Raw genomic sequence first — 101,922 nt, 5'->3', positions numbered from 1 at the left:
ACAGGATGAGAGACACCTGTCATGGGGGACAGGATGAGAGCCAGACACCTGTCATGGGGAACAGGAGGGGAGAGAGACACCTGTCATGGGGGACAGGATGAGAGAGAGACACCTGTCATGGGGGACAGGATGAGAGAGAGACACCTGTCATGGGGGACAGGATCAGAGAGAGACACCGGTCATGGGGGACAGGAGGAGAGACACCTGTCATGGGGCACAGGAGGAGAGAGACTTGTCCTGGGGGACATGAGAGAGACAAACACCTGTCATGGGGGACAGGATGAGAGAACGACACCTGTCATGGGGTACAGGATCAGAGACAGACACCTGTCACGGGGGACAGGATGAGAGAGACAGACACCTGTCCTGGGGAGCACTCGGGCTGGAACACCTGGGCTGTCATTAGCTGTAACACATTAGATCTAACACAATAACTGTAGTCCAATAGATAGGCACTAGTTTTCATACGTTACTTTAATGCATTAGCTGTTACACAATAGCTGATACAATACATATAATGCATTAGCTCAAATACATTATAAAAAATTGAGCTGTTGCACATGAGCTGGGGTACAATTGATGCAAAAAAATGAACACTCGGGGCGGGGGCTGGAACACAAGGGCGGGGACTGGAACACTCTGCCGGGGGCTGGAACACTCTGGCGGGGACTGGAACACACGGGCGGGGACTGGAACACTCTGGCGGGGGCTGGAACACGCTGGCGGGGGATGGAACACTCTGGCGGGGCTGGAACACTCTGGCGGGGGCTTGAACACTCTGGCGGGGACTGGAACACTCTGGCAGGGGCTGGAACACACAGGAGAGAGAGACCTATCCTTGGGGAAAGGATGAGAGAGAGAGACATACAACTGTCCTGGGCGACAGGAGAAGAGATAGACACCTGTCATGGGGGACAGGATGACAGACAGACACCTGTCCTGGGGGACAGGATGAGAGAGACTTGTCCTGGGGAACATGAGAGAGACAAACACCTGTCATGGGGGACAGGAAGAGAGAAGGACACCTGTCATGGGGGACAGGATGAGAGAGAGACACCTGTCATGGGGGACAGGAGGAGAGAGAGACACCTGTCATGGGGGACAGGAGGAGAGAGAGACACCTGTCATGGGGGACAGGATCAGAGATAGACACCTCTCACGGGGGACAGGATGAGAGAGAGAGACACCTGTCATGGGGGACAGGAGAGAGACACCTGTCATGGGGGACAGGAGAGAGACATGTCCTGGGGGACATGACAGAGACAAACACCTGTCATGGGGGACAGGAGGTGAGAGAGACACCTGTCATGGGGGACAGGAGAGAGACACCTGTCATGGGGGACAGGAGGAGAGAGACTTGTCCTGGGGGACATGAGAGAGACAAACACCTGTCATGGGGGACAGGATGAGAGAACGACACCTGTCACGGGGGACAGGATGAGAGAGACAGACACCTGTCCTGGGGAGCACTCGGGCTGGAACACCTGGGCTGTCATTAGCTGTAACACATTAGATCTAACACAATAACTGTAGTCCAATAGATAGGCACTAGTTCTCATATGTTATTTTAATACATTAGCTGTTACACAACAGCTGATACAATACATATAATACATTAGCTCAAATATATTACAAAAAATTGAGCTGTTGCACATTAGCTGTGGTACAATTGATGCAAAAAAATAAACACCGGGGCGGGGGCTGGAACACAAGGGCGGGGGCTGGAACACACGGGCGGGGGCTGGAACACTCAGGGCAAGGGCTGGAACACTCTGGCGGGGACTGGAACACTGGCAGGGACTGGAACACACGGGCAGGGGCTGGAACACTCTGGCGGGGGCTGGAACACACAGGAGAGAGAGACCTGTCCTGGGGGACAGGATGAGAGAGAGAAACACCTGTCCTGGGCGACAGGAGAAGAGAGAGACACCTGTCATGGGGGACAGGATGACAGACAGATACCTGTCCTGGGGACAGGAGGAGAGAGAGACACCTGTCCTGGGGAACAGGATGAGAGAGACAAACACCTGTCATGGGGGACAGGAGGAGGGAGAGACACCTGTCATGGGGGAAAGGATCAGAGATAGACACCTGTCATGGGGGACAGGATGAGAGAGAGACACCTGTCATGGGGGACAGGATGAGAGCCAGACACCTGTCATGGGGGACAGGACGAGAGCCAGACACCTGTCATGGGGGACAGGAGGGGAGAGAGACATCTGTCATGGGGGACAGGATGAGAGAGAGACACCTGTCATGGGGGACAGGATCAGAGATAGACACCTGTCACGGGGGACAGGATCAGAGACAGACTCCTGTCACGGGAGACAGGATGAGAGAGAGAGCCAACTGTCATGGGGGACAGGAGCGAGATTTGTCCTGGGGGACATGAGAGAGACAAACACCTGTCATGGGGGACAGGAAGAGAGAACGACACCTGTCACGGGGGACAGGATGAGAGAGAGACACCTGTCATGGGGGACAGGATCAGAGATAGAAACCTGTCACGGGGGACAGGATGAGAGAGAGACACACCTGTCATGGGGGACAGGAGAGAGACATGTCCTGGGGGACATGAGAGAGACAATAACCTGTCATGGGGGACAGGAGGTGAGAGAGACACCGGTCATGGGGGAAAGGAGGAGAGACACCTGTCATGGGGCACAGGAGGAGAGAGACTTGTCCTGGGGGACATGAGAGAGACAAACACCTGTCATGGGGGACAGGATGAGAGAACGACACCTGTCATGGGGGACAGGAGTAGAGAGACTTGTCATGGGGGACATGAGAGAGAACGACACCTGTCATGGGGGACAGGATCAGAGATAGACACCTGTCACGGGGGACAGGATCAGAGACAGACTAATGTCACGGGAGACAGGATGAGAGAGAGAGACACCTGTCATGGGGGACAGGAGAGAGATTTGTCCTGGGGGACATTGAGAGACAAACACCTGTCATGGGGGACAGGAGGTGAGAGAGACACCTGTCATGGGGGACAGGAGAAGAGATACACACCTGTCATGGGGGACAGGATGAGAGAGACAAACACCTGTCATGGGGGACAGGAGGAGGGAGAGACACCTGTCATGGGGGACAGGAGAGAGACACCTGTCATGGGGGACAGGAGGAGAGAGACTTGTCCTGGGGGACATGAGAGAGACAAACACCTGTCATGGGGGACAGGATGACAGAACGACACCTGTAATGGGGGACAGGATCAGAGACAGACACCTGTCACGGGAGACAGGATGAGAGAGACAGACACCTGTCCTGGGGAACACTCGGGCTGGAACACCTGGGCTGTCATTAGCTGTAACACATTAGATCTAATGCAATAACTGTAGTCCAATAGATGATAGACACTAGTTCTCAGATGTTACTTTAATACATTTGCTGTTACACAATAGCTGATACAATACACATAATACATTAGCTCAAATACATTACAAAAAATTGAGCTGTTGCACATTAGCTGTGGTACAATTGATGCCAAAAAATGAACACTCGGGATGGGGGCTGGAACACAAGGGCGGGGACTGGAACACAAGGGCGGGGACTGGAACACACGGGCGGGGACTGGAACACTCTGGCGGGGGCTGGAACACTCTGGCGGGGGCGGGAACACTCTGGCGGGGGCTGGAACACACAGGCGGGGGCTGGAACACACGGGCGGGGGCTGGAACACACGGGCAGGGGCTGGAACACACAGGAGAGAGAGACCTGTCCTTGGGGACAGGATGAGAGAGAGAGACAAACACCTGTCCTGGGCGACAGGAGAAGAGAGAGACACCTGTCATGGGGGACAGGATGAGAGAGAGACACCTGTCATGGGGGACAGGAGAGAGATTTGTCCTGGGGGACATGAGAGAGACAAACACCTGTCATGGGGGACAGGAAGAGAGAACGACACCTGTCATGGGGGACAGGATGAGAGAGAGACACCTGTCCTGGGGGACAGGAGGACAGACACCTGTCATGGGGGATAGGATGAGAGCCAGACACTTGTCATGGGGGACAGGAGGAGAGAGAGACACCTGTCATGGGGGACAGGATCAGAGATAGAAACCTGTCACGGGGGACAGGATGAGAGAGAGACACACCTGTCATGGGGGACAGGAGAGAGACATGTCCTGGGGGACATGAGAGAGACAATAACCTGTCATGGGGGACAGGAGGTGAGAGAGACACCGGTCATGGGGGACAGGAGGAGAGACACCTGTCATGGGGCACAGGAGGAGAGAGACTTGTCCTGGGGGACATGAGAGAGACAAACACCTGTCATGGGGGACAGGATCAGAGACAGACACCTGTCACGGGGGACAGGATGAGAGAGACAGACACCTGTCCTGGGGAGCACTCGGGCTGGAACACCTGGGCTGTCATTAGCTGTAACACATTAGATCTAACACAATAACTGTAGTCCAATAGATAGGCACTAGTTCTCATACGTTACTTTAATACATTAGCTGTTACACAATAGCTGATACAATACATATAATGCATTAGCTCAAATACATTACAAAAAATTGAGCTGTTGCACATTAGCTGTGGTACAATTGATGCAAAAAAATGAACACTCGGGGCGGGGGCTGGAACACAAGGGCGGGGACTGGAACACTCTGCCGGGGGCTGGAACACTCTGGCGGGGACTGGAACACACGGGCGGGGACTGGAACACTCTGGCGGGGGGTGGAACACTCTGGCGGGGGCTGGAACACTCTGGCGGGGGCTGGAACACTCAGGGCAAGGGCTGGAACACTCTGGCGGGGGCTGGAACACACAGGAGAGAGACAGAGAGACCTGTCCTGGGGAACAGGATGAGAGAGAGAGACAAACACCTGTCCTGGGCGACAGGAGAAGAGAGAGACACCTGTCATGGGGAACAGGAAGACAGACAGATACCTGTCCTGGGGACAGGAGGAGAGAGAGACACCTGTCCTGGGGAACAGGATGAGAGAGAAAAACACCTGTCATGGGGGACAGGAGGAGGGAGAGACACCTGTCATGGGGGACAGGATGAGAGACACCTGTCATGGGGGACAGGATGAGAGACACCTGTCATGGGGGACAGGAGCAGAGACAGAAACCTGTCACAGGGGACAGGAGGAGAGAGACACACCTGTCACGGGGGACAGGATGAGAGAGAAAGACACCTGTCCTGGGGAGCACTCGGGCTGGAACACCTGGGCTGTCATTAGCTGTAACACATTAGATCTAATACAATAACTGTAGTACAATAGATGATAGACACTAGTTGTCATATGTTACTTTAATACATTAGCTGTTACACAATAGCTGATACAATACATATAATACATTAGCTCAAATACATTACAAAAAATTGAGCTGTTGCACATTAGCTGTAGTACAATTGATGCCAAAAAATGAACACTCGGGGTGGGGGCTGGAACACAAGGGCGGGGACTGGAACACATGGGCGGGGACTGGAACACTCTGGCGGGGGCTGGAACACTCTGGCAGGGGCTGGAACACTCTGGCGGGGGCTGGAACACTCTGGCGGGGGCTGGAACACACGGGCAGGGGCTGGAACACACAGGAGAGAGACAGAGAGACCTGTCCTGGGGAACAGGATGAGAGAGAGAGACAAACACCTGTCCTGGGCGACAGGAGAAGAGAGAGACACCTGTCATGGGGAACAGGAAGACAGACAGATACCTGTCCTGGGGACAGGGGGAGAGAGAGACACCTGTCCTGGGGAACAGGATGAGAGAGACAAACACCTGTCATGGGGGACAGGATGAGAGACACCTGTCATGGGGGACAGGATGAGAGAGAGACACCTGTCATGGGGGACAGGATGAGAGAGAGACACCTGTCATGGGAGACACGATGAGAGCCAGACACCTGTCATGGGGGACAGGAGGGGAGAGAGACACCTGTCATGAGGGACAGGAGGAGAGAGAGACACCTGTAATGGGGGACAGGATCAGAGATAGACACCTGTCATGGGGGACAGGAGGAGAGAGAGACACCTCTCATGGGGGAAAGGATCAGAGATAGACACCTGTCACGGGGGACAGGATCAGAGACAGACTAATGTCACGGGATACAGGATGAGAGAGAGAGACACCTGTCATGGGGGACAGGAGAGAGATTTGTCCTGGGGGACATAGAGAGACAAACACCTGTCATGGGGGACAGGAGGTGAGAGAGACACCTGTCATGGGGGACAGGAGAAGAGATAGACACCTGTCACGGGGGACAGGATCAGAGACAGACTCCTGTCACGGGAGACAGGATGAGAGAGAGAGACAACTGTCATGGGGGACAGGAAAGAGATTTGTCCTGGGGGACATGAGAGAGACAAACACCTGTCATGGGGAAAAGGTGGTGAGAGAGACACCTGTCATGGGGGACAGGAGAAGAGATAGACACCTGTCATGGGGGAAAGGATGAAAGACAGACACCTGTCCTGGGAGACAGGATGAGAGAGACTTGTCCTGGGGGACATGAGAGAGACAATAACCTGTCATGGGGGACAGGAGGTGAGAGAGACACCGGTCATGGGGGACAGGAGGAGAGACACCTGTCATGGGGCACAGGAGGAGAGAGACTTGTCCTGGGGGACATGAGAGAGACAAACACCAGTCATGGGGGACTGGATGAGAGAACGACACCTGTCTTGGGGGACAGGAGTAGAGAGACTTGTCATGGGGGACATGAGAGAGAACGACACCTGTCATGGGGGACAGGATCAGAGACAGACACCTGTCACGGGGGACAGGATGAGAGAGACAGACACCTGTTGCGGGGAGCACTCGGGCTGGAACACCTGGGCTGTCATTAGCTGTAACACATTAGATCTAACACAATAACTGTAGTCCAATAGATAGGCACTAGTTGTCATACGTTACTTTAATACATTAGCTGTTACACAATAGCTGATACAATACATATAATGCATTAGCTCAAATACATTATAAAAAATTGAGCTGTTGCACATGAGCTGGGGTACAATTGATGCAAAAAAATGAACACTCGGGGCGGGGGCTGGAACACAAGGGCGGGGACTGGAACACTCTGCCGGGGGCTGGAACACTCTGGCGGGGACTGGAACACACGGGCGGGGACTGGAACACTCTGGCGGGGGCTGGAACACACGGGCAGGGGCTGGAACACACAGGAGAGAGACAGAGAGACCTGTCCTGGGGAACAGGATGAGAGAGAGAGACAAACACCTGTCCTGGGCGACAGGAGAAGAGAGAAACACCTGTCTTGGGGGACAGGATGACAGACAGATACCTGTCCTGGGGGACAGGAGGAGAGAGAGACACCTGTCCTGGGGAAAAGGATGAGAGAGACAAACACCTGTCATGGGGGACAGGAGGAGGGAGAGACCCCTGTCATGGGGGACAGGAGGAGAGAGAGACACCTCTCATGGGGGAAAGGAGGAGAGACACCTGTCATGGGGGACAGGATGAGAGCCAGACACCTGTCATGGGGGACAGGAGGGGAGAGAGACACCTGTCATGGGGGACAGGAGGAGAGAGAGACACCTGTCATGGGGGACAGGAGGAGAGAGAGACACCTCTCATGGGGGACAGGAGGAGAGACACCTGTCATGGGGGACAGGACGAGAGCCAGACACCTGTCATGGGGGACAGGAGGGGAGAGAGACATCTGTCATGGGGGACAGGATGAGAGAGAGACACCTGTCATGGGGGACAGGATCAGAGATAGACACCTGTCACGGGGGACAGGATGAGAGAGAGAGACAACTGTCATGGGGGACAGGAGAGAGATTTGTCCCGGGGGACATGAGAGAGACAAACACCTGTCATGGGGGACAGGATGAGAGAACGACACCTGTCACGGGGGACAGGATGAGAGAGAGACACCTGTCCTGGGGGACAGGAGGACAGACACCTGTCATGGGGACAGGATGAGAGCCAGACACCTGTCATGGGGGACAGGAGGAGAGAGAGACACCTGTCATGGGGGACAGGATCAGAGATAGAAACCTGTCACGGGGGACAGGATGAGAGAGAGACACACCTGTCATGGGGGACAGGAGAGAGACATGTCCTGGGGGACATGAGAGAGACAATAACCTGTCATGGGGGACAGGAGGTGAGAGAGACACCGGTCATGGGGGACAGGAAGAGAGACACCTGTCATGGGGCACAGGAGGAGAGAGACTTCTCCTGGGGGACATGAGAGAGACAGACACCTGTCACGGGGGACAGGATGAGAGAGACAGACACCTGTCCTGGGGAGCACTCGGGCTGGAACACCTGGGCTGTCATTAGCTGTAACACATTAGATGTAACACAATAACTGTAGTCCAATAGATAGGCACTAGTTCTCATACGTTACTTTAATACATTAGCTGTTACACAATAGCTGATACAATACATATAATGCATTAGCTCAAATACATTACAAAAAAATTGAGCTGTTGCACATTAGCTGTGGTACAATTGATGCAAAAAAATGAACACTCGGGGCGGGGGCTGGAAATCAAGGGCGGGGACTGGAACACTCTGCCGGGGGCTGGAACACTCTGGCGGGGACTGGAACACTCTGGCGGGGGCTGGAACACTCAGGGCAAGGGCTGGAACACTCTGGCGGGGGCTGGAACACACGGGCAGGGGCTGGAACACACAGGAGAGAGACAGAGAGACCTGTCCTGGGGAACAGGATGAGAGAGAGAGACAAACACCTGTCCTGGGCGACAGGAGAAGAGAGAGACACCTGTCATGGGGAACAGGAAGACAGACAGATACCTGTCCTGGGGACAGGAGAGAGAGACACCTGCCCTGGGGAACAGGATGAGAGAGAAAAACACCTGTCATGGGGGACAGGAGGAGGGAGAGACACCTGTCATGGGGGACAGGATGAGAGACACCTGTCATGGGGGACAGGATGAGAGACACCTGTCATGGGGGACAGGAGCAGAGACAGAAACCTGTCACAGGGGACAGGAGGAGAGAGACACACCTGTCACGGGGGACAGGATGAGAGAGACACCTGTCCTGGGGGACAGGAGGTGAGACACCTGTCATGGGGGACAGGACGAGAGCCAGACACCTGTCATGGGGGACAGGAGGGGAGAGAGACATCTGTCATGGGGGACAGGATGAGAAAGAGACACCTGTCATGGGGGACAGGATCAGAGATAGACACCTGTCACGGGGGACAGGATCAGAGACAGACTCCTGTCACGGGAGACAGGATGAGAGAGAGAGACAACTGTCATGGGGGACAGGAGAGAGATTTGTCCTGGGGGACATGAGAGAGACAAACACCTGTCATGGGGGACAGGAAGAGAGAATGACACCTGTCACGGGGGACAGGATGAGGGAGAAAGACACCTGTCCTGGGGAGCACTCGGGCTGGAACACCTGGGCTGTCATTAGCTGTAACACATTAGATCTAATACAATAACTGTAGTACAATAGATGATAGACACGAGTTGTCATATGTTACTTTAATACATTAGCTGTTACACAATAGCTGATACAATACATATAATACATTAGCTCAAATACATTACAAAAAATTGAGCTGTTGCACATTACCTGTAGTACAATTGATGCCAAAAAATGAACACTCGGTGTGGGGGCTGGAACACAAGGGCGGGGACTGGAACACATGGGCGGGGACTGGAACACTCTGGCGGGGGCTGGAACACTCTGGCAGGGGCTGGAACACTCTGGCGGGGGCTGGAACACTCTGGCGGGGGCTGGAACACACGGGCAGGGGCTGGAACACACAGGAAAGAGAGACCTGTCCTTGGGGACAGGATGAGAGAGAGAGACAAACACCTGTCCTGGGCGACAGGAGAAGAGAGAGACACCTGTCATGGGGGACAGGAGGAGAGAGAGACACCTGTCATGGGGGACAGGATCAGAGATAGACACCTGTCACGGGGGACAGGATCAGAGACAGACTCCTGTCACGGGAGACAGGATGAGAGAAAGAGACACCTGTCATGTGGGACAGGAGAGAGATTTGTCCTGGGGGACATGAGAGAGACAGACACCTGTCATGGGGGACAGGAAGAGAGAACGACACCTGTCATGGGGGACAGGATGAGACAGAGACACCTGTCCTGGGAGACAGGAGGACAGACACCTGTCATGGAGGACAGGATGAGAGCCAGACACTTGTCATGGGGGACAGGATCAGAGATAGAAACCTGTCACGAGGGACAGGATGAGAGAGAGACACACCTGTCATGGGGGACAGGAGAGAGACATGTCCTGGGGGACATGAGACACAATAACCTGTCATGGGGGACAGGAGGTGAGAGAGACACCGGTCATGGGGGACAGGAGGAGAGAGAGACACCTGTCCTGGGGAACAGGATGAGAGAGACAAACACCTGTCATGGGGGACAGGAGGAGGGAGAGACACCTGTCATGGGGGACAGGATGAGAGACACCTGTCATGGGGGACAGGATGAGAGAGAGACACCTGTCATGGGGGACAGGATGAGAGAGAGACACCTGTCATGGGGGACAGGAGAGAGATTTGTCCTGGGGGACATGAGAGAGACAAACACCTGTCATGGGGGACAGGAAGAGAGAACGACACCTGTCATGGGGGACAGGATGAGAGAGAGACACCTGTCCTGGGGGACAGGAGGACAGACACCTGTCATGGGGGATAGGATGAGAGCCAGACACTTGTCATGGGGGACAGGAGGAGAGAGAGACACCTGTCATGGGGGACAGGATCAGAGATAGAAACCTGTCACGGGGGACAGGATGAGAGAGAGACACACCTGTCATGGGGGACAGGAGAGAGACATGTCCTGGGGGACATGAGAGAGACAATAACCTGTCATGGGGGACAGGAGGTGAGAGAGACACCGGTCATGGGGGACAGGAGGAGAGACACCTGTCATGGGGCACAGGAGGAGAGAGACTTGTCCTGGGGGACATGAGAGAGACAAACACCTGTCATGGGGGACAGGATGAGAGAACGACACCTGTCATGGGGGACAGGATCAGAGACAGACACCTGTCACGGGGGACAGGATGAGAGAGACAGACACCTGTCCTGGGGAGCACTCGGGCTGGAACACCTGGGCTGTCATTAGCTGTAACACATTAGATCTAACACAATAACTGTAGTCCAATAGATAGGCACTAGTTCTCATACGTTACTTTAATACATTAGCTGTTACACAATAGCTGATACAATACATATAATGCATTAGCTCAAATACATTACAAAAAATTGAGCTGTTGCACATTAGCTGTGGTACAATTGATGCAAAAAAATGAACACTCGGGGCGGGGGCTGGAACACAAGGGCGGGGACTGGAACACTCTGCCGGGGGCTGGAACACTCTGGCGGGGACTGGAACACACGGGCGGGGACTGGAACACTCTGGCGGGGGCTGGAACACTCTGGCGGGGGCTGGAACACTCAGGGCAAGGGCTGGAACACTCTGGCGGGGGCTGGAACACACAGGAGAGAGACAGAGAGACCTGTCCTGGGGAACAGGATGAGAGAGAGAGACAAACACCTGTCCTGGGCGACAGGAGAAGAGAGAGACACCTGTCATGGGGAACAGGAAGACAGACAGATACCTGTCCTGGGGACAGGAGGAGAGAGAGACACCTGTCCTGGGGAACAGGATGAGAGAGAAAAACACCTGTCATGGGGGACAGGAGGAGGGAGAGACACCTGTCATGGGGGACAGGATGAGAGACACCTGTCATGGGGGACAGGATGAGAGACACCTGTCATGGGGGACAGGAGCAGAGACAGAAACCTGTCACAGGGGACAGGAGGAGAGAGACACACCTGTCACGGGGGACAGGATGAGAGAGAAAGACACCTGTCCTGGGGAGCACTCGGGCTGGAACACCTGGGCTGTCATTAGCTGTAACACATTAGATCTAATACAATAACTGTAGTACAATAGATGATAGACACTAGTTGTCATATGTTACTTTAATACATTAGCTGTTACACAATAGCTGATACAATACATATAATACATTAGCTCAAATACATTACAAAAAATTGAGCTGTTGCACATTAGCTGTAGTACAATTGATGCCAAAAAATGAACACTCGGGGTGGGGGCTGGAACACAAGGGCGGGGACTGGAACACATGGGCGGGGACTGGAACACTCTGGCGGGGGCTGGAACACTCTGGCAGGGGCTGGAACACTCTGGCGGGGGCTGGAACACTCTGGCGGGGGCTGGAACACACGGGCAGGGGCTGGAACACACAGGAGAGAGACAGAGAGACCTGTCCTGGGGAACAGGATGAGAGAGAGAGACAAACACCTGTCCTGGGGGACAGGAGAAGAGAGAGACACCTGTCATGGGGAACAGGAAGACAGACAGATACCTGTCCTGGGGACAGGGGGAGAGAGAGACACCTGTCCTGGGGAACAGGATGAGAGAGACAAACACCTGTCATGGGGGACAGGATGAGAGACACCTGTCATGGGGGACAGGATGAGAGAGAGACACCTGTCATGGGGGACAGGATGAGAGAGAGACACCTGTCATGGGAGACACGATGAGAGCCAGACACCTGTCATGGGGGACAGGAGGGGAGAGAGACACCTGTCATGAGGGACAGGAGGAGAGAGAGACACCTGTAATGGGGGACAGGATCAGAGATAGACACCTGTCACGGGGGACAGGAGGGAAGAGAGACACCTGTCATGGGGGACAGGAGGAGAGAGAGACACCTCTCATGGGGGAAAGGATCAGAGCTAGACACCTGTCACGGGGGACAGGATCAGAGACAGACTAATGTCACGGGATACAGGATGAGAGAGAGAGACACCTGTCATGGGGGACAGGAGAGAGATTTGTCCTGGGGGACATAGAGAGACAAACACCTGTCATGGGGGACAGGAGGTGAGAGAGACACCTGTCATGGGGGACAGGAGAAGAGATAGACACCTGTCACGGGGGACAGGATCAGAGACAGACTCCTGTCACGGGAGACAGGATGAGAGAGAGAGACAACTGTCATGGGGGACAGGAAAGAGATTTGTCCTGGGGGACATGAGAGAGACAAACACCTGTCATGGGGAAAAGGTGGTGAGAGAGACACCTGTCATGGGGGACAGGAGAAGAGATAGACACCTGTCATGGGGGAAAGGATGAAAGACAGACACCTGTCCTGGGAGACAGGATGAGAGAGACTTGTCCTGGGGGACATGAGAGAGACAATAACCTGTCATGGGGGACAGGAGGTGAGAGAGACACCGGTCATGGGGGACAGGAGGAGAGACACCTGTCATGGGGCACAGGAGGAGAGAGACTTGTCCTGGGGGACATGAGAGAGACAAACACCAGTCATGGGGGACTGGATGAGAGAACGACACCTGTCTTGGGGGACAGGAGTAGAGAGACTTGTCATGGGGGACATGAGAGAGAACGACACCTGTCATGGGGGACAGGATCAGAGACAGACACCTGTCACGGGGGACAGGATGAGAGAGACAGACACCTGTCACGGGGAGCACTCGGGCTGGAACACCTGGGCTGTCATTAGCTGTAACACATTAGATCTAACACAATAACTGTAGTCCAATAGATAGGCACTAGTTTTCATACGTTACTTTAATACATTAGCTGTTACACAATAGCTGATACAATACATATAATGCATTAGCTCAAATACATTATAAAAAATTGAGCTGTTGCACATGAGCTGGGGTACAATTGATGCAAAAAAATGAACACTCGGGGCGGGGGCTGGAACACAAGGGCGGGGACTGGAACACTCTGCCGGGGGCTGGAACACTCTGGCGGGGACTGGAACACACGGGCGGGGGCTGGAACACTCTGGCGGGGGCTGGAACACTCTGGCGGGGGCTGGAACACTCTGGCGGGGGCTGGAACACTCAGGGCAAGGGCTGGAACACTCTGGCGGGGGCTGGAACACACAGGAGAGAGACAGAGAGACCTGTCCTGGGGAACAGGATGAGAGAGAGAGACAAACACCTGTCCTGGGCGACAGGAGAAGAGAGAGACACCTGTCATGGGGAACAGGAAGACAGACAGATACCTGTCCTGGGGACAGGAGGAGAGAGAGACACCTGTCCTGGGGAACAGGATGAGAGAGAAAAACACCTGTCATGGGGGACAGGAGGAGGGAGAGACACCTGTCATGGGGGACAGGATGAGAGACACCTGTCATGGGGGACAGGATGAGAGACACCTGTCATGGGGGACAGGAGCAGAGACAGAAACCTGTCACAGGGGACAGGAGGAGAGAGACACACCTGTCACGGGGGACAGGATGAGAGAGAAAGACACCTGTCCTGGGGAGCACTCGGGCTGGAACACCTGGGCTGTCATTAGCTGTAACACATTAGATCTAATACAATAACTGTAGTACAATAGATGATAGACACTAGTTGTCATATGTTACTTTAATACATTAGCTGTTACACAATAGCTGATACAATACATATAATACATTAGCTCAAATACATTACAAAAAATTGAGCTGTTGCACATTAGCTGTAGTACAATTGATGCCAAAAAATGAACACTCGGGGTGGGGGCTGGAACACAAGGGCGGGAACTGGAACACATGGGCGGGGACTGGAACACTCTGGCGGGGGCTGGAACACTCTGGCAGGGGCTGGAACACTCTGGCGGGGGCTGGAACACTCTGGCGGGGGCTGGAACACACGGGCAGGGGCTGGAACACACAGGAGAGAGACAGAGAGACCTGTCCTGGGGAACAGGATGAGAGAGAGAGACAAACACCTGTCCTGGGCGACAGGAGAAGAGAGAGACACCTGTCATGGGGAACAGGAAGACAGACAGATACCTGTCCTGGGGACAGGGGGAGAGAGAGACACCTGTCCTGGGGAACAGGATGAGAGAGACAAACACCTGTCATGGGGGACAGGATGAGAGACACCTGTCATGGGGGGACAGGATGAGAGAGAGACACCTGTCATGGGGGACAGGATGAGAGAGAGACACCTGTCATGGGAGACACGATGAGAGCCAGACACCTGTCATGGGGGGACAGGAGGGGAGAGAGACACCTGTCATGAGGGACAGGAGGAGAGAGAGACACCTGTAATGGGGGACAGGATCAGAGATAGACACCTGTCACGGGGGACAGGAGGGAAGAGAGACACCTGTCATGGGGGACAGGAGGAGAGAGAGACACCTCTCATGGGGGAAAGGATCAGAGATAGACACCTGTCACGGGGGACAGGATCAGAGACAGACTAATGTCACGGGATACAGGATGAGAGAGAGAGACACCTGTCATGGGGGACAGGAGAGAGATTTGTCCTGGGGGACATAGAGAGACAAACACCTGTCATGGGGGACAGGAGGTGAGAGAGACACCTGTCATGGGGGACAGGAGAAGAGATAGACACCTGTCACGGGGGACAGGATCAGAGACAGACTCCTGTCACGGGAGACAGGATGAGAGAGAGAGACAACTGTCATGGGGGACAGGAAAGAGATTTGTCCTGGGGGACATGAGAGAGACAAACACCTGTCATGGGGAAAAGGTGGTGAGAGAGACACCTGTCATGGGGGACAGGAGAAGAGATAGACACCTGTCATGGGGGAAAGGATGAAAGACAGACACCTGTCCTGGGAGACAGGATGAGAGAGACTTGTCCTGGGGGACATGAGAGAGACAATAACCTGTCATGGGGGACAGGAGGTGAGAGAGACACCGGTCATGGGGGACAGGAGGAGAGACACCTGTCATGGGGCACAGGAGGAGAGAGACTTGTCCTGGGGGACATGAGAGAGACAAACACCAGTCATGGGGGACTGGATGAGAGAACGACACCTGTCTTGGGGGACAGGAGTAGAGAGACTTGTCATGGGGGACATGAGAGAGAACGACACCTGTCATGGGGGACAGGATCAGAGACAGACACCTGTCACGGGGGACAGGATGAGAGAGACAGACACCTGTCACGGGGAGCACTCGGGCTGGAACACCTGGGCTGTCATTAGCTGTAACACATTAGATCTAACACAATAACTGTAGTCCAATAGATAGGCACTAGTTTTCATACGTTACTTTAATACATTAGCTGTTACACAATAGCTGATACAATACATATAATGCATTAGCTCAAATACATTATAAAAAATTGAGCTGTTGCACATGAGCTGGGGTACAATTGATGCAAAAAAATGAACACTCGGGGCGGGGGCTGGAACACAAGGGCGGGGACTGGAACACTCTGCCGGGGGCTGGAACACTCTGGCGGGGACTGGAACACACGGGCGGGGACTGGAACACTCTGGCGGGGGCTGGAACACACGGGCAGGGGCTGGAACACACAGGAGAGAGACAGAGAGACCTGTCCTGGGGAACAGGATGAGAGAGAGAGACAAACACCTGTCCTGGGCGACAGGAGAAGAGAGAAACACCTGTCTTGGGGGACAGGATGACAGACAGATACCTGTCCTGGGGGACAGGAGGAGAGAGAGACACCTGTCCTGGGGAAAAGGATGAGAGAGACAAACACCTGTCATGGGGGACAGGAGGAGGGAGAGACCCCTGTCATGGGGGACAGGAGGAGAGAGAGACACCTCTCATGGGGGAAAGGAGGAGAGACACCTGTCATGGGGGACAGGATGAGAGCCAGACACCTGTCATGGGGGACAGGAGGGGAGAGAGACACCTGTCATGGGGGACAGGAGGAGAGAGAGACACCTGTCATGGGGGACAGGAGGAGAGAGAGACACCTCTCATGGGGGACAGGAGGAGAGACACCTGTCATGGGGGACAGGACGAGAGCCAGACACCTGTCATGGGGGACAGGAGGGGAGAGAGACATCTGTCATGGGGGACAGGATGAGAGAGAGACACCTGTCATGGGGGACAGGATCAGAGATAGACACCTGTCACGGGGGACAGGATGAGAGAGAGAGACAACTGTCATGGGGGACAGGAGAGAGATTTGTCCCGGGGGACATGAGAGAGACAAACACCTGTCATGGGGGACAGGATGAGAGAACGACACCTGTCACGGGGGACAGGATGAGAGAGAGACACCTGTCCTGGGGGACAGGAGGACAGACACCTGTCATGGGGGACAGGATGAGAGCCAGACACCTGTCATGGGGGACAGGAGGAGAGAGAGACACCTGTCATGGGGGACAGGATCAGAGATAGAAACCTGTCACGGGGGACAGGATGAGAGAGAGACACACCTGTCATGGGGGACAGGAGAGAGACATGTCCTGGGGGACATGAGAGAGACAATAACCTGTCATGGGGGACAGGAGGTGAGAGAGACACCGGTCATGGGGGACAGGAAGAGAGACACCTGTCATGGGGCACAGGAGGAGAGAGACTTCTCCTGGGGGACATGAGAGAGACAAACACCTGTCATGGGGGACAGGATGACAGAACGACACCTGTCATGGGGGACAGGATCAGAGACAGACACCTGTCACGGGGGACAGGATGAGAGAGACAGACACCTGTCCTGGGGAGCACTCGGGCTGGAACACCTGGGCTGTCATTAGCTGTAACACATTAGATCTAACACAATAACTGTAGTCCAATAGATAGGCACTAGTTCTCATACGTTACTTTAATACATTAGCTGTTACACAATAGCTGATACAATACATATAATGCATTAGCTCAAATACATTACAAAAAAATTGAGCTGTTGCACATTAGCTGTGGTACAATTGATGCAAAAAAATGAACACTCGGTGTGGGGGCTGGAAATCAAGGGCGGGGACTGGAACACTCTGCCGGGGGCTGGAACACTCTGGCGGGGACTGGAACACTCTGGCGGGGGCTGGAACACTCAGGGCAAGGGCTGGAACACTCTGGCGGGGGCTGGAACACACGGGCAGGGGCTGGAACACACAGGAGAGAGACAGAGAGACCTGTCCTGGGGAACAGGATGAGAGAGAGAGACAAACACCTGTCCTGGGCGACAGGAGAAGAGAGAGACACCTGTCATGGGGAACAGGAAGACAGACAGATACCTGTCCTGGGGACAGGAGAGAGAGACACCTGCCCTGGGGAACAGGATGAGAGAGAAAAACACCTGTCATGGGGGACAGGAGGAGGGAGAGACACCTGTCATGGGGGACAGGATGAGAGACACCTGTCATGGGGGACAGGATGAGAGACACCTGTCATGGGGGACAGGAGCAGAGACAGAAACCTGTCACAGGGGACAGGAGGAGAGAGACACACCTGTCACGGGGGACAGGATGAGAGAGACACCTGTCCTGGGGGACAGGAGGTGAGACACCTGTCATGGGGGACAGGACGAGAGCCAGACACCTGTCATGGGGGACAGGAGGGGAGAGAGACATCTGTCATGGGGGACAGGATGAGAAAGAGACACCTGTCATGGGGGACAGGATCAGAGATAGACACCTGTCACGGGGGACAGGATCAGAGACAGACTCCTGTCACGGGAGACAGGATGAGAGAGAGAGACAACTGTCATGGGGGACAGGAGAGAGATTTGTCCTGGGGGACATGAGAGAGACAAACACCTGTCATGGGGGACAGGAAGAGAGAATGACACCTGTCACGGGGGACAGGATGAGAGAGAAAGACACCTGTCCTGGGGAGCACTCGGGCTGGAACACCTGGGCTGTCATTAGCTGTAACACATTAGATCTAATACAATAACTGTAGTACAATAGATGATAGACACGAGTTGTCATATGTTACTTTAATACATTAGCTGTTACACAATAGCTGATACAATACATATAATACATTAGCTCAAATACATTACAAAAAATTGAGCTGTTGCACATTAGCTGTAGTACAATTGATGCCAAAAAATGAACACTCGGTGTGGGGGCTGGAACACAAGGGCGGGGACTGGAACACATGGGCGGGGACTGGAACACTCTGGCGGGGGCTGGAACACTCTGGCAGGGGCTGGAACACTCTGGCGGGGGCTGGAACACTCTGGCGGGGGCTGGAACACACGGGCAGGGGCTGGAACACACAGGAAAGAGAGACCTGTCCTTGGGGACAGGATGAGAGAGAGAGACAAACACCTGTCCTGGGCGACAGGAGAAGAGAGAGACACCTGTCATGGGGGACAGGAGGAGAGAGAGACACCTGTCATGGGGGACAGGATCAGAGATAGACACCTGTCACGGGGGACAGGATCAGAGACAGACTCCTGTCACGGGAGACAGGATGAGAGAAAGAGACACCTGTCATGTGGGACAGGAGAGAGATTTGTCCTGGGGGACATGAGAGAGACAGACACCTGTCATGGGGGACAGGAAGAGAGAACGACACCTGTCATGGGGGACAGGATGAGAGAGAGACACCTGTCCTGGGAGACAGGAGGACAGACACCTGTCATGGGGGACAGGATGAGAGCCAGACACCTGTCCTGGGGGACAGGATCAGAGATAGAAACCTGTCACGAGGGACAGGATGAGAGAGAGACACACCTGTCATGGGGGACAGGAGAGAGACATGTCCTGGGGGACATGAGACACAATAACCTGTCATGGGGGACAGGAGGTGAGAGAGACACCGGTCATGGGGGACAGGAGGAGAGAGAGACACCTGTCCTGGGGAACAGGATGAGAGAGACAAACACCTGTCATGGGGGACAGGAGGAGGGAGAGACACCTGTCATGGGGGACAGGATGAGAGACACCTGTCATGGGGGACAGGATGAGAGAGAGACACCTGTCATGGGGGACAGGATGAGAGAGAGACACCTGTCATGGGGGACAGGATGAGAGCCAGACACCTGTCATGGGGGACAGGAGGAGGAAGAGACACCTGTCATGGGGGACAGGATGAGAGACACCTGTCATGGGGGACAGGATGAGAGAGAGACACCTGTCCTGGGGGACAGGAGGACAGACACCTGTCATGGGGGACAGGATGAGAGCCAGACACCTGTCATGGGGGACAGGAGGAGAGAGAGACACCTGTCATGGGGGACAGGATCAGAGATAGACACCTCTCACGGGGGACAGGATGAGAGAGAGAGAGACACCTGTCATGGGGGACAGGAGAGAGACATGTCCTGGGGGACATGAGAGAGACAAACACCTGTCATGGGGGACAGGAGGTGAGAGATACACCTGTCATGGGGGACAGGAGAGAGACACCTGTCATGGGGGACAGGACGAGAGCCAGACACCTGTCATGGGGGACAGGAGGGGAGAGAGACATCTGTCATGGGGGACAGGATGAGAAAGAGACACCTGTCATGGGGGACAGGATCAGAGATAGACACCTGTCACGGGAGACAGGATGAGAGAGAGAGACAACTGTCATGGGGGACAGGAGAGAGATTTGTCCTGGGGGACATGAGAGAGACAAACACCTGTCATGGGGGACAGGATGAGAGAGAAAGACACCTGTCCTGGGGAGCACTCGGGCTGGAACACCTGGGCTGTCATTAGCTGTAACACATTAGATCTAATACAATAACTGTAGTACAATAGATGATAGACACTAGTTCTCATATGTTACTTTAATACATTAGCTGTTACACAATAGCTGATACAATACATATAATACATTAGCTCAAATACATTACAAAAAATTGAGTTGTTGCACATTAGCTGTAGTACAATTGATGCCAAAAAATGAACACTCGGGGCGGGGGCTGGAACACAAGGGCGGGGACTGGAACACTCTGCCGGGGGCTGGAACACTCTGGCGGGGACTGGAACACACGGGCGGGGGCTGGAACACTCTGGCGGGGACTGGAACACACGGGCGGGGGCTGGAACACTCAGGGCAAGGGCTGGAACACTCAGGGCAAGGGCTGGAACACTCTGGCAGGGGCTGGAACACACAGGCGGGGGCTGAAACACTGGCGGGGGCTGGAACACTCTGGTGGGGGCTGGAACACACGGGCAGGGGCTGGAACACTCTGGCGGGGGCTGGAACACACGGGCAGGGGCTGGAACACACAGGAGAGAGAGAGAGAAACCTGTCCTGGGGGACAGGATGAGAGAGAGACAAACACCTGTCCTGGGCGACAGGAGAAGAGAGAGACACCTGTCATGGGGGACAGGATGACAGACAGATACCTGTCCTGGGGGACAGGAGGAGAGAGAGACACCTGTCCTGGGGAACAGGATGAGAGAGATAAACACCTGTCATGGGGGACAGGAGGAGGGAGAGACACCTGTCATGGGGGACAGGATGAGAGACACCTGTCATGGGGGACAGGATGAGAGAGAGACACCTGTCATGGGGGACAGGATGAGAGCCAGACACCTGTCATGGGGGACAGGAGGGGAGAGAGACACCTGTCATGGGGGACAGGAGGAGAGAGAGACACCTGTAATGGGGGACAGGATCAGAGATAGACACCTGTCACGGGGGACAGGATCAGAGACAGACTCCTGTCACGAGAGACAGGATGAGAGAGAGAGACACCTGTCATGGGGGACAGGAGAGAGATTTGTCCTGGGGGACATGAGAGAGACAAACACCTGTCACGGGGGACAGGAGGTGAGAGAGACACCTGTCATGGGGGACAGGAGAAGAGATAGACACCTGTCATGGGGGACAGGATGACAGACAGACACCTGTCCTGGGGGACAGGATGAGAGAGACTTGTCCTGGGGGACATGAGAGAGAAAAACACCTGTCATGGGGGACAGGAAGAGAGAACGACACCTGTCATGGGGGACAGGATGAGAGAGAGACACCTGTCCTGGGGGACAGGAGGACAGACACCTGTCATGGGGGACAGGATGAGAGCCAGACACCTGTCATGGGGGACAGGAGGAGAGAGAGACACCTGTCATGGGGGACAGGATCAGAGATAGACACCTCTCACGGGGGACAGGATGAGAGAGAGAGAGACACCTGTCATGGGGGACAGGAGAGAGACATGTCCTGGGGGACATGAGAGAGACAAACACCTGTCATGGGGGACAGGAGGTGAGAGATACACCTGTCATGGGGGACAGGAGAGAGACACCTGTCATGGGGGACAGGATGAGAGAGACAGACACCTGTCCTGGGGAGCACTCGGGCTGGAACACCTGGGCTGTCATTAGCTGTAACACATTAGATCTAATACAATAACTGTAGTCCAATAGATGATAGGCACTAGTTCTCATACGTTACTTTAATACATTAGCTGTTACACAACAGATGATACAATACATATAATACATTAGCTCAAATACATTACAAAAAATTGAGCTGTTGCACATTAGCTGTGGTACAATTGATGCAAAAAAATGAACACTCGGGGCGGGGGCTGGAACACAAGGGCGGGGGCTGGAACACTCTGGCGGGGACTGGAACACTCAGGGCAAGGGCTGGAACACACGGGCGGGGGCTGGAACACTCTGGCGGGGGCTGGAACACACGGGCGGGGGCTGGAACACTCAGGGCAAGGGCTGGAACACTCTGGCGGGGACTGGAACACACGGGCGGGGGCTGGAACACTCAGGGCAAGGGCTGGAACACTCTGGCGGGGGCTGGAACGCACGGGCGGGGGCTGGAACACTCTGGCGGGGGCTGGAACACACGGGCAGGGGCTGGAACACACAGGAGAGAGAGAGAGAGACCTGTCCTGGGGGACAGGATGAGAGAGAGAGACAAACACCTGTCCTGGGCGACAGGAGAAGAAAGAGACACCTGTCATGGGGAACAAGATGACAGACAGATACCTGTCTTGGGGACAGGAGGAGAGAGAGACACCTGTCCTGGGGAACAGGATGAGAGAGACAAACACCTGTCATGGGGGACAGGAGGAGGGAGAGACACCTGTCATGGGGGACAGGATGAGAGACACCTGTCATGGGGGACAGGATGAGAGCCAGACACCTGTCATGGGGGACAGGAGGGGAGAGAGACACCTGTCATGGGGGACAGGAGGAGAGAGAGACACCTGTCATGGGGGACAGGATCAGAGATAGACACCTGTCACGGGGGACAGGATCAGAGACAGACTCCTGTCACAGGAGACAGGATGAGAGAGAGAGACAACTGTCATGGGGGACAGGAGAGAGATTTGTCCTGGGGGACATGAGAGAGACAAACACCTGTCATGGGGGACAGGAAGAGAGAACGACACCTGTCATGGGGGACAGGATGAGAGAGAGACACCTGTCCTGGGGGACAGGAGGAGAGAGACTTGTCCTGGGGGACAGGAGATGATAGGCATTAGCTCTAACACGTTATGTAGCACATGTTACATTAAAACTATAATTATATTAAAGATAGACCAGTATCAGAAGAATAGGACGCTCAGAGCCTGAGGTCTCAACATCAATGAAGAGACACAAAACAGAAATGAATTTGCCAAAAGGTATATAACAACACACTTAGTGCAGGTTAACTGCACAGCAAAAATATGACTACAATTTACGACATAGCAAGACAGTATGACTGACAAAATACAGTTAACATCCATCAAACTTAAACCTAACTCATTTACAGTAGCTCAATTACACATTATGACCGTAACAGAGTCATTTTTAAACTCATGGCACTAATATGCTTTCACATGCTAAATACATGGATTGCAAAGCACATTTTTCCACGGTCTAAATGCTAATGCTATTAGCATAGGTCTATAGCATTTCCCATTATATCCTTTAGCATGGCAGCTACCACAAGACAATTTTTTTCACTCGGAAACTCCTAAATACTTACAACAGATAGCGGACTTTTCTTTACTCACCAATGATTCCCACAACTATCAGTCATGGACAGTAAGGTCGAAGTTAACTACTCTTAAATACTCAGTTTGAACAGAGTCTGGCATAGCAGGAACGTGTCCAAAGCATGAGCAGCAAGAAGATCTTCAAATGACACTGCAAGGGATGCTGGGATGCTCCCCCTAGTGTCAATCTGTGGTAACCCTGCTAAAAAACACACCACTAATATAGATTGATGGCTCCAACCAGCCTTTCATCTGTTCCTCTTTATAGCCTGGGCTATAGTTACTGTAATACATTAGCTCTAATACATTAGCTGTGGTACAACAGATGTAACACATTAGCTCAAATACATTACTGTAAAAAATTAGCTGTCATACATTGGCTGTAGAAAAATATGTTATGTATATTAGAGCTAAAATACTGCAATAAAAGATGATTAGAGCTAATATATTGCAGTAAAATGTGATTAGAGCTAAAATACTGCAGTCAGAGATGGATATTAGAGTCAAAATACTGCAGTAAAATGTGAATATTAGACCTAAAATACTGCAGTAAAATCTGAATATTGGAGCTAAAATACTAGAGTAAAAGATGATTAGAGCTAAAATACTGCAGTAAAATGCAAATATTAGAGCTAAAATACTGCAGTAAAAGATGAATATTAGCGAGAAAATACTGCAGTTAAAGATAAATATTAGAGCTAAAATATTACAGTCAAAGATGAATATTAGAGCTAAAATATTGCGGTAAAAGATGGATATTAGCCAGCAGCTGGAGGCTGGCTGGCTGGCTGGCTGGCTGGCTGGCTGGCTGGCTGGCTCCTGTTGCCCTGGTCTCTGAGCCCAGCAGCTCGAGGCTGGCTGGGCTCAGAGACCGGGGGCAGCAGGAGCCAGCAGCTGAACGCAGGCTTGCAGCCTTGGACTACTTACCTTGAAGGTACTGAGGAGCCGGCTACAAGCATGGAGAGCAAAGCTTAAACAGAACAAAAACGAGGCCCATGGGCCTTGATGGTCACCTGAATTTTTGATGTAGTCAGTTTTGCTGTTTATGGAAAAAAAATACGAATCCACGTTTTGAATGGTATACCACGTAACTAAATCAATTTAGATTCAACAAAGTTTGTGATTTTAGGATTTATGCTGCTACAGTCATGTAAAAAGCAAACACCTAATGCTGGTGGGTCGGATTTTTTCAGCTCCATCATAGATTAAGCCACTGTTTTTAATTCAGAGATCTGTGTGTGGAGTGGGTGTGGGTTTTGTCACCACTTTAGCGGCTTCATTACTTGAGGATTGAATGCAAACTTCACAAACTTATGAAGACCTTAATTTCTAGGGCATCAAGGTTATGATTACTATTTTTAGATAAACTTTGCCCACTCCCTAAGGGGAAATGTGAAACGCTGGGGCCTGGACTCTTCCATCCACAAAGTGTATTTGATTCTACCATATCTGGATGTTAAGAAGAACTTTGAAATTTGTAATTAATTTAGGTCCTTCACTTTGTCTCAGGTGACCTAATAAAAACTCAGTCTCTATCATCGTATCACACATTCTCTTTTTAAAACTGCCCATCAGTTGAAACATTTAACTGCCAGTAAGTTTTGAATGATGTACTCAATATTGAATGAAAAAGGTTCTGCAAAAGGAATGTTTACTTCTGTTTAAAATGAATACCAGTAAATCTAGTCAATGATTAATATAAACATGTTGTTAATTTTCTTACATCCTGACGTTGGTCTTCCACGTTTCTTATCCTCCGAGAAGAAACGTGGAAGACCAAGAAGGGCAGCTGTCCTCCTATTCTGATTTGTGTCCTACATAAAGTTAGACAAAAGTAAGCTCATGCAATACTACAGTTCTTACGGAAGTTCACATTGACAAATTCACGCTATACATACCTCTTTATCAAGGCACTGCACAACACTTTGAAGGGTCAACCTCCTGCTTGATGAAATGGCTGCTTTATACAACTGCAAGAGAAAAAAAACTAAAATGAGCTGCATGTTTTGAAAAGGATCATGTGAATCAATTTTTAACCTATGTGCATCATCTTATATTGCATGAGTGATTAAGAGTGACAGAAATAGATATTTTGGGTCCTTCTACATGAAACTGCATTTACGTTATCAAGTATTTCTACAAAGAACTAGAAAGTCTAGTACATCATTTAAAAAAGACAGGGATTGGATCTAACAAACATTTGATATTAGATAAGTCATACAGAAAATAAATTCAGGAATTTCAATCAATAAAAATAAATAAAAATTCCCCAAATTTTTAGGGGTTTATCTCTGTATAAAACAATCGTACATACACATTTACATGTCTTTTATACAGTGACTCATACCATAGTTGTGTGAGTCACTGTATAATGTGTTTTTTGTTTAAGAAGACCTTGTGAGCCATTGATTTATACAAATGTACCGATATTTTCATGTGAAAAACAATAAAAATATTTTGGAATTAAAAAAAGAATTACATCAATATTATTTTCTGACCTTTTATGGAATAATCAATTTAATAACCACCAGATTTAATTAACTGTACACTGTAGGGTTACTAGTAAAAGTAGAGAAAGATAAACTAGACAAGCCACACAGTTCAGACAGTGCTGCACCCTGACTAGGATCTTCATCCCCAGAGCAGCTGCGGGAGAGGGAGCACAGTTGTGATAGAGCGAGCAAGAGGATGAATAGAGAGCGCGCGGCGGTAGATAAACAGCAGCGCGTGAATGCATGAAATTAACGGTATTTCAGCTCGTTTCATTACGATACGTCGTACAAACACAAATGCCTCCCCTCAAACACTCGGACCATCGACAAATAAGTTGACTATATGCAGTAAATATAAGCGTCCAAGTCTTTAGACTTCATTAACGTGTTATTTCACAAGTTAAAACTTACCGTGCAGAGGGGTAAAAAGCGGCCCTTTTGATCCGGTGGGGGGAGGGGAGTTCAGTTTCGCGGGCATAGCGGCACTACTTTAACTGTGTGCAAACTAGCTAGCTAACAAAAGGGTAACGTTAGCCAGCAGTTGCTTGCAGGCAAATGTTGAATTCCAAAGTTTTTTTTAATTGCTCCTGTCACGTCGGAAGCATTTGTAACCTAAATGAACGCCCGTCAACTAAAATATGCCCCCCATGGACAATAGTGGTGTAATTTACTAATGCGCCATTTCAAACTTTGATTAATGCGATGGATTAGCACAGAGAAAAACACGGAAATGTAGTCATATTCGCAAAGCTCTGTCAATGTGCTGACTTTATTCCATTTTATCATAGAAGAAACTGCCATTGTTATTAAATTTTATCGACAAAAACTCAAACGCACCTTTCAGAAGACAACTTACCTCCTCGCCGTGTCTCTTCTCCGAGCAGAATGCCGTATTCCTCCGCTCTGGTCAGTTGCACTCTGCTGCGTCACTGCGTCAGATTGCAGCTAGCTGGAAAAGGGTGTCCCTCCGCAGCTGGAAGTAGTCCGCCGCTGTTTTCTATATTGTTTCGTCAATAATTAAGTTGGGGTTGAAATACTGTGGTTTGTCCAATTTAGACAACAGGTGAGGTCGATAGTTCTTGTATATCATAGAGTTAGGGTTTTATTTTTGATTAATCCCAAGATTGTGGTAGTTCTTCAGCGGGGGTGGAGGCGGAGGGGGCCGAAGCACCTGCCCCTTTGCTCCTTGATGCCCAAAGTGCCCTGTTGTCAAAGTTGTTTTTTTAAATTCTATTTAATTTTGTTTTTATTTGTATGTGTGTGTGTGTGTGTGTGTGTGTGTGTAAAAAGTCTCTGAGGCCCAAAATAATAAATAAAACTAAACTAAAAATAATTCAGATCTACCGTCGGTCGGTCACGTGATCTACGTAGACGTCCCTCGCTGCTCTGAGGGGTCCAGATGTTCTCTGTAGCTCAGCGCTAGCGCCGCTAGTCTAGAAGCCGGAGACCCGAGGGAGGACATGAACAACTGATGGTCCTGATGGAGAGGAGGTTCTGCAGCGGGATTCGTTTATGTACGGTGTATTTTTGCAAGATGACTGATGAAGTGAGCATCCTGTGTGTGTGTGTCTGACTCTGCACACACACCTGTCATCAGTTCTAGCCGCTAGTTAACCACACAGCTGCTGAGAGGATAAAGTCTGCCAGGCTTCTTTTTGTTTCTGTATGTTTCTGTTGTCATGGGCAAAGTGCATCAGAGAGATGTATAATTTTACTGTCAGTGAGTTGCAGTGTGTTTCCTGTTTCTAGAGGCAATGAGACAGAGGTTATGTTATTTCACTGAAACTATGTACATGCATTTTCACATAATTTTGGACTATTGCAGTATAAATACAATAACAACAATAATTAGAAGAATTTGAATTGTGATTTTCTCAACCTCTCATTTAAAGATATCAGTATTTGTTTATAACATTTGTATATATAGACAAATTAAATATAATATGCATAAATATAAAATATATAACATTTAGAACCTTGCTGTCTTGCGCAAAGTAGATAGTCAAACTGAATAAAAGTACAAGTACACAAATACATTTAAATACATGATTTCTATTTCATTTAATTGTTTTTTTTTTAAACTTATTATCATTATGAATAATAAAGGGCAGATTATGAATCAGCACCATGGAGCAAATCCGTGACTCTACAGTACATGTCTGGAAAAGGTATGAAATTTAAAAGCAAGGACTCCAGGAAGAGTAGCCACAGTTAAACAGTCCAGTGTCTAATGGTGATGTAAATTCAGCTTCAAAATAATAATTTTTCTCAAATACACTACATCACAGGTTTGGGTTTGAACCAATGACCTTCTGATCAGCAGTCCTGAGACTTAACCTCTGCTGCACCTTGTATTATGAGGTATGTTTCTGTATGGTGTTTCAAATTCTTGCTCCATGTGCCCCCTTTTAACTTTGAGCACCAGCCCCTCCAAAGGTCTCTGCACGGCCCTGCTCCCCTCCTCCCCCCAGCACCCCGTTTCTTATTTCAAGGTATAACTTACAGAAATAGGTTAAATCAACACTCACGGTCCTGATAAAGCTTACAAAAGTCAAGACAATTAATTACTTTAATTTTCTAAAACTTGTAAACTTGAGTTCAATATTCAAAACTTACCATGACAATTTGAGTTAAAGAAAACAAACAAGTTCACTTAACTTGATGGAGCTCTCATGTTTTACACTGCAACTTGCGAACCAGACAAAAATGCAAAAGTACACAAAAAGAGAGGCCAGATATGAACTACAGTGGAAACAGAACAACTTGAAGGAGAGAGAACTCAGAAATGACTTCTGTGCAGTTAGAATGATGGAAAACAATAAAGGGGGGTTAAAAAAAATTACAATTTCGATGTAAAACTATCACAAAAGAACAATTAGACGATGCAACAACACAGCAAAGAGACACAAAATGACCTGAAAGAGACACAAACCAACATAAAATAGATGCAAGCAGACAGAGAACCATGTAAAACCTACCAATAACGACAATTACTGAGAAGAGACAGAACCAACAAAACAGACACAAAATTAACAAAAATACACATAAAATGGCCACAAAGAGACACCAAATACCAACTGATGCAAAAGGACTTGTTTCAAAAAACCTGTAAAATAAAATGCAAATACCAACATGTTTCCAAGTTCCACAGGTGTTATGGACACTGTACAACATGTTTTCCATCTAAACGTAGACATTTTGTTAGTTATTTTACAGATATTTTCTTGTGTACACTGCCTGCAGTTCAAAAGTCCCTGAATTTTATTGATATGATTGTTGATCCCAGTTGAGTCACTCACAGCTTCACACTTACACAGAAAAGGGCAGAATTTTTTGTATTTGACAGAATCTGGTTCAAGCCAACAGTTTATATTTGGTGATTTTTAAAAACTAAACGTGTAGAACAAAAAGATCTGGATGAAATAAAAATGATTTCAGATCACAGGTGAGGAGTTTGAGTCGTTAGAAACCTGAAAATCCATCAGTTTGTTTGGTTTTTACAGTTTCTGACTGATAAATGCTGTAATTTAGGTGATTTTATGTATTTTAACAGTTCTTTTCAACCTGCTGCTGGGTTTATGGATTCAGGAGGTTGATCTGAATCAGGAGGAAAATAAAGAATTGACCGACTACTACGGTTATGTTTATAATAATAGAAGTGTGTTTAAAAAGGTGAGTAAACCTCAAAATTCTTCAAATAAATTGTATTTTAATGAACACAAATGCATTGGGGACACTGCACAGTCTATTTCAAAGCAAGAAAATTGGAAAAAGTAATTGAATTTGATAATATTTTACAGAAAGTCAAGAAATATAATGTTCAAAAAATAGCAGTGTTCACATCTTTCTTTACAAACTCAAAAATGTACTGTATAAACTAAGAAACGCTTGAAGATTCAACTTTCCTGAGAATCATAAACTAATATTTAGTTGCATAACCATGGTTTCTGATAACTGCTTCACATCTGTGGTGCATAGAGTCGACCAACTTCTGGCACCGGTCAACTGGTATTGCAGCCCAGGACAGTTGTACTACGGTCCACAATTCCTCTGCATTTCTTGGTTTTGCCTCACGAACAGCATTTTTTATGTCAGCCAACAGGTTTTCTGTGGGATTAAGGTCCGGGGATTGTGCTGGCCACTCCATTACTTGAATTCTGTTTGTCTGGAACCATGATTTTGCTCGCTTGCTGGTGTGTTTGGGGTCATTGTCTTGTTGAAACACCCATTTCAGGGGCATTTCCTCTTCAGCATAGTGCAACATGACTTCTTCCAGTATTGTGATGTACTCAAACTGATCCAGGATCCCTGGTATGTGATAAATAGGACCAAAACCATAGTACAAGAAACATCCCCATATCATGATGCTTGCACCACCATGCTTCACCGTCTTCGCCGTGTACTGTGGCTTGAATTCAGGACATCTGACAAACTGTATGTGGCCCTTAGTTTTTATTGTTTTGAGCAGTTTTTTGAGGCATTTTTAAAATTTTTTACAATATTGTAACACATTCTGAAAAAATTTAGAGTCATTGTGGACAAAGTTTGAGCTTTAAAGTCATTTCAGACATATTAAAGTCAGTTTTTATGTTGTTTCGAGGAATTTTGTACAATATTTTAATTTGTTTTGGACAAATTTAGATTTTTCATTTCATTTCAGAGAATTTCATGTCAGTTTTTGTCTTGTTTTGAGGTATTTTGCACAATATTGTAACTTGTTTTGGACAAATTTTGAGCTTTTGATTCATTTCAGAGTCTGTTTTTATTGTTTTGAGCAGGTTTTTGAGGCACTTTGCATGTTTTAGCTTGTTTTGAACACATTTGGCGTCATTTCTGTCTCCTTTTATTCCTTTTCCCTCTGCATCAGATAATTAATGATATACTGGAAAAAGGATCCCACAGAACAAAAGAAAAGGCCCCTTAAAAACTCTGTTAAAACCCCTACTAGAAACCAAACAGATACCACAGGAAGCATAAAACCATCTGATACCCACAGCCAACGTTATCCCCCCAGATATATGGAACACCCAAAATACACAAAAAGACACACCACTGCACCCCATAGTGCAGTGGTTCCCAACCTGTTTGGCTTGGAGCCCCCCCTATAAGCTGCACCCCAGCACCCCCCCAGCGTGGTGCCTACCCCACCACCACCCCACCCCACCCCCCACCACGTCATCACACATCATCAACACGCCGTCAACACGTCATCAACAGGTCATCACACGTTATCAATATGCCATCACACATCATCAACACGCCATCAACACATCATCAACACGCCATCACACATCATCAACACACCATCAACACGCCATCACACATCAACACGCCATCACACATCATCAACACGTCATCAACACATCATCAACACATCATCAACACGCCATCACACATCATCAACATGCCATCAACACACCATCACACATCATCAACACGTCATCAACACGCCATCAACACGTCATCAGCACGCCATCAACACGCTATCAACATGTCATCAACACGTCATCAACACGCCATCAACACGTCATCAACACGCCATCACACATCAACACATCATCAACACGCCATCAACATGCCATCACACATCAACACGTCATCAACACGCCATCAACACGTCATCAACACATCAACAACACGCCATCACACATCATCAACACGCCATCACACATCATTAACACATCATTAACACGTCATCAACACACCATCAACACGTCATCAACAAGCCATCACACGCCATCAACACATCATCAACACGCCATCAACACATCATCAACACGTCATCAACACGCCATCAACACGTCATCAACACGCCATCACACATCATCAACACGCCATCAACATGTCATCAACACGCCATCACACATCATCAACACGCCATCAACACGTCATCAACACGCCATCAACACGCCATCAACACGTCATCAACGCATCATCAACACGCCATCAACACGTCATCAACACGCATCAACACGCCATCAACACGTCATCAACGCATCATCAACACGCCATCACACATCATCAACACGCCATCAACACGTCATCAACACGCCATCACACATCATCAACATGCCATCAACACGCCATCACACATCATCAACACGTCATCAACACGCCATCAACACGTCATCAACACGCCATCAACACGCTATCAACATGTCATCAACACGTCATCAACACGCCATCAACACGTCATCAACACGCCATCACACATCAACACATCATCAACACGCCATCAACATGCCATCACACATCAACACGTCATCAACACGCCATCAACACGTCATCAACACATCAACAACACGCCATCACACATCATCAACACGCCATCACACATCATTAACACATCATTAACACGTCATCAACACACCATCAACACGTCATCAACAAGCCATCACACGCCATCAACACATCATCAACACGCCATCAACACATCATCAACACGTCATCAACACGCCATCAACACGTCATCAACACGCCATCACACATCATCAACACGCCATCAACATGTCATCAACAAGCCATCACACATCATCAACACGCCATCAACACGTCATCAACACGCCATCAACACGCCATCAACACGTCATCAACGCATCATCAACACGCCATCAACACGTCATCAACACGCATCAACACGCCATCAACACGTCATCAACGCATCATCAACACGCCATCACACATCATCAACACGCCATCAACACGTCATCAACACGCCATCACACATCATCAACACGCCATCACACATCATCAACACGCCATCACACATCATTAACCTGCCATCAACACGCCATCAACATGCCATCAACACGTTCTCTGATGCTCTGAAGACTGCAGATGCAGCAGAAACATGTCAGCAAGATAAAACCATCCTTTCCTTATTGAGTTGTCGGATTAAAAGTAATGCTATTCTATAGATCATTTAAAAGGTTCAAACTGAGTTCATCACCAGACAGAAACTACTTTAAACTCCCACTAAATGGACTAGATGGTTTCATGTTTGTTTCTAGAGAACCACACCAGACAGGAAAGAACTGTAGCCATCAGTTAAACGTCATTATCTACACCTGGTTAGACACAAACCAAATCAGAACACATCAAACACAAAAACATCTCAAACACACAAGTCCATTTAGTCAACAGAAACAGAAAAGACAAATTCTATTTCAGTGTCCTGATGGTGACACTAAAAGCTTCTTAATTAAAGAAGGAAAAAATCCAAATAATGTCAGCTCAAGAAATGATCAGTTCATTTCAGTTCAGTTTGAAGGTTTGGGTGAGTTAATGTGAGGAGTGAGAGTGTAAAGGAGTGTAAATTAGTGTAGGTGAGGAGCTGAGGAGGGCAGGAGAGGCTAATGTGAGGATTATGCAGCCTAAAGTCTGGAGATTTGGACAGAAAAAAAATACTAAACTTACCTCCACCAGGGTCCAAGAGAAGGTGCAGACATCCCAACAGCTGAAGAGGTGGAATCTCCTGTCCTGGGATCAGTTCATATCCAGCAGGTGGTTCAAGAGCAGGAAAAAGCTGCTTCTGGATTTTAAATCTACTCCGTTTATTCCAGACTGCTCACTTTACTTTAATATATCACACTTTAGAACAGAACTGACCACAATCTGGGGAGTTCCTCCTGAAATCTCCTGGTTCCTCCCAGTGCTCTCACTCATCTCCTTTGTTCTCCAGACTTCTTTCATTAGCAGCAGCTCACAGGTGTATCTGCTTCATGACATCACTTCCTCCCTGCACTTCTTGCCAGGTAGAAATAAAAGTCTATTCTGTCCATTTTCTCTGTTGCCAAGTTTCCTGCATTTCCTGCAGTTGATTTATTCATTTTTAAAAGGTCAAAAGAGGCTATTTTTATCTGTAATTCTGCTAACTTGACTGAACGTGGGCTGCAGTTCCTGTTATTTAAACATCAAAGTGTTCCAGCCAAGCCTTCCAGCCAAACGCTTTCCTCAATATCCAGTATGTGGTCCGGTGTGCATCGCAAGCATCACTGTTTCATAATCACTCGCCCACTCCGAAACCCTCCTCTCCCACTTCTGTCACATCCCAGGACAAAGTCTCACCATCCAGCCCTCTCACCATCCAGCCCTCTCCCCTGTTTTCTTTCCAACCAAACCGTCCCAGCTCTCTCACCTTTCCCACTTGCACGTATGGAAAGGCAGCCGCTTTCCTACATGTCACTACATCCCTGTGATGGTCAATCAGGCTGCAAACAGACGGAAAGCATCCAGGGGTCGGTAGCGTCAGGGAACGAACACATGTCACCTGCGGCCGATGCCGCTCGCTTCTCCTGGTCCGCACCAAGCTGAGAGCAGATTTATGGAAGGGCGGACTGAGAAATAGTTTAAATGCTCCGTCTGTCTGTATGTTTTCCTGGGCGGCGATGAGGCTGAGATGTGGTGCTGGACACAGAACCTGCACAGAGAAAGGTGACTAAATCCAAAGATTAAGCTGTAAGATCAGAGACAAAAAGAGCAAGAATAACAGTTGAAATGAGCATTTACAGAGGACTGCTGTTAATCACTTGATCTCAGAGACAAACCAATTCCTCACAGGAAAAATATCGCTTCTGTCATGCCATTAAAAAAAAGTGACGATTCAATTATGAGCTCTTTTCTGTCTCTTAACATTTCAAAACTACTTTATTCATAAAAAAAACTTAAAAGCTGCATCATATGCATTTCTTTGTGTGTTTTCCATGATGAGGGAGTGTGCATGACGTTTGATTTAATTTGAACAGTTTCATTGGTCCACTGTGACCTGTTCAGTAATTTCATTGGTCTGATGTGAGGAGGCTAAATGTATTGACGGCATGGAGCTCGCCCATAAAAATCTATACATTAGCCACATCATTGTATAAGCCACAGGGCTCAAAGCGTGAGAAAAATGTAGCAGCTTATAGTCTGGAAAGTACGGTAATTACCCAAAATGCCTGCAGAATCAAGTACTTTTCTTTCTCTTAATACAGCGTTGCAGTAAAGTTCCCTTTTGTCATTTTGAGGGGAGATGTCTGAGCAACAATTGATAGGGTTGCCATGAATTTCGGTTTGCTGGAGGATAAAGTGACATACTGTAGCTGCGGTGCAACCTTTCCTCTAGTGCCATCCTGTGGACTATTTTGTGCAGCACTTCAAAAAAAAAAAAAAAAAAGACTAAACACCTGCAGTCTGAGGCAATGTATGTCTCCCCCGAGCTGCAATTTGTGCTTAGTGCCAAAATGCAAATGCTAGCATGCTGACACGATAAACTGACATGCATTAAGACCCACTGTCCTGCTTCAGCCACATGCTTGAGCTCTTTACATCTCTGCAGCAGCATAATTGTAGCCAATTACTTCTACGAGCCACTTCAATTGATTACAGTCGCCCTTTCAGCTTCCTGAGTCACATATGCATGTGCTATTTGAAGATGACGTCTGAAACTTCACCAGCATGCCACTAATGAGAAAAAAAAACATGTAAACCATCAATCAAGGTTCAATTAAAGCCTTTATTTGTTTATTGGAGATAATCCACACACTGAGACACACAAATACCAGGCAGAGATTTGAGAACTGCCATGATATCAACATCGTAAACATATTTTCAGAAACAACCCCTCATCACACAAACACATATCACAGCAGCCATTAAATAAATAGAAGTATGTATCTATTGTAACGTCCTTATGCATGACCTTATTCTCTATTTGTAAATTACAATAACGTATAATAATAAACTTTGTTCGTTATGTTCTTCTTTTCGTTTGACGTGAATAAGCTGCAGCGTCGTCTCGTGTAGAAGTCGGTGAAAGTGTTGGTGTTTGTCACTGCAGCAATCGGACAGAGTTGACGTGGAGATGGTAGAGGAAGTCTGCGTAGGACGCTCCTCCGTTGGGACTCTTGTCTTCCACCAGGTGGCGCTGCAGAGCCTCCTCGCAGGTGTCTCCTTGTTTTACCAGCCACAGCTGAAACAGATGCACAGTCTCGTTAGTTCATCGTCTGTCAACACCCGATGTGCTTCATTTATCCTGACAGGACTTTGGGCATGCAATGCAAACAAGCTGCTTCTGTTCTCTTCTTGGATCATTTAGTAGATTTTTATAGCTGTGTTATCAAATGTCTGTAGGAGACTGTTCTGAGGAATCATCAAGTCTTGAATTCAGACTTTCTCCTTAGTATAGAGGACAGTAGCTCCACCAGGTTTCTGTTCCCTTTAATTCCTGGCATTTAACTTTCATCAAAAACAGTCCTGCTTTCCTCATATATGAACCATCTCCAGACTGAAGTCATTTATTCCACAATTAGATCTAGAAAAACGCATTACTGTAACCCTTCTATCTGGGATTGATCAAAAGTTATTGTCTCGCCTCCAACTGGCTCAGAAAGCAGCAGCTCGGCTTCTTAAGCTAAGAAAATTCTTGTGTGTATTGCTCAGACAAAACGACAACATGAAAATAAATGTTGTGCCTGATAAAAAAAAAGCACACTACAGTTCTGAAAATAAAAATTAGTAATGTAAAATAAGACTAGAATCTAAAAGTAAGCAGTAATACTGGCAACAATACAGCAATGGTAAAGTAATATTGCACATGATAGTGAAATATTTGAAGTCTTTTCACAAATGAAATGATGCTCTGAGGTAAGGGTTTGTTTGTTTGTTTGGCTTTTTTACACAAGACTATATTGAAATATATAATGTAAAAACAACAATACTTTAACTGGTTAAAATATCTGTTTAAAGGACTTGGAAATATTTTAACGGGGAATTTAACCCTAAATTAAAATGAATAAAAGTTACATTTCTAATAAAAAATTACTTGTCACAGCTAATTCTAAGCTATTACAGGTTGCTAGCCTGCTATTTTACCTCCAAACATTTAGTGTCCACATAGTCTCTAGCTTTGTAATATAAAGTATCAAGTATCTCTGTAGTTTAGCTGGAAATGAACAGAAGTCACCGTGTTACTGTTTCCCATTTCTGTTGTCTCCTGGCAGCAGCTTACGTTTTTGCAAAGCTGGACAAAATGTTAACATGGGATGAATAAGAATAAGAGCCAGGAAGGCAACAGCAGAGATTCACTGAGACAGTAGCTGTGTAAATGAAGGACATGATTTCCTGAACATAAAACCTTTTTTCTTCAGCGACAGTCAGCAGCTCACCTTACGGGTGCAGGAGGCCTGAGAGTTCAGCGTGTTGACGAGGGATCGGACACTGATGGAGAGAGGGTTTTCCAGAACTGGCAGCTTGGTCTGAAGGAGCACAGCAATAAAAACACAAAACATCAGAAACGGACTCAACAGTGAACTGGTTGTCTCATTAAAGACTGTTGTGCACTTTCTGGCCATTCAGAAACAATATTTTCTCTTGAATAAATCAGTGGCATCATGGTGAAAGGCATATCATTTTTTTAGTAAAGCATCGCACAGTTTGTAAAATACAGTTTATAGAAGACCTTTAATAGTTTTGTGTTTTTTTCATTTATTCCACAAGCGATTAACATCCAAAAAAGCTTGAATTGTAATTCTTAATGGTTGTAATCTTCACATGAAAGTTGCTGTTCCTAGTTAGAGATTTGTTGTCTATTTCCCACTGACATAAAATTATTAATTTAGTTGGCCCCTATTAAATACTGTATAAGATATTACATATGAACTAGATCTTAGATGAAATATACACATTAGCCTTTGCAGTAATTTCTCACCTCTCCAGAGGGCAGGGAGGAGAAGCAGCTGGTGTTGAAGAGCTCCACCAGCGTACATGCCGGGACTTGGGTGCCCACCCAGAGCAGCAGGGTGAGGGGTGCATGAACCAGATACAGACCTCTGGGCTCCAGGCTGGCAGCAGAGCAGCGCAGCGCCTCCTCCGGGTTTGGAGGGTTGGAGCTGTCGACTGACAGCGGCTGCAGGTGACAAAAAAGAGAAAACCTCTGTAAAATAAATGTCTTCAGAGTGTCTGGCAAAAGTTTACTGATTTAACATGCTCATCCCAATGCCACAAAGGTAACAAAGGTAATGCAAAGACAACTTGTGCTGTATAGATTCCTGATGCTAGAAAGGAATTGCAATATCCTGATGTAAAAAACTGTAAAACTGAACTGCAGGCCAAACAAGAAGTATGGCGGCAACTACAAACATTCTTACAGACTGTAGCCTAAGCACACAGGATGGTAAAAATTATATTATTTTTGCTTACATAGTCGACAGAGTAAAACAGAAACATGATAACTTGTTCAAAGGAACAGGTTAGTGACAGATAATGTAATTACATCATGCCCTGGTCTCAAATATAAGTCAAAAGAGTGATTTATTTTGTGACACACAAACTTGCTAAAATCAACAACACAAGTTCTGATTGATCAACTGAATTCCTGCACAAATGATCAAGTTAGGCCTTTAACATGTGCATTAATGTACTGCTGCCACTGTCACTGCAGCAGAGAGACATGAAAATGGAAGCAGCTGATCTTAATGTAGATAATAGACACTCCTGTTGTTTTATGGCTTCTTTTCACATCTTGCTGTCTTGCATTGACATCAGCAAAATATTTCTTGTTTTTAGGACAAATTCTAACAGATTTTGTCCATTATTTATTTACTTCTGCTTTAGTTTTTGCTGCAGCACAATTTCAGTATTGTTATTGATATATTTTGGCATTTTCTTCACTGAATGTATTTTTTAAATTGAAAGACAGACAGCACTTTCCTCCATAAAGCAGCAAACCATTCTGTTCTCTTCCTCTGTTCATTTTCTTAATAAAAATGCAGATTGTGATTTTTCAGTCTGATGTTTTCTGCATGAAATTCCAGAGGATTTCTACTTAAAATTGTTCAAATTTCACTAAAAATATCACAGTATAAAGTGAGGATATCAGTAAAAAGAAAAAAGGTGTAGCTAATAATGGTTTCTGATGTTAGTTACTATAGCAACATACACCATGTGACTATGTGTGTCTCTCAAATAAACCCGTCACTCTTCCAGTTAAGTACAAGTTTGTGTGATTTTTTGCTTCAGGTGTTCGAGCACCTAAATCTATGGGATGCTGAGAGCTCTAACTGAAACATGCCACTATTAAATATCCTCCTACTCCAGCTTGACACAACAGCCTCACTCTGATTCAGATGAACTCCTTTAGTCGCTTCATAAATCTGATAAACGGACACTGACCAGAGGCAGCAGCAGCGGGTAGAAGTGTGTGGCGGTGCTGCAGGTGTCCATGCCGAGCACCTGACAGCGCTGCTGCAGTCGCTGGTGGACGGAGCTCCTCAGGCCTGGCAGCAGCACCTCACTCTTCCTCAGACTGTTGATGTAAACAGGAAGAGCTCGGAGGTACTGAGGAAGGACCAGCTGCAGGACACAAACACAGTACGGTGTGTATAGGCACACTGGTAAAGATACGGAAGGACGAAGCACGATGCACGTGATTGTAAACTTGGCTTGGAATGTGAAATAAAGTGGGTAAGGCATAAAGTAGTACTTAGTCAAAATAATTAGAATATAAATTCTACACAGGTAGAGGAAGATACAGCTGGTCGAGACAGGGGAACCAATCAGAAGGCAGAAATGTAGGATGGGCGTGAACATTGACCATTTGCTGTCCCTTTTTGGCTGCCTGTATAACCAGGCAGGTCTTTCTTTCTCTTGATTCCCAAATAAATAAAACTAGCCAACCAATCAGAATTCCAGTTAGGAAAATTGGGATATCATGCTTGGAAGATGGGGATGCAATTCCAAACACTGTGGGGTTGGAACAGATCAGCTTACACTGTGGGAAAGGACACGACTTGTGGGGAGCAAAGGGGTTATATTCTGTATATTTTTACTATTGAAGCTTGTGGAGAACATAGCTAACCATACAGTGGATATCCTCATGTACCTGTTTGTATAAAAACCTCACCTGTCCAGCAGATACTGAGGCAGAGCAGCAGTGTTTGCGGTAGGATGCCAGCGCTTCAGTTATCTCCGCCTGCAGTTCCTGTCTCAGCTCCTGCAGAGGGCGCTCCAGCACTGCACAGTACACTGGACAGACACAAAAGAAGAAAAGTATCGCCTCAAAATAAAAAAAACAACTTCTGCGGTAGTTTCTACTGGCAACGTTTACAGATAATGCTGTGCTTTTCATTTTTAGGAACAGGTGCGAGGGAATCTTTAAATTAGTGACTAATTCTGACTTCAGTGATCAGAGTGTATGTAACGTCTTACTGCTGTTATTTCAGTTATTCCACAGCTCCAAGCCTCTAATTTGTTGTGAATGACTTGACCATTCTGCCTAGTGTTATTGCTCTCTTGTTTGTTTTCTCTCTCTTCCCTCTCCCCAACAGGTGGAGGCAGATGGATGCCCTCCCTGAGCCTGGTTCTGCCAGAGGTTTCATCCTGTTATGAGTTCTTTCTTCCAACCATCACTAAGGTCTTGCTCAAAGGGAATCAATGGGTTTCTCTCTATGAATTCATATTGTAACATCTTGACCTCACTATGTGCTCTGATGAGATGATTTATGTTCTGAACTGGAGCTATAGAAATCAAATTCAACTGAACTAATATAACCTCATTAAATTAATGATAACAGTGGATGTTATCACTTTAATCACGTATTGATGATTATTAATCATGGAAAACTGAGCACTGTGTAGATTATTGTACTGAACTATTCACATTTACATTTATAGCTTCCAGGCATTCATGACATTTTACCCAAACTGGATAAAATCCACATTTACATCTTCATAGGAGTGTTTTAGACCAAATATTATACAGGTGATGATGTTCAGGGTTGATTTGCAAGAATCAACTCAAATAAAACTCAAAAACAAGCAGAAATTGCATATTGTAGACATACAAAATCTAAACTCAATCTGATGCTCTGACAGACTAGGATTTTTTTACTTAGTACTACAGTTTATACATGGAGATTACGCTGACACAGTAAATTACGATAAAATGGTATTATGGTTGTTAGATAGCTGTGTTCTTTAATCATGCTGTTATGCTCGTGTTCGCACAATTATTTTGAGAAACGGGGGCTAAAAGTTCTAAAACCCCTTCACTGATCTTTTAAATATATCTAATCAATCGCTAACGATCTTTATTATTGATTAAACAGTTGTCAAATTTCAAATTTGTCTAATTTTAGCTTTGTGAACTTGAATATTTTCTGGTTTCTTAACTCCTGAAAGTACATTTAATGTTTTTTTTTGGTTGCAGACAAAGTAAGACATCTGAGTCAAGTCATTGTGGGCTTTGGGAATCACAGGTCAACATTTTTCACTATTTTCTGACATTTTCTAGACCCCACAAGTAATTAAATAATCGAGAAAAGAATTCTAAAATAATCATTAGTTGCAGGCCTAATTACTCTTCTTGCAATAGAAGGTGAGCAGTGTTTGGGCCTGGTAGTGGCGGAAAGCGTCCTGTAGTTGATGTGAGCATCGCAGGGTCAGAGTGTGAACCCTGGTCCTCCTCTCTCCTGTCTGGATGCTGTAAGACAGAACAACCTGAAACACAGGAGGGGAAAGAAGAGGATTACTGCCAATTTGATTGCACTGAGTTACTGTTTAATCAAGGACTGTCATCTAAAATCAGGTAATAGTCCAATAAAATGCCAACTAACAGAGTGATCCATAGGACATTAAAACAAAAATACTGTCCTGTCAAGTGAAGTCAACCTATTTCTGACCTGTATGACGACGCCTCTGGTCTCATCCAGAGCTCTGCTGTGTGCGAGCTCCACAGCCAGTGTTGTCCACCTGTCAAGGGTTGCCATGGTGACGTGTCCAGGGCTTGGACCGGGGATAAACAGTCCGTAGCAGCCAGACACGCGTAAATCTGTTGAGACAGTTACAAGTAGCGGCATCACAAGTGGTTTCAAACAACACTCCGTGCACATTAGAAGAAATAAATCTCTCACCTTTGCTGACAAATATCGTGAGCTCAGCCTTGTAGCCCGTGTCCGTCTCTACAATCCTCTTTAGATCAGTGCTGAAACGCTCTCTGTCCATTTCTCCCTGCAGTGGAAGTTTAAAAAAACATTTTTAAAATAGGACCTAATCCGTACATTTCGCGTTTAACTTTACCAAAGCAGAGCTGAAAGTCCGCTGTACAACTGGTGAAACTCTAATCATCTTAATTCACTTATTTTGCCCCTCTAAGCTGAGTCAACTAATCCTTTAGAAATAGTCTTAAAAAATTAATTGTGCAATTCATTCAGCGCTATTTGCGTTGGTGTAGTAGGAGGAGCTGTCGGTGTACCTGGAGGTGGCTGTAGGTGTGCAGAGCTCCACCTGTTAGATATGGGATGTGGCCGGGCCATGCCCCGCCCACATCCTGCTGAGAGAGGACAAACAGGTGAACGCCACATCCCTGACGGACACACTCCTTGGCCAATGAGACAGCTGGTTCTGATGGCTGAAAGATGGACTGAGAAAAAACAAAAGAGGACGAAATTAGAATAAACATGTATTTCTGTAATGTTGCTTTTACCTCTAAGTATTGCATGTAAACAGAGAGGACCTTAACCAAAAGGTCAGAGTCTGAGGATGCTCTCATCACTTGAACTTCTACAATAATAAAGTTCTGAGACGGCAACTATAAGAAACAAAAAGCATACCTGATTAAAATGTGGCCATCAAAGCAGTCAGCTTGTGCAGCGATACACCGTTCACAGCACCAATGACTCTCCTCAAGTACATCCTATGTAACATGCGCTAATCTCTTCCACTGTGTCAGAACAGGAACACTTCAAGTTGAATTTCATTGTGGAGAAAAAGAGTAAGTCGCAGGGAGCCAAATCTGACACACGGACAATGACTGGTCTTGATGTGACCAAGAAACTTGGTTTTCAATGTACTGTGGAAGTGTTGGCTCAAAAAAATCATGCATGATGGCTTTTTTAGCTCATAATGTATCTGCTATTATATAAAATCAACATAAGACAAGTTAACAAGATATTAAAATGCTATATTTTTACAGGGGGGTTCTTTAAATTTCCTAGCTGACATGCCCAACAAATGAAACTAATTTTGCATAACTTAAATCATCTGTTCACACACTTGGGCCAGGTTTGGGGCCTAAAGCTAAGTTGTGGTAATGTGCAGCAGCAATTTCATGGTGTTGAATCACCGGGTGCACTTTTTGGCTAACTTGCATGAAAAGATGAATTAGCAGGCAGTTCAGAGGAACAAGATGTAACGCGTTTATCATGGACCTGTGGAGATGCTCATATTTGTGAATCTGTGAAACCCAGATTAGCTACTTTCACTCTTAATGTTAAATCGAAGCTAATGGCTTTCTCTGTGAGACAAAGTGTCACACAAAACAATGAGCATGCTCTTAGTCGCTCTGCTGACCTTAGTCTCCACTGAATACTGCTGGTTGGTCTCTGGCTCGCAGCCATAGACCCACCTCTGGTGAAAATCACAAATGTGTATCTGCAAGTGCTCAAAACAGGACTTCCAGAGATGTGACAGGAGTAGTGAGAGCGGAGTATCACTGCATAAGAATTTAAATCAGGCTCAGTTTTTGCTTTTTATAGCCACAGTCTCAGAACTTCTTGATCACACCTCGTCCTGCCTACAACTGAATGCTCTGGTCATGGTGTACCTTCAGCTTGTTGCTGCCAAAGAACCCTGAGGAGGAGTTTGAGAGTCCCGTCTCTATCAGAGCGGCAGTATGGAAGATCAGCAGCTTTCCAGGACAGCTTAGGCCCTGGTGTGTCAGACAATCAGGGTTAGGATTTTAACCAAAATCGTGCAGCCAAAACACAAAAAGAGAAACTTTCAACAAATGTAACACAAGGTCTCATCAAAGTTTGCGCACTGATGCCCCACCTGCAGCACGGCTAGCCCTGCTTTGATGGGCAGCTCCATGGGAACTCCACTGGAGTCACCACATTCTGCACTCAGCTGAGGAATGAGCTGCAACACACTACACACACAGAGACAAAAACCTGTGAAACCTCTAGAAGTTGTCATCATTTATGACAAAGGACACCAAATGGGATAGAAATCATTTTAGCAAAGTGCACAGACAACATTTTAAGGCAGTTAGAATACTAAAAAGCTCTTTTATACATAACCAAACTTCAATTCTATGTAATATATACACCGATCAGCCACAACATTATGACCACTGACAGGTGAAGTGAATAACACTGATCATCTTGTAATAATGCAACGTTCTGCTGGGAAATCTTGAATCCTGATATTCATGTGGATGTTCAACATGTACCTAAACATCGCAGGTCAAGCAACGCCCCAACACCCATAGCAACAGCAGTCCTTGATACCAGTTGTCACCCTCAGCAGGAGAATGCACACCGACAGACCACAAAAACTGCTCAGGAGTGGCCCGAGAAGAGATGAGGTGTTCACCCAGGTTCCATACAACCCAGATCCAAATCTTAGTGAGCATCTGTGGGATGATCCAGGATAAGTCTGATCTAGGTAGGTCCCATCCTGCAACCCACAGGACCCACAGGATTCACTGCCACGATCCCCAGAGGTCCTGTATCCATGCCCCACTGGGTCAGAGGAGTTTTAGCAACATAAAGGAGACCAACACAACAACAACATTGCCATGAGTTGAGTATTAACAAAGCAACACCACAAGCTTCCTTAAAGCAGCTCATGAACTTTACCTTTTTAGACTATAAACGAAGGCACCTAAATTTTTTTTAATGAAAGCACCGAGAATATTAACTCAGGAATATCTTCTTTTAATAGTTTCTGTGGTCTTAAAATATACAAGGTGGTATCATCTACTCAACCACTCCTCATTTGTTGCCAAAGATTCTATTTTCAACTGCTTCAAAACTGCATCAAACATTTCTGAGTGGATGGTTTCTAAATTGTAATATAAAAAGCACCAATTTATGAACATAAAAGGGAAAATACTATTTGTAAGACTGATGGGTTGTTACATCCTGTTTTGTTTTGGTGTTTTCTGTTTCCTGAGGGTTCTACTATGAGGGGAGTTTAACATAGCCAGGTTTTCTTTGAGTAAGCTGGCTTGACAACACCTAAAACTACATTCAGAGATAATAGGTATCATGACAGTGACAATTAACTAGATTTGTTATCTCAGGGTTTTCTTATTAGGGTCTATGCATGCACAAATATAACGGGATGTTTGATGCATCCTTTGACCTGTCTTCTGCTCAAGATGGATCAATGGTGCACTGCCTACTTTAGTCAAGAGGGATAGGCTGTTATAATGGAGAGCTATGACGAATGTGAACATTTATTACAGTAAAAAGCACTCATATTAGAAATGATGCACAAGAGCAAAATGTTGGTAGAAAATTCAGCCACTTATTTCTATAACATGACAGCTGCACATTAGCGCTTTAAACATGATGCTCAACAAGTGCATTTAGGTCTGACACTGTCCCACACCGAAGGATACATGGAAATTACTTACATTTTTGTCTAAATCAAACTGAAATTAATACAACTGATTGAATATTCTGTTTGATAAATACCAAATCAATGCTCTAATCTGTGTCCCATCACCTGAAGCACCAGCACAGAGTAAAACAGACTTCACAGCAAATCAGGACCAAGCAGAGAATCACATTTTTTGCATTTTCTGCATCACCGACTGAACAGTACAACCTTTCATGTCAGTCCAGCATACAGACCCCTCAACATACATCTGACAAACCAATCAACATGTCTGTTACCTGTCAATACTGCTTATACATTCTTTGAGGGACACCAGAAGCCCCTCCCTCACAGGAAGCTGGAGGTCTTCCGTCTCTGTGATGACCAGCATGTGTGGGCGAGACAGGTCTGGGCTGAGGTCGTACAGGTGGATCCTGCTGTCGTACGTCATCAAACCAACACGGACGTCCGGAAAGGAGTCACCGTCCTCCCTGCATAAATAGATGAGATGAGATGAGATGAGATGAGATGAGATGAGATGAGTTGAGTTGAGTTAAGATAAGAAAATTCTTGTGTATTGCTCAGAAAAAATGACAACATGAAAATCAATGTAGTGCCTAACAAAAAAAACTATAAAATGTAAGCACTATACAATATACAGTATTATTAAAAATAAAAATCAGTAAATAAGACTAGAAATGCTAGTGATGATGCCGATGATGGTCTTCTGAATAACTTTCAAGTCAGCATGATTGTGGTTACACGTACTAGATTAGACAGAGACATACATTTGCACTGTTTGAAAAAGCAGTTTAATCAAACTCAAAATGAAGTATTGTAATATTGTGAAATATGCGTTTTCTGGTTTTTGTGAGCTATAAGCCGTAATCATTAAAATTAAAACCAAAAAACAGCTTATATATATGGTGAGAGCCTGTTTTACCTGTTCAGGGAGGTGAGCAACATGTGTATTTGTTGTGTTACAAACTCCAAGTGTCCTCCTCGCAGTGCTGACGGAGACACATCTATAGCCAGGAGCAGCGCAGCAGGTTCACCCTGAGATCAAGCACATGACATCTTTCCACACAAAATCCTGAGAGCATCAGCTTCTTCATAAATGAGTTCTATGAGAAAATAACTGAATGATATCTTTGGTAGAAAAACTAATTCAGTGAGGCTCTCTATTCACCGAATAACTAAAATATGCTTCACTAAGTCCGTATTCAAGAGCAGATAATGAAAATTAACATTAAAAAAAACAACTGCAGAGAGTGAAGTTTACCTTCTGAGAGTTGAGTATTTCATATGACCCCATACTGAGTTCAGGTCTCTCGTCTTTATCGACTCGAATCCCTTCCATCTTTGGCTGGAAATGCTGATAGTGTTGCCACGGTACTAAGACACAAGAGAGGAGAGCAGACCTGTTGCTACGGGAAAAGGAATAAAACTCAAGAAACTACATTAAAATTAAAGGCAACAGTTAAACACAAAGGAATGGAAGTGACATTTTTGACTTTTGTTCATTTAATCATTCATCATTTTCCAGTGAGAAATAATCCTTTTCATATATATGAATAAATAAATACAAATCAATAATCCTCTTAACTGTGCTGGGAACACAGCTGTTTGACCACACAATTAATTAGTTACTGTACATAATCGTGCTACATATTTTCTGTTTGGTTCCTAGTACGCTGGATACGAGTGTTTCTTGAAAGCTTAGAGAAGAATTCAAACTAGTGTATTTTCCCATTAATGAAACTATTGTTGCTCTAAGTGTCCCGTTGTAAAGATTCGAGGAAGCAGGATTTAGCATGAGCTCCCTAAAGCTTTTCAGCTGATTTCATTTTAAATGTTTGCTTTGAAATCTCACTGAAAGTAAACACAGAAATGAGCCTATGGAAAGCTGAGCATTCAGTCTATCCACTCTTGGTTCTTTTAGTAGATTTTAAAGAGGGGAAACATTATCTCCAGGGTGTTTATCAAAGCTGCAGATTCAGTAGTTGTGGTTGCACAGCCGGGTTTACTCTCATCCACAGACAGAGATTTTCTACAGATTTTCAAAGTCTGGCATGAACAGATCACACTCTTTGCAGCAACACTTTTCCTCAAGTTCCCTGTTAATTCCTGCCTCCATCCCAACAGTGAAAGCCAGTTTCATGCATGTAAACAAGCCAGTATACAGAGGTAAATATGCAAGCAAGCATCTCTGGATGGAGATCCCCAATACAGTGAGTAAAATCACCGCTCTAGCTGTTTAACTTCAACCAGACTGAAAAAAAAGTCTAAAATCAGGCATATGGGTTCTGTAAAGCATCTTGAGACAATTTGACCTGTAATTGGTGCTATATAAATAAAATTGCATTGAATTGAATTGAAATGATTTAATGTAATGTTCTTTGGAGAGCTGCAAGGAGCTCATGCTGATTTCACCACTAACTGCTGCTCACAGTCTCTTCATAGCAGGTGAAGAGTACCAAGTTGACCCACAGAGCCCCAATAATGGCCACATTAACGGGAAAGGTTCAACTAAACTGCAATTCTCGTACCTTCACTGAGTTTGCCACAGAAGGGGCAGTAGAATCTCTCACCACAATCCCGCCAGCCCATCGCCGAGCACATGGAGGCTCCACACCAACCGCAACCCACAATGCACTCCGTCTCTTTGCACAGTGGGAGGGGCTTCTAACGGGAACAAACATGTTAAACACATATTTCCATCTCCATAGACACCACAGATAGAATTGCTTTGTCTCCCTACACATTCTGGGCTTCTCCATTTGTATGCCAGTGTTTTGTTCACTGTTGTAGCTAAAAACCAACCTCTCCAGCATTTTGTTTCACCAGAGGAGTGACCAGAGCTCCCAGTGGCAGTCGGCTGAGCAGCGCAGTCTGACCTTCACAAGGAACACAGTACGAGGTGGAACGGATGGCGGAAGGACTCGCGTTACCTGCAACATGCACAACGTCAATATGACATGCAGGTGGCTTAAATTACGGCAAAATACAAAATGGTGAAAGGAAGGAGTGGGCAAATTGATTAACAGTAATTGAAATCTGGATTTGTTTTTATCTCGTAGAATTTAGAAAATCAAAAACATCTGATCTGAGCCACAATTCTGGCCCAGACAGGAGAGGTTATGCTCATTTTTCAGTCTGATGAAATTACTTTTGCCTATAAGCCGACTTCTACCTCTACCTTCACCAAACACAAATGAATTCCAACACCTGTACAGAACCTGTGATATTACAGACATTGTGGTTTAAGCCCTTGAAGGACAACATTAAAAGGATGTTTATCTTGATCAGTCTCTAATTCTCAGAATGCACATGCGTCCAATTTTGTTTTGTTTATTCAATCTCTATCATTAACATGTGAAATAATTTGTTAAAATACTACAAGCATTCACTAGGCACAGAATAAAAGTTGTATTTCATACATAATGTATGATTTTTAGCTGAGGCGCAGGACTTCTTGCATAGAAATGAACGGCCGATACATTCAAGACAAATGAGTTAACACTGTGATTGAACCTACAAGCATCAGGTAAATCTCTCACCATACATGAGTTTTAATTTTGGTATTTGTGATCGTGCATCATGCATTTTTTGTCAACCAGCAATGACTGGTTTGCTAGTATGGTAAAGTCTATAGAGGAAGAATCATGACTCATCCAAAAAAGCCAGACGATGGGAGACAAATGTCAAAATAATACTTCATAATCCCGCTACCTGCACCCATAATTCTGAATAAAACACATTTTTCTAGCGTACATTTCTGTGACACAGATGCTGAAAGTGCTGTGTGTTTACCTCTGTCCTCTACGATGCAGGCAGTAGTTGCCAGAGGAGGAAGATGTGAAAAAGGCTCTGAGACGAAGACCTTGCCCTCCCACTCTGCCCTGTCTTCTGACATCACCTTAACCTAAAGGGAGATCCAGCGGGAGAAAGACGGGAGCTGATCAGTAGAAAGAATATGGTAAGATTTCACTGCATTTAAAAGGACGCAGGAAATAACACAGAATGTTTATATTCATTTAACTGCTATGTCTGTGTGCATATATGCATAAAATTATGAATGCACATCAATATGTGACTATTAAGTCCTGGAATATCTCATTTATCTCATTGCAAAAGAAACATAGCAGATTTACATTAGAGGTTCTCATAGTAAAAATATAGCATTACATACACTGATCAGGCATAACATTCTGACCACTGACAGGTGAAGTGATGGACACTATGTCTTCATCATGGCACCTGTTAGTAGGTTGGATATATTAGGCAGCAAGTGAACATTTTGTCCTCAAAGCTGATGTTAGAAACAGGAAAAATGTTTAAGCGTAAGGATTTGAGCGAGTTTGACGAGGGCCAAGTTATGACGGCTAGACGACTGGGTCAGAGCATCTCCAAAACTGCAGCTCTTGTGGGGTGTTCCTGGTCTGCAGTGGTCAGTATCTACTAAAAGTGGTCCGTGGAAGGAACAGTGGCGAACCGGTGACAGGGTCATGGACGGCCAAGGCTCAATGATGTACTTGGAGAAGAAGGCCCGTGTGGTCCGATCCAACAGACGAGCTTCTGTTGCTCACATTGCTGAAGAAGTTAATGCTGTTTCTGATAGAAGGATGCCAGAATACACAGAGCATCACAGTTTGATGCGTATGAGGCTGCATAGCTGCAGACCAGCCAGGGTGACCATGCTGACCCCTTTGCACCACTGAAAGCACCAACAATGAGCACATGAACATCAGAACTGGAGCATGGAGTAATGGAAGAAGGTGGCCTAGTCTGATGAAACACATTTTCTTTCACATCATGTGGATGGCCAGGTGCATCGTTTACCTGGGGAGCAAATGGCACCAGGATGCACTATGGGACGAAGGGAAGCCAGTGGAGGCAGTGGGATGCTTTGGGCAAAGTTCTGCTGGGAAACCTTGAGTCCTGCCATCCATGTGGATGTTACTTTGACACGTACCACCTACACAAGCATTGCTGCAGACCATGTACACCCTTTTGTATTCCCTGATGCCTGTGGTCTCTTTCAGCAGGATAATGTGCCGTGCCACAAAGCAAAAATGGTTCAGGAATGGTCCGAGGTGTTGAAAATTCCCAAGATTCCCCAGATCTCAGTCCAATTGAGCATCTGTGGGATGTGCTGGACAAACAAGTCTGATCCATGGAGGCCTCACCTCGCAACGTCCAGGACTTAAAGGATCTGCTGCTAACATCTTGGTGCCAGATACCACAGCACACCTTCAGGGGTCTAGTGGAGTCCATGCCTTGATAGGTCAGGGCTGTTTTGGCAGCAAAATGGGGACCAACACAATATTAGGCAGGTGGTCATAATGTTATGTCTGATCGGTGTATGTAATCTAAGGTCTTGCTATACTTGCCTCTGATCGTTTTGCTAGAACGTGTATTGCTACGAGAAACAGTTATCAGCGGCATATGACAAGCCTCAGTTGATGTGAAACTTTGTGTTGCTGCCAATCAGGCATCGCTAGCAGCAGATTACATGGAACTGTGTGAGGATATTTAAAGTAACCCTGCTGCCAATGTGTGTCACTCGTAAAGGTAAAACTCAGAAAAAAGCTGGTAAGAAATAGTGTTTCATTGTTAGACGAGCTACAGGAGTTCAACTACTAATGAAAGAAAGAAATAAGAATGAAAGAACTTACGACGCTGGGCAGGAGCTCTGGGTCCAGGCCATAACGGGACTCAGGGCTGGGAGACTGCAGTGAGGGAATATAACAACTTACAGTCACACAAACACAACCAGAAGCTGAGAAAAAAATAAACCAGTCTGACTTCTTTTTCCTTCAGTGTGGGGATCTCCTGGCCCTCTCAGTTTTATAGCAGATTAAAAAAAAATATGAAATGTCACTTCAGATATCTGGGAATTGTGATGAACATTTCCCTTAACTGACTGACTAAAATACTAAATGTTAAAACTTTCCCCACCTGCGGCGTGACGTTCCGGTCTTGTGCAGGTGCACTGGGGACAAACTCATTCATAGTTCCTGAGGAGAAAAACAAAAAGGCAGTGGAGGACAGATCCAGATGATGGACATCCTGAATGATGAGGCTAACGTGATGCTGTTAATTGGTTGCATTTAGTTAATTGGACAGCTGATACATGGTTTGTGTCTTTACTGATCAGTGCTGCTCAGTCTGGGCTGGTTTCTCCTGGTTTTATTTAGAGGGTCAATTACTTTTTAACAAATAGTTCCTGTGGGAGGCACATCATATTAACAAACCTACCTCTGGAGTGTGGCGGAAGCGTCCAGTGAGGCTGCTGCTGGATGGGGGAGGTGGGTGAGGCAAGAGTGTGAGTATATCCACCAGACGACCCCACATTTGCCCCCTCAAGTGCAGGCTGAGGTGTACACTGTGGACTCTGGGTTTCACATGGTCCAAATAACGGAGGGCTGATGGGCAGATGGTTCTGATGTGGTGACTGAGGTCCATTCAGTAAACCCTGGTGCGTGTACGGAGGCTGGAAAGGGGGAGATACTGCTTGATAAGGGCTGCGAGGGGAATAAAGTGACATTTGTCGGGGGTTGCAAGGCTGCGTTGCTTCACTTCCTCTGAGGGGAAGAGAACACAGAGGTATATTTTTTCCTTGGCTTACAGGAATTATTCGCTGGTCAGCACTATGAACATACTGCATGCCGGGATGAGTGTTGTTCCTGGACGAAAAGGGAGTGAGGTCTCCCTGGAGGTGGAGGTCTGGCATGTGGTTGTAGCAGGGGGTCTGGTCGGGAGGAGAGCCCAGGCTGAGATGCTGGAAGCTGGGCAGGGGGTTGCAGAGGGGTCCTGGAGGTGCAGCGGAGGACCAGCCGTTCTGGCCCGCCCACGGCTGGAGGGTTGTCTGGCTCTGATTGGCTGAGGGGACGTCCATCATCCTCCATAACCGTCACTGATAGGTGAGTTTCTACACGGAGGCGGGACCTAACGGCACAACAAAACAAGACAAAATAAGCATCAGAGTCGCGATACGCACCTGTCTTCTGACACAGGCTTATATTTATAATACCAACGCTTACAGCATATAGCTTAGCATTACCTGCAAACAATAAAAAGCTAATTTTAGCCATGATTTTGTGAACTTGCATCTTTATAAACGCATTGTCTTGTGACTATAGCAGTTAGCTGCCTCATTAACAGCCACCTGATCTAAACCACCACTACCAAACCAAATTAAAGTTAAAAGAGCATATTTCGCTTATTACCTTGACGTTTTATTTTGTAGTTAACGCTCGCTAGCTAGTATTAGCCTACAACCGTTGACTGAAATGGCCACAGCACAGACATGCTCTTATGGAGGAGGTTTAGATACCTGACAACAACTGAGTGTTGAAAAAAAGACATTGTAGGGGGAATAAAGCTCAGTCTGCCATAAAAATTCTTATTCTATTTCATAAAACATTACACTCGATACCTTTGGACATCAACAGACACAGCAGACGGCGCTTGTTCGTCAACGTTCCGGACGTTATCGTCTCCACTGTCGCCTCCTTTGCGACGAAACACTTAACGTTATATTAAAATAAATTTCATAATCCATGCCGAGAAAATACTACATCCTTAACTTGAAGATTTTAGCCGCCACAGTGTCCGTTACCTCGAGTTTTACTGCAAAATTAGCATCGAAGCTAACGGGAATCACGGCAACACATTCCGGCATTTTCTTTCAAAGTAAAAGCCTGCGACAACTACATGCAAAAAGAATAACTATAATATTGGCAATTCTGTTGATTTCAACATTTATCACACATCTGTGTATGTATGCATCAATTTACTAGCACCCAAAAAACATTAAGATCAAAATTTCATCATTTAATGTTAGTTTCTCATCATGAAACACAGCAAAAACAAACCATTGGAAGCTGAAATCATATTAGAATTAGAATTAGAATTAGAATGGCTTTATTGTCATCATATGGCATGATGAAAATATAAATATCTTCCACTGGACGGTGCATAGCAACAAGCAATAAGTAATAAAATATCAACATTAAATAATAAAATCAAATGTACATATATAACAAAACAATATTAAAAATGACAACGTGTGTAAAGGAGGCCAGATATTTACAATATGGGAGGTAAATGAAATGGAATAAGAACCAGTAGCCTAGGATAAATATGTTATGGAATTGCATGAAAGCAGCAAAAGGTGACACTGTGCATTCAGATAGACAGGTGTTTGGAGTTCAGGAGTCTGATGGAACATGGATAGAAACTGTTCCTGAGCCTGTTTGTCCTGCATTTTGAGGATCTCAGTCTCTTCCCTGATGGGAGCAGGCTAAACAGCTTCTGCCCAGATCTTTTTCCCTCTGCTGATGCAGAAAACATGTTGAGTTCTGTTTAAAGATAAAATTTAGAGCTGAGCCATGTTGTTTTTTTTTTTTTTAAAAGTTGACTTTTTAGAATTTTCCTTATTTGTTCTTCACCAATAAAGATGAAGTGGTTGAGATTGTATTGTGTTAGGGTGCCATCTCCTCTGGTGCTGTTTTTAACTGGTTCAAGTCTTATCTTACTGATAAAGAATTCCTCTAAGCATGGATAAATGTTCATTTAAACACTATAAAATGAATTACAATGTTCTTCAAGGTTTAATTTTAGGTCCTACACTTGTTCATCTTCACAGGGTGTCACTTCAAAACAAACTCATTCGGAGACACTGCATCAGTTTAAAAACTTATGCTGATGACACTCTGCTTTACATTGCAGCGTCTCTTGATGACTCAACCAGTGCCCCTTTTAACTGTATTTTAGATATCAACATATGGATGGCAGAGAAGTTTCCACAGCTTAGTCAAGACAAAACTGAAGTCTTGGTCATTGGTGGTGAAACTCAGAAATATAAACTTAATGTGAAACTGCAAGCACTAATGTTAAACCCATATCAGCAAGTTAAAAAATCTAGGAATCTTTGACTTCAACCTCAGTTTGGAGCTTCACATCAGAAGCATGACTCAGAATGCATTTTATCATTTATTAATTTACTGCCAGAATGCAATGTTTCTCTCTCAAGCCACTAAAAAGACACTACTGCATGATTTAAAACTGTTTTCAAGATGCTTTTATTGTGTTTTTTCCAAACTCTAAATGGTTAATTGGTTCTATTCATTCATCGTAATTGCTTTAATCCTATGAACCATGTAGAAGCCTCAGGTGTTCTGGCAGTGGACTTTCAATTATACACAAAGCGAGAACAAATCACCAAAGTGAGGCACCCTTCCGTTATTATGGCCCATTTATCTGGAGCATGCTACCTGAAGACCTGATGTGTTACATGTTATTCATGTTACATTTCATTTGTATTAAAAATGCTTTCATTTGTATTAAAAATGCTGAAGTCTGACTCACTGATTACTCTTAGAATAGTGTACACATTGTAAAGGGTTCTTTGACAAATTTGGATACCGTAGAGGGGACTTGTATATCTGCATTTGGGTCTATTATATAGGCAAGTCAGTTCCCTTTCAGATGGGCTTTGAAGGGACTCCACATGCTGTTAAAAAGTGACTGCTTGCCCCTAATGTCCTCACCAAGAAAAAAGCAATGAAAAAATTATTTCTTTAGATTTTTTATTTCCTTGGGGCACTAGTAACAACAATCAATTCATTTTTTAGGAACAGACCCCCTGGTTTTGGAAATATTGACCTCTACCAAATGGTAGAGCATGTTTTGCAAAAATTATTTGACCCTTTTAGGTCTTTTTATGTTACACAGTTATGTTCAGTAACTCCTTAGACATGGCAATATGTCAAAAAATATTAGCTTACCTTTGAAAATCACAGGGGCTGCACAGTGGTGTAGTGGTTAGCACTTTTGCCTTGCAGCAAGAAGGTCCCTGGTTCGCGTCCCGGCTTGCCCGTAGGTGTGAATGTGAGAGTGCTTGTTTGTCTGTATATGTAGCCCTGTGACAGACTGGTGACCTGTCTAGGGTGTCCCCTGCCTTCGCCCGAGTCAGCTGGGATAGGTTCCAGCTCCCCCCGCGACCCTAGTGAGGATTAAGTGGTGTATAGATAATGGATGGATGGATGGATGAAAATCACAGCAAACAGAGGTCTCATGTCAGGAGTGATTTTGCTCTTGCTAACTTCCTGTGAGCAAAGTCACTTCTTCTGCATGCCATTTCAAAACAAAGTGACACCTAGGGTTCTGTTTTAGTATAATGTACCTCAACCAAGTGGCAGAGATGCCTAAAAAAGGTGAAATTATCTAAAACATATTTTTCAATAAAATATAGTGAGTCAAAATGTGCTCTACCATTTGGTTGAGCAGAACTTTAAAGGGTTAAAGCATGTGTAATCATTTGCTAAAGGCAGAGTTTTAGGTAATTCCGAAATCCATCTACCCATCCTCAGCCTACCAACCTTTTTCCATGACAGAGCTATGACTCTTTTAGTCAAGTTTCTCTCCAAAAAACTAGTTGCTTCTTTCTAATAATAGTCAGCTGGGTATTAGTAGTAGTAATGTATGGACAGCATGAACTGAATACCTGCATTTACTCTAAGTACCACTCAGAGCACTGTTGTATTAGCTGAGCTTTTCTGGGGTCACATTAGCCAATTATGCTGCAGTAATTAGTGGTTTGTGATTGTGTTTTGGTCTGTTTTGTTGTGTGTCGTCCCCCCCGAAATTTTTCTGGATGTTGGTGTCTTCATGTAGGTCTTCTATCCAAGCCTCAAGTGTGTTTAAACAGGATTAATCTAATCTACAGTATTATTATATATCTTCGATAATAAGCTGCTTTCCTCACAATCCATCACCATTACTTTCTCTATTGTTGACAAGGGGTTGCTCGACAGTGACCAAGTTTGTTATGCTCTAACCAAGCAGGATATATTTATTTGCTTTTTCTACAAATCACATCATATATTTACTGATTGGATCATGTAATTCTCCCATTATTTGCAGTTTCCTTTCAGCCCTGATTTTATATCCCCATTAGACGTTCCCAAAATGAAAGAATCATTGTCCCATACTGGACTAAAGAATCAAAGTGAGGCAGCTTTTCCCAGATGCTAAATTCAAAAATCCTATTAAAAAATCAATTATTACTTAAACTTCATTCTGTAAACAGTACTACTGTCTAACATGCAAATTTGTGGTTTTTGAGCTGTAATACTACTTTATCATCTCCACCTCATTTCCAGAAAATTGTATTTGCTTATTTTCCTGAAGAAAATAAAAAACACTTTATGGATTAATCCCAGAGGTATAAATATATTAGGTCCTCCTTGACAAGCTACAACATTCAAACATTGTTTGCATGTTTTTAGAACCAATCGCCTTTAAGAAATATCAATATAACAGTGTAAGCACCTGCCAAATGAATGCTTTTACTTTGAAATTTTAAATGCATTCCGTTGCTAGTACTTTTGTATTTTTAGGCAACTAAAAATTGAAGTCTTTGCTGCTGCTGCTACTGTTGACCAAATAACAGACATCTTCCACTGCCGGTAGGATTTATACATGCAAAGATACCAGAATTAGAGTAGCTCAACTCACTGCGTTAACACGACTCATCTTTTTGTTCATAAAAACTGCTAAAATTTTATTCCTGCTACTTTATTTTTGGTAAAGTAGAACAAATTACCACATGCCAGTATACCAAACCGAGCAACCAAAGACTGTACACCACATAATTTGGTCAATCTCAACAATTTGCCATCGGCGGAATCTGTGTAACATCCTCATGATCATTCATAAGTGTTTCCGAACCATCTCTGCAAAACGAACTTGACAAAATGAAACAAACTAAATAAAATTTGTAATCATAAGAAGTAAGAGCAGGGACAGAGAACAGCTGCAACCCATTCACCGCAAAAATACAAAATGATCAAAAATCAGCTTCTTCTTGGCCATGATGCTTGTAATGTTGCAAAAAAAGACGGAGGTGGACACTGATGACAAGATAAAAGACAAATGTCGACGGAACATGAACGATTAGTAAACAGAAGTGGCTAAAGTTGCACAAAACAGGTTTAGCAATCGACGACAAATCACATCCACTTCTCTGCCGGGGTTCCCCTTGCCCGCACGTCTTAAGTCTTTTTGGATGCTTTGCGGGAGTGACCACTTTGTCTTAGCAGGGCAGTGATCCTGTTTCTGACGTAGTCCTTTACACCTTTCCAGGAACGGGTCTTCAGCGCTTTAGGCTCGGCCTCCAGACACTGGATGCAGTCGTCTTTCTGAGGCACCTTGTGTCTTCGAATGAAACTCATCAAGTGTCTTTCAACCGCTTGAACCTCTGCTTCCTCCCATTTCTGTTTGGGTTTATAGTAGGCGTCTGCGAGGGGGCAGAAAGAGAAATTAATCAACTCAAGCCAGCTTCTGCCATCAGGGATAAAAATACAGTTTTCCACCTTCTGCAAGCCAAAGTCTCCTTTTTTGTACTTTTGTTGTGTTTTGACACCAAATTAAGCTTGAACTCCCCCTTGACTTGCAGAAATGAGTATCTGTTACATCAATGTTCGAAACTCAAAGCAAATAATTACATTTCTTTAAATTGAGGCTCCAAATAAAAAAACAACTTTTAATCACAGAAATTCCAAAACAAATATACAAACTGTCTTGATTACTGGCTAGTTATGAAGTGGACTAGACACACTAAGCTCAGGATTTTGTTTAGTTTTGGATGCATTTGTGTTTTCTGCTTCTGTATTTCTATATTGGAATGTTTGATTTTTGTTTGCCAACATGTCTAAATACTGTTATGAGGGATGGTTGTATAGATGATGATACATGCAAATAAAACCAGCAATTTGTAGGAAAAGACAACAAACATCCAGCAGACATGAGAAGCAAGACAACCAATGTCTAGAAAGTGAATTGGCAAATCAATAAAGCTATTGAACTTTAAAATATGAGTACTTCAATAATAATTCTATTCCTTTATTTGGTTTTTCCCAGACCTACTCTCTCGCCACAGTTTGACTGTGAAGTTCATCTCTAACTAACCCAGGCATGTTAGCTATGTGAGCCGCCCACACATGGAGGCAAACTATACAAACGTGGGGTAATGACTAGAAGTAATCATTAGTCAGCTGGCTGGTTATCTGTGGCTGCTTTTATAAATTCAGTCTGAAACAGTCAGAGCAGCATCAGAACTGTCATTCTGAAATTCAGCAGAGTTTTAGTGATTTGGAGACAAACTCTCTCTGTCTACTTCAATTGTTTACTCAACTAATACTATTAATACTGTACAGTAAACATACTGTCAAAGAAAAAGTGTGAAAAAGGTTCAATCAGCACAATGTACTTATATTTATGTAACATCTGTTCAAGGTGGAGCTTTTAGTTTTCACATAACGCCAGTCAGTTTAATGAAGCACTGCATAATATTGTATTTTGTGAGTAAAACCTGTGACACTTTGCTCACAGTGCTCTGAATATTAGTGTTTGTAAAGTTTTGTGTTCTAAATATAGCTGTTTACATGCTGTAAATAATTATTTTACACAATGTAGTATTTAATAGTGGTTTGTTCAAATATATAGAACAGAATGGAAATATTTGATTGATCCCCAAGGGGAACTTCTGCTGTTACAGTAGCAAGCAGAAAACCCTAAAAAAATATCAATTATAAATATAAATATAGAAATATATACTAAGATACTTAAAAATACAAAGAGAACCGGTGTAACAGGCCAGATTAACCCCCCGGCCAAAGCATACCCCTGTGTGTACTCTAGCCTAGGCCAGTTTATACCTGTTGACACAGAAAGAGTAAACATGTTAAACTCTTAATTGTTCAATTATTCAGTTTTTTTAAGATGTATGTTCAACAAGCAAATCATTAGGAAAGAACATAACTAGAATGTCCTTGAACGAATTACAATTGTAAAAGGTCAAATCAAAAGAAAAAACTGAATTGAAAACCAAGGAAAATATATGTTGTAAGCAAAACATTATCATAGAACATCCACATTGGCTGGAGTTACTTTCAACTGTCTCTGTAGAACAGATTTCACTATAATATCTCCTTGTATTGTTACTCTACCAAGTTATGTGACCATCAGTGTACATTTGTCTGTTAATGTCTTTTCTTCTGTGTGCAACATTTCTCAAAAACAGATTTGGATGAAATTTTCAGGGAAGGTCAGAAATGTCACAAAGACCAGGTGATCAGATTTTGGCAGTGATGCGGCTTACAGTCTGGATCCACGGATTTGTTAAAGATTTCTGCATCATTGCGAGATAGCAGCACGGCGTCACTGTAACCATGACAACAAGTGAACACTACGTCAGCTACTACAAATCCATCGCTGCAGACTTTTCTGTTGGAAATCATACGACGACTGAGCAACCTCGGCGGAGTACTGCGCTCTCTGAGTGCTTTTCTTGTCTTTGATTTGTGTCTACATTAAGATCCGCTATGTTTATTAATCTGGTCCGTTACACTCAGATTGATAAACAGCAATAGCATTAAAATCTTAACACTACCTATACCTATCTAAAACCCACTAGACCTTTACGGGTTTTAGTTGACTTATTTTTTATGACATAATCTTGTCTACTACTGTCAAATTCAGTCACAAACAGCTAAAACAAACAGCTAAAAGAAACTACCTTTATTTCCTTGTTGTCCTGATCCGACAGATTTGGAAGGTGTGGTTGTGTTGGTGCTTGTCGTTACTCCACACGCTTGTTGATGATAAAATTTGTTGCCCGAACTGGAGCTTCCACTGTGATCCCAAGACGCAGCTGGTTTTGTTCTCCCAGGTTGTATTCTCGCTGTAATGAAAACAAACTACAAATTAGTGCTGTTGTGATGGTATGTTCTTGCAAGTCACACATTCCTGCACATGGATTACCAGCTATTTGGTCATGGATGCGGTACTTGTTTCATAAGTCAAACAGCTGAGTGACCAGCTTCACAAGGCCCATGTAACATTCAGTCCTGTTAGCTGACCAACCATTTTATTTTCAGCATTTACAACAGAAATATCTACCCATTTGCTTCAGGATGTTAATTAAACTCACAACATAAAACTATTCGATATGAGTCAGTTTTTAAGTGCGGTGAAAATATTTTACCCTCTAAACCCCAAACCAACCTGACAGGCATGTTATCTCTAAAAATATCCTGATGCTTCTTGAAATGATCATCTGTGATTTCTAGTTCAGTCGGGAAAACAAACCAAACCGGGTTTTTAAAAATCAAAATATTTCATCAAAATTACTTTATTCTAAAAAAAATACATAGACTAAGCAAAAATCTCTAAAAAAAAAATTCTGCACTCTTCGGCTCAACTGATCAGCCATGAGTGACTCAGCTGCACAAAAAAAACCCAGATGTTTCTGCTGAACTGCAGGTTGTGTGTACACAGAGCAGATAAAACTAATTAAAAAGGAAGCAGTACAGCATCAATAGTATGTTGAGCCACCATTTTGAAAATGTTGGACCTGCTGATTCCAAGCTGTTGTTTGTTTTTAATCTTTATAAAATAAATAATCAAAGAATTTCAACTTTGGGATTTTCTTTTTTTATCATTATTCTTGGCGTAACGCTGTTAGGCTGCACAGAAGATCTCTATTTCTTAACACAGTTGTCTCATTTAAAAATTGGCCAAAAAAATAAACTGATGCTTTAAGAAGTAAAAACTCTGTGCTCCTTGGCCAAACAGTGAAGCTGTTAGCAACTCGGCAGCTACCAACAATCACGTGACAAAAAATTCAGGACTATTTGGCTGAACTGCAGGCTGTGTTTACAAAGAGCAGGGAGGAGACAAGTTCATAAACAAATTAAAAATATGTAGTCAAACACTATAAGAATGTAGAGTCACCATTTTTCCCAGTGTAGTTAAAGCCTGGCAGCACATTGATTTGATTGTGCAAGTTGATTTTTATGATTTCTTGCATGATAATGGTGTCATCCTGCACAGAAGACATTTCTGCATACTCTCTAGTTGTGCCGTTTCCATACACTGTAGTGAAAAATGCCCAGACACTTGACACGTAGCAGTTAAAACTTCAAGTTGAAACCCAGATGTATCTGTATTCCAGTTTCCTACATTTTGAACATTGCTCAGGAAGAATGGTTCTTCAGAGAGTGTTTTAAATTTGTAATGATGTAAACTGCAGGCATGACATCAAGATTTCATTCATCTTGAGTACTTCATGATGTGTATTGTCCACTCAGGGGGACAGCCACCCTCTTGAAATTAAAAACATGTAACTTCGCTAAGAATGGTGATACACATCATCCATGCATCAAACTACATGATAAATAATGTTTGGAAATCTTGGTTCTGCAGTATAAATCAAACTGTGAGGCTCCCAAAACATTGACGTAAAGCAATAATTGTGTTCTTAGAAATTGGATAACTAAGTAGCACTCTACACTTTACCCCAAACTGAACTCATTTTTAACACTGAGTTTAATCCTATATTTTGGCTTTCACACTAATGAATCACAACAAACTAAAAGATGATTACCTCCAACCTCCATTCCAGAATCATCCAGCGTCGCATCGCTGTTCTGTCGTAGGACCTGGACTTGATTATTGGGGCCTAAAATTTGGTCGGCCTCGTTTTCATCCAGGTTCATCAGCAACAGCATTGTTGAGAAATGCTTCTGGATCTTTCTCCAGGTCAGTGCTTCGGGGTTTGGGGCTCCACATTCTTTGACAAATTTTCGGATGCAGTCTGTGCCCCTGTAGGCAGTCAGAGCATTTGGTCGGCCAAAGACAAAGGGGTTCTTACTGGGGATCCCACATGCTTCGCGAACACTAACGAGAAGCTCCAACGCTGAGATAAATGAGGGCTTTAGTAAAACAGGGACTTTTCTCCCGCAGTCTCCTCGTATGTCAACTCTAGTGAAGAACCTACACATTGTTCTTTCCAAATCTGAGACGGACACGTCCATGTCATCGGGCACGTCTGACTTCTTCCGGGACATGAAAGCTGTTACATGAACTGATGAAACCTCTCTAGGTTTCCTCCTGTTGAAGATGATCGTCCGAACCAGTATCACTTTGGCCAGTGCAGCGTAGGCATCTGCTGAAGGGCTCTCTCTGAGTTTCTTCTCAGCAGCGACATGACTGTTCTCAAGGTGGAACTGCAGGCGTTTCACATGTTCAGCCAAAGGCACCTCCTTATCTGTGCGTGATTTAGTTTCTTTCAGAGCTGATAATGCACCTGAAGAAATGAGCTTATTCCATTTCTTCTGATACACAGAGATGAAGTTCTTTGCAGACTCTGCCACTTTTGTATCGCCGCTCTTCACCGCGTTGGCCTCAACAATGCCGCACGTCTTCTGCAGGCAGTAACCGAGCTTGAGTGCAAGTGAAGGCGTGCTGTAGGTTTTGTGCTCCGAGTCGTAGCCTGCCAGGACGTTCACTGCAGACACCACGTGACGGAAGTTTGAGGGGTGAAAAAAGTCCTCCAAGCTCTGCATAGGGGTTATCTTCTGAGCCTCGAGCACAAGTCTTCCCACTTGACGAAGGTTCTGTCGTATGTAATGATGCTTCTTAACATCACGGCCATACTTATCAAACATTTGCTCTGCATATTGCAAGATGATCCTGTCGTCTATGATGGCTTGTGTCACTTCATCGTTCACCATGTCACCAATTATGTTCTTAAGGGTATCATTTATGCCGAGGTCTGCACAGTTGACAGTTTGAAGCATACATCGTGATGCAATGCGCCTTTTTCTGTAGTCTGTATCAATGTCATTTTTCTCTTTCTCCGGGCATTTCTTCATGTGTCTGAACAAAGCTTTCTTTCCAAAAAGACCTTGACAGTAAAGACAGTGGAGATAGTCTTGGGCTTGTGCAGTTTGTTTTGGCCTTTTTCGTACAACCAGTTGTCCCTTTCCAGTTTTCAAAACAATTTTATTATGTTCAAAGTTTCCTTGATTCATTAGCTTGTTCACTATCTTTCGTCTTTCTCTGGAATGTTTGGGATATTGAAATATTGCGGCAACCTCTGCTCTGTCGCTGTGAAGTCTCTCCAGGTGACGTGAAATTTTGAGCACTGGCTTTGTGCAAAACAAACAGTAGCTCTTCTTGTCATAAACACGCTGGGTTTTTGAATTTGAACATGGCATTATGAGAGTTTCTGAAAGCTTCTTCCGACTGGTTTCACGTGTCTTTTTTGTAGGTGTGACACTTTCTTCCTTAGACTCAGAAGTTTCTGATTTGCCACCCTTTTTCCCTGGGCGAGGAGGCGTTTCATCCGTGGGGGTTGAGGGACTGCCGTGGCTGATTTCGTCTGAGGAACAGTCCTCGGTCTTGGACGGGGGATCAGGGCAGTCACCATCACTGTCAGGTAAGTAATCGGGATCGCTGTCATCACACGACTCAGCTGAAGAATCATCCTCTTTCTGAAAAAAGTAACAAGAACTGTATTTAAAACAAGACAATCAGCAGTCTCTGACTGATGCAAACACAGCGCTACTATATGAGTATTTTTGTTTAAGATTTTATATTTCTATTAAAGGACACGTCTACATGCTAACTTACCACAGCTAATTCGATAAAAGAGAATTTCAAACAAGCTTGAAAAGTCATCTGTATTTCTCTTCAGTCAGTAGTGTTCATATTTTGGTACGGTCGAGTCTCAAACATTAGCAATGAATACCTCTTTAATTCCAGCATTGAATTGTTCTCAAGCTACAGAACTGGACACCAGATTTAAGAGTTTTATGTTTCAGTCTCTGGCATTGTCACCTTTTACAAACTATTCTTGAAATATAAAATCTATACTATGCCCTCTTCCTATTCCCCAGAAAGTCACAACTATCAGAATTCTAAGGAGAAAAGAAAATTATTCGATCATTTGAGGTGATTTTGGTTATAGCTAACTCTACCGCACAATAACAAACACCTACAACTGAACCAGAGTGAGACTACAATATCTTAGCATTTTCAATCCTAGTGTGTAGGATGTTCAATACCACAGCTGCAGCCTTGACTATAGAAAAAAAGTGAATTAAGTAGGAAATGACTGAGTAAATTTTAAAACTTTTAACAGTTTATTTGCTTCAGTTCAGAACATTTGCATTGTGGTTCATGAAAAAAACTGCTGTGCACTGTTTTTAATGGTATAATCTCCATTTAATACTCATGTTCTCTTATCTTGTCAGTACACAATATGAATGACCACATCTGTTCAATATTTAGCCCTCGTACTGTTGGCAGTATTTTTAAACTTTAAATGTATGCAGGATTTACTGTAAAAACAATGTCATGACTTATACAAAATTTCATACCTATCAATCATCACCTATAATCCACAAGTAGTGCATGGAGGTGTATGTATCTATAGAAAACCTGCTCTCTGCATTTTGTTATTTTCTACATATTTTGCTATGTTTGGGATGTTTCTGGCCTGCAGCCTTTGGCCAGTGGATGTGAAACCCCCAGCCAATAACAGCACACAGATGACATAGGGACTTAAAGGAAAATAGTAAACCTAGCAACCAGGTTGTTAAATTGCTGTCTTCATCTCCTGCCTCTGCTGTCTGTCACAGATGGATAAAGGCAGCATTCAGAGTAAACCTAGCACTGTACACAGCAGAGGTCATGCTGTTTCTTGCCCTTCAGAACATAACAGCCACTAGATAATGTTTTGTATGTGAAGAGGTTTATCTTCCGTGAGAATCTGCATTGACTTACACTGAGTCTCGTTTGCAAGAAAGTATTTCCACATGCAATGCTCGCAGTTAGCTCAGCTACACGATCCCACAGATCCACTCCGGACACGTCATGATAAAAGAAAAAATATAAACTCTCCGGTTTATTTTGTTCTCCAAAATATAATTCCACAGACAGGAAAAATGCGGCTGGCTAAGATACTTGTAATTCTTGCTGGACGCAGGTAAGAAAACTGTATGCTTCTCTGTCGAGCACAGACAGAACTGTCGTAAAACGAAACGTAAACAAACATCTGCATCTACGCTTGAGACATTAAAGGGCAACTACACCTTTTTCATCAACATGTACACACATAATCAAACTTCATCATATAAAAATGAAACTCAAATCATATTAAATTATATTTTCAATAAGCTACTCTATTTTTAGCCACTACAGTATGCTTCTTTGACAGATAGGAGGAGCCATAACTGTAACCTAAAATTCCTACATAGTATAACATTAAGTGTCAATAACACTTGCCCACTCTCTGGATTTATAGTGTTTTAATTTGTCGACCAGCAGAAAACAACCTGAAGATGTTGAATTTACTGTCATATAAGAAGCACCAAAATCAATAGAAATGAAAAGCTGGCACCGGAGAATTATTGTTTTTTTTGCTGGACAAATGACTTGCCTGATAATCAACCACAAGACTATTTGGTGATTAACTAATTGTTAAGTTGACTCATTATTTCAGCTTTAATGTTGTTGTTGAAGACATTAATCGATGATATTTACTAATATCTACAATGCATACCACATAACCACAACATATAAACGCAGCAAAATTTAAATTGTGAATTATGAACAGCTTAACACAGTAGTAAAAATTAACATGTATGATCATGATAATGTATTTTTCAGTTATATTAACAAATATACACAAAAAAAGCAGATAACTACCACTGATTCCTCTGCCGACATTGGATCCTCTAGTGTACCATAGGTCTCATTTTCGTCATCATAGAATGGAGGGGATGAACAATCTGCTGAACGATGTGACTGTAAAAACAAACAAACAGCAATCTGATGAGTAAAGACAAAAGGAGGAGCCATTTATGCATAGTTAGTAACTTTAAGCAGAGGTACCTTCTCAGCAGACAGCTGAACTTGGTGCGGGTCACTGGTTTTCGTCTGTTCACATCGAGATGAATCATCCATTGATGGAGAAGACTACAAAGTGGAAAAAAAGGGATGTATATTTAAAAAATCCAAGCATTTCTGATATAAATTTTTCACTGCAAACCAAACAGCATAAAAAAAACCTCTAAACCCACCTGAACAGCTGTGTGTGCAGAGTGTCCATCACCGCTGTCATCTGGAGGTATTGAGTCCAGCTTAATGGGGGATATAGAGTCAAATCAATTGTGTACAAGCACCTCTAACAGTCTCAATAATAGGCATTTAAAAACATATAGTTACTATGAAGTAGTACTGGCTAACAACTGTTTGAAAAAAACACTTACAATTTTATCCATCTCTGCCAGTTGTTTAAGCAGTTGTGCACGCTGATGTAAAAGTACTGAACGTCGTCCATCATTGCTCATCTAAAGGAAGACAAAGGTATAACATGAAGGTATGGAAGTTCATAGTTAGGCAGCTCTACTTGGACATGATGGCAGCTGATTGGCAAAATTCACTCAAGTGTTCAAAGTGACTTTACAGTGTGAACCTCTACAGGAGAAACAGCTACACTATTGTCAAAAGTTTGAGGTCACCCAGGCAAGTTCATGTTTTCCATGAAAACTCCCACTTTCATCCATGTGCTAACATAACTGCACAAGGGTTTTCTAATCATCAATGAGCTTTTCAACACCATTTGATAACAAAATGTAGCATTAGAACACAGGAGTGATGGTTGCTGGAAATGTTCCTCTGTACCCCTATGGAGATATTCCATTAAAAATCAGCTGTTTCCAGCTAGAATAGTCATTTACCACATTAACAATGTCTGTACTGGATTTCTGATTCATTTAATTACCTTCATTGAAAAAAAAAATGCTTTTCTTTTGAAAATAAGGACATTTCTAAGTGATCCCAAACTTTTGAAACAAATTCTGAACATCTGAACAAAAAAGCAAACCAAGTAAGAAAACTTTCTTCTGTAAGGAGTTTTGGTGTTCACTGTGAATTTCCTCACCATTGGGAGAATATTCCCCTCTTGTAATGGCTCTTTGTCAGAATGGACACCTGTATCTGGCACAGACTCGTTTACAGCTCCTGGGGAAAAAAGAAGAGGAGGTTAAACAACAAGCACATGCAAATAAATTAACCTGCAGTGTGTTGAAATGTCATGTTGCTGTTTCTCTAAAAGACCAACTCGTGACTTGTCCTTCTTCTGTTGTTTTCAGCAAATTTGCCTGAATGAAGACTCATTCTGACACTTCAGGTACTCTTTTATACTATTCTGACATTATCCGAACACATCGGCTTCATGCTTAAATCGGCAAACTTGTCATTTTTTTGTAAAAGTGGTGTCAGTAATCTTATTAGTTATTACAAAATGAAATGTCTATAAAAATAAAACTTTACTAAGATGAAGACAAACTTCAGATTAGAAGTCAGATTAATGACACTCACCAATAATCAATGTAATCTAAGCTTTTAAGAAACATTAATAGGAGCTTAAGTTCAGTTTACTGCTTCTAGCGGTTTGTAAAAGTCTTTTCTCTGAGTTTATCTAAATATGTGCTGCATCAGACAGCAGCAGGATCCATATCAGGATCTAAAATTATCACTGGAATGGATCGATCAGGATCAATCAACAAATTAATCTGAGTGCTTTTCTTCACATCAGACAGGTGAGGTGTCGTAAGCTGCAGGTTAATCATTTGTTACACAGCGGCCGTCCTCAGGTTGAGTCAGAGCTCCATCACATCTGTCATTTTTAAATTTTATTTTACAATTTGTAAAGTTGTAGTTAGATTATCATCACACATGGACAGAGGGAGAAATATATTAGGCTACTGGTTATTTGAGTTAAGAATTAGTTTCAGTTTTGGGTTTACTAGTCCATTGATATATATTGTAAATAACGTGATGTGCTGTCCAGTACTTTATTTGTGACAAATATTTCACTGTGACACTCTATATCTATAGGGGTTATATCTAAATGCAGCCGTGAGAAATAAACTATACAAAAATAACCAGTGTCTGCATAACAGAACGATGTCACCAGCAGCAATGTTACAGATCCCATACCAAAAAAGGACTTAATACAGTCTAATACAACAAATCAACAATGAGTCCTACCTTTATCATGGTTCTAATGTTAGCTTTTGTTTAAACTCATTTAATTTCACAGCTATTCAACTTCATGGTTGGTGATTTTGAAGGATGCAGTTCGTGCTCATCTATTGCATTATCTTGGGCCGTTTTTCTGATATTTTACTCAACTCCGCTGATGTGACTAACATGACTTAGAGAGCATCCATCCATTATCTATACACCGCTTAATCCTCACTAGGGTCGCGGGGGGGGGGGGTGCTGGAGCCTATCCCAGCTGACTCGGGCGAAGGCAGGGGACACCCTAGACAGGTCGCCAGTCTGTCACAGGGCTACATACAAAGACAAACAAGCACTCTCACATTCACACCTACGGGCAATTTAGAATAATCAATTAACCTCAGCATATTTTTGGACTGTGGGAGGAAGCCGGAGTACCCGGAGAAAACCCACGCATGCACAGGGAGAACATGCAAACTCCATGCAGAAAGATCCCGGGAAAGCCGGGACGCGAACCAGGGACCTTCTTGCTGCAAGGCGAAAGTGCTAACCACTACGCCACTATGCAGCCCGACTTAGAGAGCATTATGTGTGAAATGCAAATTATTGATAGCGTGTCAATAAATGTTTTTTCTCTGTTGTTAGTGTGACTTCAAGTTTAAGTAATGACTGTGGTCTTAATATTTGCTGATGCCTCTTTTGCAAGTGAAGCCAGTGAGATCTCATTAAGAATATTTGAAACAAAGCCTTAACACTTGAAACATTCTGTCACATACAGCTGTTTATAATGCATCACAAACAACTGGTAAGAAATGAAGAACAAAGATTTGAATTTTGAAATAAGCATGTATAAGGGCGGCTGTGGCTCAGGTGGTAGAGCAGGTCGCCCAATGATCGAAGGGTTGGCGGTTCGATTCCCGCTCTGTCCTAGTCATGTGCTGTTGTGTCCTTGGGCAAGACACTTTACTCACCTGTCCTCCAGTGCGGCTACTCACACTGGAGTATGAATGTTGGTGGTGGTTGGAGGGGCCGTAGGCGCAGATTGTCAGCCACGCTTCCATCGGTCTGCCCCAGGGCAGCTGTGGCTACAAATTTACCACCACCATAGTGAGAATGTGTGAGTGAATGAATAATGGATTCATTGTACGTGCTTTGAGTATGCCTTATTCGAAAAGCGCTATATAAATCTAATCCATTATTAAGTAAATCTTAAATGTCTTTAATTTATGTATTACTCAAATAGTTTATTTTGAAAACCATCTATCTGCTTTTATGTGTTCTCCTCCTCAGATGTACAGTGAAATGTCTTCGACAAACTCACAAAGGTGCAGCTGAATTCGTTTAAGTTCTTAGCATGATCTAAATGACTGAAAATCTTCACACATACACATGACAAACAGACAGACATCACAAATACAGCTTACCCCTACAATGGGATGAAGGTGTCCACTGAGGCTGCTCCTAAGAAGATGAAGCATAGCTTTGAGCGTATCCACCAACACTAACAGATTCCACATTTTCTCCTTCAATAGTAGTTTGAGGTGTACTTACATGTTCCCCATACGATGGCAGACTGACCGTCAGATCCTGTAGTCCGTTTGGTACACCTTGACTGGTTAATGGGGTTTGAAATGACACTTCGTGCTGCGATAGAAGTGATAAATTCTGGGGTCTGCAAGGCTGCAGTCTTTGGTTTGTTTGGGGATGAGATGATGTGGGCATGTTTTTTCCTTGGTTTGCAGTTATCGGCATTGATGAAGCGTGAGGGCCTTGCTGAGCAAAGGAAGTAACGTGAGACGCACTCGGGATAGAAGTGTTGCCAAACAGTGAGGTGGATGATGAAACACTGCCAACTTGAGGAGCTCTGTACAGGGGAGTGTGATGGATGCTGTTTCTGGAAGGTAAGGTGCTCAGATCACTCATACAACTCTGATCGGACGCCTGCAGGTGGTTATAGGAGGGTCTCTGGTTCGAGGCCATGCCCAGTCTGAGATGCTGAGAGCTGGTGAGCGGGTTGATGTGGGCTCCTTGAGATGAAGTTGTTGACCAGCCATTCTGGCCCGCCCACGACTGACAGGGTACGTGGCTCTTATTTGCTGTTGGGTTGTCCATCATTCTCCATAACCATCAAAGTTTGCTGCTTGGAGTCTTTTTTAGTTCCCCAGAGATAGGTCCTAGCGGAGCAAAACAACATGTAATTAATCATCAGAGTCACATTGTTATTGTAATTCTCCTAAAATTCATCTTGATGCCCTCAAATTGGGTGCAACAAGAAAAGTGGTATAGCAGCAAGGTTTGGAAAATGCAACTGACCACAGTAAAGACGGAAAGAATGAACAACATTCAGCTTTAAAGAGATGTTACACATAGGCATGATGAATTTAATTCAAAGATACCACAGTATATCACAATCACATTTTAAAAAACATATTTCTGGCAGCTCGAAATAATAATGCAAACATTTGCAATCAGATGTTGAAATGGCAGCCATGCTCTAGTTTACATAGGGTTTTGCTTGTTAAAAATACAAGGTAATTTTATTCATTGAAGAATGTCACCTTTTCACAAGATCTGTCAGTACAATAATACTTTTGCCATCAATAGTTTAACTTTTTGATGCTCACTGTCTCCTAATTGACTGAAAGGGTGTTTGTGGGTTTTCACTTCACACATCAGGAAATTACATTTTGGATACTAAACAGATCCCAAACTCGCTGTGTATCCCACAATGACCTCACAGGTAAACATCGTAACAGGAAATCAGGGAAATCATCCACCTTTGGAGCTGCCATGTAAGAAATAACCAAAGAAAACTGGCTTTAGTTGTTAGTGACTAAGAATCCTGCTAAAGCTGCTCACGTCGTGTATATATATATATTAATACAATTATACCGGACTAAATAGTTTCCACATGGCATTTTACATTACACTGCACTTGTCCTGCTTGTTTTGCACTTCTGGTTAGATGCTGAACTGCATTTTGTTGTCTTAGTATTTGTACTCTGAGCAGTAACAATTAAGTTGAAAAAAACTTACCAAAAACTATTCAATTTTCAACTTTCTTGGAGTATCAAAAAGATACACACACGGGTTTGTTCCAGGGTTGTAAAATATGTCAATAAGACTTCTGCCTAATTTCTTTAAATCGTTGCAAATTCGCACAATTACAATGGAGGTGAATATGATTTCATGCGCTGTGATCAGTTATCAGGGTATTTTCTATCAACCAAAGAGCAGTCCATTTGAAAACAGCTGCTCATTCTGTTTAAGCTTGAACTAAAGTACTTCATGTTTGCAGCAGTTCGAATCAACCGACCGTTGCGAAGCTACATGACACTAAGCCGTAACTCAGTCATTTACAGGGTCATTAAAGACCGGAAACTGCATTAGACTGTCATCCAAAAAATAATTAAACACGGATTCCTATAGAGGAGCATTCACAATTATCTTTAAATCGTTGCAAATTCGCACAAATCGACAACCCACTCGATGAGTCGTTTAGCTAGCTAGCTAAGCTAACAGCTAATCAACGTAGCTAGCTAGCTAGCTGGCCAGCTACATTACAGTAGCTGTTAGCTCGCTCAGCTGCAAAATTAGTTATTCGTAAAACTAACCCAGACTTGAAAATGACCGAACTAAAAGAAACAAACCTGCGTGCAGACAATATATTTAATTGTTAGTACTTTGTTTGAACGGTTGTAACATACTTGACCGACAACAGCGGAAGCAGGGGCCGTCGTTTCTACATGACGTCCGCTCACGTACACCTTCAAAGTAAGAGCATCATTTTTACCAATATACAACAATAAGTCGGTGTGTAAATAACACACGGAACAAGTGGATACAAATGCTTCTAATAATATATATATATTAATACTTATAATATTTTATCTAATAAAAAATAACCAGTGAGTCAGTGGTTTGAGAAAAATCTGAATATTTGCTTAAAAATAACCAATACAATGACTAATTTCAAAGGAAATGTCCTGAAATCTTCATGCAGCATCATGGTCGTTGTTAAAATAATTTCATCATATATATATAAATATATATTAAGCTGCTGACTTTTGTCACTGGGGCACTTACATTGCCTATAAAAAAGTGTCCACCCTTCTTAGAAGTTTTCACTTTTTATTGCTTTTCAAACATTGAATTGGGGTCAATTTAATTTGGCTTTTATGTCAAGAATTTACAAAAATAAAAAATAAAAAGACTCCATCATGTCAAAATGAAAACAGATTCCTCCAAATTAATGCCAATTGACAGAAAAACAGGTGTGCAAGGTTTAGGGTTAGGGTTTCGAATGTAAAATGATTGCAAACAACTACTTAAAATGTATAAAAATGTATTGCCTATTATCGGTAGATTCATGTTTCAAATTCATTATTTATCATAATCACATCATTATGTATTATATTTATTTTTGATGGATTTCTGTGTGTGACAAAATAAATTCATTTAAATGTATGCTGTGACAACATAAATGTTAAAGTGATTTAAATATATTCCTAAATTCATATATACATATATCACGCACACACTTACAGTCATGATCCAGGAAGACTGAGACCTTACGAGTGAACCACTAAAAACTCAGACTTCAATCATCAGTCAGCAATAAAATGCTGTCTCAAGACTACTTAACTGAAAAAGAAAACATCTCTTTTTTTCTCTCTCTCTCATTTAATACCAACATCATTTGCATTACTGAGCAAACTGATCAGTAGCACCAGCTCTGTCCTGAACCATCGTCTGGACTCAAATAGGAGGTGGGTGAGAGGAGGAAGCTGACATCCATCATGGACAACAATAAAACATTTTCAAAACTAAAAGAACTCAACAATAAATGAAGAAATGCCACAAAGTAGAAAGATGACTGATGACAATAAAAGAAAAAAGTCAAACAAGCAGAAACAAAGTATTTGATCCAGCTGATGAGTCCAGATGCTGCTAACCAGGATAATAATCTACATTTAAATAATCAGCCTCACTTTGTACACATTTCAACATTTTTCACCTTTAAACTAATGATGTGATCCAGTTTCAGTGTTTAGTGGATCTTTTACTTCTCTAAATCATCTCTTGTTTAATCTGCTTCTTCGCATCTCATTTAAACACTCTGAATTCAAAGCAGAGAAAATGTAGTTTCAGCACTTTTTAACAGCTTTTAATAGTTTTGTTCATGAAAATCATTTTGGTTGTTTAACAGATTTCACAACTGAGGCACAGTGATAAAAACTATGAAGTGACATCAAATGTGTTTTAAAGACAGAATGAAAAATATGAAGATCAAGAATGAAGGTTTGACTGTAAGGTGTGATGATGAGTTAAGAGTGAAATAAACCTGGAATTATTTTGATGATTTTAAGATGAGAGTTTGGACAATTAACTAACTTTCCTGATCATCACAGACAAATCTCAGAGGGACAGATTTTGATATCGGTAGTTTTGGCATCACCAGACTGTCCAATAAGTAAATATGGGAAGAGTTTCTCAGTGAAAGTGTGTCTGTGAGTGTAGATGTGAGTCATGTCTTCAGGGTGGTAGAAGGACACCTCCCCCCTGTCATAGTCCAGCTGGACTCTGATCCTCTGGAGACTCTTCTTCACTCTGACAGTCTGATCAGCACCATTAGAGTATTTATTTTCTTCTTCTTGTTTTAAACACCAGAATCCATCTTTTGGTGAGGCATAGCACTCTCCCTTCCTGTCAATTGACTCTTTAGCCAAACCCACATTCCAGCGAGGATGATCTCCCACCTCCACCTCCCAGCTGTGTTTCCCTGAACTGAAGCCCTCAGAGCCCAGAACTTCAGGATACTTAGTGTTTCTCTCTGGATTATCAGGAAGCTGCTGCTCTGTGTCTCCATCTCTCACACTGGTCAGATCATCAGACAGATAGAGCCAGTAGTTTGCAGTGTTTGGGTCCAGAATGACAGGACTGAAGTGGACCTTCTCCTTCATCTTCTCCCAGACTCTGAAGGACAGGTTGCCCAGGTGTTTGGCCACATCTATCAGTGCTCCTGAGAGCAGCTGTGGATCTGACAGTGAGCTCTGGGCTCTGGCTCTGGTCTGAGTGTCTTTATAAGTGCTGAGGAACGCCACCTTGTGTTTCTGCAGCTCTTCTTCAACAGCACAGATGCTGTCTGACAGAGAGGAGATCTGCTCCTGAATCCTCTTCATCTCTCTGCTGATAGTCTTCCCCTTGTGCTCCTCTTCCTCCCTCAGAGCTGCCAGTCTGGACTCCTCTTCCTCTTTCAGGAACTGCTGGAGCTTGTAGAACTCTGCTCTGATCTGCCTCTCTGTGGACAACAGCTGCTTCTTGGTGTGTTCTCTCATTTCACTGTATTTTTTCTCCACTTGTTTGTATTTGTCCCTCTTGTCCTGCAGAGACTTTAAGTCACATTTCAGCTGGTCCTTCAGGTCACTGACTGCTTGTTCTATAGGAACCACTTTGTGATTCTGGTGGAGAGAAAACTCACAGACAGGACATAGAGATCTCTGCTCGTCCTCACAGAACCAAGAAGGAACTTCTGGATGTTTACTACACACCACTTCCACTTTCTTCTCTACTTTTTCTGTCTCAGATGATCCAGGTTTCTGTCTCCCAGCAAAGGAATCAGCCAGTTCCTTCAGTGTAAAGTTTATCCCAGGAAACTCTTTAGAGGATTTCCTTTTACAAATTGGACAGTTTTTGTTTTTAGCTTGTTCCCAGAATTTCTGCAGGCAGCTTGAACAGAAACTGTGGCTGCAGCTCAGAGATACAGGATCTCTGAAAGTCTCTGAACACACGTGGCAACTCAGGAAACTTTCAAGAAGAGCAACTTTCTCAGCCATTTCCACTGATTTCCAGATTTCTTTTCAATAACAAGACTCACCAAAACACAGTCCCTTTGACTTCCAGTCCTCCTAGTTAGTGTCCTTCAGTACAGATCCCACAGTTTCATGTAAAGACATCTCAGCTCTGATCAACAATGTAAACTTTACGTGTGGTTTCCTTGTATTGTGGGTGGAGTATTTTTGGCAAACAAACCCAACAAACCAGATTAACATGCTTACTTGTGTGACATTCTGTGATTTCCTGTTGTCATGATGTTCTGACTTTTCAAACTTCTCAGAGTTTTTCACAACTTCAACTAACTAGCAGCATCGCTGACATTTTCTCTGCATGACTGTCAACAGGACTCTTGTTTTTTGGTGTTTTCCTTTTTATTTGGCTTCTCATTTTCTACTGAATGCTGGTAAACTCCACCTCTCTCTATTTTCTCAGCTTTTTAAGTGCATATACCTATTTTTGTCTGGAGATGATCTAATGAAGATGATTCTAATGATAAGGATTAATATATGGATGAGTGTGGCTCTAAGGATGACTATGAGGAAGTGGACAGTGATGATGATGATTATTTTGCATGCTTGTCTATGGGGCTCTGTGTTGTCGCTGCAGAATGGCTGCCTTCTGTACGTAGCTGAGAGAATATGAGGAGCACTTGTTGACCATCAGCACCAAGAGTGACTGGTGCTTCACTGAGCCTGCATGAGGAACAGACTGCAGTCCAACACACACATCAGAGGCAGCTGACAGAGTGAATGAGCTCCAGCAGGGGGCGCAGTCACACAAAGTAAAGCACAGACAGACAGACAGACGGATGGATGGATGGATGGATGTCAGACTGATGCTGCTAATGTAGCTGCACACTAACTTTAGTGTGGGATCAAACAGACAATCCAGTCAGAGACAACAGCAGCTGATCAGTGTAGAATAAGAAGCAGCTTCCATTCACATTATTGATCAGGGCTGCACACTTGGGACTAAAATGGTTGTAATGCCACTGATAAATCATGATTCTATGAGAATAATCAGAGCTGAAATCATGCTTGGAAGTCATTGATTGTGCAGCCCTGCATATAAACTCCACTAAGTGTCCTCCTCTGGTCTCTTGAGGTCAGTGTGAGCTCTGCTGCCTTCCTGTCAGCTGTTTAGTCACATGAAGCGTCGCTCAGATAAACTGGAGTCACTTTGTTCACTCTGAACTTGTGCCGTCTTGTTTGTGCAGCCAGTGATTAAGTTGCATTGACAACACTGAGTTGTCTTCTCTTGGTAGGGCGTCTTTCACTCTTTTCCCCTCTCCCTCTGTTTCCAACCTTCTTCAATCATTTCTCTGCAGTCGGCTCTTTCTACTTTCCCTTTGTCTCTTTTTGTCTCTTTGGCTTTCTTCTGTATAATAATATTAATCCTCTACTTCTCTGATTCTTCAGATTATTGCTCTGTTCTCTTACGTGCTACACGTGTTTCTCTAACTTCTAGAAAATGTGTTAAGGTGTTATCAATAAAAAGACAGTTTAAATAGAAAATGTTTCTGTGTGTTTACAGATGCATGAAACAGCAGCGAGGCTTTGACATCTTTTATTGACAGAAATAACCCAGGTCATCAGTCAACTCATGTTTCTCACATTTACATATCTGAACATTTGCTCATCAGGACAAACAAAAGTAGAGTTTTTGAAAGCAGCTGAAAGAAAATCCACAGCTAACAAATGTAAATCCTGAATGAACTGATGTGTTGTTTCACATCTGACATATAAAGTGAGAGTTTATAGAAACACACTGAAACAAACAGCAGCTCCAACTTAATAAATGGTAAGAATTATGAAATAAATGTTGCTGTATAAACACTGAAATAAACATTCACAAATCAAAGACATTTAGCAGCCAGATCATTTACATTCATGATGAACAAATAACAGGAGAATTATTAGTCAACATCCACAGTTTGATTCATTATGCACATTAAATCATGATGTTCTATTAAAAACACTTTATAAAAATTAAACAACGAAACAACTTTATGAATTTGGAAATCACCAAAAGTAAATTCCAAATGTGATAAACAAGCAACACAAAGTGAGATGAGACGTTTTTCTGATTATATTGTTGAATATTAAAGACTAGTTCTAGTTGAAAACATGTTCAGACTTAAAGTTGTCTTGCTTTTGGAAAATTAAATAAACTGCTTCATCCTCCTGTTCTGTGATTTTGGGTTAGATTGTAGATTTTAAAACAAAAAAGTCACGTCTCCCTTTGTGTCATTTACCCAGAGCACTAAAATCAGATTTTAATATTTCACCAGGATTTCTATGTTTTCTGAAATTCAAAGAAGAAACTGGAATTTACTAAATATCACAAAATAAAACTGATCACATCCCAGAATATGACAATGAAATCTCAGAGTGACAGATTTTGATATCAGTAGTTTTGGCATCACCAGACTCTCCAATATATAAATATGGGAAGAGTTTGTCAGTGAAAGTGTGTCTGTGAGTGTAGATGTGAGTCATGTCTTCAGGGTGGTAGAAGGACACCTCCCCCCTGTTATAGTCCAGCTGGACTCTGATCCTCTGGAGACTCTTCTTCACTCTGACAGTCTGACCAACACCATTCATGCATTCTCCATCACCATACAGTAAACACCAGAATCCATATTCTGGTGATGTTGACTCTTCATTCTTGTCAGCTGATTCTTTAGCCAAACCTACAATCCACTCAGGATGATCTCCCACCTCCACCTCCCAGCTGTGTTTCCCTGAACTGAAGCCCTCAGAGCCCAGAACAGCTGCATACTTAGTGTTTCTCTCTGGATTATCAGGAAGCTGCTGCTCTGTGTCTCCATCTCTCACACTGGTCAGATCATCAGACAGATAGAGACAGGGGAATGCAGTGTTTGGGTCCAGAATGACAGGACTGAAGTGGACCTTCTCCTTCATCTTCTCCCAGACTCTGAAGGACAGGTTGCCCAGGTGTTTGGCCACATCTATCAGTGCTCCTGAGAGCAGCTGTGGATCTGACAGTGAGCTCTGGGCTCTGGCTCTGGTCTGAGTGTCTTTATAAGTGCTGAGGAACGCCACCTTGTGTTTCTGCAGCTCTTCTTCAACAGCACAGATGCTGTCTGACAGAGAGGAGATCTGCTCCTGAATCCTCTTCATCTCTCTGCTGATAGTCTTCCCCTTGTGCTCCTCTTCCTCCCTCAGAGCTGCCAGTCTGGACTCCTCTTCCTCTTTCAGGAACTGCTGGAGCTTGTAGAACTCTGCTCTGATCTGCCTCTCTGTGGACAACAGCTGCTTCTTGGTGTGTTCTCTCATTTCACTGTATTTTTTCTCCACTTGTTTGTATTTGTCCGTCTTGTCCTGCAGAGACTTTAAGTCACATTTCAGCTGGTCCTTCAGGTCACTGACTGCTTGTTCTATAGGAACCACTTTGTGATTCTGGTGGACAGAAAACTCACAGACAGGACATAGAGATCTCTGCTCGTCCTCACAGAACCAAGAAGGAACTTCTGGATGTTTCTCACATAAAACCTCCTCCTTCCCTTTCTGCTTTTCTCTTTTCATCTCAGCTGAACTGTTACTCTGCCTCTTAGCAAAGGAGTCAGCCAGTTCTTTGAGAGAGAAGTTGATGGATGGATCAGCTTTAGAGGATTTCCTTTTACAAATTGGACAGTTTTTGTTTTTAGTTTCTTCCCAGAATTTCTGCAGGCAGCTTGAACAGAAACTGTGGTTGCAGCTCAGAGATACAGGATCTCTGAAAGTCCCTGAACACACGTGGCGACTCAGGTAATTTTCAAAAAGAGTAAGTTTCTCAGCCATTTCCACTGATTTCCAGATTTCTTTTCAATAACAAGACTCACCAAAACACAGTCCCTTTGACTTCCAGTCCTCCTAGTTAGTGTTCTTCGGCACAGATCCCATAGTTTCATGTAGTGATGTTAGATGTGCCGAAACTTCGAAGCGTGTGTCGAATAATAGAGGGGGCGTTTCCACGAATCACGTATCGAGGCTTGCTTCGTTTAGGGGAGGAGCCAAAAATGATGACGTCTGAAGCCTCACTGCCTGCCTTAACCACGTGACTGCTTCGGATTGTGGTCCAGATTTTGCTGAGAGGTTTGACACCAATATAAACCCCTCAGGCTCCGTTCAGAATGTGGGTTTTGATAGAGAGTTGCGGTCAGTTGAGAGTTTAGAGAGAGAGAGAGAGATAGTTTGGAGATTTAGGAGCGTGAGGAGAGAAGGATAGGTGATAGGATGGAACCAGCTAGGAAGGAGGATTTCCCCTGTGTGGGAACATTTCCATTTGATAACTCCTAATAAAGTGAGCTGAATCTAAAATTATTGCAGACACATTAGCTTTGCTTATCAATAACTGTATTTTTCAAGGGTGAGGTGTTTATTGTGTGTGTGTCAAAAAATAGGAATCATTTAAAACCAAAAAGTGTTGAGAGTGTTATTTCTGAATAAAATCTATATTTTCCTGTGCATCGTTGTCCTAGTTACACAAGCATATTCAGTACGATCTTCCTAGTTCCACAAGCACGGTCACTGTCCTCTGCCTGCTTAAGGCCATGCCATTTTCCTAAAGTGACAGAAAAACATTATTACACAAGCTGCCATATCATGATACTACCATTTTAAGGAAAATTTACACACACAGAAGACATGAAAATATATTTTATTATACACATATGTGATAATTTACCTACAGAAATTATTTGGTCATACATTTTTTGGTATTTTATAGTCATTCCCAACAGCCATAACAGATAAAAATTCAACGCATCAGGCATTATGTGGTTCAGATACAGCTGCCTGTGATTATACACCTGGCCATTAGGTGGCTTCGTGTGCTCATGAAGCTTCAAGAAATGAACCCTTTCTCGAACCAACTGGCTCAAGTGGTTTGATGCCTCATGAGGTTTCATCTCACTATCACTAGTTTCCTGTAATGGTGTCTCAGCTCTGATCAACAATGTAAACTTTACGTTTCGTTTCTTCATGTTGTGGGTGGAGCATAAAGGGATGTAGCTGCCACGACGTCCCTGTTGGCCAGCATTTTGCTACTTCCTGGATTTTTGGAGCGAAAAAACATTTCAGAGCCGGAGAGCAGTGATTGGTCAGACTGACTGAGAGCCGGAGGGCAGTGATTGGTCAGACTGACTGAGAGCCCCACCCACATTTGCTGGCTTCTGCCGTTTACGGACACTGCTGCTAACAATGTTAGCCTCCAAAATGAAGATAAACTCTACAGGTCAGTGTTAAAGTCATCTTAGTAGCTAGTTGTTCTCTTCTCCACATCTGGACAACATCACATATAAAGCAGTGAAGTTACTGTAAGTTAACATCAGACTGTAACCTCTGATGTAAACATGTTCTAACATCGTGTTTTAAAGTTTTTCTATAAATCTCCGGTTACGTTTCTTGACTTAGTGTTAAAACTGAAGCTAAATCAGGTTTGTCCGCATCATAAATTAATCAGATTTTAGCTGTGAATAAGGTTCTTTTTGGTCACAGCTGATCAATCATAACAGATCGATAACTGCTGCCTCCCTGTTCATTATTGATCAATAGGCATAAATTAATTTACGTTTATGTTCCTCCACAGAACTCTGTTACTGATGAATTTTAATCTCTCAGTTCAATGAAACAAGAACAGTTCAGTTCTGTGGTTTTCTCTACAATTTATTGTCAGATAACTGTGGAGCTCATGTTAATGCTAACGATACATCAGAATAAAATGAATAAACGTTGTTGTCCATCTGAGGCAGTAAAATGTTCTTTAGCCTCAACCAGGAAAACCAAAGTTTCCATAAAACATCACACTTTCTATTGTGTTCCATTCATATCCTGATGTGTTCACTCTCCTATTTAATGTTCCTGCAGTTGGAATGAAGGGACCCTGTAGATCTTTTCCTCACTGTTAGTTTCTTTTCCTTCCAGCCTTGGTCTGGATCATTGGGAACATCTAGTCTGATGGACTGAGAGCTACAGAGAACATGAACATCCAGCTGTGGTTGTCTGAAGAGTCTTCTCTCCTTCATCACTGTGAGGAAGAGCAGCACTGATGTCTTCCTCATCCTTCCAGTAATAACAATAAAGCTGCAGATTCAGCTCCTCTCTTCAGAATACAGCTTGTCTTGGACTGTTCAGTATCTACACTTCACTGTAAGCTGGACAACACATTATTTAGTTCATCTGTTGTGGGATTTCATCGATGTCGAGACAGGATGAGGAGGCAGACTCAGAGAGAGACGGTAGAGACTCAGGTGGCTGAGGTTGAGAGTGAGGTTTACCGACGTCAGGAGAAGTGATTCAACAAAGCAGCAGTTCTGAGGATTCTCCTCAACCTTCAGGTTCGTTTTGTAGTTGGAAGGGAGGCCAGATTGAATCTACCATCCAACATGGAGACAGCTAGTCTGGATGATATCTAACCTTGCATCCTCAAAGATTTCTAACATATCCTCCTCATACTATACCTGTCTTCCTTAAGTGATATAACAGGACGTCATATGGTCTGGAACTCATCACCATCTCAGGCATTCAGGGGTCAAAGGGAAAACAGAGTTTAAAGGGTCAAAGGTGGGAACTTGCTCTAATCCTATAGGATGATTTAGGATAACTTCAGTTAACGGCTGCATGGAGACACCTTAGCAAAGGAAAAGATAGAACCTTAGTAGAGAGAAAGAAACATTTTTCCTTCTCTTCATCCATTTATTACATGTGGTTACACATCTTTCCAGTTCAGAATTGTTAAAAAATGAAGTTTTTAAATGTGCAATAAAGATAATAGTGATCATGAATGCAACTTTTTTTTCACTAAACAACTTCATGAACTTGGAAACCATCAAAAGTAAAATGTAAATGTGATAAACAAGCAACACACAGTGAGATGAGGCTTTTTTCTGATTATATTGTTGAATATTAAAGACTAGTTCCAGTTGAAAATATGTTCAGACTTAAAGTTGTCTTGCTTTTGGAAAATTAAATAAACTGCTTCATCGTCCTGTTCTGTGATTTTGGGTTATAGTGTAGATTTTAGATTAGATTGTAGACAACATCAACATATTCTCCATCACTATGCTTTTAACACCAGAATCCATATTCTGCTGATGTTGACTCTTTATTCTTGTCAACTGACTCTTTAGCCAGAAAGAAACTTTTGTAAAACTGAGGCCAAAACATCAAGAAAGAGCTGCTGATACTTTTTAAACTTCAGTCACGGGTTAAATTATCACTCCGTAAAGCTGCTTTGTATTTTTTTCTCCAGCAGATGGTGAGATTTAATATTGTTCTTTTTATTGCAGCACAGTTTCCTTGTTGAAGTCATGTGCTGCTCAAATCTGAAATTATTAAATATTTGAGTGTCTTTTGTCAAACATCCAGTTGCTACAGTTGATAAAAACTGTAAAATTGTTTTTACCTAATGTTGGTTTTAACAATTTAACAATGAATTATAACATTACAATTGGCAAAATTGTAAACAGCATCATAAACTACGTCTTCTTTGAAGATAATTATGATCTTTTCATTACACATTATATGAAACAGCATCCATCAAAAGTGCTGCAAAGTTCCTTAAACAGCAGAAAAGTCCAGAGGAAGCACCTTAAAGCTCAACTCAAGTTTGCTGCTGATCACATGGACAAACTTTCTGTGTTTGTATTTGTCCACATTGTCTAGAAACATGTTTGGAGGAGAGAAGATGAGGCCTTTAAGACCAACAACACCAAACCTACCATCAAGCATGGTGGTGGCAGTATCATACTGTGGGGCTGTTTTGCTGCCAGTGGAACTGATGCTTTACACAAAGTAAGTTGAACAAGTCCTGATCAGAGAATCCAGATTTAAAGTTAATGTTTAACCAGGACAACCTGAATGAGAGGAGCTGCCAGAATCTATGAAATAATATCAGCTTCCTGGAGGAGGAGCTTTATGACTTGTTCACCATGGAGAACTTACAGGAGCTCTCAGGCTGCACACAGACAATAACAACATTCAAAATAAATAACATCAGAAAAAACTCAGATCAGAGAGATAATTCAACATTAATATTTCTCTTTAAATGACTGAACTTGTTTCTGATGAAGGGATCCATCAACAGCATCGTGGTAAATGATGAAAAAGGAAACAGTGTTTTACGTTGAAGAACTACGTCTAAGAAACTCTAAAGACTCGATGCTTTTCATCAACCTGTGCAGAGAACAACAACATATAAAAGAGTCAGAAAGAGTATTAATTTACAAGCAGCTTCTTGACAAATTTGCATTAAAAAAAAGCTGCTGCAAAAATAGGAGCAAAACAATAAGAAAATGCTGCTGAGACATTTACATGGAACAATGAAGCAGGGTTTCCTCTGCATTCATTCAGCAGCGGCGGCCCGCCTATATAAAAATTTCAAAAATTTTTGTGGCAAAATTGTAAACAGCATCATAAACTACGTCTTCTTTGAAGATAATTATGATATTTTCATTACACATTATATGAAACAGCATCCATCAAAAGTGCTGCAAAGTTCCTTAAACAGCAGAAAAGTCCAGAGGAAGCACCTTAAAGCTCAACTCAAGTTTGCTGCTGATCACATGGACAAACTTTCTGTTTGTATTTGTCCACATTGTCTAGAAACATGTTTGGAGGAGAGAAGATGAGGCCTTTAAGACCAACAACACCAAACCTACCATCAAGCATGGTGGTGGCAGTATCATACTGTGGGGCTGTTTTGCTGCCAGTGGAACTGGTGCTTTACACAAAGTAAGTTGAACAAGTCCTGATCAGAGAATCCAGATTTAAAGTTAATGTTTAACCAGGACAACCTGAATGAGAGGAGCTGTCAGAATCTATGAAATAATATCAGCTTCCTGGAGGAGGAGCTTTATGACTTGTTCACCATGGAGAACTTACAGGAGAACTTACATTCAGAATAAATAACATCAGAAAAAACTCAGATCAGAGAGATAATTCAACATTAATATTTCTCTTTAAATGACTGAACTTGTTTCTGATGAAGGGAACCATCAACAGCATCGTGGTTAATGATGAAAAAGGAAACAGTGTTTTACATTGAAGAACTATGTCTAAGAAACTCTAAAGACTCGATGCTTTTCATCAACCTGTGCAGAGAACAACAACATATAAAAGAGTCAGAAAGAGGAATGAAAAGATTGAGTGTAAAATGAGCAGACTGTGAACAAATCTCTGTCTCCACCTTGTGGCGACTTTCTGCAGCTGTTTAATGTTGGCCTAAAATGAAGATGCTGATAATCAGGATCATGAACATCTTTGATTTGTAAATTCCTCTCCTGCTGATGTGACTCAGTTTCATGTGGATTAATCTTCTTCTAAGAAGTGACACAACTGACTGCACACACTCAACACATGAGTTAAAGTCCAATAAAGCACAGCGTCAGTCAGATTACAATACCATCAGAGGATTTATTGAACAACAGGAGAAAATATTCTGGAGAATTCCATCTAAAGTCACATGATTGTAAAAGCAGGAGTTTCCATCTTCAATAAATTGTCACTAAAGAAAAGAACTAAATCAATGAAAACAAGAAAAGAAAGCAACAAGACTTTCCATCATTCATTTCAGACACAAGCAGAGACAGTTGGATTAACAACTTCTGTGACGCTCAACAACAAATCAGTTCTGCTGCACAACAAAATAACAAAAATCAATGAGAGACAGAAAGCTGTTTGATTCACTGGAACACTGACACTCTGAGGGTCAAGTGGAAAAAATCACATGAAAACATTTTCAAGACTAAAAGAACTCAACAATAAATGAAGAAATGCCACAAAGTAGAAAGATGACTGATGACAATAAAAGAAAAAAGTCAAACAAGCAGAAACAAAGTATTTGATCCAGCTGATGAGTCCAGATGCTGCTAACCAGGATAATAATCTACATTTAAATAATCAGCCTCACTTTGTACACATTTCAACATTTTTCACCTTTAAGAATTATGTTTAAACCTGGAATTATTTTGATGATTTTAAGATGAGAGTTTGGACAATTAACTAACTTTCCTGATCATCACAGACAAATCTCAGAGGGACAGATTTTGATATCGGTAGTTTTGGCATCACCAGACTGTCCAATAAGTAAATATGGGAAGAGTTTGTCAGTGAAAGTGTGTCTGTGAGTGTAGATGTGAGTCATGTCTTCAGGGTGGTAGAAGGACACCTCCCCCCTGTCATAGTCCAGCTGGACTCTGATCCTCTGGAGACTCTTCTTCACACTGACAGTCTGACCAACACCATTAGTGTATTTTCCACTGCGATACACTAAAGACCAGATTCCATATTTTGGTGAAACACATTTCTCTCCCTTCCTGTCAACTGACTCTTTAGCCAAACCCACAATCCAGTAAGGATGATCTCCCACCTCCACCTCCCAGCTGTGTTTCCCTGAACTGAAGCCCTCGGAGCCCAGAACTTGAGGATACTTAGTGTTTCTCTCTGGATTATCAGGAAGCTGCTGCTTTGTATCTCCACATCTCACACTGGTCAGATCATCAGACAGATAGAGACAGGGGAATGCAGTGTTTGGGTCCAGAATGACAGGACTGAAGTGGACCTTCTCCTTCATCTTCTCCCAGACTCTGAAGGACAGGTTGCCCAGGTGTTTGGCCACATCTATCAGTGCTCCTGAGAGCAGCTGTGGATCTGACAGTGAGCTCTGGGCTCTGGCTCTGGTCTGAGTGTCTTTATAAGTGCTGAGGAACGCCACCTTGTGTTTCTGCAGCTCTTCTTCAACAGCACAGATGCTGTCTGACAGAGAGGAGATCTGCTCCTGAATCCTCTTCATCTCTCTGCTGATAGTCTTCCCCTTGTGCTCCTCTTCCTCCCTCAGAGCTGCCAGTCTGGACTCCTCTTCCTCTTTCAGGAACTGCTGGAGCTTGTAGAACTCTGCTCTGATCTGCCTCTCTGTGGACAACAGCTGCTTCTTGGTGTGTTCTCTCATTTCACTGTATTTTTTCTCCACTTGTTTGTATTTGTCCGTCTTGTCCTGCAGAGACTTTAAGTCACATTTCAGCTGGTCCTTCAGGTCACTGACTGCTTGTTCTATAGGAACCACTTTGTGATTCTGGTGGACAGAAAACTCACAGACAGTACAAATAGCTCTATCTTCATCTTTACAAAACAATTTCGGTTCTTCTGGATGTTTACTACACACCACCTCCTACTTCTCTTTCTGCTCTTCTTTTTCCATTTCAGCTGAACTGTTACTCTGCCTCTTAGCAAAGGAGTCAGCCAGTTCTTTGAGTGAGAAGTTGATGGATGGATCAGCTTTAGAGGATTTCCTTTTACAAATCGGGCAGTTCTTGTTTTTAGCTTGTTCCCAGAATTTCTGCAGGCAGCTTGAACAGAAACTGTGGTTGCAGCTCAGAGATACAGGATCTCTGAAAGTCTCTGAACACACGTGGCAACTCAGGTAACTTTCAAGAACAGCAACTTTCTCAGCCATTTCCACTGATTTCCAGATTTCTTTTCAATAACAAGACTCACCAAAACACAGTCCCTTTGACTTCCAGTCCTCCTAGTTAGTGTTCTTCAGTACAGATCCCACAGTTTCATGTAAAGACGTCTCAGCTTTGTTTCCTTGTCTTGTGGGTGGAGCTGGTTTAAATAAAGCTGCCAGCTGATCGTGTCTCCTTTAGATGCTGGTGTTTGAATGAATTCTCCTTCAACAGTCAGATTCACCAAACACCAGTGTTGTAGAATTGCAGTTTACAGTCTTTCTAGTTCATGTTTTCAGTTGAGATATTCCGTAATGCTGTTTCACCTCCGTTCAACAATGTCAAACTGAACTTTCAATTTCATTTCACTTCCTTGTAAATAAATGGTCAACAGCTGAGATCTCATTTTCTCACCAGCAGAGGGTGCTATTTGATTTATCAACTAATTGTAATGGTAACTAACCAGGAATAAATACTGTTGGTGTAAAAAACACACAAAAAATATATAAAACAAAATGCATTGATGTTACAAGCAAATGTCTGAACATAGAAATTCAAAGGTTACAACTTAAATTTGCAGTGATTATTGCCTCAAACATGTAACACAACATGTATTCAATTTATGTGTTTTCCAGCTCTAGTGTTTGGAACATTAAGTCATTGCTTCATTAAATAACAATGTATTCTCCACAAAAAGCAACAAATACTGTCGTCTTGTAGTCTTTTAGTAACTCTTTCATTCATGCAAACAAAATTAAGTTGTGTTGGTAAAAAAAAAAAGCATTTCCCTTAAAATACACAAATGCATCAATGAAATATTTCAATCTGTATTTTAAACAACACAGATATTCATGAAAAACACAAGATAGCAAAAGTTTACATCAATATATAAATAAAAGGGGAGAAGTTTTATAACAACCTCATAACAAAGAGTCAATCCACAGTGCTGTTACTGAATCAGTTGTAATTTTTTTAAAACTGCAATTCTACCAGATTTAATTGAAAACAAATGAAGCACAATGAACGCTACATTCATTTTAATCCAGTAGAACTAGGCTGAGTCTCCACTAAATGTGCAACACTCAGAAATCTTGTGAAGTAGCAGCAGGTAGCTTCAGTAACAGATGCAGCTTGTTCCTGATACTGGGGCCACCAGGATGGAGATGATTAAACCAGTTTAACCAGCCTCTCACTGGCCTCCCACAGTTTTTTGGCCACACCAGCGTCTCTTGCAAAAGGACGCAGAGTGGCGGGTCGGCAGTCGACGAAGTAACCCCCGCTGTGTTTGGCAGCTTCATCTGACACAGCGCAGTAGATGACAGTCTGAGCTCCAATCTCAGATGACACAAAAAACATCCACATTATCACCTGCATCAGCATCCGGAACAGGACCGAGTAATGGCAGGTCCAGCCGCTCTGGACGAAACCTGGAGTATGCAGCATGCAAGCAGGGATAGCAGGATAAAGATCAAACTATCAGCTTTATATTGTCACACAACTGAGTATTTGATTTACTAGAAGTTTCTACAAACACACACACATATCATTATTTATCCTCCTTCAGTAGTATAGCAATTCAACTTCATGCTGAAATATTTTTTCTTTTACCAGGGTGCACAGCATAGGACGTCACTCCTTTCCCTTCAGTGATGCGGGCCAGTTCCTGACTGAAGTAGATGTTGGCCAGCTTGCTGCGGCAGTAGGTGAAGAAGGGCAGCAGGTTGTAGTTGAGGTCCTGGAAGTCCAGCTTCTGGTATTTGTAGCTGGAGCATGTGAGGGTCACCACTCGGCTGGGAGCACATTCCCTCAGCCGAGGCAGAAGCAGGTTGGTTAGAAGGAAGTGGCCCAAGTGGTTGACGCCAAAACACATGCTGAAGTTGTCGTCTGTACAGTCAAGGACGCCGGGCATCGCTGGAGAAGCAACATGAAGGTAAAGAAAGATGGCAAAGACAATGAGATGGAGAATACAAGAAGCACATGGCTTTAGGCTGATGCTGCGTTTTCGTGATCAGATGTGGTTTCTGGTCAGAGTGTGTTCTGGTGCATGCAGGTGTTTAACCGGAACTGTGGAGAAGTAAACTGTCCATCTAACTGATCATTCCTTTTGTTTCTGACCACTTATTGAGTGGATTCTGCTCGGACTGCAGATATTTCTGTGGATAAATCCTGATCCAGTTTCTGTACAAAACACAGCACCCTGTAGCCTTTGATTCAGATATGGATGAACAAATCTGTGCAGTGTTACCTATCCCGAAGACACTGTGATAGAATGAAATAACTTCCTCTTACTTCTTTGGCGATGTTTCATATATCAAAGTAGGTAAATATGGTACACATCCTCACCTGCATTATTGATCAGGATGTCCAGCCTCTTCTCCCTCTGGATAAAGTTCTTACAGAATTCCCTCACAGAGCGCAGGTTGGCCAGATCCAGCTCCATGTGAAAGACATTCAGACTGTGGCTTTTAAACTTGATCTCCCTCACAGCCTTCTCTGCCTTGTCCAGGTCTCTGCAAGCGATAATGACGCGGGCTCCTCTCATTGCCATGGAAACAGCTGTGTCCTTGCCAACGCCAGAATTCCCACCTAAAAAAACAAACAAAAACAACAGTAAATTCATGTTTAAGTGAGGCTTATGTCCTGAAGATGACAGCAAAAATATCAGCATATTGTCATATCAGCAAGTCTATTAATTCAAACTGCACTGACCTATACGGGGAACTCCACCAACAAACCATGTTGATAAAAGGATGTATGTTGACACAAGACGTGTTTAGTTACCTGTAATAAGAACTGTTTTGCCATCAAGTCTTTTCAGGTCGGTGCAATAGTTCCGCTTTTTCATCCATTTCAAAACGAAAAAAAATCCCAAAGAAGCGAGAATTGTGTAGAGAAGATACATTTGTAGATGTGTGCCACCTCCAAAACTACTGTCTGTATCTTCAGCACCTGATGATGCTTCTGCTGGCTGTGCTAGCTCCTTAGCGTGCTAGCTACATCTCTGAGACAAAACTCGTATTATTCCTTCTTATTCCGCCATTCCGGTGCTTTAACCATAAACGCGCCGTGGCGGAGACGGTCTGAATTAAACAGAGCAACGGACAAAATTATTTTAATCCAGCAATCTGCCATTCCAATTCATTTCGAGTAATTTTTGCAGTTTGACGCGGAAGTAATATAATGTGCGCATGCGCAAAATTCTGAAACACCGCAAAATCTCGCGAGAAGATATTTCCACTATAGCTTAAAAGCAGCTGTTAACGATGTCCTGAATTAAAAATAGTTGAAAATGAAATTAGAAATGCGACAGTTCGCTTAAAAATATATAATGTTATCTGTTGAGGTTTTCGGAAGCAAAAAATACTGACCTACGTTAAATTTACTTCTGTTTACTTCTGTAAATCGTAGTTCATCACCTAAACTAACCTCATGTCGTCAGGTTAGTTTCTTGGTTTGAATGAGTTTTGGTGCAATTCACAAGCATAGACTGTAGTTTTTGTGATATAGTGCGTTGAGTTTTAAGGAAGAATGGTGTAGGACATTGAAAAGTGTTAACACAGTGTGATTTTGTTCTCTTAGATAAACACTGGAGCAAACTTGAGACATTTTCCCCTGTGGAATTCGTATTTTCCTCGTCTAAAACACCTAGTAAGTCACTTTCAATGGTATTCTGTAGACTGCATTTACTTTGTAATAATTGGTTATATGAAGCATACAGCGTGGCAATGCAGTAGGTAACTTTCAGGGAACTATTTGCAGTTTTCTGACTTCATTGTTGAAGTGTTTTGATAGCTTTTGGTATCAAATGCAGTCAATTTGTCCTTGTCAAACATGCAGGTGAAAGTGTGGAGATATATTGGAGGAACGCTGCTGCCATAAAACCTGCACCTGGCTTTGGTGAACCGCTGTGCAGTCTACAACCACAACAGTTTTCCAGGTGACACCTCACACCAGCCCCATGCTGGAACAGCTTTTAGAAGTCTGTTCCTTCACCTTGCCAGGCTCCTTCACTGCAGGTTTGTGTTGATATCGAATAACATTCGAACATAATGAAATCTTAAATACACTCATCAGGGAATTATTTCCATTACACACTCTCTGACTACTGTGCAATTTAATGTAATTCACCACAACATATCTGCCACAAATTGTACATTTAAAAAGCGCATAATTTTAGATTTTATCTGACACTATGGGAGAGGTATTGATGTGTGTTACTAAGGTCATAGTTTAGTGAAATGTGTTTGTAAATGGGGTGAGCAAGTATTAGAAATAGTTCACCCTGATGCAGTTCAGTTCGACTCCATGGCAAACTACAATCTCAGTACCTGACGTAATTACCTCCCTCAGCACCTGTAAAATATGAACTGGACTGAATATGAGCTTTATTATGTTTGTATAGATAGATCAGATTGTTTTAGTTACCATTAGATTTTCCAGGTCAGCCTAACAAAGTCTTCACTTAATCTATGTACTGAGAGTGCTGTATTTATCTTAAATGTGTGTTTTCTATCAGATCTTGTTTTGTGATAGACTACATACATAACAAGTCTTGCCAAGTATCAGTGACTGATATTTGTTTCCAAATTCTGATCATATTATATCTTCAGAAACTGCAGCAATAAACCTCATAATCAGTCTTAAATATTGTGCATGTAGAAAAAAGTGACAAAGAAATTTAGCAATATATGAAACATATATTTTTATTAGACGAATAAAAAATAATGAAGGCAAAATCACACAAAAGTCAAGAATAAGTTTACTGACCATTTGCAAAACCTTTGCAAACTTTGTAGCATTTCACTAATGTCTGTCTTTCACATTAAAGTAGAGTCACAAAACAAGTAAATGTTGAACTTGTTCCTGAAATGGGATTGTGCAACAAAATGAGCACAAGCTTTGGCCATTTATTTTCTTATTGTCTAAGTATATGGATTCATGTTGCCAGTATAAGGAATAAAAGTAATGCTGACTTCAAAATTGCATAGATTTACCTGTATTTCAAAATGCTATTATCTCATAATATTTTTAAATGATGGACTTCCATTTATATCTGCAAAATGTAACCAGAGACAAACTTGTATTTTATTTTTCTGACAGTAAACTTTTCTAAATCGGTTGTTGCCCTGAACACGACGACGGTAAAGTGAGAAGGTAGTAAAATCAAAATAGTAATGTTTTTTAGCTTCCCATAATGCAAATACATTTAAGTTAATCTGTCTCTGTTGAAGGTCCAAAGGCGAATGAGATTAGTTTATTCATACTATACTGTATTTATACTATATATAATGTAAGATCATTTATTCTGCATCTGTCCTGTTGTATGAGATGAGTTGGACAACACTTGATGTCTCACCTGGATGCAAATAATGTAACAGATCTGTAGAGTAGCTGTCAGTTAAGCTGCTAAAATATCAGCCTCTGATTACATCAACAAGTGAACCTGTTATTTGATTAGTCTGACTTTGAAACCATTAAGATTTATATTGATTTATCATCAGTGATGAGGTAAAAAGTCTCTTTGTGGATACAGTATTTTATTTCCAGATTTATAGAAGACATTTTTGCCAGTATTTCAAATCTTACCATCCAGAAAATGTTAAACGGTGTCACTGTGCAAAAGATTAAATAACAGTGCCACATTTTTCAGTTTATATTATCACAGCCAACATAATAAAACAACACATACCGTGTAGCTATTTGGGTAAGAGATGTCATTACTCGAAGTACTCTTTCTGTTACAGTTATTTACTTGTGTCTTATCTTTTGGCTACAAATCTGGTCATATTTTTTTTACTTTGGATCAACAAAGTTCTGATTAAGCATGTGTGCCCTGAAGAGGAGCTATTTTCACTGTTTTAGTTGAGGCCACTAAAGCAGACCCTGCTTTCGAGGTCACCCTGGTGAATGTAATTCAGTGGCAGCACCACGGCCACCGGACAGCTTAAGGTGATGTGGGGCAGCTCTTTGATCAGAGCTGTGGGGTTACGAAGAGGATAGCAGGAGCACAGTGGCAGAGACAAACACATCATTCAGAGCGTACCTGAATTATCAGGCCCTAACGGAAACCCCGGAGCAGGTACCACATGAAGCACGATTAACTTCTTCCCTTTTATTTGTCGTCTTTTGTACTGTGATTCAAAAACATGGTAACATATTTGTGTCTGTTTTGTTTGGGTTAATTCCACAGGGCAACTGCATCATTTGTGGGTGATTACATGTTTACTGTTCCTTATTGCAGTAAGAGCTTGCATGTGTCTGGTTAGAAGCTGATGTGTACCACAGTCACATCATGGAATAAAAACACTAATGAAGTGGAAGCTGTATGTTGAAAAAATGTCTATATTAGAATATAAGCATATATTTTAAAAATATTTGATTGTAACTTGATCAGAAAATGTAATAGTTTTAATATTGATTATTTTTAACATGTTATTGTTCGCTAGTGGTGTCTTGTGGCTGGAATGAAGAACGGGATGCATTACCTGGAGGGGAACACACTGAGCTTCATCTGCCATAAAGCTACTTACTGCACAGTTCAACAGAGCACCTGGACAGAAGAGCAGCCCGTCTATAACCAGGTTAGTAAATCAGTCTCCATAAATCAGTCTCATTAAAAACTGGAGCACCACCTTCAGTTGGCTGAAAATAAAGCTAACATAATCACACTCTCATAATGTATGTTAAAAAAAAAAAAAAAATTAACTCTAATAATTAATAATTACAACCAAAGTTACCATATCAATAGCAAGTAAAGGTTTAGAGGTTTTAGAGTTTTTATGTAGCATTAATTAGACAGATTAACCCTTTAACGCTGATCATCACCAATTCGCATCATTCAGACTGCAGCATTATTATATATCTGTTATCTGTTATTATATGTCTATTCTATGTGCTATAGACAAATTATCAATCTTCACTTATTTAGCATCGGTTTGAAAGCAAAAACACAAATAATTAATTTTTTATGCAATTGTAAATAAATTCAGGCATCAAGGGGTTAAAGAAAAACACACATTCTATACAGGAAACTTTACCTGTACACTATTAACTAAAGAACTAAAATAAATGTTTGTGTGTACTCCCTCCATCTGCTCTCGCATTAGGTCAAAAAACTATTATATATAGAACGTAAAAGGGGAGTTTTGAGTTTCCTGTCAGTGTCTCAGTGGTGGCAAGTTAGAAAAGAGGACGATTACTTGGCATACGAGACTCCTGCATCAGTGTGAAACATAACATCAGCTTAACCGTGTGGCAAAACCAACAGGGAACAAATCAAGCAATCCTGTCCTCAGCTGTGTTGGTATGCTAGCTCTGTGTGCCTACTGCTATGTCTTCTGGGGCCTCTACTCTAAAGTGAACTCAACATACCCAGGAATTGTTTTTGTTATGTGGCTTCACCAAGTCAAACAACCGTAGTCATGCTTAGTGGCCACGTGAAGCTGGTTATCTACTTGATAAGTCAACCAGCTGTTTCCACACCTAGCTGTGAATGCATCCACATAAGAAGGGACAGATCCAGAGCTGCATATTTCTCACAAGAACAAACTATAAATCTCAACTAATATGATGGATTTGAAACTGTAATACAAAGCCAGGAGGGCAAGTTGATAAAAAAACATGTCAAAAAGTTAATGGACTTATGGATATCACTGCTCCATCATTCAGGCACCAGTAGATCTGACTATAATTATGATACAATCGTGTTGACTCTTAAGTGCATTACTTAGCTGTAGCATGTTTTTATGGCATGTAAGACATTTGTAGCCTCGTGCTTTCTACTGCAGCCCTGTCGGTGTTAACGCTTAAGTAAGTACTTAAATCTTTAAGGTCAGCAAGTAAAAGGCTTTAGTGTTTCATCTCCCTCGGTTTGGGGATTATAGCACTCTAAAAAGACCTGTAGAAAATGAAAATTGCTTTGAAATGTCATGCACTCAACAGGGCAAAAAAAACAATCGTCAGGGAAAGAAAAAGCTTTGACTCCGTCTAAAAACTCCTGCCTTCCCAAATGTTTGGCTTCACTGAACATTAACAGAACATTTCTGTATCTATGCGCCAGACTCCACTGGGTATATTAGAAATGGGGATGACTTTTTCCAAGAGAGCTGATAGGTTGGTGATATTACACTGTGTTATCCAGGACTTAACTTAAACAGGTCAGGTGTGCATTCTAAGTGAATAAGTGAACCACCATCGTAACACTGAAATCTGTAGTTACTCCACTAACTCCTCTGGTGGATCAGAGGCTCTGGTCGGGGAAGAACCAGGCTTAGAAGAGCTTTGGTTCTGATGGTGAATGCAGTCTTAGCTTTGCAGTGGACACTTGCTGTTAATTTGTTGTAGAATTAGCAACTTAGTATTAACTTGCTTGCCTGTTGCTTAGAAAATTAAGCTGGCAGACTTTATTTTGTAGCTGCCAGTGCTAACTAAAATAGTTTACACTCAGTTAATAGTGTGTATTTGGTTGACAGGCTCTTGTGCTGCTGTAGGAAAACAGTTTTGGTCAGACTACATGGTGGAGAGGTCAGAGAGCCATCTGAGGAGAAGAGGGCAACATGAGGTAAGAGACAAACCAATAGTGGAGCTACAGTTTTGTTGACCTGAACAAATGGGCAGTCCAGGTGATATTATATATATTGTACAGTATATTTACCGTTCCAATCCAGTTTAAGTCACACAAATAGATGAATTAATCTGTTGAGTTCCTAATGGTACCTACACTGAAATATAGATGGGTGTGTAGAATTCAATAAAACAAACATATCAGCATAACTCTCTCTCATAAAACACTGTATAAAAACTTTCTTCATCTTACTGATATTCTATTTTGTGAGTCAGCTGCAGCATAGCATTACATTCATGAGTTTTGTTTTTAAAAAATCAAACCCAGAGAAAAAACAAGTCTGTAGCACACATGGATGCTGTGAAAGGGATCATATGAATTTTATCAAATTTATATGCCTTTAAACATGAACAGGAAGACTTCAAACCGGTCGCCTCTGGCAACACAATTACCCCATGGCAATAAAACATTTCTGCAAAATAATTCTATTCACCTTGTGATGGATTACATATCTCAAGTGCTTTGTAGCTATGAGCCTGTTGAGTCTTGTAGTGTAGTGATTATAAAACCAGTGTCTACAAGGAGATTAAGAAAATTAAAAGTTCAATATGCTGTCAGCATATGCCATTATTTCACTATATAATGCAATTTAAAATTTGGTTAAAATGTGCAGGACCATTTGTTTTTCTGGCCATCCTGTTGGAGTTTTTTTTCTGTGTGATTTTCATTTTTGTTTTATTAACTTGCAGCACAGTTGGTCATGAATGCTGTTTAAAAAGTACCATATAAACTAACTTACTTTTTGCTAACAAACTCCTCACATGTTTTACATTCAGCACAATTGGCAGTGTCCTCCACGTGAAATGGAGAAAGACTTGGTGAATCCTTTTCTTCTCATGCAGGCTCTTTGAAAGCAGAGATGAAATAAACCCAGCTCTCAGTTGCTCATGCAGACCATTAGCAACACAGCTATAAACTTCTGAACCTGGACTGCATCGACTTTGTGTTTGTGAATTGGAACCACCTGGGTCCGGCAAATGGTTTCAGTCATCACCCAAACCATGATCCTAAGCTGAGGATTGTTGTAGTTGTCCGGTGTTGCCATCAGGTGGTGGTATTTCCCACTGAATGCTGAGTGTTCTGTGCTTGTGACAGCAGGTTAAAGCTGTTATGTCCCATTGTGTTGTGTTAAACAGTCCCATTTCTAGAAAACACGTTCACGTTGCAGTGGCAGTAACATTAGTTGAAATTAGTTGACTATTACGATAAAACTTATTGAATTTTGAGGCTTGTCTTAAAATTCCTTTTCTTGGCTTTCATCCCCTCGTGGCTTCACTCCAGTCTTCCATCCTTTCCTTGTTAGAGCTGCAAACACACACTTCCTCTTGATAGTAATCAAGGATGAATAGACTTCGCAGGTCAGATTCAGAGGTCTGTGTAACAACTGGCCGAGTCACAGCTGGACACAGTCAGTCCTAACTCTTTCACTAGACTTTAGTTTCATTAGTCCTGTTGATATTTTAGTTTGTTTTGCCTTATCAGCCTGAAGGGTTAGACCTATAAAAGTCTATATTATGCACATTTAGATGTTTATGGCTTTATGTTTGGGGTTGACAAGAATATGTTTAGATGCTTCAATGTTCAAAAAACACATTCCTACATTGCTGCAATCTCTCCGCCTTCTCAGCTTATCTGAAACATTCTTAAGGTCCCTCTTCTGAAAAATGCAGCCTGCTCTGATTGGACAACAGGTTCTGACAGAGCAAGGCAACGTTGGTTACGTACTGTAACTCCAGAGCTTTGAGTACTGAGATGTAGTCCTAGCAGAAGCAGTTCTAGTGAGGAAATGATGGCAGACACTCAGGAAGGTGTACATTTTTTAAGTGTGCACCAAACTAGCTGCTAGGTATCCAAATGTCGTACTTGGTGATGTAAACAAATAATGGAAGAAATGAGGTGTTTCAGGCAGGTGATCAGCTGGGTGTGAACTCCCTTTGGCTTGGACTTGGGTTTTGTAAATTTGCAAACCTTTTACACACACACAAAAGCTATAACACTGTGAAGAAAAGGAGAAATCAGAAAAGCATAAGGAGAAAGATCTACTCAAGATAAATATAGTAACACTGACACATACATGCACATGATGCAATGATGCAAATTTTAAACACTTATATTACTGATAGGCATCTACAATAACAATCAACAATCGGGGACCTGTAGAACGAACAGAAATGCTGTAGATGGTTTTCCATGTGCAGATAAAATTGCTTTTAACCACAGAAACGTAATGATCACTGCAAAATTGGAGCAATTTGAAGAACAGCTTACTGAATTATAAACTAAATGGCACAAAAATTGACTTAGTTAAAACCTGCTACTCAATGATTTTCCCGACAAAATCTAAAACATTCAACACTACAAATGCACAGTCCTCTACGGTAAATAACTTGTAATTTTTACTGATCTTTTCATAATTATTTGATATCAAAAAAATCCTCACAACTTATCTACATATTAATGTTATTCCAGCTGCTGGAAACAGCTGCTCAGCTAGAAAAGATGATCACAAATACACCACAATCCATGAAATCCGTTGGTATTTACTGCCACCTCTGACATATATTTACTCAGAGCAGCACAGTTCTTTAAAGCGACTGCCACAGTTAGCAGGTAGCCACTGCAGAGGTGCGCTTGTTTTATGTCCCTCAAATGGCGGTCAGCAAGCACACCTATAACTCCATCTCATCAACAGTACAAGGCTCCACCTGATGGCACAACCAGGTATTACAGCTAATCTGCAAAACATTTCTGACAGCTACACTGCAACTTCCCTGTCTTCTGCCTTAAAGGATTGAATTGTTTATGGGAGTCGCTAGGTTGACAAGAATCATTAACATCTTTAATAAACACAGCTGATAAGGTAGAGCTTCAGCTTTCGTTCTACATATTTGTGCACAGAAATACACACAAAGGTGAGCCTTTTTAGCAATATGACAATGATTACACTTGCGCCAACGCTCTAATTACACAAATCAGGGCTAACAACTGTCAGCATGGCCTGAGGTGCACAGTGGCAGGTGTTACATGAGCTGTTACCTCTGCCACTCAAATGTGACCTCTAGCCAAGTAAACAATACTAAATAAAGACTGAGCAGGAGACACCCTGACAGAACTGTCCTCTTCCCTTTATATGAATCACTGCAGCCTGATGTGTAGAATACAATAGAAGCCATAGTTAGGATGGAAAGGACGTGCCGCTGAACAGCAAATGCCATCACATCCAGTCTGACTTCTTTTCTGAGTCATTGTAACGAGCTGCTGTTGAAATGACATCTGTCAGCTGAGGTGACACCAAGTCCCTCTTCATCAGAAGTGGAACTCTGCATGAATCCTCCCATCACTGAAAGGTCCACGTATTTAAGATGAATGCTCTAGATCAGGGGTGTCAAACTCATTTTAGTTCAGGGGCAACATGCAGCCTAATTTGATCTGAAGTGGGCTGGACCAGTAAAATCAGAGCGTATTAACTTATAAATTATAACAACTCTTGTTGTTTTCTTAGTTTTAGTTAAAAAAAAAAGTACATTCTGAAACTGTTCACATTTAATGAATTGTCTTTTTACAAAACATTATGAACAACCTGAAATTTGCACATTACAACTTACAGAAAGACACAAAACATTTAATCACAAGCATCAGGAACAGAACAATGTAGTATTTTACTTTATGATCAGAACAACTTGTCAAGATCTAGAACGTATTTTAAATTTACCTTTATGCAAATTTCCAGTTTGCAGTTGATGTCTTCACTGTAATTTTTTTTGAAGGTTGTTTTTGGCCTTTTTCAGCTTTATTGATGGGACGATGGTGACAGAGAGACAGGAAAGTGGGAAGAAGAATGGGGGAAGGACCTGCAGCAAAGGGCCATGAGCTGGATTGGAACTCATGACCACTGCATTGGGGACTATATCCACTGTTTGTGCATCGGCCACTCAACCTGTTGAGGCACGGCAGCCACCCTTCTTCGTTATTTTTACACTTGACAAAGTCGTCTCGCCTGCCAGATTGGGCCACGCGTTTGACACCCCTGCTCTAGATGATGTTTGTCAATGTGCATTTTTTTTAGACTTTAGATAGTGGTAATGGTGCAGTACATTGTAGTGATCAGTGTTCATATAGAGTGTTGGAGAAGTGAGTGTCAAGTCTGGATAAGAAGTCCTTGGAGTGTTCTTCATCTGAACACAGACACCTGGAAGGCTTCTAAGGTTGTTGAGTTTACTAGCTTGGATGTACCTCGTCACAGTCTTGTAAAAAACAATATCCCTGGTTGGGTAGCAGATGCATACCAGTAACAGGTTAATAGCTTTATAATATTAATAGAGTTCCTTGAGGAGAGGAACAGAGGAGAAGAAAGTGATTAAAGGAAAGGTGACAGGTGTCAGGAAGGGATAGAACGATTTTCACGGGAAAAAGTGACGTGGGCTGCAAGACAAAATCCCACTCAATTTTCTGCCTGTGATTCCCTTCTCAGATTCCCCTGAGATAGAGCAGCTGAGCACTGACAGAAAGAAAAGTGGTTGGTAAATGCAGGTTGCATAGAAGAGGTTTTGAAATGCCAACCAGGGACAGCTTGAGACTTTAAAACCGGTCATGTTGCTCACATTTCAGTGTCCTCTCAGTAGCCATTTCAGATATTGAACATATGTCACTGCCAGAGAAGTATTAAACCCGCTTTCTCACATCTTTGTCAAGCCTGTATTTCCTCCTCTTGTCAATTATCTCCTTTCTTTCTTTTCAAGTTGCCACAACTCCCTCTAAAACTTAGGTCCTTAAATAAAGTTGACGTAAAGGGAAAACATACTGAGTGTGGCGTGAACAGCAGTGTTGAATGCTGTACCAAGATGAAGAGGCACAGAAATGCAAACTCTGAGTTTGTGCTTATGCACATAGACATATCTGTTGAGGGCGGTTTCTGCACTGTGGTGAGGTCTAGCTCTGAATGCGAGCTCTGTTTCTTACAATATTTGCAGCCAGGACTGGCCTTCACGCTGCATTTTTGATTTTGTTGTGTTAGGATCTTAAGTAATGGGATCTATTGTTTTAGGCTATGTCTTTAGGAGTTAATAATAATAAATGAAGGAATGACTGAAGGACAAAATAATAAAATCACTTTCAGTAAATGTATCCTTTCTGGCATAGTTGAAGAGAAAACAAAGGCATGTTTCAATATTCCCTTCACATAACAAAAAAAGGTTTTTCTGAGTGAGTATTTGCAGCGCTAATGTGAAATGCATTTATATTTTCATGATTCTCATATAAGGCGTGTCCCTTATAATGAGTAGTGAACACGTATTGAGGCCATTTCCATCAGTCTAGTTTCCATTTAGGAGATGGCACCATTAACGCTGTGTGATCTAAGAGGAGACTGGACTTCTGCGCCTCCTCTTACCCAATCAATTGAACATTTTTGATTGTATAACAAACCTCTATGAAAACACAAAGTTCAGATGCATGAACAAACTGAGAGCCTATCGTATCCCTTGATAATGGAACCTCCACCGTTCTCCTAGCGGCTCACCTGCAGGTCTCCCACGGCACGCTAGTCGGTGACCACCCGGGCCCGTCATTGCACTCATTCGTGGTTGCCTTTATGAGATGAGGCTTCATGGTCTTTGATGTTGGTTGCAAGAGGAGGCTAGCGTAGGGTCTCCTTGCCATTTAAATGCAATAGGTTAACCCTTTGATGCACAGCATGGGTCAAGAGATACACATTTTCCATTGAATATGGGTTACTTTTGACCCCTGTTGTGCATGAAATGGCTAAAGAAATTAAATGTTAACAATTTTTCTATCAGTCTCAATTCGAAATAGGTTCTTAAAAATCATCAGCAGTCATTAATATCGATTTAAATGAAATGAATTTTATCATGACCAATTTTTCAGCAGTATGTCTTTACAGCATTATCAAATGTGTCTTACCAGTATGATATCAATATTTCAGTGTTTTAATACCATCAACACCAGTATATTGCAACATTCGCCATCTTAACTAGCATTTGGTCGTTCAAGGATTAAAAAATATGTGAACATTTAGAACATGAAAGGTGTCAGTGAAGGTGTACTGGAGCTCAACTAACAGGATATTAAAGAACAAGACTGAGATCCACTGATAACTGGAACAACACTGAGAACTGGAAAATCAAATGGTAGCAACGGAGTTGATGTTAGTGTGGAATCTAAAAACACTAGACATGCATAGACTACAAAGGTTAGCTGCTGAATCTTTTGTCTCCCACTGATGCCGCTATGTGTTGACTTTTATTCATAATCTCCTGCAAGTGTGTCTGCAGGGACAAATAATGTTTTAGTTGGACTCTTTCTGATTTCGTGTTTTGTGTGTTTATGCAACTCGGCGCTTTTAAGTTTGAACATTTGACGACTGATGTTTTCACCCCATACATGTTTTAAATTCCAAGAATACTTGCACCCATCACATTCGGTCACACAGAGTAAGATACATGCATCAGATGACGACAGTTTCCCTTAACAGAGACATATGCTGTTACCAGGGGGAGAAGAAAATCAACAGAATTATTTTAAGATGATATCAGCTTTGTCAGATGAAAAACAGCTCATCTCTAGCTTAAGAAATGCTTTGTGTGATAAGAGTGTAGCTCTGGGATGTCTGGGCATGGTAGAGCTTCCAGTCTTGAATT

General features: G+C 43.1%; 5 protein-coding genes, 1 long non-coding RNA gene and 1 pseudogene across 10 annotated transcripts; 1 reads left to right on the top strand and 6 right to left on the bottom strand.

Annotated features, from left to right (window-relative positions):
• Positions 1-35,587: 35,587 nt before the first annotated feature.
• On the bottom strand, positions 35,588-53,141 carry si:dkey-13n15.2 (protein transport protein Sec24C). Of its 2 annotated transcripts, XM_023290274.3 has the most exons (22): positions 52,915-53,141; positions 52,105-52,424; positions 51,735-51,969; positions 51,435-51,493; positions 51,152-51,205; positions 49,287-49,398; positions 48,297-48,424; positions 48,023-48,158; positions 46,756-46,868; positions 46,417-46,529; positions 45,773-45,964; positions 43,920-44,016; positions 43,693-43,797; positions 42,343-42,510; positions 42,002-42,098; positions 41,771-41,919; positions 41,450-41,588; positions 39,994-40,115; positions 39,264-39,443; positions 37,801-37,998; positions 37,259-37,348; positions 35,588-36,063 (listed from the first exon to the last, which is right to left on the bottom strand). In XM_023290274.3, exons 2-22 carry the CDS (start codon positions 52,375-52,377, stop codon positions 35,923-35,925), a joined length of 2,901 nt encoding a protein of 966 aa, XP_023146042.1. In that variant the 5' UTR covers positions 52,378-52,424; positions 52,915-53,141; the 3' UTR covers positions 35,588-35,922. The 2 variants fall into 2 exon arrangements, with proteins under 2 accessions (XP_023146042.1, XP_023146041.1); XM_023290273.3 differs by having other exon boundaries at positions 51,735-52,424.
• A 3,553-nt stretch (positions 53,142-56,694) lies between these two features.
• LOC111581896 (uncharacterized) lies at positions 56,695-75,314 on the bottom strand. Of its 4 annotated transcripts, none has more exons than XM_035957250.2 (11): positions 75,238-75,314; positions 69,912-70,534; positions 69,785-69,821; positions 67,276-67,355; positions 66,602-66,682; positions 66,413-66,472; positions 66,225-66,308; positions 66,039-66,137; positions 61,930-63,820; positions 60,061-60,225; positions 56,695-57,780 (listed from the first exon to the last, which is right to left on the bottom strand). In XM_035957250.2, exons 2-11 carry the CDS (start codon positions 70,473-70,475, stop codon positions 57,536-57,538), a joined length of 3,306 nt encoding a protein of 1,101 aa, XP_035813143.2. In that variant the 5' UTR covers positions 70,476-70,534; positions 75,238-75,314; the 3' UTR covers positions 56,695-57,535. The 4 variants fall into 4 exon arrangements, with proteins under 4 accessions (XP_035813143.2, XP_023146046.2, XP_023146045.2 ...); XM_023290278.3 differs by lacking the exon at positions 75,238-75,314 and adding an exon at positions 72,068-72,149; XM_023290277.3 differs by lacking the exon at positions 75,238-75,314 and adding an exon at positions 72,011-72,106.
• On the bottom strand, positions 72,304-75,351 carry LOC129347277 (nuclear factor 7, ovary-like). The gene has a single exon (XM_055011448.1). The coding sequence runs from the start codon at positions 75,194-75,196 to the stop codon at positions 73,766-73,768; it is 1,431 nt and encodes a 476-aa protein (XP_054867423.1). The 5' UTR covers positions 75,197-75,351; the 3' UTR covers positions 72,304-73,765.
• Positions 75,352-76,747: 1,396 nt separating this feature from the next.
• Positions 76,748-79,158, bottom strand: LOC111581885 (zinc-binding protein A33-like). The gene has a single exon (XM_055011446.1). The coding sequence runs from the start codon at positions 78,998-79,000 to the stop codon at positions 77,555-77,557; it is 1,446 nt and encodes a 481-aa protein (XP_054867421.1). The 5' UTR covers positions 79,001-79,158; the 3' UTR covers positions 76,748-77,554.
• A 5,430-nt stretch (positions 79,159-84,588) lies between these two features.
• LOC129347282 (nuclear factor 7, brain-like) lies at positions 84,589-86,651 on the bottom strand (annotated as a pseudogene).
• On the bottom strand, positions 84,589-89,836 carry si:dkey-174n20.1 (uncharacterized protein LOC796174 homolog). Its single transcript, XM_023290267.3, has 4 exons — positions 89,425-89,836; positions 88,987-89,229; positions 88,252-88,554; positions 84,589-88,070 (listed from the first exon to the last, which is right to left on the bottom strand). The coding sequence occupies exons 1-4, from the start codon at positions 89,543-89,545 to the stop codon at positions 87,811-87,813; spliced, it is 927 nt and encodes a 308-aa protein (XP_023146035.2). The 5' UTR covers positions 89,546-89,836; the 3' UTR covers positions 84,589-87,810.
• A 78-nt stretch (positions 89,837-89,914) lies between these two features.
• Positions 89,915-100,358, top strand: LOC111581881 (uncharacterized). The gene is made up of 5 exons (XR_002747290.3): positions 89,915-90,082; positions 90,223-90,291; positions 90,481-93,224; positions 95,115-95,203; positions 99,055-100,358. It is a non-coding gene; the product is annotated as an uncharacterized LOC111581881 (long non-coding RNA).
• Positions 100,359-101,922: the final 1,564 nt, after the last annotated feature.

The sequence above is a fragment of the Amphiprion ocellaris genome, chromosome 6, assembly GCF_022539595.1.
Source record: "Amphiprion ocellaris isolate individual 3 ecotype Okinawa chromosome 6, ASM2253959v1, whole genome shotgun sequence".
Lineage (NCBI taxonomy): Eukaryota > Metazoa > Chordata > Actinopteri > Pomacentridae > Amphiprion > Amphiprion ocellaris.
Note: the sequence above shows the minus strand (reverse complement) of the source record. Positions and strands in the feature narration are given on the sequence as shown.

Bases quoted from the DNA above. Each gene is read 5' to 3' on its own strand.
- LOC129347277 (XM_055011448.1), bottom strand. From the start codon at position 75,196: ATGGCTGAGAAAGTTGCTCTTCTTGAAAGTTTCCTGAGTTGCCACGTG.
- si:dkey-174n20.1 (XM_023290267.3), bottom strand. From the start codon at position 89,545: ATGTATCTTCTCTACACAATTCTCGCTTCTTTGGGATTTTTTTTCGTT. The intron at 89,230-89,424 runs GTAACTAAACAC...TTGTTTTTTTAG, and splicing joins CAAAACAGTTCTTATTACAG to GTGGGAATTCTGGCGTTGGC. The intron at 88,555-88,986 runs GTGAGGATGTGT...TTGCTTCTCCAG, and splicing joins CATCCTGATCAATAATGCAG to CGATGCCCGGCGTCCTTGAC.
- si:dkey-13n15.2 (XM_023290273.3), bottom strand. From the start codon at position 52,377: ATGATGGACGTCCCCTCAGCCAATCAGAGCCAGACAACCCTCCAGCCG. The intron at 41,589-41,770 runs GTCAGAAATAGG...CCTGTGTTTCAG, and splicing joins CCAGAGGCGTCGTCATACAG to GTTGTTCTGTCTTACAGCAT. The intron at 39,444-39,993 runs GTGAGGTTTTTA...TGTGTCCTGCAG, and splicing joins CCTCAGTATCTGCTGGACAG to CTGGTCCTTCCTCAGTACCT.
- LOC111581885 (XM_055011446.1), bottom strand. From the start codon at position 79,000: ATGGCTGAGAAACTTACTCTTTTTGAAAATTACCTGAGTCGCCACGTG.
- LOC111581896 (XM_035957250.2), bottom strand. From the start codon at position 70,475: ATGATGGACAACCCAACAGCAAATAAGAGCCACGTACCCTGTCAGTCG. The intron at 66,683-67,275 runs GTGAGGAAATTC...GTCTTCCTTTAG, and splicing joins AGGGGAATATTCTCCCAATG to ATGAGCAATGATGGACGACG. The intron at 66,309-66,412 runs GTGGGTTTAGAG...TCCACTTTGTAG, and splicing joins CTGCACACACAGCTGTTCAG to TCTTCTCCATCAATGGATGA.